Source organism: Gordionus sp. m RMFG-2023, chromosome 2, assembly GCF_954871325.1.
Source record: "Gordionus sp. m RMFG-2023 chromosome 2, tfGorSpeb1-WG-v2, whole genome shotgun sequence".
NCBI classification, from domain to species: domain Eukaryota; kingdom Metazoa; phylum Nematomorpha; class Gordioida; order Chordodea; family Parachordodidae; genus Gordionus; species Gordionus sp. m RMFG-2023.
In genome coordinates this window covers 50,728,172-50,848,896 of record NC_088776.1, presented here as the reverse complement: position 1 = coordinate 50,848,896, position 120,725 = coordinate 50,728,172, and the positions used below count along the sequence as shown (strand labels likewise).

Here is a 120,725-nt window from a genome sequence, read left to right as displayed (position 1 = left end):
ATTTTAGAATGACCCAAAATAAATATAAATTTTTAAATAACACCTCATGAGATAGGAAAATTTCTGATTCATCCATCATCAAATACAGCAGAAAATTCTGATTCCCCAATATAATGGTATAAAATTTTAAGGTATACATAAATTCAAGAATTAAAATGATATTTAAATAAATCTCTTATTCCTCTTGAATTGATACTTGATGCATTTAAAGTTCTACTGATCCCTAAATATTCAGGAATAGGTATAATATTAGGTGTACACTCAGTGAATTCAATGCACATTCTAGTTTTTCTTCTTACTGATATTTTTTATATTACATGTGGAACAATGATATTAATTGGCATAGATTTAAGAGGAGGAATAAAAAGTGTTTGATTTTCTAACTCTAAAATAAAAAATTATTTATTAATATTAAAAATTTACTTTGATATAAACTACTATTTCTGAAAGTGCCACCATCAATCTATATATATAAATTTATAATTGCTATCATCTAAACCAAGCAATTGATTTAAAACATCTATAGTTGTAAAAATGGGATCCAGATTTTGAAGAACTTTTTATTTTTATGTGCTTACCATCCAATTAGCCAAGGCAGTTTAGAAATCCATGTATCAAAATATTCTTGTGCAATCTAAAAATATATTAATATCCAAATTTAATACCTTCTCACAATGTGCCTAGTTGAAACTGGATATCTTTTAAAGTTTTCCATATAGTATCACATACCTCTGAAATGATGGTAGTTATGCATTTGAGTATATTCGCCATATTATAAATCACAGGAATCACTATTGGCTTAAAATTGCTATGATGAATATCATTGGACAAATATTTTTTAAAAGAACACTAATTGACGTTTTTTGAGTATAATAGATATTTGTTATATTGTTATATAGGTGATAACAGTGGTGAAAGATAACGGTGGAGATTTTAATTTATAATAATTTTATTCTAAAACTAAAATGATACTTTTAAATAAATATAAAATAAGGTATATATATATATGTATTATAAAAAAAACAATTTAAACGAAATATATAGTTAAAGGCTATAATAACAATTTAAGTTAAATAAAAATCAATCGATCAACATTCCCCTTCTTCTGAAAAGCCTTCCCATAATCCATCTGAGCTGTCATAGCAAGCTTGTCGTCCAAATGATTTGTCATTTTGATTGTCAAGTTTGCATATGTCGTCTCAATCGTTGGCTTGTTTAAATCGTAAGCTTCATATCTCAGTGGTTATTATTATCAATTTTTTAAAATTGTTATTATCATTATTTGTTATTAAATATATATGAAGATTTTGAATGATTTTATAATGTAGATATTATTGAATAACTTCGTTATAGAATAAGATTCGTCGAGTATACGAAATAGAATTAATTTAACGAATAACGAATATTTGATTAAGAATAATTGAATCAGAAATAAAATAAATAATTGGTCGCGTTTTATTTTTATTTTATATTATATATATTATGCGTTTTCGTTAATAGCGTTTTATGTTTCTCAATTTTGCGGTTTATAAATAGATTTCATAATATATCATTTATTTTTTAATTCCGCGTTTTTTAAAATATATCATTTTATATTTATATTTAATTACACGTTTTTTTTCTTTAAAAAATCAATATTATTTTATGTATTTTTTTTAAAAGATGATATGTACGTCTGTACATCCATCTCTCTCTTCAGAAATTTAAACTTTATGCCCTTATTTTTTAATTTAAAAAGTATTTTGAAATAATAATTATTCATAAGATTGCTTTTAGTAAAAAATAATTTTTTGTGCCTCAAATTTTTAGAAAAAGATCTCTTCATCACATCCTTTAGTATTGTTCTAGGATGAAGATGTTTAGTTTTTATATGACTTCTCTTAATGATACTTTTAATTGTCTTTAAATTTATAAGTCTTAATTTTTTTTTATCGCATTTAGTGTTACTTATAAGCAGTTGCGTAGCTACGGGGGTGGTTTTCGGGTTTGGACCCCTCCCAGAGCAAAAATTTATTTTTAGATTATACGTTCAAAAGACTTAAAATTGGTGACTTTATATCAAATAAATACCAATAATATTTTTATTTTTCTGGTTTTGATATTTGTGGAAGGATTTTATATTACTATTAAAATTATTCTGGATAGTATTATTATAAAGATTGAGAATAATCTACTAAATTATAAAACAAATTATTGATTCATTTAAAAAAATATATTTATTATATATTATCGAAGATATGGTTATGATTTGTAAGATAAACCCGGCCGAAGGCCGGCTAAAAGGGCCGAAGGCCCGTTAAAGGGGCTTCCCAGGCTTTTATATGTATGGATCCCTTCTAAGGAAAATTCCTAGCTACGTCACTGCTAATAAGAGTTTTTTAATTTTATTATTTTCTTTAATCTTTGTTTCATTGTTTTCTTTAATGTTTATTTCCTTATTTTTTATAATCACGAATATTTCAAATTTTATTATATAATTTATTTCTTTCAGTTTATAAAAATCTCTTTCATTTTGAATATTTGGTTCTAATTCAATATTTTTCAATTTTTTGTTACTAAGAGATTTACAATTACAATGATAATTTCTTTTATTATAATGTGCTTTCTTTTTCATATTTATTGTCTAATTTTCTATTTTCATAATAATTTTCATTATTAGATTTATTAAAATTTTTATTACTAACATTTTTCTTATCATGGGATTCACAGTTATGACCTCTAAAGTTATTAGTTTTATAATTCCTGTAGTCTCTACAATTACAATTTTCATAATATCTAAAATTATTATTATTGCAATTTTTATTACAATTAATATCATATCTTTTAACAATGTTTCATCCAAAGTTGTTTTTAAAATGCTCATTAGGTTTATATAATCGTTATATTTTCTTTTGTTATAATTATTATTTCTATTATTATTATAATAACCTATGTCACTAGTATATTTTTTTTAGACTGAATTTTGTGAAATCTATAATGATCAGGGAATTGAATTAAATATGGCCTATCTACGTAATATTTTTTAATTATAGCTAAGAATTTATTTTTAGGTAATTCAGTTAATTCCCACATTTGGTCATAATCCCAGAAATCAAAAATACAAAAAATATCAATGGGTAGGTCATCAAGAAATTTAACTGTTAATTCATTATTAAGTAAATATTTTCTAAGGTTATCTAAGTATTCATATATGTCCATTATAACTGATTTATATTTAATTTATTAAGTTATTTTATACAACTCTCTAATAACCTCTTCTTTTTTTTACTTGAATTTAGAATATTTTGTAAATCGTCATTGGTTTTACTCTATAGAATTCATAACCTATGTCTAACTATCATATTGGTTCTTGTAAGTTCATATACCCAATTTTAATAAATTTCCATTTATAACAACTCCATTATCCATGATAGATTCGTCTAGTTTGATATGAAGTTTAGTAATTCTCCTTCCCAGTTGAATCATCCATTTGATCATCATTTGGTATATTTCAGTGTCATAATTTTGTGTGTGTTTTATCGGCATATGCACAATATATATGAGATTTTTTTATATATCATTGTGAGTTATCATTCCGGGGCCGACCATGTTATATAGGTGATAACAGTGGTGAAAGATAACGGTGGAGATTTTAATTTATAATAATTTTATTCTAAAACTAAAATGATATACTTTTAAATAAATATAAAATAAGATATATATATATATGTATTATAAAAAAACAATTTAAACGAAATATATAGTTAAAGGCTATAATAACAATTTAAGTTAAATAAAAATCAATCGATCAACAAATATTATTAAATCAATTTATTCCTTTCCAGCTATAAGTCAATTCTTTTCATCCATCGAATTTTTAAACATATTTGATCATTGTATATTTTATATGTGATATTTTATAAATAAAATCGTGTATTTCAATGTTCAAATTACTTAAATATTCGTTTTATGGTGTTGGAATTTTTTTTACCCCCCCCCCCCCCCACATCAACCTCCATAAATGGGTAAAGCTTGTATCGGGTCTGTTCTCACATATCTTTTGTCTAAGAGAAAAGCAAAAGCTTGACCATATGTTTCCATTCCCGTATGTAATAATTTTTTATTTAATATTTTCATTAATAAAGATCTATTAGATATATATTTCACATCAGATATTAGCGAAACTATTTGATACGAGATTTAAAGATCTTAAAATTGTTTCAAGAATATTTAAATTGAATTTTACGACATCATTGCAATTTTTAATTATACATTTTAAATTAAAGCATCATAAAAATGCAGAGAATGTGATTCAAGTTCGAGATAATAGGCAGACATCAAATTCGTGTATATAGTTAAAATAGCATACATATTTCCAAGCAACGCCTTTAATAACACTAGATATCTCGATCAATAATGCCACACTCGGAGTGCCCAAATGAATTATAAAAAAGTGTAATACAATGAATTATAAATAGATTTCATTTTATAAAATATGTACCGCCACCCACGCCTCTATCAATTTATTAGGAAACGGCTAATTCGAAACGCCGATAATCGTAGATAAATTTTATTCCTTTTGTATAATTTATCTATAGGAAAAAATGAATATTTATTTATAATAGGAGAGACTGGGGTTTAGTCAAACCGATTTTTACAAAATTGGTTATAGCTCCTGGTTTTTTTTAGATAATATAAAAAATAATATATGATTATATACCTAAAACTATACTCTATAAAGGTGCCTAATAAAAAATCTTAAGAATATAATCTTTTTTTTTAAATTTTAATTTTTGTAAAAGGGAAATTTTTGTTCAACCAAGCCCCAATAACGGGGTGAGGCAAACCACTTCAAGGGGCTTCCTAAACCATTGGTTTTTTAGGCCATAATAAATTGAAATGCATTTTATTTATTAATATTGATACGTATAGAATAATTTTATTGTTTTATTGTTAAAAATATCATAATACTTATAAATTGAAGGTAATTATATATAAAAATTGAAACTTGATTTTGGGTAATTTAATAAACATTTTGGACATAATAGAATAAATTTTAAGGAGAGATTAAGATTTCTTAGCATAAATCCTAAATACCAATTATAAACAGCCATGAATTTGCCTTTTCAAGATTTTGAAATTTTTTTCATTATTAAGTGCCAGTATGTTTGGCAAACCCCGCTAGCTCTAAATTGACAAATCATGATTGAAATAATATATAGATATGATAAATACTCATAAAACTAACCTAAATTATAGTAGAATGTTTAAACTTTGCTATAGAATTTAACTTACATATAAATGATTATATATTTTAAAAAATTAAAATTATGTAAAAATCTTTTGAAAATTTCATCAAAATTATATTTCTTAAATAAAATTTTTAATAATTAATTATTTCAAAAGATTTTTTGTCTATAGATGTTAACTAATAAAAACTATATTAGGATAAAATTTTAACCTTCTGATGTATTTAATTTTAAAATGAGATTAAGTGGTTTGTCAAGTCCCGGGGTTTACCTAACCCCAATCTCTCTTATTTTGTATTTTTTAAGTAAAAAATTACATGTTACTTTTTTGAGTGGCGACTAACGCGTTTTTTTAAACATAACGGATTCTTTTATATTTTATTGTTTATTAAGCTGCTTATTTTTCCAATCCCTATCTTGAGCTTTTCCAAGGTCACTCTTTTACCCTGTTATTTTCTAGGTCAAGGATCATTATATTAATAAACTTCATTAGTGCATTTTGAAATTTTACATCCAATTAATGGGTTCATAGATAATTTTCTACAGGTTTATTGGTCCCCTCATGTTTATTGTAGCTTCCAATTTTGACTTAAAATTTTATCCGATCTCCAAACTGGAAAACCTACTTGACTCAAAATTTTATAAGATCGCCAAACTGGAAAACTGCCTCCTACCTTCGGCGGCATAGGATAGTATTATCAAATAAAAAATATAGTATTTTTTGAATATGCATATTAATGTTTCCTTATCTTTTATGATATCCCCATAAGATTTATGGAAATTATATTCTTTTTTTTATATCTCAGCCATATTCTCTAACCTTTAGTAAACGCTAATATTAGATGTATCTCATAATTATTTGGAATTTTATTTAAGTTCATAAATAGGTCTAAATCCAAATAATTTTCAATTCGCATTTTTGTTTTATATGTTGTCAATAACTTTATATTTGTACCAAATATCGCAAATGGACACATTATTATACTTATTCTATTTGACAGTTTGATATCTTGAAAGATGTATTTATTTAATTCACATGGTATATACATATATCTACAATGTGCAAAAGTAATGTATATTGCAATATATCAAACATTAACACAATATTATAATATAACTAATGTAACAGCTAATCTATTACTTTTCACCTTATAATTAATTACCAAGAAATTTAACAAATAATCTCAAATGGCCTCCCTCCAATCCTGTTCATATATAGTAATTAATATGTATGAATCTCTAATAGTAGTTAACCCGTACTCAACCTGCACTTAATATTCATAAATATTATTTATAGTCATGTTTTCATATTTGTGATTGTGAACAGATTTTATATATTTTTTTTCAAATTCAATTATGAACCCATGATTTGATTTATAAGGGAGACGGAGCCAGTCAAACCGATATTTACAAAATCAGCTATAGCTCCTGTGTTTCTTTATATATTATGAAAATCAATCGGCTATAGCTCCGAATCGATACCTAAAATTATACTCTGTAAAGGTGCCTTATAAAATATTTTAAGAATATATACATATTTTTATAATATTTTTTTATAAAAGTGAAAATTTTGTCCAACAAGTTCCAATAGCGGGGTAAGGCAAATCCCTTCAAGTGACTTCCTAAACCATATCAATTTTTGTAGGCCATAATAAATAGAAATGCAGTTTTATTTTTTAATAATGATACGTATAGAATAATTTTATTATTTTATTTTTCAAAATATCATAATACTTTTAAATTGAAACTAATATATATATATAAATTGAAACTTAATTTTGGTTAATTTAATAAATATTTTGAACATATAAAAATAAAGGTTTAAAGGAGAGATTATGATAGCATAAATCTGGATGCCAATCATACACATGCATGAAATTTTATTTCCAAGATTTTGAAATATTTTTTTCATATTAACTGCTATAATTAACATGTATAACTTGCTTTAAATTGAATCATGATTGAAATAATACTTATAAAACTTTCTCAAATTATAAAAGAGGGTTAGAACTTTGCTATAAAATTTAATTTATAAATAAATGCTTATAAAAATTAAAATTCTGTCATGTAAAAATCTTTAAAATTTTACAGCAAAATTTTATTTCTTAAATAAAATTTTTAATAATTAATTAATTCAAAATGATTCGCTTATTGATACATACTAATAAAAGCTATATTAGGATAAAATTCAAACCTTCTAGTCTATTTAATTTTAAAATGAGAACCCAGTCTCCCCTACTCTTAACATTATGTTCCACGAATAAATTCTAGCGGGGTTCGCTTTTAATTACCAGCTGGTTCGCGTGCGATAACAACTAGTTCTGATTGGTAAGAATCGGTTCCAAACAACGCTGAATAATTAGTCATAAATATAACTCGAATATTCTCACCGATCAAATTGGTGATTAGCTACAGAGGACTTGAAATGAGGGCATTTTTGATTTCTTGTTTAGATCACTTTATTCACTTTTGAGAAAAAAATATCTATAAATCAAACACATTTTATTCAAAAATCGTATTATAAATTAATTATTCATATTAATTTATGCGCTATGGATAAGTAGTATATGGTGAATTCCATGAGAAATCAACCTGAGTTTTTAAACTAATCCGTACTCCCTCAGATCTTTCTAAAATTTTTGCTAGAGTTTGCATATATTAAAGAAAATAAATAAAATTTTAGCTTCCAACTTCAAACAGCCCCTCAGCTACGGGTCTATAAAGGTCAAAATAATAAGACATTTTGGGAAAAATGCTCTCTCTTTAATTTCAAATATCTTTAGATATGAATAAGATAAAAGCATCATTTGAATTTCTTTATATAACTTAATGCTAGGCCTGCCTTTAGAATTATATAATTTTAAATATTGTTAGAAAAATTTGAATGTCAAAAACCGGAAATGATCATAAAATCAAATCGGTATTTTTTTTTCTCAAATATTTTATATATATATAAATCTAAGACCTGCAGTACCCTTTGCATAGCCCGGTCCAGTTTGAAATGTTTTCGGCCTGGCCAGGTTTTATATTTTCAAGTCAGGCCGGGCCTGGCCTGGATTTTTAAAATATATTATATTTATTTTTAATTATTATAAATAATAATAGAAATTTAAAATATTAGGGCCCGGCCCGGGTATTTTTTAAATAAAATCTTTGTCACGGTCCAGCCTGGATATTTTCAAAAAAAAATTTAGGCCTGACCTGGGTATATTTAAAAAAATTAAAATACGGCACGGTCCGTGTACAGGGGCTAAGGGCCGTTATTACAGGTCTCTGATTTAAAGAAACAATAAAATAAGGTTGGGAGGGGGGCTATTGTATGTATTATATTTATTTCGTTCCAAAAATTCGCATAATTTCATAAACATATGTGTTCTAAAGACATAAGAAATCCTTGGATGATTAACCAGAATAAATCATTAAGGATAAAATTTGCATTATCTGACATAAATAATTAAGAAATATGTTTTGAAAATTTTTTTCAGAACATAATTTTAATATGAGCGATGAATGTGAAATCATTAAGCAATTGAAAAATAAAAATCAAACAACACATTTACGAAATGAAAAATTCAGATATGGTCTGTTTTACCAAATTCTTGGACCTTAAAAACGAGAAGAATTTTCTAAGACTGAATCCATGATAAGGATAGCAAAAAAAAATGGCCAAGGAAAAGGATGTTTTATCCAATCCAAATATTATAAAAGTTGTTTCGAGACTATTTTATAGATAATTTGAAAATTTCATAATTCCTATTAAAAGGGTCGTGTGTGCTTGGTAAAAACCGTTTTATATAAATAAAGGTTAAAAGAGAGAACCAATCAAAGAAGATACTTATTTTATGCTATCATAAGGAATTATATTCTAATTTTAAAGAAAGTATATTGATATAAAAGTGAGCTTTAATGCAATTTTTTTTTTTCTAAACTAAAATGATTGGTATTCTTAAAATCAGAATTTAAAAATTTATCAAAAAATTTTTTTTCTTATGGTGTAGTAGTCAATATATGAATAAAATTATAATCTAAGCCATCTAAACTTAAGTTGGAATCAAAGCGAAATGTATTTTTCGTAATAGCATATGGCAAACATTACCTAAGGGTTAGCACAAAGTGTTACCTTCAGGGTCCATATGAGAATCAAATGTTAAGCGCCTTAGATTTATTTAATTTTTATAAAGTAAATATCGCTGGAGTTAATTACGCACATGTAAAGATGATGAATATGAAAAAATATCTTGTTCAAAATGTCAAACCCATTCCCGAAATCAGAATATTCATGCTTTTAAGCAACTTAGGGAAGATTAAATTAAAGTTAAACTATTTTCATATTGTGAAAATTATTGAATTTACAATATATACAAATTTAATTTTGTCTTCAATAAATTAATCAAAAAATTTTTTAAGTTACTTTTATGAGAAGAATTCAATTCATCAAATAACTTAACCAAAGTTCCCCCTTTCCACCCTCTCCCTCTCAATTTTTACTAGATCATTAATAGCTATTCTTTTAAATATTATACATAAAATATTTGATAGATTTTGACTTTTAACAATTACTGATTAATATCAAATATTTATTTAGATTTTTGCAATAAACTGATGATTAAAATGCCATATCTCCTAAACTTAAGCTCGATCTAACTTGAAAATTTGCTTATTTATTTATTTAATAGTCCTATAACTATACATTAAAAAATTTGAGAGGGAAAAAAATGGCTATATTTGTTTTTATGAGTATTTCTGGTTTTTTGTGCGGTTTTCAATTTCCGGGTTTTGCCTTTTAAAATATTTAAAAATAATTAACATTGTAGGTCTACCAATAGGCTATATAAAGAAATTTAAATGACGCTTCTAGCTCGATTGTATCCAGGGATATTTAAAATTAAGAAGAGCATTTTGCCCAATGCCCCATTTTTTCGATATTTAGAGGCCTGTATTTCAGCCGCTGCTTGGAGTTAGAGGCTTAAAATTTTTTTATTCTATGTTATAATATATACAAACTCTTGTAATGATTTTAAAAAAACTGAGGGGGTCGGGTTGAGAATAGTGTTTTTTTGTTGATTACTGAGTTAGGAAAGATATTCTTAACTCTAAGCTCCCTTGAGTAAAATGATCAAATTTCTGTCCTACTTTTTCAAAATCTTTACTAAATTTTTTAAAAATATTTTATAAAATATCATTTCTATTGTATTAATCGTTTATTTTAGCCGAGTGAGCTTTGAAATTGGTATCCAAGCTCAAGCTCTTCCACATACAAATATTAATACATATCCTTCTCATTTCTATAGGAGTTCTAATAATGCATAATATAATCGATATCACTGTTTATTGTGATATACAAACAGTGTTATATTAATAACTTGAGTCGTTCCAGATTCCTAATTTCTATTTATATTTTAATAATTAAATATATATTGGAGCCAATGATCTTTATTTTTTAAAATCATGATGATGTTGGGGTTTTTTAAAAACCGTCAGGGTTGGAAAAATAAAATCAGAAATTGAAAAAAATGAAATATTTATATATTTTCGTCAGGCCTGTAAATGTTTTCTTTACAGATATTTTGATTTGCTATACATTTTATCCATACAAAGAGTTTATCCACTTCTAGCCAATTATATTCATTTTATAAATTAAAATTTTTTTATTTTAAATAATATTAACCAATATTTATATTATGTATATAATAATTATTATAATAATATTACTAACTAATATTTTATACGAGAGATAATCCATTAGTTAAGTTAATCTCTAAAAATTTTGATTTTTTTTTAATAGAGCGAAGGATCATAGTAAAAGTTATCATAACAATTTATCGAAATATTAGATTATAATAAAATTATCCATAATAAATATTTTTTGATATTTATCATATGTCAATTGATTTGAAATAATTTGATACTTTAAAAACCCTCATTTAATTTTATTCGCATCTTCTCTGCATCGCAAAAAAAAAGGAAGAGTTTTAAAACTCGAAGAAATTAAAGGATTAATAAAAAAAACTACAAACATTTTTTCTTGTTATGATTATGAGATTTAATAAAAATTAACAAATATTTTTTAATATTAAAATTGTGATTGACTTCGTAATTTATTATTAGCAATTATTTAAATGAATTGTCAAAATAATATTTATACAGTTAATACCTAATTACTTCTTTCAAATGAGGCTTATTTTTCCTTCTTTCAATTTTTTCGTTATATCTTAAAATGATCTTTTTATTAGGGTAGAAGATGTTGTATAAGTTAATTAGTTCATTTAAAGGAGATGAATGAGGCATAGGGATTATATATAACTTTTTTTTAAAAGTATATATAATGCTGTTCAGTGTTCGCATAGCCTGCTGCGTTCAGCTGCGGAAGCATTAACTTCGTAATTAGGGTAATCAAAATTTTGCAAAGTTTTTCTTAATTGAGATGTTTACATTACTATAGTTTATGTATAAAAATTAAGTAGGTAAACTTGAGATTATTGCAAAAAATAAAATGGAAATAGTTTAATAATTATATAACTCTTTCAAATTACATCGTTTATTTATTTACTTCCGTTATCTTTTGAGATATGATATATAGAATCTGTGGTTAAAGAACCTGGAGAATTATTTAGGCCAATCTAATTATAAACCAAATTTTTAAAATAATATTATTTAGCTTGATTCACAATACAATACTATTCAAAAAGTTTATTTTAGATTTGTTATATTTATATACTTTGAATGTTATATTAATGGGGCCCGTTTAGGAATTTGATAAAATATCATTTTCTTAAAAGCTTTCTACCACAATTTATATCCATTTTTTAAATTAACGTAATATTTTTTTTAAATAATAAGATAAGATATTTTATTTTTACTTGAAAAAAATGTTGTGTTAAATGTTAAAATGGTGCATGCCCATATTTGAAAAGAAAATAAATTAGATGCCTTAAAAAGGGGGATTTTATTGAATTTAACGGAAAATTCTAATATACAAATAAACATAAAAAATGGGAGCTTAAGTCAATTATATTGAATAATAAATATAACAAATGAGGTCTTTCTTAGAATATTATCGAGGAATCGTGTATACCTACTAAATTGCGAAATAACTTATTCTGCCTATGATGTTGATTGATGTATATCACAAATTCTAACGGTTTGAATTATAATCGAATTTAATGAAAAATTTATACATAAATAAAAATAAATATTATCTCCTTCGCTAAATATGTAATGAAGTCTCCTGAATTAATGGCTAGAACGGAAATTCCGGTCCTTGAAAAAGTGTTTATAATATATTTCTAAAGTAAGGGCAGTTAATTCGTAAATTTTTTAAAGTTATTTTTTTTTAATTCTTAAAAAATTATTCAGAACCCGGCCGAACCACGTAGACAAAATAATTTAATGGCCAGGCTAAAAAACTTGTTCAAACTTAGGATTTAAAACTGATATTTGTCAGAAAGCTATATAGGCATTCTTGCATAGACCCTTTAATTTTTCTCCCCATGCTTAGTTTATATGTAATAGGGAAAATATAAAAGTTTATAGAATAGGTCCATTGGCAGTCGTCATTCATTATTATATTTGGTTTTTCTTAAAAGGATCTAGATAGATTCCTTATTGGTCACCCTTCTTTATTTTTTTTTAAAAAACGCATTTCTTTTTTTCTTTTCTTTTCTTTTCTTTTCTTTACTTTTCTTTTCTTTTCTTTTTATTTTATAATTTTAATTTTTTTTTCCATAAAGCTTTTATTTTACATTTAATATTATAAAATAAATATTAAAAATAAATGCATGCCATTTAAAATCTAAAAGGAAAAACATGGAGAAAAATGCTAAAAAGAAACCACAAGGTCAAGCTCAAGTAGATTTTTTAAAAAAAATACGATATACGTTAGAGTCACACACATGTTACCGGTGAAAATGTTATAATTTGTATACACATATGTATAATTTAATAATCTTATTTATGTCCAGTTCACTTCTTATTTTTGATAAAATTTATTCATCATCATCTCATCAACACTTTAAAAACGAATTCAATTCCCCCTTATATACATATCATCACTTATGTGATACTGATGGTGATGGTTTCTTTTTATAATGAATGTATCCCTAAAAAAAAACTCTTTTTCTGTTGTTTTTTTTTTGAAAAAGATTTGAAATTTTAAAAAAGAAAATTAATTAATTATTTTCTGGTAATATCATATATTTTTCCCAATTTATATTTAGTATTTTATTTTTTACCAATTAATTTTAAATCATTTTTTTTAAATATATATATAAATTTTTTGATTAAAAATTAAAAATGAAAGGAATAACTTGAAAGTTTTCAATTATATAATCTATAAAATTTGATGCGATATATTTTTTATTATTATAAAAGGAATCATTTTGATTATTTATAATATAGTAATATTATATTTTGAAATGATCAACATCTTCCGTCTGCCTAAAAAATGAAATAAAAGTTCGAACTTTTTTATGTGACATATTAGATAGAACCTTCTTATAAAAAAAATATACATTTTTTTTACCAATTTTTTTGTGTGTCGAACTATTTGATATAGCGTAGTTTTTAAAAAAAATATATATAATAGGTATAGCTGTTATTATCTCCTTATGAATTTCTCCATAAACACTATTCTTGCTATGGAAGAGGACAATCGCGGAACTGATCCAAGAAGAGAATTTTCTGAATCAAAACTCCGACCACTTAAAATGAATCTAGGAATGAGCGAGGCGGAACAAAATATGACTAATCATTTTTATACAAGTTTATTTATTTTTTAATGCTAAATAATGAAAAGGATGTTATACATTATGTGTTAAGTTATTTCTGAAATGACGATTAATCGGGAATCCTCTAAGAATCTGATTTTACAGGAAATAGATTTTTACATTTCTGATCTGATTTAATTATAATTATTAACACTGTGTGGATAATAATAATATGGATTCTATAAGTATTTAAAACTTTTTTGCTTAGGTATATATATATTAGCGGCAATGAGTTTTTCCCAGAAATGTTTCAACTTTAAATCATTTCCAGAAGCGTGTTTTTATAAATTTAAGTGATTTTACCAGAAATGTATTTCAACAATATCTACTCTATAAATTTCAGACAATTTCGCCATAAAGTTTTGAACTTAAAATTTATATTAGTTTTCCATAGATTCTTATATAAATTATAACGGCAAAATTGCCTACAATTCATAAGATAGGCTAAACTTGCCGTAATATATTTCTAGAAAAATCAGACCTTAAAATTTAAAAAACACCATCAAAACATAATTTAAAGTTGAGGAAAAAAATCCATGTTTAAGACTAAAAATAAAATATTAATCAAAAAATAATTCAAATGCTTTTTTCCAAAATATTGAAACTAGATGATTTTAAACGAAATTCAGCGATTAATCCTTGATTTTAGGTTTGGGTTTATCTCACCAAAAAAAAATGTTAATAATTTATTAATAATTTAATATTATATGTATCATACATAGAACTCTTTAAAATGTGAGAATTCTAGGCTCATGTTAGTTGATACACTGTTTGCTTAAAAATGGAGAATATATTTAAGCCTGTTATAAGTAAATGTTTAAATTCATGCCTGTTTAGTGTGCTTTTGCGATTTGCCTTTTGACTTTTCCCATCCAATCCAATGTATAATATAAATTTTTCTATAATTATTATTAAGAAATACACTTGTTTATAACATTTGTTTCAATTTATTTATTTTTTCTCACTCCATTATATCAAAAGAAAACTTCTCTCCGCTCTGCAAAAATTATGTTATCCAATTTTAGAATGAAAAAAAAACCATTTTTAAAATACTTTTATTACTCATAAATTTAGATTTTATTATAAAGTTTAACTGGTTCGATCAAACTATTTGTCTAGTATAGTTAATTAGCCGATTCGAACCCCCTCCCCTCCTCTATCGCATTTAAAGGATATGATCGTTAAAATTCTATCTAAACTTTGCTCAAATATTGAAATTGATTTATTCGGTTATTATCATTTAAGTCCAATAGGGATGCTTATTTTTATAACTAAATCCTCAAAATAATTCAAATCTTTTGGGGTGACCCTGCTAATTAAAAAAACACTACTACAGTTCTTAAACCCTAACTTAATTTAAGCGTGGATTAGAAAGTTAGAACAAATTTGTTGGATTTTGTTAGGGCTAATGTCAACAATAACCCCACATTGAACAAATAATAATTATAAAAAGTATTTCATTTGTTTATATATAATTATTTCTATTTCGATTATTTAATTTTTTTTAGGTCTAACTTCCTTTATCTCCCCCAATTACATATCTTCCAGGGCATCTTCGCAGTTCATGACTCAGTTTATTTACGAAGCTCTGATGCAGCACCACTTTCCTCATTTGACGACTCCTTTTACTCATACCTTTTCCCAACCTTCCTTATTTTTGGGTTGGAGAAATTATATCGAAAATAGTTTAAGCAAGCCGAGCAACCCGTTTGCCTTTTCATCCTCATCTTTTGAAGAACCTATTAAGAAGGACATGGTATCCCTTTTGAGTGGTAGATGTCCCAACGAGGGTGAAATAAAAAACGAGCGCCACTTGGGTAAAACAAAAGCGTCTATCATAAACGGCGATTTTATGAATAAATTGAGGTTCGGAGAAATGAACGAGGATTACCCGCGAATAATTTTAGGTAAAGAAGAGGGGGAGGACGGAGCCCGGAAGAGAAGGCAAAGGATTTTGTTCAGCCAGAATCAGATCCGGGAATTGGAAAATATATTTAGCGAAAAGAATTACCTCACTTCCTACGAAAGAGACAAATTAGCTAGGCGAGTCAAGCTAACGAATACTCAAGTCAAAATATGGTTTCTTTTTTTAGGATAAATAATTATAATTGGAACCCGCACGGTCTTATTTTTTCAGGCGCGGCTCTGTAATTTTATTTTATTCGAGTCTGATCAAACTCTAAGGCTGATTCCTGACTCCTTATTTTTTAACAGAAATCAGTTTAGTCGTCTATTTAGCCTTCCTCTATAAAGAATATATAAAAAGAAAGGCTATTTAGATTTAGTACGCACTTAAAGCAAAAACAGAATAGGGCGCCCCTAGTTCAAAATCTGAATAGGCTGGTCTAAGCAGAAATAAGTTTCAGAAATAAGACGAACCAGGGTTCGGCCTATATCTTATTTTTTTTTAAAAAAACAATATAGTCAGATTCGAAAGAGAAAAAAAAATTATAAAAATTTTACTTTCTTAAAAAAAGCTCCCTCGAGGCAAATAATAAATTATGGTTGAATGGGTTAGAACAAGCTGTAAGGCTCTAATTAAAATATTATATTTAAATATGGATAAGGTTTCAAAACAGGCGTTATAAGTGCAAAAAATCTTCCAGCATACAAAATCGTAACAAAATGACAGATCCGCAGTCTCCCGACAAAATAGCGGGCTCTAATGATGACCGAAATCAAGCTCAATCCACCCTTTTTTTGTGATTCAGAGAATCACCGAAAATAAAACAAAACCAGAAATATTGATCCCCCTTTTCGGAATCCTAACCTCGAATTCTAGAAATAATAAATAATATTTAGGAAGGACATGACTATTCAAAAGCTGAGAAAGTCAGCATATCAAATAATTAACGAATTTATTTATTATAATAGATGTAAAATACGGTGATATTATCAAGGTTTTCCAAATCAAATGTATACAAACTGTGCAAATTACTATATTAAATAAAAATTATTATTTGATCCCAAATGCATTTTACAAACATATATACATATATAGATATACACAAATGCCTGTCCTCAAATTAGTAATATAGATAATCTGAACATGAGCATTCGCTTTCTAATTTTTAAAAGAGGCTTTGTAACATGAATTATTTAAAAAATTTTTTACTCTAAGAGACATTTCTCGTATCCAGAGGTGAATAAATTTCTCTCTTGTTAAAAATGGAAATGATTTTTATATTATTATTTTTTTTCTTCAAATGTTGGCATTTCTTTTATAATTAACGAATTACAATTATTTAAAATACCCAACCCCTCTTCCCAAAATTATAAATTTTAATTAGTGATGTTAAATAATGGCTCAATTTAAGCCGATTTTTAAAAATGACCAAGACAATTTTGTTTGTAGCCAGAACATTATCTCTGAGCAAAATCTACAGGCTTGAATAATATTTGTCAAGACAAAATATTGAGTTATCCAGTTTTAAAACAACCAGAGCAGTTTAACAACACAAATTTCAAATTTATAATTATCGTAAGAAAAAAAAGAAATTTCATTTTCATATATTTTTTTGGTTAGATTAAATTGATATTTGGGATCAGAATTTGAAAACAAATCTTTAAATATTTTTTTGAAAATATTTGGAATTTTTAGATAAAATTAAAAATCTTTCTTCTTTCAAAAAAAAATCTTTATTTTTCAAACTCGGTTCTTGGATGATTCTGTAAAAAATTTTAGATGCAAAATCACTCCGTTTGAACCAATTTTTAAAAAAATGCTAACTCCATATTTTAGCCAGTAAAATAGTGCTTAAGCCTCGAGATTTTGTTAATAGATTCCAAACCTTTGTGTATCTATGAACAAAATCTTCAGGCTTGCATAATATTTTTTCTGTATAAAATATCTAGTTAGCCCATTTTTGAAAATCGGCTCAAATAGAGCTATTTTGCACCATTACGGCCCAGATTGATATAAGTAGTTTTATTTTCCTTCATTTAATATCTATCATACTAATCTAGAACTGTAAACATTTCCAATAAAAAAACGACGTTGCGTTTATCGTTCATTGACAAAAAATTGAATGCTTTTCATGTTCTAAAATTCATTTGCAGAAAAAATAAATGGGTCAAAATACATAATATTTTACCTAATTATATTCACATTATAATAAAACCATGTTACTTCCTATTTACAGTTAGTGCGAATTCGCGGCGAAGTATACAAATCGCTGAAAATTCGTGCTAACTGGAATGCAGGGTTGGGCAGTTAATTTAATATATTGATTTTGTAAATAGAATATAAATGTGACAAAATATAAAACAAATAATAATGATATTTGATGATTATAATTAGAGACCTGCATACCCAATCCGGGTATACGGGCCGGGCTATGTTTTAATTTTTTTAAATATACCAGGGCTTAGCTAAAAAAGATACACATATTTCGCTATAATGTAGTATATTTTAAAAAAATCCATGCCGGGCCGAAAATATTTTTTTAATAAAATCCGGGCCGGTTCATGCAAATGGTACCTCAGCAGGTCTCTGGTTTATAAGTAAAAATTTTTTCCTATTAATTTTTTAACAAAAATTAGTTTCATAATATGCATCCTATAATCGTTAACGTTTTATACTAAAACTAAATTCGCCACGCTAAAAACGCGTTCCATCAGAGCTGGGAAGGTAGCAAAATTTTTCAACTTCTGGCAGTATTTTAGATATAAAGAGAACGCGTCTAAATCCTGATATACATTATAATTATTATTGGAAATTGGTTCAAATCATTTTCATGTAAATGCTTTATATTCATCTTATATCATATTTTGTAATATATATATGCAAACATCAAATTATCAAGTTTATTGTAAAAAATACATTTTTAGAACTATAATTATTCTAGAAAAGGAGTCAGCATAGGAGTTTGACAAGCAAGTCGATTCAAGAGCTTGGCTCACGAAGGTTTATCTAGTTGTCTCAAATTGGAGTCGATTATTGGAATAGGATTCTGAATCGAGTCGTGGCTAAGTGAGCTTGGTACATTACTAGCAGGAATTAAATTATATTAAAGATTGGCTGTTATTTAATTCTTCGATGTTTTTCAAAAATTACCTGTATTTTAAAAATTAAATCTCCCAGTATAAATAATAACATGACAATATATTAAAAAATTTAAATTTTTTCGTAAATATGTTTCTAAAATTTTTTTTTTTGGTATTTTGATTTATTTATCAGTTAGTGTTGTTAAACAGCTCGATTTGAGCCGATTTTTTAAAGGCTAACTTAATATTTTAGCCAGAAAAATGTTGCATAATCCTCGAGAATTCGTTAATAGATATCCAAACTTTTGTGCCATTTTTGAACAAAATCTTCGGGCGTATGTAATATTATTCTGGATAAAATATTGAGTCACCCATTTTTCAATATCAGCTCTTTAACAACACTACTATCAGCACGGATATTATTTTTTTTCATTATTTCTGACATAAAATAAAAAATGACAAATAAAATCACAGTAAAACAAGCCCCAAAAAGCACGAAAAATATCAATTGTTAGCCAAGAAAGTATATCACTAAATAACAGTTAAACACGCAAAATATTGTAAAATCCTAAATAAACAGGCATAATGAAGGAATAAATAATGAAAATGATGTCAAAATTAAGAAAAATGACATAAACGAAAAATCATAGTGAAGCACACAAAATTACAGATAATAAGCAAGGAAATCACATAACGCATAATAACGAAAAAGGGAGATTTTTCTTTGGTATGTATGATATCAGTTAATTCACAAATATGAAAATAGTCTGTCACATCAGCATTTTACAACTCTTTAATTCTTATGTATAAAATAGTCTAAAATGGATATTTTAAATATATTTTGGTTTAATTTACATAATACATTCGCAGAATGGTAATTTTTATAATGGAAACATATGAGAATAATCATAATTGCAATTTAAAAAAATTCTCCGTCAAAATAATTGCTAATGGATATTTTAAATATATTTTGGTATTATTTTAGTGTCACAAAATAGTGGCAACATAATAATCGTCATATTAAAATTGAAAAGATTATAGCTAATAATTTTTTTATCAGACTCAGTTAAACATTGATTCGAAGAAAGACAAACGCAACTAAAAATAATAAAATATTTGTATCCTTTATTTTTTTAAAAAAAAATAAAATATTTAGTTATAAAGTATTTAGTTATAAATGTAACATCACGTGTTTAGGGAATTCTTAATTATGTAAAAATGGAGAGATGATAGACTTACGGCAAATGGTGTATTAGTAAGAAGTAAAATATATTTTTTTCTTATTTATAAGCATTTTCCGAGTCTATAAAAAGTTATGATAACGATTCGGGGACATTTTTAAAATTTTTCTATTAACAAATTTATAAAAAATTTAAATGATAATTTATGAAACATTTAACTACTTATATAAAAATAATATTTAAGTATATATAGAGTAATATTTAATTATATATAATACAGAAAAAATATTTAAATATATATATAGAATATTATCATCAATATAATATTATTTATTATTGCTTAATATAAATGATCTTCATTAATAACATAAGATAGAAAATCTGGCATCCATTGTTGATTTGTTGGGTGTAATAAATATGTTTTTTGACAATCTGATAATGACAGGCATAAATATTTAATTATTATGACGTGATATAATATTAATTATAACTATTAGAGATCTGGAGCCCTTCTTTAAGGCTGCATCTTACATTTTTTGAAAAATCTGCGATTTTAAAAGATAGTAAACAAATTGATGAAACTTTTAATAAGCTGCGTTAAAATTGAAGAAAATATTATGTTAAACATTAGAAAGAATAAAATTTATTTGCAAAATTAGGAAAAGTTAGCATCATTCCTGAATGGAAAACATAGAAGAACTAAATATCTGTTTACTTTTATGTTTAGTACCTGGTTAGTACTCATTAATTACTTAATAAATTTTGAAACCGCAAAATTTAAATCGAATTATAATCACTATGGAAATTGTGAGGTCAGTCTATAAGCATGAAGTGAGTCTAGTTTTCAGAAACATTAATTCTTAAATATGGCAAGCTAATAATTTACTGCTTATCCTGTTTGGTAAAGGGAAAAAAATTTATTAGAAATAAAAATAATTTTTTAATTGTCTACATGTCTAAACGGATAATATAGAAATTTATCTGGTTTTTAGTTTATATAATTTCTTATTAATTCTTAAATCAATCAATTTCTCCAACTAAAATAAAATCTAAATCCATGATATCACACCTTAGATATAAAGTCAACTAAACTTCTGGAAACATGAAATAACTGTGAAGCTTTAAAAAATAATTCAGGTACTAAAAGCACCTCCTATGAGTCACTATAGTAACTAAATATTTCATATCTTTCTAAACTTTTAGATAACTAGCTGTTAAAATTTTAGCTGCTAAATAGAAAGTAATATATATTAAATTTCATTATTAAAAAACTTGCATTTTTTGACTAATTAAATATTTTTGAATTTAGTTACCGTTTAGAAGGTTATTTTTTTTGACGGAGGATAATAATAATCCGACAAACATATGATTGGAAATTATTGATATTTTTTTAGAGCCGTTAATGAGTTCATTTCACACAAGGAAAAGTACTCGCATTAAAAAGCTTATATATGGCACATTGAATCAAACGTTACTAGGTATAAATTATATACCGTTGATAGCAAAATTTATGAAATATTTAAGGAAAACACTTAATTACACGAGCAATTTTAAAAACACGTCCTTTACATAGTAATGTCAAATATCATGCCAATAATAACATATACAAAAGAAAAGATCATGAAATACATGAGGTTGATAAGTAAAATTGTTTTTTTTTGCAAACTAGCATTTTATCTAGGATAATTTAAAAATATATAATTATAATTGAAATATTTATTATCAAATATTACTTATTTTACCAAAGTATTCAACAATTACATTAAAATTTTTAATTTTATCATGATTGTAGATAAATTAGATTAAATAAATGTATCAAAAAATATTTACACAAAAATTGTTATATTAATATAATATATATATTTTAAAATCTACAGGCCTTCCATCTGCACAGTAGTAATAAAAAAACTAGATTAAGTAAAGAAATCTACAATGATATTATAAAGAATAATGAATCTGATTTATCAACTCAATCTTCTGATGAAGGTTAGTCTTACACATTTATTATTTTGTCATATTGATCTATGTTTATAATTAAAGCACTGGATACTTGATCTGGTTCTAATGGCAAATCTCATAAATTGAGATCTGTACAGTCTAATGAAAATAACTGGTTTGTTAACTGTAAACCAGTTCTTATATAATATTTTTATTATGCCTACAATTTAAATAATTAATGAGGTGAATCCATAAATATTAGATAACCTTTCTCAGAATTAATTCAGGATTATTGATAGAAAAATTCACCCACTAGATAAATTGGATTGGCTCTGGATAAAATTATAGGGCAACTAAGGTAGAAAGCTTGAATTATTTCCAGTTTGAGAAAATATCTTGACAAAAAAAAGCAAACTTTGATTCTTTAAAAAACAACACACATACCAGATTATTTTCTGATAAAGATAAGAAAAAATTTTGATGAGGATCTGAATGAAAATTCTTTTGAAAATAATTATTAAGCCTTTTCTAAATAAGGACTATTCTTTAATTTTTAACATTCCCCCAATTTAAATTTTTATTTATTAAATATAATACAATCCCCATCATAATGCAACAGTTGAATATGAGTTTAGCACAGCAAAAGATGTGTTGACCACTCTTGTTTATCTGATCAAAATTTTGAAAATCTATTATTAAAAATAAATAAAAATTATTTTAAAATATCTCATCTTATAATATATTATTTTTGTATAATTATATTTATATTATTTATAGGAAATTTTTGATTTAATATTTAATTTTTCAAGTAACGAGTAACACATTACTTTTTGAATAACCAGTAACATGCATTCCTTTTTTCACAAGGTAATGAGTAACAGTACAGTAACGCCTTCCTTTCTAGTCGAGTATAGAGAATGAATAAGACTCTTTTGCCAGATCAAATAATTCTAGCCTCAGCCATATGCCACCTAAGTTACGAGTGTTAGAAACTAAACTATATCTAGTTATAATTTAGGGTTGTTAATAACCAAGCCATCAGTCTCCGATTAGGCTGCAAAATCAACTACGACATCATATATCCTCTATGACATCCATATCAATAGCTTAGCAAAGCACTCCCTACACAATTCTAACATCCCTTCCACGCTAGAACCCTTGGTTCACAGCCCTTATAATCAAACCAGACTTGATGGGATGACCCTAGTCCCCAGGAACCAAAGTATGCCCCTCGTATTGGATTATACTAGATCGTTTTATTAGATCTTTTTCTTTCAATTCTATCTTGAGAGCAGAAAACATAAAGACCAATAAATTTAGCCACCTTATTAATTTATTGTTTGTTCCAGTAGTTTTAGAAACCTGCGGATGATTTGGACATAAAGCCCTAAAATTATTCAAAATAATTAAGAATTTACTTATTTTTTGATATATATTAATGAAATTACGTGACCGAGTCCAATCACCCGACCCCCAGGTATAGAACCACCAAGTTGGCTTAAGCAAAAAAACATGGCTCCTGCTGGATTCGATTCCAGGTCTATCGGATTCGTTATCAACGTACTCACTGACTAGGCCACCACGAAAATATCAATTTTTTTCATATAATAATAATAAATGCCATGTTTAAATATTTATGAAAATATGGAAATATACACGTGAAAGTAATGTTGACGACATTTTAGCTCATACAATAATGAACCATAGTGATTAAGCCTAGGAAAATAAAAATATGCAGTTTTCCTAAAATAGTTTTAAATCATTTTTTTTGTTTTAAATCTGATTTTTTGGTTTGGGTTTATTAAAAAATAATAACATTTTTTAAAAAAAAAATACCTTATACCATGGATTATTAAAAATATTGTCACCTGACAAAACAATGGTTTTAATTCGATATTCTAGTAGTGTTGTCAAACAGCTATATTTGAGCCTTTTAAAAACGGCTAACTCTTATTTTAGACAGAAAATATTGCCTAGCCTCAAGATTTTGATAATAGATTTTCAAACCTTTGTGGCATTTATGAACAAAATTTTAAGGCTTGCATAATATATTTCTGGATAAAATATTTAGTTTAGCCGTTTTAAAAATCGGTTCAAAACGAGACGTTTAACACCACTATAATATTCGAGTATAGACTAAGAAAAAAAATCAAAATTTGAACCCGACCTACCCTATGAATTACCGGTTTCTAACTCCCGTTATCTTACACCAATTTAGAACAAATTAATAAGGGTTCAAATTTTGAAAAAATGCCTTTTTACATGCTAAACTGCCCCTACGAAACCTCTACAATAATTCCTCTGGTATTGACGGTGAAGCTAACCTGTTATACCCTCTTCCCCCCTTACAATTATATATAGTGTTACACATATACAACTAAGCTATACACGTTTTTTAATATCAAAGTGGAAGACTTATTAGACGCTGACGAAGAGAGGGAAGACGAAGATGAACGGGACGAAACAAAGCAAAGATCTTACTATTTAAGGGAACACAAACCGTTGACCCAAAAGTTCGAAGTGTCGTTTCCAGGTAAATATACCAAAAGAAAACGAACTTAAATTTCTTCCAAAATTATTATACTTTTTTATTATTTTAATTTAATAATTAATTTGTATTTTTTTGGAGGAAAAATGGTTTCCTGACCAGTTAGTGTTGTTAAATAGCCTAATTTTAGTCAACTTAAAAAACAGCTAAGCCAAGTTTTTATCCTAACAAATTCCTCTCGATCTTTAATTTGAGACTCCATGGAGGTTTAATTGAGGTAATTTAACAACGCCCCTTCCGGTCTTTGCCCGATGCAGATTTCAGTATGGTTGTTAGATAACTGACCTCACACAAAACGGGACCTGACCAACGGTTTCCGGTTCGATCTTTGAACCTTCGCTAGACAATTTAAAATTATTTTTGGAAAAATTATTTAAGTAAAATAACATTTACTATTATTATTTAAAAGGTCCCAAACCCCACAGAAATAAATATTACGCCGAATCTAATGCTTACAAATCGAGAGTCAAAAATAGAGCAAATAAATCCTTGGAGGATAAAATGTAAGTGTTTGTATTATATATATATACTATATTTTATTATGATAATTTTTCAAGAAAAAAAAACGAATATAAAATCAATCATCAAATTTGAATTCCTCGGTTGAGGTTTGGAGTGTCCTATCTGACAGTTAATTTATTTTTAGGTAATTAGCAATTAACGGGTAATATAAATGTCGCCTTATTTTTGTCGCTTAATACTCGACGTATTTAAGAACTCTGTGCCTGAATGTTCTCATAAGCGGTCCGAGTCATTAATTTTTTTTATTTTAATGAGTTCCATTATGATTATTATCGAATCGTTTTTTAAAAAAAAAATTTTTAAACTTTAAATCGTTTTTGTTTGTTCTCTTCGGTTAATGCCTTTCTTCTTCCATCAACTAATAAAACATATAATAACTCTAGTATATTTTATAGATTCAATAATAATGTTTTCCCGTTAAAAAGGTACTGATTCCCATGAGGTTTTATATAATTTGTATACATAAACTATTCATTAAAGTCCAGCAAAAGCAAAACTATAATATCTATGCCACCAGGGGATCGTTGGGGTTAATATTTTATGTAAGATTTGGCTGTTACATGGACCTATCATCACAGGTCCATCATTATATATAACGAATGGATAACGTGATCTTACAATGGTAATATTTCATTATTTCCTTCCCGAGAAATTTTTAGGGTGATTTTTTTTGTAAATCCAAATGAGCTAATATATTTAGTTTATTTTTGACTGACCAAATTTCTTTAACATAAATCGTCAAAAAAAGAATGAAAGAAAAATGTTAGAAATACTACTAATTTTTATATGTTAATAACAATTCAGAAAATCGAAACACTTGATCAGAAGGTCGTGCTCTTTGTCTGATTCATCATCCTCAGTTTCTTCCTTGGATTCTATCAACGACAAACGGTTTAGGAGAAAAGAAAGGAACAAAATATTGAAAGCCCGTAGGAGGTTATACACACTATATATTTTTTTAAAAATGTAGTCTAGATTAGGTCTGCAATGGGCTGGTTTTTAGCCCGCCCACCCACGCCCGCTCATACTTCGGGTGGCGTGGTCGGGTTATCTAAAATATTTTCAACATTGCGAGAGTGGCGGACGGGTTAAAAAATTTTAAAATAATGGGCGGGCGTGGACGTGTGAATTCTTAATATTTTTCAGGCGAAATGAGAATAAGAGATTTCAAATTATTAAAAAGAATAGTTTTATTTCGTTTATTTAGAAATACAAAAATAAATAAAGAGCCAAACCGGCCATTAAAATAATTTTTAAACATTAGGCCGGCTGGTTAAAAAAAAATTTATAGATACAATTGCAGACCTCTAGTCTAGATCGATTAAATATCAAATAATACCTTCTAATGAGAAATAAATTATTAGTTAAATAAAGGTTTGAGCTATTTTATAAAAGCCATTTTTTATCCGCATATTTTTACTAGATGTCTACCCCTTAACTTCACTCTAGATGATGTGTCCAAGAATTACGTTATGAAAGACAGGCTCAGAATAGGAAGAAGCATGGCTGACATAGAACCCATGACTATAGATAAGAATGTTTCCTATTTTATTTTATAAAATAATATTTTTCAAACATTTATAAAATTACGTATAAACTAATTTGCATCATTTTATCACGAGTTTTAGGTGAAAGCATTCTTCTAAAACATTTCAAAAATAAAATTTTTAGTAAATGGCGAGAAAACAGATGCCATAAATGTTCAAAATTTTTTTAGTCTACCGTCCTCCTATGTATTCCCAACGTTTTTAAACATCACAATATAATTGTAAAAAACATCCTACCAACTTTAAATTCGAAAGGTATGGTTCGACGATATTGGCGGCCTCAAGCCTCACGTGCAATGCCTCAAGGAAATGGTTCTCTTCCCACTTTTATACCCGTCAGTTCTGCAAGGATTGGATATTACTCCCCCCAGAGGAGTACTCTTTTATGGTCCCCCGGGAACGGGTAAGACTTTGCTGGCGAAAGCGCTTGTCAACGAATGCTCCAACATCAAAGGCACCACTTGTATAAAGAAATGAATTAAATTATACAGATTTATAATCATAATTAAATATAGTTGTTGGTAGGGTTTGGAATGCTCTTCAAAATTAAAAATCCTCAAAAAAAATTGATCAGATTTACCAAAAAAAAATATATTTTTTTATAAGTTTTTTGGGGTAAAAAATTTGTGATTCTTAGAATTTTTTTTAAAAAATATCATCAGTGGGTTGATTCTAAACCCGCATGCCTGATAAACTCGAGCCAGACGCTTATCTACGTAGGGCAGCCCTTCCGTCCGCGAAAAATCTTGCCCCCAAATCTGGCCCCTTAATAAAAAATTTCGGTTCCCCAATTAAAATAAAAGTCAATTAAATCTAAAATACAAAAACAAAATTTTTGGAAAATTTTTAGTTATTAAAATTTTTGGAAAATTTTTAGTTATTAAAATTTTTGGAAAATTTTTAGTTATTAAATTTTATTTAGCCAAATTATTGAAATATGCAAGAAAATACTTAGTTATAAAATATGCATTCACACAACAAACAGTATCCGCCTTTTTTATTCCTCTGTAAAAGTACTAGTGTTGGCGAATTCGTCAGTTCCCGTTACGATTCATCTCAACCACTTCTTTGAACGTGGTAAGTCAATCAATGTTAGCGAGATTTAATTAATTAAACAATTAAGATAAATCATGAATATTGAATATACTTTTTGCTAATCATGCGATGACACCTAAACATTAATTATACCAATACATGTCAACTATTGATATAATTTTTAAAAAAATTGAAAGATGACGAATATTCTTATTTCAAATACCTACTTTTCTAGGGAAGTTTTGATATTAAAAATGGAGAAATACTTCCTACCTATCGCACGATTATACTTAAACTTAATTAAAGATCAATAAATATTATAACAATATATAAAAAATTTAAATAGGACGATTTTTTTTAAAAAATATTAATTTGTGGAGTATATCTCAACCATCCTTAGGCACGGGGAGGTACTCAGGCAGACACTAATATTTATTTACGTAAGTTATTGAATATTTTCATTTTTGACATTCACTTTCAAGAGTCAAAAAAAGATGGAGGAAAGCAAAATTTAGTTTTAATGGCATCTGAAAAAAAATAACCCAAAATTTATCTTTTAGTTTATTTATATTAAAATTTAAAAATCAAAATCTGCTTATTATACTATATTGTAGTATTATTTTGAATATTTATTTTAGCAAAATATTTATGGCCTAACTATTTTATTTATTTCAAAAAAAAATAATTGGCCCTCCCAAATAAACAGTTGCCACACCCCCCTTCCCCTAACTGGAAAATCCTGGCTACGGGCTTTCGAACTTAATCAAACAAACAAAATTATATCTTCCTAAATCTAAAATTAAATAGAGGGTTTAATATTATAGGTATAAAATTGTATTTTAGGTATTAAATTAGCTTAATATTCCTTCGGAATTTTAAAAACAATATTTTGTTACATTTTCATTCGGATCTTTATATTTTTATTAAATTTGTCTTAAGATATTTAATGATTTGATGCCAATTTTTTCTCACATTTATAATAGTTGATCCTTTAATTATATCACCATAAAATAAATGATCATTATTTAGAATAGGATTTTATAAAATATCAAATTTAATATAAATAGATTATTTTATTTTATTTTTTAATTCTAGAAATATTTATTAAATTCCTAAACGCGTTCCGCTTTTTAAATCTAAACCTGAACCAGGTAAAGATATAAATAAAGGTTTCAAATGATCTGCATCGGCCATACTACTTCAAATCTGACCCGACCCGAAATTTTGCCCTATCCCAAACGAATTTTTTTTATTTATCCTTAAAAGCCCGACCTGAAATTTAAAAAAAATTATGTCTGTTCGTCCCAGCACGAATTTATTTAAATATAGAAAAAATTAAGAATTTTTTTAATTTGTAAAAAAAAATTATTGGAGTTTTATTTCTTGTAAGAATTTTAAAATATATAAATTTCTTCCTCAAAATTGAGTGATGTCATATTTAAAAATTTAGGCCCGACCCGGCCCCAACCCCAAATTATTTTTAAAAAATAGACCCGGCCCTTCACATTTCTAGTTTTAACTCCCTCTCATTTAAATACAATCCACTTTTCCCATTTTAATTTACCTTAATTAGGATTTTTTGCGGCTATAAAAAATATGTATATCAACTTTTATTTTTATAACTTTGAAAAATTATATAACTATCCATAATATAAACCGATCTAGATAATAGTCATGGCTCTAACTCGAAAAACGACGCCAAGATTTCATTTTTCATGCGGAAAGGTTCTGACTGCTTGAGCAAATGGGTAGGGGAAAGCGAGAGACAGCTGAGATTGCTTTTCGACCAGGTTCAAATAATCCATTTTTTTTAACAAAAAATATTTATATTCATTTTTTCTCCCTTCAGGCTTACAAAATGAGGCCCTCTATAATATTTTTCGATGAGATAGACGGTCTAGCTCCTGTCAGATCTAGCAGGCAGGAACAAATTCACAATTCCATAGTTTCTACTTTCTTAGCTTTGCTGGATGGGTTGGATTCGAGGAGCAGCATAGTAGTCATAGGTTTTAAATAACACAATAGTCCTTATAATATCTTCGTAACATTTTTTTTAAAATCTATTTATAAACACTACATTATATAGGCGCGACGAATAGGCTGGACGCCATAGATCCCGCGTTTAGACGGCCGGGGCGTTTCGATAGGGAATTCCTCTTTCCCATGCCTAACCGAAAGGTTACAGCATTTTTTGTGAAATGTTCTGTATTTAAATATGCATTATTATTTTTTATATATTTATTCATTATTATTTTAGAAAAACGCGAAGGGGGGAGAGGTGGGATTTCAAGTTCATCAATAAGTTTTAACAACTACTTTTCTTCTTAAAATAACAAATGAATTAAAGGTTAGAGAAAAGATTTTCAGGATTCACACTCAAAAATGGCAACCTCCCCTGGAAGAAAATCTATTCAAAGAATTGGCTTTACAAACAACAGGTTTATACACACTTTTAAAATGTCCATTTTATTTTCAAGCTTATAAAATTAAAACGTAATGTGGCTCTTTATTGAATTAAATGACAAGGGCCTTATTTACAAAAAAAATTATACAGGTTTCACTGGGGCCGACATTAAAGGACTATGCACTGAGGCCTCTTTGATCGCTCTCAGACATAAGTACCCGCATATCTACACGTCTAATCAAAGGTTGGATATCGACGTTCAGGCGATCAAGGTTTTTTAAAATCAAAATCATAGGCCATTTCCAGACAGTACGTTTTTTCAAAGCTGTTTTTGGGTACTGTTACAGCAAGCAATTTTTTATTTCTATAAAAAATGTTAACCTCTCGAATTAATTTTTTTTATATAAATAATATTTCTTTTAAAAAAACAATCTAAATCCCCATTTTTTTAATCGTAAATAGACAACAAACTTATTTGATTTTAATTACGATTAAATGGCGTTTTGAAATGTGGGTTAGGATTGTTTTTTAAAAAAAATAATATATTATAAAATTAATTCTAGAATTTAACATTTTTTTGAAAATAAAAAAAAAATTGCTGGTAACATTACCCAAAAGCCGCTTTGAAAAAATGTTCTGTTTATAAATGGCTATATACGAAATCAAAATATTTTTTTTAATACGATTTTAAGAAGTGAATTTAAACATAGAATTTATGTTTGTTAGTTATATTAGTTTAATATAAATTAAGCAAGAATAGATCTAAGACGCATAAAATACTCGGTTGTATATTTTTTTTACCAATATATACTCAAAAATATTTCGTAAGCCACTCTGAGAACTCTTCTTATTAAAATTATAAACCCTATATTATTTGGTTTAAGGTCAAAAAGGCGCACTTCGCAAAAGCCTTTAAGGTACTTATCCCATCAACGCTGAGGCATAATAAATTGTGGACAAGGGATATTCCTCATTCCTTAAAACCGCTTTTAAATAAGCAGCTGACGGAATTACGAGCCAAGATCACGCAAATTTTTCCTCCTACTCGTAAAATTTTTGGAAAAAGTTTAGCTCAATATTTTTTGTCATTATTTTAAGATAAACATATGATTCATTTAAATGAAAATTTAAAAATAAAAATATATTTAAGAAAAGAGGATTGCGTTTTAATTAAATATCAGTCTGACATATCGCTAGCACTTGTAATTTAGGATTTTCAGCGTTGCTAATCACCCATTGTCCTAAATATACAGTGAAAGGGGGGATATTTTTTACCAGATGTTAAAACAAAATAAAATGATATTATTGTATTTTTATTTTAATCATACTTAAACATTAATCAATGTTAAAAAAATATTAAACAACTTTTTTAAATGTCACACTTAAAAAAATTTTTATAAAAAAATATAAAAAGTTTTGTCATCACATATCTTCTTTTACTTAGTTAACGATATTTTATGTAGAATAATTTTAAAAATAATGATAAAATATTCATCTTAGTTATTAGATCTTAGTCAAAATCTTTTATTTCTGAAAATAGTTTTTTTTTCTCCCACTCTATTTTATCATGTTTGAGATATAAATTTAATTCAATATTTTATTCAATTCATATATTACATATAAACAATATATAATAAGGAATATATTCGTAATTACACTAATATTAATATTGATTATATAAAATATTTAAATGGTAGTTCATAATCATCCCAAATTTCTTGCTAAGTAGTACCTATTTAATTAAAATATTAAAAGTTAATGTAATTTATTATATAATTAGATTACTTTAGTCAATTGGTAGTCTACGATAGCCCAGCTCCAAATAGTAATTTGTCTTTCAATGTTTGATATGTCCTTTATTTTTCTCACTCTTTGTTTAAGAGTGAATTTTTTTAAGGGATCACCAATAATTTCTAATCCCGTTTTATTTTATGAATCGAGATCTTCGATATATTAACAAATCTCACAATCTTCATCTGTTCCTCCTCTGGCATAGGTAAAATTTTTATTACCATGTCAATCTTTTCTTTGTTCCAACAATGGTATGTTCTTTTCGGATTAGGAATAATTGAGGAGAGGATGATTTGTATTTTCATTAATGGTAGCTAAAGAATTATTATTTGTGGAAATGTTAGAATATGATTGATTGATAATTTTCCATCTAATTCTCATCTGAGATGGGCAAAGAATAATTTACAGAAGTAATTGGGAATAAAGGAGAATTATTAATAAGTGAAAGATATTAAACATCGAAAAAGTAATTAATTAAATTAAATATGAAAATATTGAAAAAATATTGTAAATACGCTTTTTATGTAAAATTATTTTTTTTTAAATTGTACAAACTTCAAGTGCGGCATTTTTTAAAAAAGTTGTTTAATATTTTTTTAACATAAATTAATGTTTAAGTATGATTAAAATAAAAATATAATATTATCATTTTATTTTGTTTTAACATCTGGTAAAAAATATCCCCCCTTTCACTGTAACCAATCTTTCTATTATAAATTTTTTAACCCTTTTTCTATATTTCAAAAAATGTTTTTTTTAAAATAAATCATTCAAAAACGATAATAGAATAGCGACAAGTTATAGTTGGGTAATTTACTATATTTTTAGGCTTTTAACCAAATTTTTAGCTTGCTAAAAAAATCCCGAAAACTATTACTTTTAGCATCTGAGTTTTTCTTAAAAATATAGCAGCTCACATTTAAAAGAAAGAAATATAAATTAAATCGCCTTAATGCAAACGATTTTATCGTGCAAAGCGCCTATAGATTGAGCCAAATTGGCCGACACAACTGTAGCGGCTTAGGGTTTTGAAATTTTATAACAAAAACCTATCTTTTTATTTGTCATACACAGAAAAAATATACAATTTTTTTAAATTCTTCTAAAACCATTTAAAGCTTGCACAAGTGAAGGGGAGGAAAGTCATGATAGCGATTCAGATGACGCGATGTCCCGGTCTAGTTCCGTGGCCTCAGAACTTATGAGTTGTTTAGGCAATTTCAAGGACCACGAATCAAAGTCTATGAGGTCATCTTATAAAAAAATGAATTGATTTTTTTTGAGATATAGTTGCTATATCGATACTCCAGGAATGTAAAATTATTTGCCTGGGTGAATGAATAAATCTTGAAGCTATAATTTACGTTATCATTTTACAATAAAATCAGTTTATAAACCTGTACCATGACAAATCCAGTAACCCCAACCGAAATTACAAATGATTTACACGTGTATATTGTTCAAAATCGTAGTTGAGTCATTTTAAAGCGTTTATTTAGGGCTTAAAAAATTGTTCGTTGCTTATAACAGAGTTTTGAAAACCGTGGAAACAATGTCAAACCTAAGAATCGGAACCAGAAATCTCTTTAAAATGTCGGAACCGGAAGCAAACCCCCTTTAATTAATGCGCAGAAACCGAAATTGGAACCTTCTTTTTTTTTAAACAGAGTTTTGGTAACTATAGATTTATAAATGGTGAGCTGTTATGAGGATTTATTTATATTTTTTTAAATAATGGGTTCTTTTTCCGGTTCAACGCGGTTTCCAGGTTTTGTAGTTTTAATTCTAAATTATGAAAATCAATATGGCAAAAGACTGAATTAAATAAACTACTTAATATGAATCGCTCAACATGTCGGACAATTATAAATTAGTTACACTTTTGTTTGACCCGCGTCCGGGACTAGCCAAAGTGGATTCCAATTGAAAATTTTGAGCAAGGTATTTTAGTAGTTCTGGTTTTATAGTTCTCCAACTTCCTTTTTTTTATTCAAAGTTCTAAAACCCTAAAATAAGTGTAGAGGACTGGCGTGGGCCTGTACCTGGCCTGTGCAAATATTTTTGGAAAAGCCCATATATTGGCTTGCCCTCGTTTTAAAATAATTTTATACGAGTTATCCAGCCCGACAAATAATCATTTTTAGAAAAATTTTGAACTTCAGTCCCAGCTTTTAAAAAATATTTTTCACAAGATGTCAGGCCGATGTTCCAACCTATTTTCTGGATATATAATATGATTTGAAATGATTAAAATAGAATGAACTGTTAACGACCGTCTTTAAAGGAATGCTTGGATAATTATTTCAAATAAGATAGTGTATGAAACCATAACCCACATGCGCAAACTATTCAAAACGTGAGGAGAAATTTAATATAAATCTCTTCGATATTCAAGCGAATGAGAAGATCAATTCGATTTAAATTAAATCAAATATATATTTTTTGTATTATATTTAGAAACCCTTTTAAATCTCACACATTCAGACCACGAATCATATTGACCGGGCCCAATAAAGGTTACTTCAAAATTATTAAATATTTTCATAAATTCAACCCTCGAAAAATAAATGAACATAATATATATATAATATATAAATAAATGTTTACCTTAATTTAAATCAGTTTTTGAAAAAAAATAATCCTATAAATTTTTTGTGCAAAAATCGATTATTTTTTTAAAAGAAGAGAAATTTTTAATCAAGTTTTTAAAAATGACAAAATCTTTTATAAATAAATCTTTTCTAATATTCACGTATAATAAAGGTAGAAAGAAAGAATATAATGAAGTTTTTTTTCAAATTCTTAATTTAAACCAAATTAACACTGAGAGCCTTTCTTTATCTACCTAATCTTCGATTTAATGTAATAAGTGAAAATAATTACTATTAAGATTATCCCCTCGGTTGAACATTTTATATATTTACTAAATTAAATAATAAAGATAACGATGATAGGCATATACAATAATTTACTTATGTAATTAACAAAAAAATTAATAACCGAACAATAAAGGTGCCGGTCAAACCTCTTATTTGGCTCCGGCATTGTTGAATGATATGGATGGCATACCGGTTAACGTTATAGATGTTACTACTTTGTATGGGAGTAGCTTTAAGATGGCTGAAGAAACGTGTAACGAAGTATGTTATATAAAAATGGATGTAATTTTTTGCAAGGGAATAGCAGATGGTTACGAGGGTTATAGAAAAAATAACTTTAAGGTGAGGTAATTTAAAACTTCTCTGGTTTGTTTTAAACTCTGCGAGAAGCTTATCATTGTGACAGTGGCGTTGACAAGCGTAGGGATATGGATGGAGTTTGAAGATTACCTCTCCTTTATTTCATACAAAATAAGATAGGGTAGAATTGTGTATTCTTAATAATTTTATTAAGACAAACTTCTATTTAAAAAGAATACGTGAAAAAAATCGAAATAATGATTATTTCTCAAAAGATGTCTAGCCACATTAAAATTTTTAGTAAAATTTTCACTAAAAGTATTATAAATTATATTTGGAAAACGGGACTCTTCCCAAAGACCCTATAATTCGTATGGGATTCACGTTTGACCTTTTCTAATTGTAAAAGCGCACTTAGTATTACTTTACTAAAACAATCCATCAACCCTAGTCTTTGAGGGTTAAGATAAATAATTTAATATAATCGTTTTCAGTTTCACATTATTTCCAAAAATGCCACGACTATTATGACTATTTTTTTATGCCACTGTTACTAAGTTATTAAATATCAAAGCTATTTTTTAGCGTTTTCGATCACATACGCATTTAAAGTAATCCTCATTGTAATTTACCTCACGTTATGATGAAGCTCTTAATTATTTTTTTTTAAACTATTACGCCCTCTTTTAAATTGTCCTACAATTAATAGACACGAAACAATTAAGAAATAATTTTTAATTCTCCTAATGACCTCTTTCTTTTTTTTAACAAATACAACCCAGATATTTAGGGAGGCCCAACGACTGGCCCCCAGTGTTATTTATCTTCCTCGTATGAATGAGTGGTGGTCCATTCTCTCGGAAACGACCAAAACAGCTTTCACTACCCTCGTGAATGGGCTGCCAACAAACTCTCCCATACTCTTGATGGCTACCAGCGATTTCGAATATGAATCCCTTCCTGAAACGGTTCGAAATTAATAATCTATATTGTATTTTTAAAAAAAACTTCCAACGTTACGTGTGGATATTTATATTTGACGATTTTTTTTAAAAAAAAACAAATTTGCCATGGCTATAAGTTTGAGGACGTAATCTGTTTTGCTTTGAGTTAATAGGTTAGTTAATCTCCTTCATATTATGTTTTGACTTATGGGTACACGCAACCGGTGGTCGGTAAATAGTTCGTACTGAAATTTAATTCTAGGCGAAATATATACGCCTATTTATATGTAACTCTAATAAAAAAAATTGTGAAATTTTGGAATTCTACTTATGAAGAAAAGTTTGGCCAACATCAGACTCTTGCCCCTAATAAAACCTCATCTGGCTTGACCAACATGTGAAATCCCCTAATTTAAACTAAATGTAAATAATTGTTCAGTATGGCTAACTCTGGTTGGACGTAGCACAATTCTTATATTTTTCATTATTTTTTTTATAAATGGGTGTAAATTTTTTTAACGAATAAATTATATTTTTCAGATTTGTATATATACTAAAATATTAACTTGAGTAATTTTCTTCTTTTTTTTACGGGTTTTCAGATCAAAGAATTTTTCGATGACCCTTCGCACGTTTACCACGTCAGCTGTCCCGACAAAGTTGAAAGGAAAGATTTTTTTTCTTGCCTTCTAAAAGAACGATTTTCGGATTTGAAGAGCCAATATCTTAAACGGCGTAAAAAAAATTATTGAATAATTTTATAAAGAATCTTTCTTACATACGGTTTCCTTCAATTAAACTCAAATTTAAAATGCCCATCGCGATTTCTAAGCACCATAATATTTCACCAATGAATATGAGAAGTAAGGCCTGATTTATAGTAAACGCTTATGTTCGAACTTGCGTTATTTACAAAATCAAGCCAATAAATAAGTATAATTTATAAATATTGAGCGTTTTGATGAAAACGCTATGATAAAATCTGAAAAATATATGTTGCAATATATATTACAAAAATTATTAAGGCCGATAGCGTTGAAGGACGCGTCGCTTGAATATAACGCGTTTACTATAAATGAGGCAAAACGCATATTTATAGTGTAAATTTGATTTTCAAACCTTTTAAGTTTTAAATTTTTAATTAATGTCAACTCCCCCATCTACGACATTCCCCGAAATACATAGTCTCTGAAGAAATTCAGGTTGCTAATAAATTGCTGGGGTTCTAGAATAGAACGGTGTTTACTTAATTTATGAGTCATTAGTATTTCTTAACCATTTATCTTAAGGGCATATATACATTTTTATTCCCATATATTTTGGTGTAAGAAATATACGTATCTTTTCTTTGTGTTTCAACTAGTAATGTACCCGTCGCTTGGCGATGTCCCGAACGTCGATCAAAATTGTCACCTCCGTGGGCGAGATTCGGACATAATGACGACAACGAAAAATAGGTTCGAATAATTTTGATTGAAAATCGAATTAAGATTAATTATTCAATTTAATAAAATATGATTATATTTTATTTGAGCATGAACTAATTCTTTTGATCAATTTAGAATGCTGCTTATTTTCAGTTTTTTAATCACAATTATATCCTAAATGAAATTATGTGATAGAAAAACCTCGAGTATGACTGCCAATTCGTTTGGCCCAACTACCGATATCCGAAAATTGACCCCCCGAGAATTGATCGACGTACGTGAGTCGGAAGAAAACACGTTGAGGGAATTAAGGATATTTTTGAGGGACGTTTTGAGCCAGCTGACTAGGGATAGAAAGTTTCAATCCTTTGCTAAGCCCGTCAATCCTAGAGAAGTAAAATCATTTTTATAATTATGACAACAAAAAAAAATTTGAAAAAATACCTTTCTAAATGTTGGATCGAATTTTTTTTTAAATACTAATTTTTATATATTTTTAAATCTTATGCTTTAATTATTTGCCGTGTCCATTTTCCCATTATCTTTCTTCCCTCTTTTCTTTCTAACTACGCAAAACATGTTTTTTTAGAAATCCTATCTTGAAGTACTTTTAGAATGGCTAACTCATGCTCAAACGTTTCTTACTTAATATCAATTATTTTATTCGCAAAAAAGTATTTTTAAAACTTTCTTTTAATCTAATTACCTCTCACATCAGATCATAAATTTCAATTCCCTATGTACCATTATTTTTGTCAGTTTCTGAATAACATTGTCCAAACCACATATATTTCACCTTTCACGTGGCTTTTATAAAAATTATATATGATTGAATTGAAACAGAAGATTTTACTATTTCAGGATGTTATGAGTTTTTTTCTCACTAATACAAATATTCCTTTAAAACTCAAAAGCCAAATATTCAACCAATTAAAAGGTACCCGACTATTATGTCATAGTAAAAAGTCCCATGGATCTTTCTGAAATGAGGCATAAAATCGACTCGGGTTCTTACCCAACTCCCTCCCATTTTCTTTCCGACATAGAACTCGTTTGCCGTAACGCGCTTGAATATAACCCGGATCACACGCCGACCGATAAGCTCATACGTCACAGAGCCTGTTCGCTACTCGATGAAGCCCGCTCCGCAATTTATAAACAGCTAGAACCGGCTTTTGCCCAGTTATGTCAAGACATCGAGCAGAGTCGACGAGAAAGAGGTTTTTTTTTAAAAAATTATTAAACAGGAAAATCCATAAAATAGGAATGAAAGGGGTGAAGATCTGAAGATTTTTTAGAATCGAAGACACTTTTTAAAGGTGATTATTTATACATCCTTAAACGCCCGTCATTAATTTTTCTAAAATTTAAGGAATATCACTTTCTATATAAAGCATGATATGCTCTCTCTCAAACACTTCACGATATATTCGTTTAGATGAATTATAAACTATTGGAACGGTCTTTTTAAAATACTATGCCAAGGCTATTACTCCTCATGCATAGTTTTTGCAATTTCGCAGTGAATTAAAATATTCTCTATTTTTTATTCTCGCCCCTGATTCGCGTTAACCGTGAATAAAAGGTTACCCTGCATTCACATGTAGCACGAATTCGCGGCTAAGTATACAAAATATGGTTGAATTTTTGTGTATAACTATGAATGCAGGGTTATATAGTATATTTTTTTTAAAGCCTGGCATAAGAGTTTAAAAACACATCTTATTGTTATGAGATTTAGTATAAACGTTTTAATTAGAATATATCGATGGAATGGTATTTTAAAAAAATAATAATATTAAATAAACTATTTTGGAAAAGCATTTTTTCTGTAAGGAAACAAAGTAGAATGGCAAGACAATTTTCGATGATTTTTGAATCCTTGAGAATAAATTTAATCGGCATACTTTTTCTTAAAAAAATATGCTTTAACTGATTTGATGAATTAATCTTCTAAAAACATATACAAAATTTATTAACTAACTAAATTAGGTCTTAATTAAAAAAATTTTTTAATGAATAATTTATATCTTACGATTTGAGGCGAAAAGGTAAACTCTCTACCACCATTTTTAACCGTGCCATCTAAAGATATGAAAGACCAAATATTTTCCTCCTATTACGAAAACATTAAATATGACCCCATCTACAGATCTCGCAAATTGAATAAAGTACAATCATTAGTCTAATTTTTTTTTGAAATTTCTCCGCACAATGCAGGCGTGATTTAAAAAATATATATCCCAATCACCCTGGAACTATTTAAAAAATATTAAACGTGTATTTTTCTTTTCTTTAAAAAAAACTACCTTTAGAAAAACAATTATCAGTCGCCCTCTCACGAAAACACAGTCATCAAGGAAACACGATTGAGTTTGAAAAGCAAAAAAAATTGCAATCTTAATATATCTTCTTATTCTCCTCATTTGCGGAATCAAGAACTAGTACCCAAAAGCTTCTCTAATGGTGGATTATTATATACACCTTATTTTATGAATAAAATTTTGAGATATTTTTGGGGGTTTTTTTAATGACTTAAAAAGGATATATAAATATCTCGTAAAAAAAATTGGAATAGTTCTCTATTATTAATAACAGTTAACAGTTGTCATTAGTATATTTTACAGAGCTACTAACCCGTAAATTTTTTTGGCCTGGTTTTTCAGGTTCAAAACTGGATCAAAATCATGAACCTGGTTATCGAACTCACCCGGTTCACATCGTTAGCTTCGGCTTGGAGCCCCTGAAATTTTAAAATGTAAATGATAATGAACACGTATTTTGTCATAAATTAATAGGGAAAGTAATAATCTTACCTTACCAAGTGGAGTATCTTATTTTACAACAAACACTTAAACATTTACACGTTATATTAATGATATATATCATATACTATTTTATACTCCCTCCTCGGAAAACTATTGAAAGGACTGCCAGAAAATGGTAATGACCTTGTAAGGACGCCCCTGTCTAATGATAGGGCTAAAGATTTGACTAAAAATGCTAAGATTTATTTGCGGAAGCAGAAAAAAATTTCCATCTGGTGTAAAAGTAGTAGGAGACGCAGATTTAAATCCAAATATAGGTAATAAACATTTTATAACAAATTAATGTTTTTTTTGTTCAATTTGCAATATTTTTTCTAAAAGCTGCTAAGCTATTTATTAAATTAAAATTGTTATAAACCAATTATGTATAAAAGAATTAGGATTTATTAAAAAATATTAAGTCATAAAAAGAAAAAAAAGAGTATTATAATATATTGTCAATTATGGGTCGTACACAGAATAAATATTCTTGTAATGATAGAGATGAAAATCTATTATTATAAAACGAGATCTGTTTAATTTAATACATTTTAATTTATTTAAAGGAGACCTAACCTTAACGAAGGAACAACAGTTAGTTATCTCCATAACAGTAACACCATGTTAGAACCCATTACTGAACCAATGGAATCGGATATTATAACTTCCACGAGTCTTGATAATTTTAGATCTTCATCCTTAAATGGTATTGTCAAACATTTTTAATTTTTCTTAAAAACAAGTTTTATTTGTTGTTTAAGACTCACCCAACCCGCAACGGTCTCCTGAGGAATCGATTGTTTTAAACGGGCTCGTTTTCTAATTTTTATTTTGTAAGTGGGTCTGTCCAAATCGGCTTTATTTTTAAGGTCGACATTTGTAAAACAAAATTTTTTTGTGAGTTTTGATATGAATATTCTTGTTCAGTTAATTTCCTTTTCCCCACATTTACCCTTGCTTATGATTACCTTAAAAATTTTTTTATATATGTTCGCGGCAATGTGTTTTTTTTTCAACTTTAAATTATTTTTAGCGCCTTTTTTAAAATTTTTTTATTTTACCGGATATGTATTTTAACATATTTCGAACACCTATCTTATATAAAAAAAACTAATATATATTATATTAATTTTTTAAAAGTTCATGGCAGGGTAAGTATTCCAAACATGATGGAATACATTTCTGGTAAAATCAGATTTTTAAATTTTATAAAAAGAGCTCAAAAAATGATTCAAAGTTTAAAAAATAACACAAATCTGTTTTATTTTAAAAAAGCAGCACATTTCTTTTTTTCTGTTAGAACAGGACATAAAACTGCCTTACCCTTCCATTGACAATTTGCGCGAATTCACGGCGAAGAATAGGAAAAATACACCATATTTTCTATACTATCAGACAGAACTTTTTAAAATTCATTTCCAAAGGACAGACTCATTTGTTATTTTTTTTTATTACTGATTATCTGGCGTCTGAGAAAGTTAGGGACCATTTTTTTTTATTCTTTTTCTTACTTTCATATTTTTTATGCAAAAAAGTAATAATTTGACAAATTATCATCCATTGTTTAAGTAAATAAAATTAGGGCTGCTGGAAACAGCCTAAAAAATCGCTTTGAAAAAAAAAAGAAATGTTATAAATGGCCTTAGAAAAATATTATATATTGCATTATTTTTTGTTGTTTATTCTAATTTTAATTAAGCCAAAGCCAGGAGAATGTTTACTCGTTCATTAAAGACAATCAAACGTGAAAATGATGAGGTCAATGCTTTCAAAATTGAGCCTTCAAGTTTATATTCTATTTAATTAAAGCACTTTTTTCGACCCCAATTTATACCGGGATATTAAATACGGGATATGCCCAAATCATTAATTGTTTGTAGAAATCAGGTTTATTTTTAAATTTACCAATTGTTTAAAATTGGAGTATTAGTATGACTTTAAATAATAATGGAATAAACCCATTTATTTTATACCTATATTCTTAAATTTCCCTATTGCTAAGTAAATTTTAAAAACTACAGTTTATTTTTCCTTCTCATTCCTTTCCTTTTGAAATTCTCTAATCAAGGAATTTTTGATCTCTGAAAATTTTTTTGAGAATACTCTTAACAGGATTTTTGATCAGATTTTATCTAATATTTAAAATCATTTTTTTAAATTTTGATCATTATAAAATTTTGAATTTTATGATTGAATTTTATTATTTAATTCCTAAGTTAATTATTAATTTTTGTCAACTCCCCCTACTTCATAATGCTTAATTATAGTTAACTTTCTATTTACATATTTTTAAATTGTCCAGGTAGGAATTTTACGTTTAAAAATCTATTTATTCTTTGATTATTTGAATAGAAATAAGGTTTTTTTTTAATATTAAACAAATATCCGATTTTTGACTTAGAGAATGACCAAAATATAATCTAATAATAAAATCTCGATATTTAATTTTTTAATTCGATAATTTTTGATTTGTTTTAAATAAGTTATTTAAAAAAATATGGCATTTTATATATTAAATAAAAGAGGGATCAAAATAATACAATAAGTTGATATTTCTCCACTATATTGGAGTTAATTAAGAAACTTAATTATATTGCGGTATCTGATACAGTAGTTTTGCGATAGTTAAACTTCGGTCTTTTGGAGGTTTACCATTCCTAGACATTTTCCCCATATTAAAAATTAGAATTTAAATTTTGTCATCGAAAATGATGATTCAAATGAGCATTAAAACGTTATCATTTATATAATTCTAGTTCTTTTTTTTAAATTATAAAGAAATTGATCCCACGCTAACTACCTTAACCCCCAAAGATTTCGAAACAATTGATATTAATGTCGAAAGGGTATAATCAATAAAATTTATGTTCGCAACTCATAATATAATTTATCTAACTCTTAAATAGAATAACGATTCGCCCATCGTATCTCCTTCATCTCCTAGAGGTATTTTTGATCTGAAAAAAATAACTAACGCATTTTTAATTACCGCGTGTTTTAAATTATGTATTTACACTAGGATCATCCCAATTTATCAGGTATAGCAAGAATAAGCCGCCTTCTTTTCCCTTAAACTTCTATCGAATTATCAACCAATCCATACTCAATGAAGTGGACCAAAAGACGTTAGGTGACCTCGAAATTCAATTTTTAGGATTGCTAGATGCTTTGTTGTTCAAAATGGTGGAAATATCGACGGGATTTAATATAGATAAACTGGAAAAAACGATTTGCAAAATAAGCAATATCGCAAAGACATTTATTGATAACTATTTGGATCAGCTTAAAAATACCTCTAATAAATTACACACTGAAGGCACGGAAGATGGAAAAAATGTTAGCTTTGAAAAAAGTGAAAAAGAACTAGATCTTATAGTCATACGAACATGCTTGCTTAAGATGGAGTGCCAATTTTTGAAGGTTTAAATTTTTAATTAATTTTTTTTTACACATAAAAATTCGAATACTTTTTATTACCTAATTATATTTCGTTATAGGAATTGGAACCCGATTTACAATGCTTATTTTCTTAGCCGACATTTAAACAAGGCAATATAGAATAAACAGTATCTTAAAATTTTAAATTAAATGCAACTATTTTATTTTTTTTTTAAAAAATTTATATTTATTTTCATGTTCACACTGCCCTCCCTGAGATCTGCCTTTATTAATTTAACGATATTTATTGTAAGCAAATATATATTTTTATAATTGTATCATTGAATGGTTGATATTTTATTCGTCTTTCCCATTTATGATAACCTAATCAAGAATAAGGATGATTTTATGCGTTCTAAAACCCCTAAATATAAAAGTTTTCAATATAAAGCACTGCTGGAAAGTATTTCGTGCATTACTCGATGGCGTGGCCTTATATAATTGTGTAATATGTATATTTTATAAGCTTTTCGAAATTTGGAATGCTTTTTATTTATTTTTGAATTAAAATTTACCCATGCATTTCTTATATATACAATTTCCCTTGATGGAATTCATGTTTATTTAGTGCATTTTTTTAAAAAAAACCTCATTTATTTTATAAAATTGTAATAGTATTCAAATAACGAAATATTCTTTTTCAAAATTTTAAAAAATAGTATTTTTTATTATAGTATTAACAAAAAATAGTTTTAAGAATTTCGCTATTTTTATTTGAAATTTTTATAAATTAAAAATATTAATATTTTTTTTAAAAAAAAACATTCCTTATGTTATAAATAATTTATCAAAAACTTTGCAATGTTTAGCAATCATTTTTTTCACAAAATATTTTATAATTTAGTGCGTAATTGTTTTATATATATATAAATTGTATTTTTTTTCCCATCGTATTTGTCAACGTGTAATAATAATAAAGTCTAAATAAATCTTCAGCAATACATTTTTACAAAAAATAAATAAAAAATTTTTTTTAAAAAAATTCATAAGCCCATTAGGCATATAAATAACAAACGACTACAAAAGCATTTATGGCGGTAACAAATTTTATAGGAAAATGACGTCGATTTTTTTAAAAGAAAACAATATGAAAAAAAGAAATAGCTACCCAATAATATATTTTTTTTTCTCCCAATTTTAAATAATACGCGAAAATTATTTTGTCCAATTTTCCATCCGCCAAAGATGCTAATTAATTGTTATTAGTAACAACCAAATTTATGTATCGAAATTTCTTCGTCAATCTTTTCCTTTCGGAGGTTTTATATAGAAGGTTAGCACGCTTATGATAGCTAATACGTGAGGCCAGTAATACATGGAGCTGTTATTATCAAAATAAAAAATATATTATTTTTATCTGAAATTGCGTAAATATGATGAGTAAATTAGGGTTATAAATCGTAAAACTTTTAAAAAAAATTTGATTTATTTAATTTTATCTAAAAAAGGTTTTCAATTTTAAAATAGAATCTTTCTTTGAGGTCACCTGTAATAAGTGTTATATTTTTACCAATAACTTTGACAAAATTAAGAGCTTCCTTTCCAAACGTGCTCGTGACCATTGGTATAAAGACTGTTCGTTAGGCCAGCATATTTTTTTTAAAGACTTCTGTCTTTTCGATGGCAGAAGATGAGAAGTTCGTATTTGCGGCAAAATCGATGTGGTGTATTCCCTGGTCAGTGGGAAACCGTTCGACCAGGAAATAAGGGATATACCATCCGGGCGTGAGCGTTATCATTTAAAAAACTCATTAAGAGCGAATGGGATTCTAATTATTTTGAGGGTAGCTAGGATAGTGTTAATTAATGAGGTCCGCGAGAGAACTTGCAGTGCACGGGATGGTAGGCATTTGATTCAATGAGATTGGCAACAATCTATGTAAATGGTGGGTACAAGCATTACAGCCAAGGCACTCTTATCTTCTGTCATCGTAAAGGAAATCATTTAAAAAAAAGAATATGCTAGCCTCAGGAATACAGACTTTATACCAATATTCACTAACCTTTTCGAAAATGAGGCGCCTGCAAAAAAAGGAGAGAGATTACAGGCAACCCTAACGAAGGATTCTACTTTCGTGAGCAGATTTCCCTCGAAATTTGTCGATCCAATTCCTTAAGCAATCGGTCCTCTAGAGTGATATAAAATTGTATAAAAAATTTTTTTACTTTCATTATCCACTCTTAATTTTATATCGATGCTCATTCTGATTCTTAAATAAAGTGCATATAAAAAAGTATCCGGTCTTTCTTTGCATTAAAAACCCGTGATCTCTTTCAGAATTAGGACTCGTGGGCTGAACCGGGGCCAAAAAAGCCTTTGTCAAATTTAAAGTTATTATATAAGTTGATACAACTAGAAGTATTGCGAGGTACCGGGGGGCCTAAGACCCCCGCTAATTTTTATTTTTAGCCCCCTTCCAAATTTTGAGGAGGAGCTGAGTCCCCTCCAAAAAATTTAAATCTTTTTTCAAATGTGTTAAATTTGAATCCATATTCTCTTTATCAATGTTATAAAATTTAAAATTAGATAGTTAAAAATCTTTTTAAAAATTTTATTTTCATTATTTTTACTTCTGCTTTATTTAAAGTAAAGAATGAGGTTAACCACCAACAAGTAGTGGAAATAATAGCTCCATTTTTAACCCGTTTTGAGCCAATTCTAAAAAGGCTAAACCGAATTTTTAAACGAAAAACTATAATCTAGTTTAAAGGATAGCTCAATCTAGAAAAATATATTCTCGCATCTAAGCTTAGCGAATTTTTTCGATGTTAGGATTTCACAGATTTAATAAACAGTGTAGGCAAAAAATAATGCAATTTTAACAAAATCTTTTAAATTTTTAAATAGAAATTTCAAATAAGTGAGTTGTTAGGATATAAATCTATTTAATTTTTTTTTATTGATTGACTGATATTTTTTAAAAATTCATATCAATAGGAACATGTTGACAAAAATTTAAATTAAATGAATAGAATGGGCTTCAAATAATAAATCAATAAAGATATTTCTAATGAAAATTTTTTAAAAATATCCTTAACTGTGTAGATATATCAAAAAACTTTCATCTTATGGATTTTGATCGTCGATTTTAGATTAAATAACTAATATTTATATATATATTAATTGACCTTCGATAGGAATGGATTCCAGATCCATCTATCCAAATAATATAGAAATGAAATCCTTTTTTTTAAAGAAATAGAGCCCAAAGAAAACGAAGAAATGAAAGATTTATGGAAAATATTTTTTGTTCATATTTACACATATTTAAATTTGTTTAGATATCGGTGATAATAAATATGTTTTATTTTTAAAACTACGAATATGATATAAAACGAGTGTATAATCCTAATTCATAGTTTGAATGAGCATTCACATTTAGCATGAATTCGTGTCGAAGTTTACAAAATATACTGTATTTTTGTATATTTTTATATACTTCGCCACTAATAGGCGCTCTAACTAGGTATGCGGGATAATTGTAGTAAGAGAAGTGAATTGTGAACATATAGAAGGATAACAACATATTTATGTCGAAAATAAATTAACTGTAAAAATTATATTATCATAATGACTATATTTTATATTAAAAACGTGTTAATATTAATTAGACAGAAAGAGGATATTATGTCTCTAAAAAAATAATACTGTGAAAAAAAAAATGTTATTTACCTGTATACAATAAGGCTCGGGCCATGTTTGAGAAGAACAAAGGGTATACTGAGATAAGCTATGGCGATTCGTGTCAAGAAAAATGTAAGGACATCGTAAAACCATTTAATATATTTGTTGCTTACGAAATATTTGCGATATTTACGTCGATTCTATATATAAACATATATATTAAAAAATTTTAAACAATAGCTTCCAATAAAGAAAATTAAGTATGTGAATATCGAACTTAATCATGTCCCTATATGAAATTCGCTCATAATGATAATGGAGCTACATTTAAACGATTCATAAAATTCGGTGATTTTAAAATTATGTTAACTATTCTATTCTATATCTCTTCATTCCCATCAAAATCATCAAAAAAAAAATTACACAAAAAATACCATCTTTGCGGCTTCGGTGAAAATCGCCCCAGATACAAAAGTAATGTAATAACCGGGCCAGAACCCGTGCCACATGGCCGAAACTAGGTAAACACAAAGTGTTCTCTGATATGAAACTCTTTCGTAAACTAAATGTCTCAGCCAAGCCATCGTCGATAAATTCCAGTTATTGAGGGCCGAATGGAGAGAAATGGAGGTTTCAAATCCAATTATATCTATGTTTGATATCAGATCCCAGCGCGGTGTGCCCCGGATTCCAATAGCTTTTTTTTAAAAAAATGAGTAGATAAGGTTGAAGTTTAGTGAGTAGGATCATTAAAAAAATTGCATAGAAGCTTAGACTAAGCCAAAACATAATATGCAGCGGTGAGCTGCCAAAATTTTGATAACCCGTTATGATTTTTAGGATAGCATGATAACCCACATGGAGGGGAGCTTTCTGGTCAGGCGGATTGTCATAAAATTAAAATTTCGAATGAAAAGTTATTTCTATCATTGTTTTATTCAGTAACGTGAAACCCAGATCCAATTCTCCATTAATGGAGATTCCCAATAGCTAGACATATTCAGTGTGGAGGGGGAAGGGAAATACATTCAAAATAAACATAATATAATACGATAGTTTTAAAATAAATTAATTAAACGTGTGGGTAACTTTTTTTTTCATATGCTATAACATTAAATTTTTTTTATTAATATATAGAACGAGGCTTCATAAGAAGCTGTTCATAATTCTTTTAGGCAATAATAAGATACTTTTACTCATATATAATATTTTCAAGATCTTTGGCATATTTTTTTCGGCTACAATTGCTAATAGTCCCTTGGATGTTTTCATTTCGTGTTTAGGGGGCCCAAAAATTTCTTTGCTCCTCGTAGCTGTAGATTGATAAAAATGTTAACTGTGCCTAATATCACTTGTTCTACCAATTTATTTTGCTGTAGTAAAGATTAAAAAGTTACTTTTCGGGTCTAAAAGGTAAGACTCGTATTGTTTTCATTTTTAACTAAATTTGACTTCCATAGAAGTAGATTGACCAAAATGTTGGCTATGTCCCATATGACTTAAGCTACTGCTCGGGACCAAAAAGGCAAGACTCGTATTGTTATCTTAACTAAATTTGGGTTCCAAAATTATTCTTTAAATTTTCCAGAACCCTGATATAGTTTCATTAATTTATAAGCGTTTATCGGTCATTAACGATAATTCCCAATATTATTGTTATCTTAACTAAATTTGACGCCTGTTTTTTTCATAGGTTCTAAAATTATACTTTAAATTTTCTAAAACCCTGATATAGTTTCAGTAATTTATAAGCGTGTATCTGTCATTAACGATAATTCCTAATAATAAGCGATCGTTATTAAACTTCTATAGCGATTCTTAAATGATTTTATTGTTCCTGGAAAATTAATTGTACAAAACACAGAATAATCTTTCCAAAATGCTTTATTTGTCGTTAAGTATTGTCTTTCATAAATAAATAATTATATATACACTTGTGAATATAGGATCATTTATAGGAGGAGACGGGGTTATATTGTCCATAAAAAATTTAAGTGCTATAAAAAAATAAATAAAGCAAATTTCCCAAAATTTTTAAGCGTAGTCTTATTCTTTATAAATATATCTGTATACGGTAGAAATTAATATATAGAAAAAAAATCATTTTTATTAATATAAAATTTAAAAAAATGAAAATGAAAATTTAAGATTTATGAAAAACATCCAGGGCACCTATTATTTTTCACGTAGCGTGTCAGCTTCTTTATTTTTAGATTTTTTATATATAAAAATGTTATTTCTAACTAAATAAATGAGAGAGAATAAATTTTTAAATTCTTAAAACAATCATAATTTACAAAAAATAAGTCAATCATCTTCATATTATCATTCGTAGCCCTAGACAAACTAGTGGCTACTAATATTCTTCTAAATTGAGCTGAATTCAGAACAATCCTTGCTTAAAGTGGCTAATCTGATACTTACCCCGCCAAAACCTGTCCCAGGTCTTCACAATTAATTAAAATTTAAATTGAAGATATTAAATTGCTAGAAATATCAAATTATTTATATATGATGAAATTGAGTTTATTTTATCATTTAGAATTGATAAATAAATTATATGGTTACTTTTGACGTGTTAAAATTTAAATTTGCATTTAAAATTTCTCAAGAGCAATTCTGTGCGAAACATTTTTAGACCTATTTAAGCACCTTATTAAAATACATACTTTGATTAAAAATTTCAAATTCTCAAAGTTTATAAGTTTTTAAATTATTTGAGAAGAAATTATTTGCCCCGAGATAACACTATCCCCGGTTTCCCCTTTATATATATATATATATATTTATATTTATAAAACTTAATGTGCAAACTAGTTCACTTCTATTAACAACCATGGTATTATAACAACCAATTAGGGCGATCTGACAATAGCACGGGCTAATAATATCTCATTAGATTATTCTATAATATTCCCCAAAAGCTCTTTCTTTAAAAAAGAGAAGGATTATTAAATGTGGAAAAATATAAAAAATAACTTTTTAAAAAATACATGTGCCAAAAATGGACAAAATTCGAACATTAAAATCAGAGTTTGAAACCTGGACGTTTAAAATTTTGCGCGATTCATTTTAGAGGTTTAATTTTTTTGATCACTATAACAATTTGGAATCGGAACCAAAGCACCTCTAGTTTGGGTCGATTTGGTGAGATTAAGATTTAAGCCAAAGTAACATTATGTATTCGGGGAGATTTTTCTCATAGATGGCAGAATGGTTTGTTGGGTTTACATAATATTATTTTGTCTAAAACCTTAATCGGGCGATTTTTAAAAACCTAAATCGGGCCATTTAACAACACAACCTGGAAGACTACATGGAAGAGTCCCAAATTTAGGATTCAGAACTTGGCAGTTCCAAATTTATGATCAGTAATCTACCAGTTAAAATTTTAGAAAACGAAATCATTTTTTAAAAATAATAAATTTAAAATTTTACGTTTAAAATATCACGATGAAAACTTAAACTAAGTATATAAAATTATTTTAGGGTAGATCCAAATCTATTCTATTTTTTATTTATTTAAACTTTTAAGGAAATTGTATGGATAAGCTGCGTCTATATATGTTATCACTTTTAAAAAGGTTTTTTTTAAATTAAAAATCCTACATTTACATTTAGCACGAATTCACGGCAAAGTATATAAAATATGCGCGAATTCGCGGGGTGGTATATTGTATACCTAGCAAATCCACACAAACTGTGAATGCAGGATAAAACAGCTTTGGAGATTAAGGTTTATGTTACTTGATGAGGTAGGGACATTATCTGGATCCTTATTCTTTCCTCTGACATTGGTAGTGATCGCCTCGTCGTTGGTATTTGATTCTGACGATTCAACGAACCCGTTGAAACCCAAGCCAGATACATTGCTAACTAGATCAGCTGTAATTAATTTATATATAGAGAGAGTTGATGAAAATAATCTATTTTTTGAACAAGAAAATTGGATACAGGATACGACATTTTAAAAAAAACATATGTTAAATTTGTTAAAAAAAAATAAGCTATGAAAGTAATGGCGAGATTCTAAAATTTGAGCTTAATAAATAAAAAAATCTCATATCATTATCGTTAAAAAGTCAATTAATTAACATCACGTTTTATCTACATTTTCTTAATATTTAATTTTTACTATCCTTTATTATTTTATTTTTTTTTAAAAAAAAAACAAGGTCAATTGACTATATACATTTAAATTTAAGGGAAGACTGGCAATATAGCGTAAGAAATTTATCTTAAGCTTTTTAATGTTACACGCCATACGAACTTTTATTAAAGTCGATAACAATGGCGTCGATAGGGGGAAAAGGGAAAATCCCAGAGCGCTAAAATAATATTCTTTAAGACAAAAAAAACTTTTTACATATGCGTAAGCAAAATATAAAAAACGGAGAGCAAAATATTTGATCTTTTTTTTAAAAAAAAAAAATTTAAGAATATGTATAACCGCAAGTCCATGCAAAATAGTATTTGATCCTTTGCATAGCGTTCGATATCCATAAGTAAACGGTTCGGTCGAACAAAGAATAATTGTGGATGAAACTGTAATCTCGGATTTTATGTCAGGAAAAATAAAATATTTATAAAAATATATAACAATACATAATTTTTGGCGAATGTAAATGTCCTGAACGAAAAGGCACTGAATAAAAATACCCAAGAACAAAAAAACGTTGGGCAAAAATACCTTAATTTTTGAAAATTTTTAAATGCTATAAAAATATAGATAATTTAAAAAAATTATCTCTTTCATTTAAATTTTCTTCAAAAATTGGGGGATTTTATCCGGTGTCTTTCAGTCCATGGGCATTTTAATCCGGAGTACTTTTGTTCAGGTCTTTTTGTCCAGGACATTTATGTCAATTATTCATTTTTGGCATATATTCAAGAATTATATTTTGGACATGTTTTTATTTATATATTAAAAAAAACAATGCTTATTTCTTCTTTTTCGATAAAAGTTTGTGAATCGAATTTATTGATATTTTAGAATTAGCCTAATATAACAATACATAATTTTTGGCATATATTTTTGAAATATCAATGATCGATGATTTTATGTATTAAAAATGTTTACTAATTAAAATTTAAAAAATGATCAGAAGAATAATTAATATTGTTGAAAGTTATAAACAAATGTTATTTAATTTTTATTCAGGATTTGAAATTGCTCTTCAAAATAAAAAAAAAAATCTTCAAGGATTTTTAAATCTCAGAAGATATTTTTACGCTGTGGCCTAAATATCAAAAATTAAATTCAGAAACTTTCGTAATTTTAACGAAAAAAAAGAGCTATAATTGTAGAAAATTTAATAGGTTTCAAAATTTTAACATAAGATTTGATTAAAATTTAAAAACTTCCGATAGTTTTTTATTTTACCTTAGAATTCCACATTTTTTTTGCAAAAAATCTTTCATAATAAAATCGCAATATTTTTTTGATCTAAAAAAAAATATTCAATTTTATGATCATAGCTCAAAATTTTGAGCAAATTATTTAAAAATCAAAGGAATATAAATTTAGCCGCCAAATATCATGTTATAAAATAAGCCATTTTCTTTTTTCTTTAATCAAAATATAAATTTATCAATTTTGCAAAAATATTATTGTCTTATTAAAATTTTTAAAAAAAATCAAAAACAACATCCTTATTTGCTACAATTAGAGGTGTTACCGATATAAATTATTATAGGCCAATCTGATATATTTGGCGATATATTATATCGATATCTGCCAATCCAGTTTTAGATACTAACATTTTAAAGAAAATGTCTATTGGGAAAAGAATAGAAAATAGAAATTATTTATTCCTAATTAAAAAAATGATTACTAAATTTTTTGTAAGTAGATAGTTATTAAGTCTGTATTAGCTTATAACAAATTTTTCAGTTGATACCCACTTGCCTTTTTTTTCTAAAATTTAATATTATTATTGTATCCTGTCCTTTTGATATATCAAACTGGCCAATTTAGAAATGTTTAGCCAATAAAAAAATATTCTAAAAATAAAAATAGAAATAATCAAGCATTTTTTTTTAAAAAAAATGTCCACTATAGCTATATATAAGATTGTGTGACTCACTATGGTTCAATTCTATGGGAAACAGTGGTCTGACTATAACTAAGGTATAAGCCAATGCCAATGCAGTCATAAATTTCGTGAGGCATGGTTTCTTATAAATAAATATATTCATTATTTTAGATTTTAACCAATTTAAGAAGAAATTTTTGTTCAATGCTAAAATCAGAACTAGTTATGTTGTTATTAGTAATATTTAGTTAATTTTATAATCATATTTTAAAAATATTTTAGGATATCTCTAAATCAAATAACCTTAAATGGGCAAGGAATGTGTTTTAGATTTAAAATTTTTGAAATTTACATTATTATTGATTAATTTTAAAGTAAAATGAATGAATATTATTAGAGGAAGAAAGTTGTTTATAAACTAACTAAAGCTGAGATTTGGTATATAGATTCAATAGTGTAGTTGTTATTGCATTTTGATATATTTGCATTATCACTATGTGCATAACGATTTTTAGTACATTTGTCATCCAACTATTAATAAAAATATTTTAATTTTTTTTATAATATATAATCTTAACTTGGTCATTATTATCATTGTTTTGATCACTCTTTAAAGAACCATTTTGAGATTTTCTAATGAGCTCTGATGTGGTTGAAGTAACTTCATCTGCTTTATTAGTAAGTAGAAATTTTATAAAAATATTCAGAAATGTACTATTAAATTATAACATTTATTAAATCTTAATAACATTCAAACTTTTTTATTAATCAAATTAAATTGTCTATAAACTTTTAATATGTTTGGTAAAATTTTTCCCATTTATAAACTCTATGTAGTCATTATAAAAACATAATGGTCCAGTTAGAAGTGTTTGAAAGTGAAAGCAGTAACTTAAATATTCAAGAATATTTGGTATTCGACTAAAAATTTATAAAAATGATAAATTTAAGCTAAATTTATAACTTTATTGCTCGTTTTTTAATTAGTGGTGTTTGCTGATATTTTAGTTTGCATGTTCCATCATGTAAACTAAATGCTAAATTTGTTAATTTTTGTGTCATAACCATTAGTGGACTAAATTTAAGTTTTATATAATATATATAGCATTTATATGTATAACCCAGTAATATCTAAAGTATATGTATGATATTTTTCTGTCATCCTTGAAAAATGTATAAATGACAAATAAATGAAGACAAAAATAGATAGAAATCTAATATATATAAAATAATATTAAATTAATAATGTTAATTTCTTACATATGGAAACGTTCTACCTTTGGGGATAGATAAATAAAAATATATGAGATTGAACATAGTATAACAACATGGAGGCAATCACTATAGATTTTTTTTATTAAAATATGATAATATAATCCTACTTCCCAAAACAGTAGTATAAAAATACAAATCCGATTATGAGACAATAAGCCATCCGAACATTATATGATGTTTTTAAAGGATTTAGTTTCTTACGTAATATATAAGCAAGAATTAATCCCAATAATTGAGTGACAACAAAATTTAGCTAATAGTACATTAACAAAAATATATTCTTTTTTAATTACTTGATCTATAGGTAAATTAACTATATCTGATAATGGCTCTAGATATTTAAAGCCTCTATAATTGGGAACTGAGAGTTCGCTCATAATACTAATATTTGCATATATATATATAAGATGATAATCTGATGATCTTAAATTTAAAAAACAGAGAGAGATCAAAATGTTGACCGAACATTGAAAGCGTTAAGGTTTATAAATGCCTTTTAAATTTTATTTATTTGGGAATATAATATATTTCATTTCATACCTTAGAATAGTGTTGTTAAGCGGCTCGATATGTGCTGATTTTTAAAAACGGCTAGCTGAAGAATATTGCCTATACCTTGAGATTTCGCTAATAGATGTCAAAACCTTTGTGCCATATATAAGCAAATATTCAGGCTTGTTTAATATTTTTCTGAATAGCATATTGAGTTAGCCGTTTTTCGTCTCAAATCGAGACATTTAATAACACTACTTTTGAGGGATATATTTTTGTTAGCATTTTCGTTAATGATATAATGAGTAATTTTTATATAAAAACTATGTATAATGCTGCATCTGGGTAAAATAGAAATGCAATATATCTGCTATTTTTAAATAATTTTATATCATACTTGAGTAGTCAAAATAATAAGGTAAAATTTAAAATTCCACATGTATTTTATGAAGTTTTATTTGCCAAGCCGATCACTTAATATATTTCACAAATAATCTTTACAAAAAAAATTGGTTTAACTGTCACTACCCACCAATCCGATATAAACTAGAATTACTGTTATAGTTGACCTTTGTTTATAAAATTGGCTTTGACTTGACTACTAGCTTCTTATAGCCTCATTCTAAAATAAATCCTCTAGAAAGTAAGGCAAACACACATGTTTTCAGAATATGCCCATTTTGACTGATATTAACTTAACGCTACCAGAAAATTTAACTATACCAAAGTTAGCTTCATCAAAAAAATTGAATATAAGTTGGTGCAACAACAATACCTTAGGAAAAATACAACAAATTAAATATCTCAATGCAGAATCAGATTTAACTGACGTTAATATAGATTATGCTAAAATATTATCAGATAATAGTAGCAAAACAGTCTATGAATTCCGTTTAGGATTTTGTACATCAAAGTTTGACTATGAGCCTGGTGATACAATTGGTATTATCTGTCAAAATATTAGTTCAGAAGTATATGAAATTCTTGAAAGAATTGGATGTAGTGATTATAAAAATGATTTTATAAGTGTTTCATATCTCAAACCAATCATGAATTTGCATGGTAATTCTCCTTATCAATATCAATTGATTGATCTTTTGACAAATATATATGACATTAGGGCTATTCCTAAAAAAGTAATATTAATTTACTTTTATAGTAAAATTAAATAAAGTCATTCTTGTGTACTTTAGCACAAGTGACAAAAGATTCAAAGGAAAAATTAAGATTGTTGCAATTATGTAGTAAGGAAGGTGCTAAGGATTATGAAGTCACAATTAGAAACACAAATATTTCACTTCTGCATATATTAAGAGCATTTCCAACTTGTAAACCCACATTAGAAAACTTATTAGGTAATATAATATAAAGATAATTATATGATAATTTTATTAGAAAATTTACCTCCTTTACAACCAAGAGCATATTCAATATCAAAGTTTATTTTAAACTAACAAAATTATTTTTTTTTATATATTTTTCAAATTATTACCATTTTTTATTTTTAAATATTAATATAAGCTCACCATATGAAATTCATAATAAAATAACATTTGTTTTTACGTTGATACAAATTCCATCTGATGAATATTTTCCTCAAAAACGATTTGGTTTGTGCACTGGTTATCTGGCAAACTTAGCAAAAGATTTAAATAAACAAAGTCATAAATTAACAGTAAAAAAGTATTTATCAGCCCTTTTATTTCTTCTTATTAAATAGAAAGATTAGATTATCTAATTTCTATGCTATTATAATAAAAATAAAATACAAAAAGCCACATACTAACTATCAAAAAAAACAATAACTGACAGATTTTCAAAAGATCTAATCCTTCTTTCAAGTTACCCTCATTTCAATCACTTTTGACTTCAAGCCCTGAACACAAAACTTTGCTCATTTACCTTGCTCCTGGTGTTGGGATTGCCCCTTTCTTAGCTTTTTTCCAGCATTTAACATTGCCCAAATCTCCTTACTCAAAAACAACATTCAGAGATAAAGTTGACTGCTGGCTATATCACGGTTGTCGCAATTACAACCAAGATTTTATATATCGGTTTCTATTTAAATATATTCTTAATTTATTATAAAAGTAATATGTAGTTGGTCATTTTAAACAGGTTCTGGAAAGATTATATTTATCTAATAAGAGCACTGTTTCAAAATATTATCATGCAATGAGTTTCCACTAGGGCTGTGCCGATTCACAAAATTTTTACTAATCCGATATATATATTTACCATCTATCTTTGTATCAATGTCATAAATATATCAATATTTTCTACCTTAAAAAAAACTACTAACTTTCACTAATGATTAAGTGTTTTTTTTACAAGTTAATATTCTCATTTAAAATATTTTCAATGTTTAAGGGTGTTAAACAATTCCATTTAGTCGATTTTTTAAAAAAGGCAAATAAAAATTTTAACCAAAATATTGCCTATGCTTCGAAATTTCGCCAATAGAAGTCCTAACCTTTATCTATAGGAAAAATCAATAAGCATGGGTAATTTATTCTTGGATAATATTTTAAGTTAATCGTTTTTAAAATTAACTAAATCGAGCCTTTTTACCCATACTAACTGAATGTGACTCGTTAGATGTTTTAATATCCTTTCTTTTTTCAGATAATATAACAAAAAATAATTATATTTTAGTTCCATTCATTAACTTATTATGAAATTATTTATAAAATAAAAAAAAAACTATATGACTAAAGATCGGCCCTATCCGATATTTTTTGAAAAGGCGAAATATTGGGATCCGATATTAAATATCGGCACAGCCCTAGTTTCCAAAATATAAAAAAAACAATTTGACGTTATACTGTTTGCTGTTGCTTATTTTCTTAATCTTGCATCTAGTGGTGTATACATGGGGGTCTGAGGTCGAAGCTCCTCCCCCATGGGGAAATAAATTTGTCACAAATTGTAATAAAATATTTTAAAACGAGATGCTTCCCAGAGAGGTTATACTTTATGGGATCGATGTTTTCCTATTTTCAATTGTAAAAATGCACTTGGTATTACATTACTTAACAATGGCTCAACTTTTTCGCTTGAGGCAAAGAATCGATCGTTTTAAATATCACCATAACCCATCCATCTTATTTAAATTTTTCAAAGATACCTAGTTATTTGACTACTTTCTTTAAGCTACCACTATCAAAGCTGCAACCAGCGATAGTATTATTAAATGGCTTGATTTTATTTTTTAAAACGGCTAAATCAAGATTATAGCCAAAATATATTTACCTTCAAAATTTCGCCAATAGATGTCTAGACCTTTCTGTCATCTATAGAAAAAATGGGTATACTTTTGGCTCAAATATCGAGTTAGCCTTTTTTTAAAAATTGGTTTAAATCGAGCCATTTAACAACACTACCCAGAAACATCAATTCTAATTATTTGAATTTATGAAAAAAGTTGATCTCTATAAAATGATGTTAGTAATTTTTTTATAGATATTTTGTTTAGTTAATTATTATTATTATAGCTTTTGTGCTTCTAGATTCTTCGTTCTATCTTAAATCTTGGTATAAATTTGAGTAAAATTTTGCAGATATACATATTGACCTATGCTTTAAATATTTGTTTTCACAAGTTAGGCAAACTTCATGATAATTAGGACTCTCTCTTAATATGTCAGATTCATATCAAATTTTTTAAAATATAACTCAAATATAATAAGATTTACACTATTTACTTCTATTCTATCTAATAAATCGGAAAGAACAAATAATATATATCAGAGACCTGCAGAGGTAACATTTGCACGGCACGGCCCGGCTTGGATTTTTATTTTATAAAATTTTCCCCGGCCCATATACTTTGGCCGGGCTTTTCGGGTCTTTCATAGAAGCATAAGATTCCAAAATATTTTGAATAAGGGAAAAGGAAAGCTTAATATATTTTTGAATCACAATTTAAAATCCGATATTTAAGACGTAGCCTGAGGCATGCTGTTTGTTTATTTCACTTATAACTGGTTTTTATATATTGCCTGAAAAAACAGATAATGAATTAGTAAATATTACATTACATATGGTTTCAGCCAAATATTTCAATGTTTGTTCTCGCATGATGCCAATCTTGGCAATTTCTACTTATTTTTGCCAGTTATGCGTTTTTCTTTTAACAAACGAATTGAAGTAAAATAATAATTATTGCTTATAACTTCTCGAAGTTTGGTTGATTTCATGCTTATAACCTGATATAGATTTTATTTGGCTTATAAAACGGTTATTTTTTTTTATCGGTGTTGATTGAAGAATTAATGATTTTACTAATCAGGTACTAAATATTAGCACAAGCTAGATATTTAGTTCTTCTATCTATATTTTCCATTCTATCATGGTGCCAATTAGAGATCTGCAAAATTAAGCTCTGCCCGTGCCCGGCCTGTACCCTGTCCGAATGGGCTTCGAGCCGGGCTCGGGCCTAATTCTATTTAAAATAATCAGGTTCGGGCTGGGCCTAATATTTTAAAAAAAATTCGGGCCAGGTCGGGTCGGACCTTGGAAATTATTTTAAATATATATCTAAATTTATCAATTTTATATTGTATTTTTTATGTAAAATAAAAATATTTGGTTTTATTTATTGAAACGAAACGACATATAACATATGTCTTTTATTTTGAGTAATTATAAAGATTAATTACTATATTTAAATAAATTGGGCCGGGCCGGGTCTATAAATTTTTTTTAAAAAAATGTCGGATTCGGGCTGGGCCGGCAAAACTTTTTAAAAAATTTCGAGTTCAGACCGGGCTGGCAAAATTTTTTTAGAAAAAATTTCGGGCCGGTCAGGGCTTAAAAAATTAGGCCCGATGCAGATCACTAGTGCTAATAACCAAACGGATTAAAATAATTAATACGAAACATTGATAAAATTTTCAGAATAAATTCTTTCAGTCGCTTTTTAATCGTAAGGATAGCCAAAATTTTGTTACTAATAATTTTTTTTCTTTATATTGGTTAAAGTACTCATTGGGATTAAATATTGAAAAAGAATTTGAAATCAGTGCTTACAATGTGTTAGCCAACTTTGACAGCAATGATATTAAGAAGATAATACCTATTTTACTACATAAAATATTAATAACCATGGAAAAATCAATAATATCTAATCATAATTTTTCACATGAAGGGATATTTCATAACACCTTAGATAAATCCTGGCTACGCCACTGCTTATGCAACCATAACATTAATGTAATTTATTCCATAATTTAAAAATTATATTTAAAAACATGTGTAATTTTTTAATGGAAAAAAAAAATATGGCAAATTTTTTTCTTAATTTTGTAAAATTTTCATAACTTTAAATGGTAATATTCCTTCAAGTTTTTAAATTTAGAAACAAGTTTTGGACACTAAACCAGCTTGCTAAACATGGGAAACCTTGCTTGTAAGTTTTAACATATTCTGATGGGTAATTGGAAGAAAAAAACAAGTTTGGTAATCTAAAATATAAAATACAAACCCAGACCAATAAAAAATAATAAAATACAAACCTAGGTCGATCATATTAAATATTTACCTCGTCAGATCTCTCTTCCAATATATAATGAATGTAGTATATTATTAAAACCCATTTTTGTTGAATATTTAAATCATGGTCATATTATTAGATTAAAATTGTTTGAATTGTATAAGGAAGGCAATCAATAATAAATATAGTATTAAAAAACAAGGATTTTTAAAATATTTCAGTGAGATTGCTATGTTTACATAAAAAAAGTCTCATAACAAATTGATATAAGTAGGTGATTATTACTTTAGGGCGGCTAAGGGCTAAAATGAGCGACCTTCAATAACCTCTAATTTACCTTAGCCTTGAATAAAATCATAAAATAACAAACTAGATTTGTCATTTTTAAAATAGGATTCGTAAATTAACATCTTAAAATATGAAATGGGTTATTAATTATTATATGGAAATATAAATAATCACATGCAATTAATGTAGGAATTAGGTAATAACCTTAATTAGATTTATATAATATTTTTACTTAATACAATTCACTTTCAATACATAAAAAAAAAAAATTTTGCTGCTCGTAGCCACTGCAACGCCCACTCCCCCATTCTTGTTGATTTCTTAATATTATATCCTGATTTCCAGCTTTATTTTTTCAATACCCGAAACCCCGTAATTGAACATCCTATGCATAGTATAGACTTTGGCCATTTTGTTGCCTATTATAATGTTAGCACTAAAAGGAAACTTGAATCTCAATCAATAAAAAAATAGCAAGAATTAATGACTTTATATAATTGTGATTTACTAATATTATATATTTTTTTACTATTATTATAACCAGTGGGAGGGGGGGGGGGTCCGAAGCAGCTGCTTCAGTAAATTTGAGTGAGGGGGGAGGGATTTTTTTAAAATTTTCTTTATTATTTAATTCTTTTACTGTTTTGTTACATCCATCATGATCAAGTGATTTCTGGTTTATAAATGTAATAATAAGACCCCCCCCCCTCAACTTAATATTTAATTTAATATATATTGACGGAAACTTTAGGTTGTTATCTGAGATTTCTTGTCACAAATTTTTTTCCAATTTAAAAATATTAACCAAAGAAAATACAAATACCTAATTAAAAATTGCAAATCGCATAATATAAGAGATGATTAGAAATTAGATTACTTATAGTATTAAAATGAATAAAGTTTTTTGCTTAACAGGTCTCTTATTTGGAGGTCTACACACAAATTCAAAATGGACATGTGAAGGTCTAGATAAATGGCAGAATATTAATCGTGATATTATTCTGCATGAATCTTCGCAGGCACATATGATGGCCGATTATGGAAGGCTTTCTCACAACAAAAATTCGATATTAAAATTTATAACACACCAGAAATAATGTGTAGATAATAACCGTTCTATCATAAGAATTATAATAAGATGTTTAGATTATTTAATATCTCATAAACAAGCCTTCTGGGGGAACAGGCAACAAGAAAGCTAGATGATGGTCCTTATTAAGCTTATTGCAGATTCTGAACCTGTACTAAAAATGTATATACAACAAAATGAAAAGAGAAAAAGGGATTAAAAACGAAATTATATTCAAATATATTATCATAAAATAACATAAATATTCTCATTGAAATCATGAAAAATATGGTTATAAAAAAATTCAAAATGAGATTATATTTAACAGGTGTTTTTCAGTCATAGTTGATGGCACATATGATGTTTCGAAATCAGAAGCAATAGCTTTGATAGTAAATTATGTTGAAAATAGTGAGACGCCGAAGCCTGTTGAAAGACTGATTGACATATATTGTACTGGAAATACCACAGGTCTCGATATTAAGCATAATATAATATTCAAACTTGGCTCGATGAATTTACCCCTTGAATTTCTAGTTGGGCAAAGTTATGATGGCGCCTCAAACATGAGTGGAAGAATCAATGGTGTGCAGGCCTTGATTAGAGCAGAGGCGCCAAAGGCAGCTTTTATTTGGTGTTATTGTCATCAATTAAATTTAATCATTGTTCAATTATGCCAATCAATTAAAGAACTTCGAAATGTTCTATCAATACTAGATGAGATTTATATCTATTTTAATGGTGTAAAAAGATATGAGGTACTCAAAAAATGTCAGTGTAATGATCTAACGATTTCTACGCATCAAGAATACCACTTGGTAATAGTATCTTATTTATTTAGATTTAAAATGTTTTGTTTATTTAGAAGCTGGCTATCGTCATATAAAGCTATAGTAAAATTTTTTCTACTTTATGATTGAGGGCAGCTTTAACAAATTTAAAGGATTCTGAAGATCCTGCCACTTCCACTATCAGTAGCCCCTACATTTTTTGAGCGAATGAAACAGAATACCCCCATGAAAAGTATCCCCCTACCCTTCGAAAAAATGATAATTATGACACCCATAAATTTCAAAAATAATTTTTATTGCATCAATTTTTAATATATAATATAAATAAAATGCAAAAAATATAACTTTATAAATATTATTTTTAAATTAATAATTTAGATAAATTAGGGGAAGAGAAAGCGAAAGAATTTATAATTTCATCAATATTTAATTGTTTAAATAAAAAAATTTCCATTGATAATATGGTTAAATTATTGAGAAAAGAATCTTTCATGGTACTGCGCAGTCTTGTTTTAATTAATTTAATTTTACTCATAACTCTTTCGGCAGTACATGAGGTTGTGGGAATGGTTAATAAATATTTATATAAAATTCATAAATTAGGGAAAGCAGAAAAATTTAAAAGTAAACGATAAGGTAAAATAAATGAATAGTTTTTCCAATCTGAATAGTAAGTCCCTGAATTATCATCATCGTCAGAAAAAGCTAAATAATGTATTGATAAAAATGTTTTAATTAAATAAATTTACAATTCTCAGAATCTAACAAATCTTTAGATTCTTGAACCTCTAGGTCATGAGTAATAATTACATTCCCCATTTTGGCCATCTTATAAATATTTCTAAACTTCAACATTTCTTCGAAAATTTGACTTAAATTTAAATTGTAAAATTCACAGATATCCTCGATATCTTCTTTAATAATTGATTTTTCTGACATTCCCTTTGGCGTAAAAAATGATGTTTGATGTAAAAATTTCATGGAATCATCATTAAATCTTTCGTTAAACTACATAATAATTAAATCGAGTGCAGCATAAAACACACCTATTTTAAAGCTAAAAAAAATTTCTATATATAATGATGAAAGTATATATACCTCTCCTTTTTGGATTGTAATGTTTGAAGTCTAGAACTTTCAAAATCAAAATGTAGATTTCTCTCCTTCATAAAATCTTGCGCCTTTGAAAAAACATCCAAAAATTCAATGTTATTATCTATTAGATTAAAAAATAATTAAGACAGTAATTTATATTATACTTCTCAAATTAATCAAGCAATCTTTTGTCAATTGAATTTGATTTATTGCATACCCTATATCCTTCGAAATGGTTTGCAATTTTGTACAAGCCAAACTTGTTATCAACAATATTTTATCCAAAACACAAAGTGATAAGATTCAAATTTTTCTATTCTAAAGACTATAGCACTAGCCATAGTGGAAGTGGCAGGATCTTCAGAATCCTTTAAATTTGTTAAAGCTGCCCTCAAGGCATTATAAAGTTGAAAAAAATTTACAATAGATTTATATGACGATAGCCAGCTTCTAAATAAAAAAACATTTAAAATTTAAATAAATAAGGAACTATTACCGAGTGGTATTCTTGACGCGTAGAAATCGTTGCGATTTTTTCAGATCATTACACTGAAATTTTTTGAGTACCTCATATCTTTTTACACCATTAAAATAGACATAAATCTCATCTAGTATTCCTAGAACATTTCGAAGTTTTTTAATTGATTGGCATAATTGAACAACGATTAAATTTAATCGATGACAATAACACCAAATAAAAGCTGCCTTTGGTGCCTCTGCTCTAATCAAGGCTTGCATACCATTGATTCTTCCACTCATGTTTGAGGCGCCATCATAACTTTGCCCAACTAGATATTCATGGGGTAAATTCATCGAGCCAAGTTTGGATATTATATTATGCTTTATATCGAGACCTGTGGTATTTCCCGTACAATATATGTCAATCAGTCTTTCAACAGGCTTCAGCGTCTCACTATTTTCAACATATCTTACTATCAAAGCTATTGCTTCTGATTTCGAAACATCGTATGTGCCATCAACTATAATTGAAAAGCACCTGTTAAATGTAATCTCATTTTGAATTTTTTTTATAACCATATTTTTCATGGTTTCAATGAGAATGTTTATGTTATTATATGATAATAGGTTTGAATATAATTTAATTTTTAATCCCTTATTTTTTGTATCCTTTTTTCTTTCTTCATTTTGCTGTATATACATTTTATGTATAGGTTCAGAATCTGCAATAAGCTTAATAAGGGCCATCATATTGCCTTCTTGTTGCCTGTTCCCCCAGAAGGCTTGGTTACTAGATATTAAATAATCTAAACATCTTATTATAATTCTTATAATAGAACGGTTATTATCTACACATTCTTTCTGAGGTGTTATAAATTTTAATATCGAATTTTTATTATGAGAAAGCCTTCCATAATCGGCCATCATATGTGCCTGTGAAGATTCATGCAGAATAATATCACGATTAATATTTTGCCATTTATCTAGACCTTCACATGTCCATTTTGAATTTGCTTGTGGACCACCAAATAAGAGACATGTTAAGCAAAAAAACTTTATACATTTTAATACTATAAGTAATCCAATTTCTAGGAATTTTGCTATTGTCAATATTGGTTAATATTTTTAGGCATATTTTAAAATTGGAAAAATAATTTATGACAAGAAATTTCGGATAACAAATTTACTAAACATCAACCAAAATTTCCGTCAATATATTAAATTAAATATTAAATGGGGGGGGGGGTCTTATTGTTACATTTATAAACCAGAAATTACATGATCATGATGGATGTAAAAAAAAAAGTATCCCACTCAAATTTACTGAAGCAGTTGCTTCAGAACCCCTTCCCCCCCCCTCTGTTGTAGGGGCCCCTGTCCACTATGGCTAGTGCTATAGTCTTTAGAATAGAAAAATTTGATTTTATCTCATCACTTTGTGTTTTGGATAAAATATTGTTGATAACAAGTTTGGCTTGTACAAAATTGCAAACCATTTTGAAGGATATAGGGTTTGCAATAAATCAAATTCAATTGGCAAAAGATTGCTTGATTAATTTGAGAAGTATAATATAAATTATTGTCTTAATTATTCTTAATCTAATAACACTGAATTTTTGGATGTTTTTTCAAAGGCACAAGATTTTATGAAGGAGAAAAATCTACCTTTTGATTTTGAAAATTCTAGACTTCAAAGATAACAATCCAAAAAGGAGAGGTATATATACTTTCTTCATTAAATGTAGAAATTTTTTAGCTTTAAAATAGGTGTGTTTTATGCTGCACTCGATTTAATTATTATGCAGTTTAACGAAAGATTTAATGATGATTCAACGAAATTTTTACATCAAACATCATTTTTAACGCCAAAGGAAATGGCAGAAAAATCAATTTTTAAAAAGATATCGAGGATATCTGTGAATTTTACAATTTAAATTCAAGTCAAATTTTCGAAGAAATGTTGAAGTTTAGAAATATTTATAAGATGGCTAAAATGGGGAATGTAATTATTACTCTTTTCAAGGGGGTACTTTTCAGAGGGGTATTCTGCTTCATTCGCTCAGAAAGTTTAGAGGCCACTTATAACATACTTTGATATAAATTGTCGATATAGAAATTACAATAGTTTAATCATCTTGTAATTAATATAATATAATTGATTTTTTATATTTATGATATAGCTATTACATATTGTAATATTATATACATATTTAATATAATTAATATAGTATAATTTATATTATATATTTATAATATTATTTACATATTTTATATATCTATTATATTATTTGTATATTTTAATAAATCTGACTTTTTGGCAAAAAAATTATCTAGCATGGGATTAAAGCTTATAAAAAGGTATGTTGAATTGATACATTAATGGGTTTTTTTTTTAAATCAAGAATTTTAATAAAATAATTTTGAAAATATGAATATAAATAACATATATGTTTTGTATATCAAGCTCCGTAATCGAAAAGTATACGACTGGCGATAACCCCCTTTTAAGTCGAGTTTACATGTCCTTTTCAAGACCACAATTAATCGAGTTCTCACGTGAAAGTAAATAAATTGAATTATCTATTTGATTTATGAATTTCACAAAAAAAATTAAAATATTAAGAACGAGACAGTCTTAGCGATGTGTAATTTACGGCATCCTTTTGGAATAAATAAATTCATAGATATAACAATTTATCCCTTCCCGATTTAAAATCGTGGGTTCTTCATTATATCATTTCAACATCTTTGACCTAAAATCTTCAAACTGGTTTATTTCTCCTTCGTCCCCATAATCTCCCCCACTGCACATCTATTCTCATTCTGCTCAACAACCTTTCTCGATCTAACCTACATTTTTGACATTTTCAGCCATAACTGCACATTCTGCACGCTTTTCAATACCGATTTTACGTTCAGCTATTGTCCAGTCTAAGACCTTCATAAATCATATTTTCTTAACGGGGGTTTTTTTTAAATTTCTCACCTTGTCGCAGGGCTGCATTCGTATCATCATATATTTTAATAATGTCTTTTTGATCAAATTTCTGACATTTACCTCTATACTCCTCAACATTTGATACATTTCACTTATTTAATTGGTTATGAAGTACGAGTATTTGAATATATTATAATTTCAACTTGTGACATATAAATTGGCAGGTATGTTTATTAGAAAGAATTTTAAAGAAGAAAAAAATGAAGGAGATATTTTAAAAAATATACAAATTTTATATTTATTTTTGTTTTATGTCAGCGAGCTCGGAATCAACGACTACCAATCATGTTCAAGGCGATATATCAGAAATACTTAAAAATATAGCACTCTATTCTAACAATTTTGGTGAGTATATCCATCCATATTTTTTATTAAATCGAACTACAACTACGTTAATTCCATTATTAATCTATTTTTTATGTTTAGACATAGACAATGCTCCCAAATATATTCAAGATAACCTAATCGCTTCCGCGAATGATTTGGTGCCCAGAATTTTAAACAAAACCGCCATAATCTATTTGAGCGGCGATGCCAAGGGATTTAGCCCTAGTATCAGGAAATGTTTCTCTCGAATGCTTAAAGATTATCCAGACCTCGGTAATTTATTGATTAATCACACATATCGTGGCCTGAGAATTAGACTATTTATTTCTTAAAAATGACTTTTTTAAATAAATCAATTTTTTATAATAATACTATTATTCTATATACACAAAAAAAAATTAGAAATATATAAAATAAGTTAAATTATGATCAATATAATGTTAAATATTCTATTAAAAACAATAGACTTAATTTTTAAAATTGATATCCTGTAAAATTACAAAAAGTAACGATATAATAGTCTAAATCTCATTTTTTTAGTGGATTTGCAACCACATTTTTTTTAAAAAAAAAACTAAGGCACCAGTAATTTAAAACTCTGCAAATTTAAGGGTTCCAAGATTTAAAACATTAAAAATAAGCTAGTTAATTTTTATAAATTTATCTTGGAATAACCTGTATTTCATGTAAAAAAAAAGAAACATATTATATGTGACATTTTTGCACTTTCGGCAATCTATTTTACCTTTAAAGTTTTTATTTAATAGATATTATATTATAATTCTGCCATATTTTTTATTTCCATAATTCGACACAATTTAACAAACGAGATAATAAGGAAATATACATTTTTGTACTATCATGTTTATAAATTGAAATTTTTTATTAAAATGAAGAATTCCCATGTTTTTTAATTTTTTGATTGTGTTTTAATATATCTTTTTATAAACGATTATTATAAACGTCTATACAAAATAATCGTTCACTGGAAGCTGATTTAACTGGAACCTACAAAGTTTTTCTTACTAACTTTATTAAGATATTTTTGAAAAATTCTAATGGTTTATTCAAGAAAAATAAATATTAGGGTTGGAGACTCCTAGGGTAGGCCTCCGTTAGAAAATGCTATTATTTAGTTTTCAAATACTTTTCCTAAAATAATTAAATTTAAAAGTAATATTCTAGTTATTAAATTAAAAGATTTTCTTCCTAAAAAACAATATGAAAAATTAAATTTTCAGTGTTAATCGTAATATTTCTATTCACGCACGATGATTTTTTTAGAAAGGTCCATTACGCCCAAACGCGATTCAAAATTCATGCACCCATTATAATTAAAAAAGGAAATGTTTTAAATGATCATGTTGAAACCAGAGGTGAGGACATGAAGTGCGTGATGGCTACAAATTTCGGGAGAGATAACGGGACGTCGAAATTTGATGACGAACACACTATTCAAAAAAGATGAATTGAAAAGCTAGTGATATATTAATCGCTGAAAAGATTGGTCACAAAAAACCGGTATATCGACAAAGATTAGCAAAATGTTATGAAATATTTAAAAAAAATAATGCCGGTATAATATTTTAATAGATAGAGTTGGGCCTAAAAATGTCTGACAAAATTGTGTGAATAGTTTACTTAAATTGCGATATACGTGACGAATGGTTTTTTAGCGATAGGATATGGTTACCAATTTTGTTTTGGATCAAACTCAGTTTATTTTTAATATAACTTTCCGTGTCTCACGCAGCGCGTGAGGCTTTCAATTTTTTTAAACGCCTTACTTATTTTATTAAAATAATAATGTCTGCATTTTTTTAAATGTAAACTTATTTTCGGTGGGGGGGGGGGGGGTTCCTTGTCTTGACATGAATTCCCCCCCCCCATCAAATTGGGTTCGAAATTCTAACTTGTCACGCATCATTTATGTTAGTGATAATGCACGCCTCGGATTTTTTTTCAACCTAAGCTTATCGTCATTTTTAAAGTAAGTCTGAAAAAAAAATGAATCGATACATATTTTAGACGTGTTGGGCATGTTTTTTCATCTATCCATCTCCTAAAACCCCATTGGGGGAAGTAGCTTTCATCAAAGATGATTAAATTAAATGTAGCTAGAAGACAACATATATATATTTGACAATTAAATCTGTTTTTATCACATACATTATAATTTCCATTTTCACCAAAAATAAATAAAATTTTCTTTTTATTTTATTATAAATATCCTAAAAGTTTAAAAATTTATTTATTGTACTTTTGTACTTTAAAGAAAAATTTAGCTACAAAAGATTTAAAATTTGTTTTCTCTTAAATATATTTATTTTATGTTACCATCTCAAATTTCCGGAAAAGAAAAGAGAATTCCTTCTTTTTTAACTTTCTTTCTTTCCTTGGTGAGTTTTAAACTTTAACCTTTCAGTGAGCGTTTTAGATTATTACTAAGAATTCTAATAAGTAGTCCGCGGACCTGCTCGTGTTAATTTAATAGATTTTTTTTCGGATCCTATATACTCCATTTTTAAAAAAATATATTTACATGGAAACTAGCTCTTAAATAAGAAAATTAGAATAATATTTTCCCTTCAAATTAAGAAAGAAAGAGAGAAAGCTTTACATGGAACATTGCAAAAATTTGTTAAACTTTATCAGTTTATGGTTCTTTGGTAAGGAGATTTTAAGTAAAAATTTTCTAAAAAGTGATACTTTGTTTATCAAACCCCCACACGTTTGCTGCTATCAAGTATATTTTAATCGAATATTTTCATTTTTTATTTTACTATATTTCATGCTATTTTTTATGATGCATTTGCATGGTATATAATATTATTTCTAAACTTTTAAAAAAAATTATTTTATTTTTCCCATTTTTCAAAATTTTTAATCAATTCATCGTTTATTTTCAGATTGGACACCGTTGGAATGCGATAAATATGTCAAGATGATGCAAGAAGAGAAAAGATTTTTGGAGGATACCTGGCTTTAGATCTGCTCTTCGAATAATTCAAAGGATGAGATTTACTATAAATGCGAACTAATTTAATTTTTTGTAATTATCAACACAATTGTTAAAAACAGTTCGATTTAAAGATGACGATTGTAACAATTTCTTCATTCAAATTTTTTTTATACATAATAAAATGTATTAAATTAATAAGGTTTTGGGCCATCTAAACATTTTACTACCAAGACAATGTTTAAATAAAATATAAGAAAATTTATGTATTCTGTTGAATGCCTTGTTATGTTATGAAGTAATTTATTTTGCTTGGCATGATACCGAAATAATAACTCGATAATTAATTTTTATGAATAGATAATATGGGAAAATTTTTTGTTTGAAAAAAAAACACAACATTTTTAATATTATCATTATTTTATGGGAAAGAAATTATCACTGTAAATTATCAAGTTAAAGGGTAAATTTTGTTTTTCTTTTATCTTAAGTCTATAACCTCTAAAAACAAATCGATTTATTTGAATATTTGCAAATATTTTCGCACGAATTAGTTGATATTAATTCTTTTTTTTAAAAAAAATATATAATTCGTATTTCTTGGTATAGTGTTGTTAAACGGCTCATTTTGAGCAAATTTTATAAAACGGCTAACTCAATATTTTAGCCAGAAAAATATTATCTGAATCTCGAGATTTCGATAATATATGTCTTGTTCCTTCTGTGAGCAAAATCTTCAGGCTTGCGTAATATTTTTCTGGATAAAATATTGAGTTAGCCGTTTTTAAAAATCGGCTCAAAACGCGCCGTTTAACAACACTACTTGGTAAGATAATTGTAATATATAGAAGAGATCTGCAAAAGTAGGCCCTAATTATTTTTATATAAATTCAGGCCGGGCCGGCATAAATTTTTTTAAAAAGGGTCGGACTTGAAAAATTAGGACCGATGCAGATCAGAAATATATGGCTCTTCTAAAGTTACAAATAACCAGAAAAATAAAATTTAAATATTTTTTCCCCCATTTAAAAATAATTTTGAAATAAGTGCCCATGATATGAAATATAGGATGACCGAAGGTATATTAGATATATAGGTTAGTATTTCACCTCGTTTAGCTACGATTAGTATATATTTAAGAAATAATGTCTTTTCCACAAAAATATCACTATTTATAAATTTCAAAAAAAAATACATTTCACGAACTAAAACTTGCAGAAGACAAATTTTGTCGACTTATCCAAATCTATTAGGAGAAAAACATTTTCCAGACCCAATCCGAACATAAAATAAATCTCATATTCCCAAACTCGACTCTTACATCAAAATATAAAAATAATATCAATTTTTTATTCATTTAAGTATTTTATGTATATAAGAAATATACTAAAAATGAAACAAAATTATAAAAATTAATACAATCAAAATCAAACATGATTTATTTTATATTACTAATTAACAAGATTGCAACAAAAATATTCATAAATCCAACCCAACTTATGCCAGAAAAATAATCTATTCATTATTAGCCCAAATACAGTCCAGCTAAATCAATGTAGATTAAATTAAGATGATCTTTATATTCAGTTTCAGATACCGGCGAAACTAATTACGTCTTGTAAATAAAAATGTTTGGAGCCAAATTTATTTTATCATAAAAGACGCCGCTATTTGATTTGTCGTTTTTATATATAGGGGATAAATTTACGTGGCAGCCATCGAAATATCACCCTATTGACAAATTATTATTTTTTTGTAATTATGTATGTTACCTGCAAGGCAATGAACGTAAATATGTATTTATGTGTAATATCTTATTGTTTTAAATTTATAAATCAGATTTTTTTTTTCTGAATTTAAAAAAACTTAATAAATGATGTAAAAATTGGAAAATAGTAATATAATTTGTTAAGCTAGTTTTTAAATATGATTTTGCCTAAAAGGATGTGATTTGTTATTGTGCTTCAATTTTACAAAACTAAATAACTGAGTTTGATATCCGTTTATACCAAATCGATTCGATCATAATCGCGACTTACTTTTAATTTACTTGCCGGTCAGCAACATAATACACAATTTTACATGATTTCATTTTAAACACATTAATGAAACATTTAAAGTTGTTTTATGCCATAACGAAGTGGCTTACTATTTTGGCTATAATTTGATTTGATCTGAGTTTAAATTAGAGATTAAAGTTGGACCTAAAATAAAGCACATCAGATAATTGATTTTGATCTTTTCTATAATATTTTTTTTAATCTTATTTTAATTAATGTATTAAATGAAAAATTAAATTAGGAATGATAAGAATCTCTCTTTAAAATATATAAGCCTTACAAATTATTATTTCGCAATTATGGATAACAGGTGTGTTTGATATAAATTAATAGATTTATTGATTAAGTTTTTATTTTTTTTTACATAAAAATATGAGTGAATATTTGTTGCATTCATTAAAAAATATATATAAATCAAAGTTAAATATTTGTTTTAGTAAATTATACATGAATTGTATTGTATACACAACAAAAGTTAAATTGAATACAATATAATATAACGTTTCTTTTTTTACTTATGTCAAATGCTAAATATAAAAAGTTTTATTTGCAAGAAGTTGACCAAATATTATTACTTTACAATTATTTATTTTCGTGTCCTCAATTACTTCAGGACTTGTTATAACACATCTTTATTCTATATAATTTACTTCGTAAATTAGATTTTTTTAAATAATAAATTAAACCCTTTACTTTTATTAACTGTGAGGTGGCACCCCGAAATCATAATCTTTCATTCTTTCTAGGCCTACAAAAAATGGAAGAATGTTTTAAAAAAAATCATTTTATTATTTAAATAATATAGCCAAATTATTAGAAAAGTTTAAATATGGGAGTTGTTATGCTACCTTATAATTACCAAGAATTATTTTTATGATGACACTTTTTCAAGATGAACTGAATCAGGGTTTTACCGATACATTGTCATTTTATCATATCCTTAAATTTTAATGATTCCTTTTTGTTTTTAATAATAGAAAAATTAAAATCTTAGAAACAACTCCACTATAAATGAATATTTTATTGAAAAATTTAGTACAAATCGAAACATTTTATGATCTCATTAAAATATAAGGAAATTAAAGTAACTCTCCTCTTATTATTTACTTACCTACTTCATAATACTTACAATCCTCTCTAAAAGTTCGATGAGATTATTTTTATTTTATGTACTTACGCACTCGCTTGTTACCTGCAATTATAATATGGCGATAAAAATTATTTTCTTATGAAGAATAAATACCTTTTTTTATATTTGTTGTAATTCAAGTTTTAACACGTTATATTTATAATCAAATTTTCAATCTCATCGATAATTATATTTTTTTAAAGAATTCAAGATGGCATTTTTAAACAATTTAAAGTTTATCCAATAAATATTTATCCTTTTATATTAAAAAACAAGAAAGAAGATCCATTTTAAAAAAATACATTTTTTTAAAAAAAATATATTAAGTGAGCTTCAAGACTAATATTCATATATTTTACATTTCCATAATTTTAATTTTAAGTATAACTTCAGGTAATAAATATAATTTAAAAAATGTACACCTTAATCTTCCAATTGATGGTATTATACAAAAGTAAACTACAAAACTCATAGTATGAAAAAAATAAAATATTTATATATTTTATTGTCATTTTCATTTATTAATATTTTATGGTTATTAATTATAATAAATAAAATATTTTATCAAAAGAAATTAGTGAAAATTTATATATTTTTTTTAAGGTGCGTAATTGTTATAAAAACGGTTATATTTTAGAAGTAAGTTTTTTTATAATGAAAATTTACTTTTATAATAGAAAAAAAAAATGGGGGAAAGTAATTATGGAACACTGGGAAAATAAAAACTTTTGTTCACACGTTTTTAATATAAAAAAAATAAATATTTTTGTTGAAATTTTAAATAAAATAATTCGTGAAGTGGTTATTTATAAAAAATATAATACCTTTTACTATATCATATAATTATTTATGTATTATAAAAAAAAAAATAATATTTATATAATAATTTTTAAAAGTTGTAACTTGTTTTAAAAATAAACTAAATATTTTCAGCATTCCGAAATTTAAAAAATTCTTTTTCAAAGTCAATAATATAATTTCCAATTTTTTAAATAAGTTAAAGCTACTTTATTTTTTTTAAAATGAGAAATATCATAGTGTATACGCTAAGCAAATTAAATATATTCAATCGCTACGCCTACCAAAAATGGATACATTTCTCTAACATTTTACTATTGATTGCGGTCTCGATTTTCTATCTTTTCGCTTCGCATATAGCCAAGGACCCCAGTTTTATATTGCTTCCTTTCTCGTGGAAGGAAGACCCATCCTTGATTTATGGGTGCATAGTTTTGATCATACAAGCTGGGCCTATCCAAATGTTGGGATTGGTTTCAGTGTTTTTAGCACCGACTTCATCCTCTTTATTAGAAAACTCATCAGAGAATAGCATCGCTAGAAGAAGATCTTTCAATGGAAATGGATCGATGACTTCTAATGACTCGAATAAGTCACTTAAGCAAAGGCAAAAGTCTATAGTCAGGTGTCTTAAACTGTACTGCATATTGCTGGGAATACTTTTGATAAGCGATATTGTGATCGGATTGGTGTGGGTTTTCAGATTTCACTGTCTCTTTAGGTATCAATCACTGACCTCATCAAAAGTTAATATTCATTATTCAAATATCAAGGCAGATCCTCATAATATATCAGACCAAAAATGGAATATATTATCGTCCGTAACATATTTTTACTTCACTACTACCGCTTCATATATATTCATTCCTTGGATCCAAGCAATAAAACACAATTTCGAAAACAGATATGGGTTAGATCCGACATATACAAAATCCTGGAATTCTCTACAAATGCAAAACGAATGTTGTGGCTTTTATAGACCCCTAGACTTTGTAAATACATATTGGTTCAGAGATTCTTTTAGAGGTAAAAGTTTGTCTAATATAGAAAGACTTAAAAATAACAACGGCTACGATCTTCAAAATAAAACTAACAGCAGACACCACAATCATATGTTATATGGAAATTTAGTACCCTTCAGTTGTTGCAAGACCCCGATAATGTCAAATAGTGGAATTGCGACCAAAAATTTTGATTCTACATCGATTAAAAGAAGCTTTTACGGTATATGCAATCCTTATGATTACGAAGACTCTTCAATAAATAAAAAGGGTTGCGGCCATGATCTTAGACAATGGATGTCTTCTTCGGCCGATAATTTGTTCATTATAGGCTATTGTTTTCTGTCGCTAATGAAAGCCATATTTTTAGCCATCTTGTGGAAAGAAATCGATTGGTTCAAGTCGGGTTACAAATCTCGCTTTTGTTATAACGATGACGAAGATGATGACATTACGCCTCCGTTGATCGAAACTGATCCTGCGAACGAACATCAACACACACTAAGCGATAAAAATAATTTGTGTGGTTCTTCTGCTCAGTCGTATTCTTCAAATATCTTGAGTTGGATATTTAAAAATCCCTTGATCAAACTATGTTTACCCATAGGGTGTAATCGCTTGTTTACTAAGAAAGACGAACAAGGAAAGGGTAAACCTTATATGGAATATACCAAACGAGATAGGTATACCTCGGCCACCAATAACAGAACTAACGAATGTGAAACTGTTTTCATCTGCGAGAAGCAAGGAACGGTTCCTGGGCAGGTTTGCTATGCAGAAACTAGGCAACAACCTCATATTATCAGAAAATCTAAAAACTTCTCAAATGCCAGTGCCGTTAATCAATCAAAAGCAATCCCTGATAATAATAGCTCATACCTGATACCTGATAATCGAGAACATACCTACAAAAGCATCAAATTTCAAAACTCTTTTAATAATCCCCACAATCCTTATCAGATACCTAAATACGGACCATCTAATCATTTATTGCCTATGACAAATCAGCGTTTAAAAGTCAATCAAACTACTAAAACAATCCACCAAAAAGTAAAAAATGGTAACGGATATAAATTGTATAATTATAAATGTGACAATATCGAAAATGAGTATCTAGAAGGAGAATGTGTAGATAAGAGTAACAGTCCTAGGCGAGAGGCAGAAGGATGCCTGGATACCGCAATCTATAATTCTAACACTCATTTGGACAAGACACATTTATCAAATTGCGGTGATAACAAACATGACACGTACTCTACAAAGGCAAAAATTCCAGATCGATTAAATACAACTTTACCTGTATGTCCCCCTGGATATTCTATGATTGAAAGCGATTATGGCTCTCACCACTACGTTCCTATTCCACTACCTTCCCAATATTTACAACCCTCATCTCATTATATGATGTATCCGCCAATGTTTATTCCACCATCAAACCCTCATATGATTTTAAATTCTACCCTTCCAACTGGGTTCCCATATTATAACCCTTATCATACACCATATATGTATATCAACCAACATAATATACCAAATGATAACTCATAGAAATATATTTATAGGCTATGAATTTGCCATGTTTAAAATTTTAATATATTACTATTATACTATAAAATAATAAATTATTAGAATCCTTAAAAAAAAATTTTTTGTTATATAAGAACGTGATTTTGTTAAATTAAGGTTAATGCCATATTGTATGTTTTAAGAAAAGGGGAAGTTAAATTTTTTCTATGATTAATACTAAAAGTTTTTTTAAAAAATATGCAATGTTTTATGACACTAATCAGGTTTTATATAATTATCAAGAATTAATTATAACTTTTTCTGTATATATAAAAAAAAATAAGCTATCAGGATAAGATAACCCTTAGAAATTATCTTTTATTATAAATAAAATTAAAAAATTTTTTTATCTAAAACTTAAAATTTGTATTCATTTTGTTCCTCTTTATTGGTTCTTATTATAGGATTTAATTTATTAAAAAATTATATATTTTATACTTTTTTATATAAATGATATTCGGGGAGGGTGACAAATACTCGGGGAAAGTTGAGCTTAAACATAGGGTTATATAAAATTTGTGATAAAAGATGAACAAGCTTGCGGAATAAAAGAGTTCGAATATAAAAATTTAAAGGGGTAGACAATGTCACTTAGGATTTATTTAGGAGTAGTCTCCTAACTATAATAGAGATTTTGGTATGCGATGATTAAAGCTAGTATACGCAATTATTTATTATCTTATCTTAATCCCAATGATTAAAAACATATATCGCAAAATTCCAAATCCTTATATGACCCCTCCTATAAATTAAATACATTTGTCAAACTAGTGATTATGACAGATTAAGCTAAGTAGCAAATCTAAAAATAACGTAGAAAAGAAATTCAAGCCTCAATTTGGCCCTAAAGTTATATAAAAATTATATTTTGAGGATTATTTGAGAGCATTCCTGATTAAGATTTTAATTTATTTAGAACATTGAAAAAAATTTGAAAAAAAATTACATTATTTTTTTTCAATTTGTTGGGATATGTTGCTTTATAGGTCTCATTTTCCTGTCATCCCTTAGCAAATTATCCAGGTTTGCTAAATTTATACTTGTTCTTTAGGTTATTATTCTTACTAAAACAGCAATCGATTGAAAATCTTAACATGAAAATTGTATATAAAATATTAAAGAAAATGATATTTGAATCAAAACAAGACTGTCATGAGCGAAATATTAGTTAATGAATGACAATGAATTTAAAAAATATTATAAAATTAATATTATAGATTCATTTTATTATTATATATAAAATAAAGTTAATGTCTTAAAAAACATTAATTTATATTTGACCATATTATTGGTCAAATACACAACCCTGGCTTCATGTATAAATTGATAACTCTCACTATTATAACCCTAGCCTAGCTTCTCAAAATGCCCCTACCCCCTCCCTTCCATTTATAAACGCTGTATATAAATTTTAGAAAAAATTATAAAATATCTTAAATAAAAAAAAGTACATATTTAAAATAAAATAATATCCTTTGATAAATTATTTTAGATAGTGTATTTCATACTTATTAAATTATTATAATAGATGCAAAAAGTAAAAATCATTAAATATTATATACACATCTAATATACATAATCTTCATAAATAAATGAACGTTTTGGTATCATCTTAACGCATTAAAATTTGACTATATAATGTAATGTTTTGCCATCTACCAGTATCGAACACGGAACATCCATTTCAAAAGCATATGTTTAAGGTTTAAGCTACTATGCGGATTGTGATTAGACATAAAAAATTTATATACTATTTTACTTTTCTAGGAATTTTTTTTAATTATATAATAATATTACACAAAAAACTCTCATATAACAGGATTACATTTTTTTATTGTGCACATAAATACAATTTGTGAGAAAATATAAAACCCTTCAAGCTAGCAGAATTAATTTATTAAGGCCTTAAACAAATATAAATGTTGAAAATATTTTTAATTGGGCACTAAGACAAATTAGAAATTATGTAATCTAGATTACAAATATGATCCAATTACAAGTATAGTAAAAGATAATAAATATATACTTCACCAACATATATATAAATAATAGAACATCTCAAAATAACCTTAGATCAAAATAAAATTAGGTTTCTTAAAGTTGATTTCTGGCATCCATAATATAAAGGACTAAATTTTGACCTATTGTCAAATAAAAGATAAATGTGATTCCCCGTCGATTTAAATCTTTTAGAATTTATTTATTTTATGTTCAATATTTGAAATATCTCTAATTATTTTTAAATCAAGTGTTTTATATTTTATGTTTTAAATTATATATTTAAAAAGTTTAAAATATTGGGCCGATTCGATATATTGGATGAGAATTAATTTATTATGTAACATTTAAAATTATATACTTTTTTGATATAATACAATTGTATTTTATTTAATATATATATATAAAATGCTGTTATAATAAAAGTTTTATAGCACTGAGCCTATATTCTATGAGTAGATAACATAAATACTAATTTTAATATAAAACAATATTCGTATATTGATCATTATAATATCCTATAATGCAAATCATGCTATATGGTATAAAAATTAATTGATTATGCAATCTATGAACTATATTTATTTAGTGTAAATAAAGATGTTTTAATAATATAAAATTTGAGCATATATTTTGTGAGTGGATGATATAAATTCTAATTTTAATAAAAAATATGTATATTGAACATTAATATCCTATAATGCAAATCATATATATATAAATTAAAATAACGCTGAATAATTTTAAATGGGAGATATATTATATGAAATGTTAATAAAATTAACAATCCAACCATTTTGTTGAAATGTATAATGAAAAATTATTGGTATAAAAATGAGATTAAGAAAAATAAAAAATGCTATAAGTATTTAACATTATAATTCATAATATATAAAACTATACATAAGTACTAATAGCATCATCCGGGTAGGGTTTAACATATTGCCATATTTTTCAAGCAAAGTACATTTTTTGTGATGTACTAGCCTGAATGGTGATAGCAGCATTAAGTTTCTCTAAATTAAGAGTTGGGGTGGAATCACTAGCATGAGTGGAAGATGAGGCGGTGTCACTAAATATGTTTATAAATAAATATATTATTTACTAGAATTGTAAAAAAATGAAATTTCGTCTTTTTAAAAAATTTATTTTTAAAGTTTTTTTTAAATTATCGAAAATCCGTCAAGATACTATTAGTTTTAATCTTTTTGTTATTTTTTATATTTACCTCATGATCATATCTCCAATATGGTGTCTAGCACGGAAAGCCACGTGATGTGCGTAGTAAGCAGGAGCTGGTATGCTAACAGCTCGGTTGCAGCGCACATATGTATGGCATAATGCATAAGTCAGACTTTGGAAATCATCTGCATTAAAATTATTGTCATCCCATAAGACGTGATAATGAGTTGGGCGAGATGTGCCCTGTATCCCAGCATGGCTACATAAAAAGAAATCGTTTTCTCGTGGATGCACTATCCCTTTATCTACTATTGTTCCTGGTGGTATGTTTCCACTTTTACCGCACTTAAAATATGTTTATAATAATATTGATTAATATTTTTTAAAAATTCTAGATGAACCCATGAAATGAAACAAATGTAATTAATAATACCTCTTATCCTGCTAAAGTAAACTTTTATATCACATAAAACAACTTATTTAATAAAAGATAAAATTATCGAATCCCATATAAACAATTAAAGTTATGGCGTGAAAAAAAGGGCCAAAGTGATTATCGATTTAAAAAGATTTAATGGAATAAATACTCAATAGTGATTGTTGCAGCCACAAGAGGAACCCTTACCCTTTTATGCAATGTATTTCAAACTAAAACCTGATAAATTCTCATAATTGATCTATGCAGTATTTCAACTGCTCAGAAAACAACTAAGCGGCCACTTATAAAATCACTCTTAAAACAAAGTAGAAATATCCTAGATATCTTTTATTACTCACTGAAACACCGAAAATGAATGTGGATAATATACACAAATAATTCACGATAGAAAAAGTGAATGGCAAAATGTGTCAAAGGCTAATAAGATCTATGTCAGCTGTAACATCCATGCTGATTTATTTAAAAAAATATAAATTATGCCAATATAATATTTGTCAATATTGTGTTTAATAAATGTAATATCATAAAATTCTATATCGTATTTATATTTTTTCGCCCAATGTATAAATTATCTTATTTTTATACCATTCATGGTCAAAGTTGTAGATATTCAATGATAGATGCCTTTTTTAAAGCGGATTTTTTAAGATCGGAAATGTCTGACAATTAACGGTCTAATATTGATTGGCTTATAAAACAATCAAATAGTTATAAAGTGGTAAGAGCTCAAAATAGCGAAGATGAAGAGATCACTTTTCTCGGATACCAATTCAATTACGCATGCTAAATGATGGAACTAGCAAGGCCAATGTTATAAATAAATCTGGACAAAGTATATATCTAAGCTGCTTAAACTCACGGAGGAATACATTAAACAAATATATTATAAACATAGGTAATTAAAAACCTCATCTCTTTGATTAGCACAAAATAATCTGGTATGATGCCTTTTTTGTACAACCGCAAAAGTTATCAGGGGTTGATAATCTTTTTCCAACATCGAGCAAGCTTTTTGAATTGCACATACTTCGAACTGCAAAACCTTAAAAAGTAGCAAAAATTAAAAATTAGTCATGTGAATAATTTGTTAATATTCAACATGATAAAAATTGTAAAAACAATGGCGAATTTATTTAAAAATCAAAAATAATATATAAAAAATCAATGTAAACCTGGAGAAATTGGCCTTCACTCACACCATCACGGTAAAAAATTATTTTTCTAGGTTTGGCCCCAGTACTTTTGTAAAAACGCTTTAGTAAAATGGTGATCATCTCGCTTAAATTCTCTATAATTTCGACCCTATGACCTTGGGCTTTAACCACTGCAGTATATTTGTGAGGGTAAGAATCCATGCTTGCCACAACCTTAAAGTTTTTTAATTTAAAATGCCTTTTGAGAAACTATTTTTTATAAAATGCAATTGAATAAATAGAATTATTTTATTAAAAAGGGGTTTAATGAGTAAAGTATCTAGCCCAAAACCTGTGTTTAAGGTATATATAAAATAGAAAATGTAAATTACGGCTGATATGGAGGGCATTTTGTTATCCCCTGGGGTGGGGTGCGTAACATCAGCTCCAAAAACTATAACGGGATCCTTGAAGAGTGTAGTCTTGAAAGGAAACTGAACGGCATCATTGATGCCATCGCTTTTGGCGTTGAGCTTGAGGCAGAGGTTGACGTACAGGCTTTGCTTTGGTCTAAAAATGTTCTTGCCCTGTATACATTGTGTAACAACTCCAAAAACAACGTCTCCTAATCGTTTGATTTCACCTATAAATAAAATAATGTCGCAGTAATAGAAAATGAATATATTTATCGATACACAAATCGGGATAATTTATAAATATATCTTTCTCAGTATCAAAACATTTCTGGTGATTTTAATAATTGATTTGTTCTTCAATATCTAAAAATTTGTCCTTGACAAAGCTCATTAAAGAGTCTCTTTTGTTAATAAATTGGTTGAGTTCCTCAAGTGAAAAAGTAAAAAATAATTAAAAAACTTGAGGCAAATAAAAATTATCATATATGCCAAGAGCAAATAGTTTAATTTAGAGCATTAGATTTTCAATGGCATATATTTAAGACATTGACCAACATATAACTTATGACAATTCAAATTTCAATTTTACGCTTAAGTCTTTAAATCAAAGCATATAATCATAATTTATATAAATGTAAACCATAAACTAACCATAAAGTGTACTCCTGCCAGGCAAAATAACCACGATGAGATCCAATTGTGTATTGTTAGTCTGACTTTGCCTGATAATGTGATTGAATACATTTTCAGCTTCGCTTATTTCCCTAGAGTAAATAACATAAATTAAATATTTTTTGTGAAACATAGAGAAAACTCAAATCCATTTATTCACTTATTTATTCAAAAAGAATGATAAGAGAATTTTAACTATCTAATATAGCTGAAGAGTTAACAAATTAAAAAGAAATTTACTTTATTTAAATTAATGCTTAATTTTATTTGTCCTGGGAAAAAATTATTTTGAGCCCAAAGTTAAAACAAAAAAAGTTTGTTGAATATTTGGTAAAAGCATTCATTAAAAGGAAAAAGAGATACCTAACATAGGTGTTGAAGACTGGGGCAGGATTGAACTTCATGCCCATCTCTGTAGCTATTTTAGATAGCTCGGAAAAGAAAGTTTTTAGCATAGGAGGTGCGCACCTATTCTGATTTTCAAAGCACATCAATGCCCAATTAGATATAGTGGATCCTTTGATAAATTTCTCACCATTTCGCATGTCCCATACTCCCTTTTGTGGATTTATACTGGCCATACTAGTCTATCATTTATTAAAAAAATATTAAATAAAAAGTCAATTTGATTTAAATCGGGAATTAAGTCAAAGTATTTTTAAAAAAATTGAAATAATATTTTTTGATTTTGATTTTTTTCTACCATAATAGTTTTCATCTTTATTTTAATGTATTATATGGTCTAGTGCAGATTTAAAATTCTTTTGAATCGACCCAAATTTTAATTTTCGGCCCAGCATGTGTTTTATATTTTCAAGCCCCACCCAGTCGAGATTATTTTTAAAAAAATATATTTTTTATAAACAATAAGGGCGATTTTAAATATTAAACCATGTCTGTTGTTATTTAAAAATAAATATTTAAACATGGCCTGGGTATTTAAAAAAATCATATACCAGGACAGTGCCAGGACTGCAAAGAATAAATAAAATGTTCTGAAATACGCAATTAATGAGATTTCGAAATTTTTAACAATTGCGAACCCAGGTTTCAGAAATCTTTCTAGTTACAAAAAATGTTTTTAATCTTAAAAAGTAGAAAAATGACGTTTTTTTTTATAAATTATGTTATTTTTTAATGCTGTTCAAATTTTTTATAATTTAAAAAAATATAAATAAAAATATAGAAAATTTTAAATATTTTTTTAAAAATTCTTGAACTCTGAACTCTACATTTAAAAAAATTCGTGTTTCATGGTACTGGTTCAATAAAATATCAGAGTTCTGGTTCATGATATAGATTAAATACCCTGACTTTTAATCATTTACTTAGGGGATCTTTAAATTTGATTAGAAAGATATTTCCTATATATTATAACCAGAGGCTAGTGTTCAGCCTGTGAAAATTTTCTACTAAATTTTTGGCCCAGCTCTTAAAATATATTTCATGCATGTATATTGCCTATATATTTTTTACAAAGGAAAACAAGCATAAGTTTGCTTAATTATCTGAATTAACATTTTTAAAAATTCCCAGCCCAATAATTTTTTTCGGCTTATAGGCCACGCTGTGCCAAATATCAATACCCATATGATATGCAGGCAATTGCTTTGAATAAGTTGTTAAAATCCACGATTTATAAAAACGACTAACTATATTTTAGCTAGAAAAATATTGCCTAAGATTCGTAATTTAGTTAATAAATGTCCAAAACTTTTCATCTCTGAGCAAAATCGAAAGGGTTGAGTAATACTTTTTTGGATAAAATAGTGTATTAGATGTTTTAAAAATCAGAATATTGTCTTCTAATTTTATCAATTTTTATATAAATTATAGAATATGAAAAATTTCATAAACAATCCAGAATATATTTCTTCGTATCACTGTAAATGATCTAAAGTTGAAATATTGCTAATCCATATAAGTTTCACATCCTAATAATTTAATATTATTTGATTTTAAAACTTTATTAATATTTGAACTGGAACTAATCAAAACAAATGAAGCCATACTAGTTGAGTCGTCAATTAAAACTATCATCTTTAATACGCCTAGTCAAAAATCCTTCACAATAAAAAATGAAACATTGCACATGTAACTTAGTTAAAAAGTGGCCGACATCCCAATTCTAACAAACATATCAAACGTTAAATATGCCTTCTAACTGTCCGTTTAATTTAAATTGCTAAAATACTCACGTTTCTTCCGACATAGGATATAGTAGGGGGGTCTATAACCCTACCATCCACGTCCATCAACTTGTCGTCAACAGTAATCCCGAAAGCTTTCATGATTGGGTCTGAATTGAAGTTGGCCTCCTTAATCTGAAAACAACAATAAGTTTAAAAATTTCAGTCAATATAATAATATATATCGAACAAATGTATCCATTACAATATCTTATCATTAAAATACAATTATTAAATTAAAATTAATTTCGAATCTTTAAATAAGCTGCATCAAAAAAGTTAGAATGAGAGCATTCATAATTAATCTTATAATGGTGATAATTAATTGTTACCAGGCCCAATATCTTCTTCTGTCTTTCTGGTGCTGGGATGGCTGTGTACTATAATATTTAAAGAAATCATATATTAATGTAATGTATTTATATTTTTAACCCATTTTCTGCTATAACAAACGCAAAAAAATGAGAGCAGTTTGGGGGGTTCTCCCTTAAACTCCCGATATTTCTAATTTTTATTGCAATTCACATAAATTTTTGCATACAAAGAATTAGAGTAAAGAATGTCGCACAATGCAGCAAGGCACATATGATATAAAATTTAAGATTTATAAAAATATTTCATAAAAGATATTTGATCAGAACTTGAAATACCTTGATCATATTAGCGACCATATTATCACTGAGCTTATTGTTCTTCTTCTGCCCATCTTTCAAAGTGCAAACCTAAATGAAACATTAATAAATAGTACAACAATTACCATAAATTACAGAAAAAATAGTTATATGTAAAAGGCAATTTTAATTTTAAAAAATCTAGTCTATCTTGGTTTAATTACAATAAATTTATTAAAATAAATTTTATGGTTCTTTTAAATTTAGAAAAGATGAGCGAGAAATCCTAAATGAGTAACACGGCTCTTATTTATTTTCAAAAAAATATTATATAACCTAGGTTTTCACTAGCAATTAAAAATACGCATATGTGTATTTTATTATCAGCAGTGTTCTAACAAATATTCGTGAATTTTATGCATTTAACACTGTTTTGCAAAAAACGCGTATTGGCGCATTTTTTAATTGCCAGCAAAGACGTAGGTATTGTTGTAATAACCTCCATTGGCAAATATATCTGCTTCTGTAAGCTCCCAACTCTCAGACAAGGTAGATTCGGATACCTTAAATAATTCAAATAAATTATAGGTGATAAATAAATGCCTTGATAATTATTATCATTATTGGATCAGTTCAATCACCCATTCATAAAATATTAGGTGGTAGAGAATGTATAAAAAATGACGATTTTTACATATTGTCAGGAGCAGAAAAATAGGAAAAAATTGAACACGGAAAAACTCATATATTTTATTCAAAATAAAATATAGTAACCAAAAAACCCATATATAAAAATCTTTATAAGACAACCATTCAAATAAAAGTCGTAAGAAATAAACTTCAATTGTTGGTGGTAGTGATTGGAAAAGTAGTCAGCAACTGTTACGTTTTCCTTGTTTCCATCTCTTTCCATGCTAAAGCTGTATAAGCACGTTAAAAAATTATAAACTAAGTATTCAAAAAAGTTTAAAGTATATGCAAAATTCTCTATTATTTGTTAAATATGAAAATTTAAAAATAAAATAAACGAATTCTCACCTGAGTTGAGTAGCGGGAACCTTTGTTAGCTCCCTAATAACATAGGTCCTCTTGACGCTTCCTTGATGGTTCACTCTTACTTTCAAATCTAAAAATAAAATATAAGTTAGAGAAGGGGGCGGTATTGAAATCATTATATTTACATTAAATGGCTTTTAAATTTTTTAAAATATTGGTTACGGGGAACGAAATGCTGGTCTATAGTTATTAGATTGGTGTTAATCAGGAATAAATAGCGGTAGAGGATTTATTCTTTTATTATTGCTAAGGGCTAGGTAAAAAGTAGTAGACTTAAAATATTTACATTACAATAACAAATATATGGTACCAATAAATCGCAAAAGCCAGGCTATGAATATCCTTATTATATTTTCAACCTAAATGACACCTTGACACGAAAAGACATGTTATTGACGTTTTGGACAATTTCATGACGTTAAATTAATACGAAAGGTGCACTACCACCAGATTTTGCAATACATAAAAAAGAAAGTAACTCGTTTATCTTTTCCTTATTATCCAACATTATACTTGATTATCTGATCACATATTAATTTCAGGTATCAAATTGTCTCCTATAAAGTATGCCATACTTTTCGAACCTAGATGTTTAAAGTTCTGTCGTGAATAGCTAAATATGGAACTCCAGTCCACTTTAAATATTGTGAAACAGAATTATTGCATAAAAGATGTGGTACATATAATATTTTTACGAGAAAAGGATGTTTATTCAGAAGCAAATATCCAATACTCAAGGATAAAAAAGATATTCTAAGAGTTAGAACAAGACTATTACAAGTTGTTTCAAATAAATTTGAATAAAAATTTTTTTTCAAACAAAAAATTTTGGGGTCTCCAATGACCGATATTTTAAATAAGAAATTCTGCTGCCACAATTTCATTATCAGCGCACCTTTCTAAGCAACGTTTGATTTTTAAATTCAAAACAATAAACATTATTTATTCTAATAGCAATATTTTAATTCGAGTGGGCATAGAGCTTTAGGTAATATAAAAAATATCAAATTATATGAGGAGGGGGGAAGGGGGGGGGGGGGGGTAACAATAAATATCTAAAAAAATTATTATATTTTACCACTGACCTTCTGGCCATAAAAGGGAGTATGCAATATTTATTTATTTTTAGGAACTTAATGCACTCAGTGTTTCTTATCAGGAAATTTTTTTCATATTCGTTTGTTGCAAATATAAAATAAGGAAACATAAAAGAGCATTTGATTAGAATTCTAAAACCTTAGGACTAATAATGCCCCAAATAGTATATTCGCCTTGAATGTTTCACCATATATAAAATGTTAAGGGATGATTTACTTTTAAGCTCCTTCTGGAGCTGAACTCTCTGATAATTCGAGAGGTTTACCATTGGTTGTCTACTCCTAAAGAATTCGTTTATAAATGTTATCATTGAAATTGGTTGGTAGAAAGCTGTTGCAGCAACTATAATTAAACATATTTTAAAATAATTAATCCAAATTGAAAAAGGAATTGGCAAAAATGTGTAAAAATTGTCTACTCACGATCTACGTTAAGAGTCATTTTCCATTGGGTTGGTCTGACGCTTTGAAATCTACCCATCCAGAGTTCGCATCCTTCACCTAAATCCTTCATGGCATCGGGGGGAGAATATAAGGATCTTCCCACAGGAATTTGCCTTTAAAGAAATGAAAAATAGTGTAAAATAAATGTGAATTTTATTACACTATTATTTAGTCTATATTTACAGTAATAATGTTGGTAAATATAAATCTCCATAGTATATAGTTAGACTGTGTTGAGTTTGGGTAATTTGGCATGTTACAATATTTAAAAAAATTGGATCAAAATGTACTTAATGGCATAAGTGGAAAACGACTCGACCCGCTTAGTAAATAAAAATTAATAACTATTAGTTGTAGTTAGGGGTGTATCGATACAACTTTTTGGAGGCCTATTCACTCCATTATTAAATTGATATTGACTGATTACTAATCCATTATGATTAATCTGATTTTGTGTGTTATGCCTAATAATACCATAACATAAGTCATATTAAAAAAACTATTATCATATTTAATTAAATTAATGGTTATATTCAAATTAAAAGTATGTCAACACTGATAGATAATTTATTTATATAATAAAATCGTTGTAATCTTTTTCGTTCCAAAAGTTATTGTAGTGTAGAAATTAGAATCCCATATAATCAATATAAATTGTTGGAATTATTTTAAAAAATTATTTTAATATTAGTTGGACCATTCCATGCCAAATTGATCAAAAAACATGATTTTTGGTATGGATGAATATTTATATATAAATAGGTTCTTAGAAGATATCTTAAAGATATCCAAGGTCAAAGGATAAAAAAATTTCTTTTTTGGTAAGTGTTTTTAATCATTAAATTATGGATTGATTAAAAATTTAGCAATTATATATAATAAATCTAGTATCAAAATAAAGAAAATAAAAAATAATTTCTAGACCTTTTATTCACTGAATAAAGTTAAAAATCCTAATGACGAAAATTGGGTCAAACCGATATTTATAAAACTTTAGAAACATCACTATTACCATTCTATTTGAGTGTAAAAAAATGTAAGTGGTGTCTATATATACCTTCATGGCAAAATCGATAAAAACAAGTAAAAATGAAAAAAATATTTTTAAACTTTATTGGCATTGTGTATTGATTAGTCTAATATTTTTAATAATATAACTCAGTGGCATAGCAACGTGGTGATTTTGAAGTTTGGACCCTTACCAGAGCTTAAATATGTAGATTATATGTTCAAAATTATGCTTATATTCGAATAATACCCATATAAAATAATAAATGCATAGTTAAAATTATTAGTTGCTAACTATTTGGTATTAATTTTCTAAACTTTATTTCTTATTTCAATCGTTTGAATGAATTATATTATTTTTTATACTATAAATCTCAGTAGATATCTATAAGGAAAATCTAAATATTGTTGGAATAATGAATGACGCCAAAAGGCTTCTTTTAATTCGATACCAATGATAACTTTTCGGCCTGACCGTTTTATTTTGATAAAATATTGCATACTGAGAAGGACATCAGCTTCCTAGTAATAATAGTTCTTGTGATATCAATGGTCAAAAGTGCCAAAAATGACTCTTACGAAAAATAAGATATCGAGAAAAGTTAAAAAAATAATGATGCCAAAAATAAAAATTATATGTCATTTTGTAACTCTATCAAAGGCCTTATATAATATATAAATTTTTATAAAATCTTGAAATTTTTAAAGTTGTTTGAAACGGAAAGTTCACCCTCCGAATTTCAACCTATATGGGACAGCCATGGGTTTATTAGTTTTTGCGATTTAAAAAAAAGAAATAAAATTTTAGAAATAGATATGCATTTTTGTTAAATTATTTTTTAAACTTTCATTTTTAAATAACAATAAGATTTTCCAGCATTAATATCATGAAATGAAATTATTTAGGTGCGATTATAATAAAAAAAAATTTTAAAAAATTTAAATTTTTTTATTAATTTTGCAAATAAAAAATTAAAATTCATGAAAAATATTATTTATTTTCAGCTTTTCATCAGATTAAGTTCTTGCTTTGATAATTTCGTTTTGCAATAATAATAAGTGCCCTGTCATCTTTGATGGGCTTCACTGTTAAATTATTATTTTCCATATGAACGTCCCTGGTATTGAGATCAATTTACTAAATTAACCTTATCTCTTCTGCACATACTCTAGTGTGGCATAAGAAAAAATTATATAATTTATAGGCTCCTTAGCTGATTTGTGAAATTGTAGGTTTATTATTAAATCTAAAGGTCTTCTTAGTTCTGAATTATTAATTATTTCTGAAATAGCTTCTGATATATATATTCGCTTTTTTTAAATAGAAGATATTGCAATATAATTTAAATATAATTGTGTCTATTATATGGATGCTGTAATGATATTATTTATTTCACGCTGTCAAAATTTATTCTTACCATTTTTGTTTTCCACTAACTAATACATGTCATAACTTCTGGCATTATTTTATAATTAAAGTGCTTAAAATCTTTAAAAGGATTTCAAGACTAGTATCTTAAAGGAGGAAACTTACAAGTATTATATCAAACAATATAAATGTATAGCCCAATTTTAATTTTTAAAATAAAATATCAAAATAATAGTTTTTAAGCTAGATGAATTTATGTGAAAGTTTATTTTTGGGTCCAAATATGGTATGTTTCAATTGGCCATAAATATTATTCAAGATTTATATTATAAATAAAAAATACATAAATCTAAAAATACTCAAATGAATATTTTTGAATATTTATATTAAATTTAATACTGCATTGCATGATAAACAATTATTTCTTCCTGAACAGTATATAAATGTTATTATTGAGATGCAATAATTTCTATTTATGGAAATAGATACAAAAAAAATAGTGCGCTATTTTTTGAAAATGCTAGCGATAACGATAGCACGCTATTTTTTGTAACACCTTTTAAAAGTCGCTATTTGAGCATTTACATTTAATATAAATAATTTTGTGAAAAAAAATATTTAATATCGAAATATTTGAAAAATTTAATTCATTGCAGGCAGGTGCATGAAAACTGACTTTTATCTTACAATTAATTATTAATTATATTGAAATCGTAAATATAATCATTTACTATAAAACTAGGGATGATGAGAAATATTTTTTTATCAGATTTAAAATATAGGAGTTATTCGCCAATATTATTAAATTTCTCAATATGGCGTCTTAATTTTTAAAAAACTTGTTTGAAATTACATAATATATTTTTACATAATATATAAATTGATTAATGTTATATAAATAAGTGATTTATTAATAAAAAATTTTAAACGTTTAGATTCAACTGATCATTAAAATAAGATTTATGTTATGGTATAGTTAAATTATAGATGCTATACTGTTACACTATTAAAGGGCACATGAGATAAGTTGTATGTAGTTATTCAAAATTGCTGCATTTGAACCGATTTTTAAGAACGGCTAACTCAATATTTATTGAAATTTCGCTAATAGATGTCAAAATCTTTGTGCCATATATGAGCACTTGCGTAATATTTTTCGGGATAAAATAATGAGTTAGTCGTTTTGCAACACCAGATGTATGCTGAAAATAAAAAAGATTGGTATTTTTATAGAATATAAAATCAGATATTACATCGTATCAGTTATCGGTTGATATCAATTTAATATCGTATCGACCTCCAAAAAGTGGTATCGGTACACCCCTAATAAAAATAATTAAATTTTACAAGTTATCTTGTATTAATAATAAGTAAGCATAGCGTCATCTATTATAAATTGCAACAACTAATAAACCCATGGCTGTCACAAGTTTAAATTTTTTGCAATAGATGTAAGTGAATAATAAAATAATAAAGTCAAAGAAATTCAGAAAGGGAAGCACTTGAAGCTTTCAGGTTAAAAATTTTTATGTAAATAAAAACCGCAACAATATTATTTTATAAAAATCCTTGATTTCATACCCAAAAATTGATCATATTTATTTGTTATGGCATATATTTCAATATTTTTTTAAAGATGGAATATACAATTGCACGTTTCATATCAAAAATCTTTTTGAAAGCTTAAGTGAAAAATATATTTAAAAATAGCTTTAAAGTAGGTTAGATGTGTATTTTTCACAAAAAAAGTTATTTAAAAAGTGTGCCATATTTTGGCCTAATGAAGGAGTTAACATTCAATAATAGGCCTTTAATAGTTTCATTATTTTAACTTATCTCAATTTTAAAACAACGTTTCGAAAAAGGGTCATTTTGGCACTTTTGACCATTGATATATCAGGAACTATTAGTACTAGGAAGAGCTTTCTAATGATGTTCTTTCAGTATGCAAAATTTTATCAAAATTAAAAAGGTCGGGCCAAGTTAGAAATTTGGTATAGAATTATCTAAAAACTATAGGTAACTTTGGCCCATGGGTTAGCTCATAAATATATATAGATATATCAATTACATTCCAAACGAAGTCATAAAAGAAATGGATAAAAAGCCACTTATGATTAAATAAAATATATTTATTAACATAAAATGGGAATAATTGAATTTAAAAATAATCTTTATCAATATCAAACAATATTTATAACTAGTGGATAACTCGTCAAGTATGACGGGAATAAAAAAAACTTGAACTATTATAAGAAATTTCAAACAATATTTATAATAGTTTTATTATCAATATATATATGTTAATTTTCATAATTAGTAAACATATTTGTTTTTTGATATATATTATAAAACATTTGTAATCTTATCTCATATTTATTGTAACAAAATAATATATCCTTAATTGAAATTTTATTAGAGTTTTTTGCTTAAAAATAAAGATTTGATTTAACTTTGAAAGATCTTGTATGCATGAACATTACAAGATATTCACTTATAAATAACTTATTATAAAAAATATTTATAATTTGTTTTATCAAACTCTAATTTATATGATGTGTAATACTAATAATTAATGTAATATATCAATTATAATCATGGCAATAATTTAAATAAATATCTTTTATATTAATAAATTAAACTTTAAATTATAAATAAAAATCATTTATTAAGAAAAATTTAGGGAAAGTAACTAATAATTTAATAAAATTTATTAAGTGTCAAATTTGATGTTATTTTAATTAGAATTAATTTGATATTCGTTCCATTGGGGGATCTGGTGTGGATAACCTATAGAAAATTTCTAGCTATGCCACTAAATTTATTAAAAAGAATTTGACCCAATATCCCAATTTTTTCTTAATATTTTAATTCAATAACTCAGTACATATAGTGAGATATTGGCATTCAACCGAACGACATTTTTCAGCCATTGTGACTGAAAAAATTTACTAATATATAATACTCAAAATTCCCATGAAAAAATTTACTAATATATAATACTCAAAATTCCCAATGATTTCATCATTCATGTTAATTCTTTTTATCTAATTATCTTATATAATTAGAGATGTACCGATATTTTATATCGGATCGGGCCGATATTTCACCAATTTTAAAATTGTTTATTGGCCAATATTATAAAATTATTTTAAAAAATCATATATTTTTAAAAATAAGATAGTAATCCATTTTTATGTATTTTTTTATAATAATAATTAATGAATATACATTCTGCCATACTGTTATTTTTTGTGCATTCTGTTTATAAAAGTGTGCAATAAATAATCTCTTCAAAATCTGTTTTTAGTGAAGGTGGTATACAGTTACCATCACCGCAGACTGACCTCTGATAAATTGGAAATTTTGGTATTTATTTTTTTATCAATATCATAATTAGATAGAATGATAAAATACGTTGCTAACCATATTGATGAGCTTCTTGAAGGAATATTCAATAAAAAAAGGCTGTAAAAAATTCCTCAGACATAAAAAGAAAAGTTACTTATATTTTAATGACAAATAACACATTTACATTTAAAAATAACATAAAAAATCTAACCCCAGGTTTTCTTAAAAATGATAAAAAAATAATATAAATTATTTGAAAAGGTCTGAAAAAGAGCCTAATCATCGAAATACACCTGGGGCAATCATTATTCAACAGGCTTACTGCATTAAGGATAATATTCTTAGAAAAACAAGTTTTTTTCTAGATGAATCTACATGTTGTACCTGTTGATGCCTGGAAGGTAAAAACATCAGCCCCAATTAAAAAATTAGATGGCCTGTATCCTATTGAATTATCGATACCCTAATAAGGGTTGCTCTTCATCATTATTTTAGGCAATGAATATTAATCCCAGTAATGTAATTATTATCATGGATAATGCCCCGATTCACAAGAATATCTTATTGATGGATACAAATATAGAATAGAATATCAACCACCATACTCAGCACAATTCTATTCTATTGAAAATTTCTTTACGGTCATCAAAATTATATATGAATTGATTCCAAAAACGAAAGCTCAAATAAATAATGTAAGTTTAATTAGATCAATATATAATATATATATATATATCGTATTTTTTAGAAATGGATTATCAAGGACAACTAATCAATTAAAAGTAACATAAATATATACTTATAAAATTTTTATCTTTTCTCTATATATAAAAAAAATAGATAAATTTTGGAAGACAAAAGCCTAAATAATCTAGTTTCTTACAAAATAAATTTGCAATTATTATTCCTCTAAACATTATATCTATATTATTTAGTTGTACTTATAGATTACATATTGTATATAGAAAATTAAAAATACTCAAGAATTTGAAAAGGAAAATATGAAATAGTGTTGTTATATTTTAATAAAATAATATTAAATTGGGATTCATAAATTTAAAATATACTAATTATTTGTGACTTATAAAAAAGATTTATAAGCAGCAATAGCTAAATTTATAAAAAATTAATTGTTTAATATGAGGGACTAATATTTTTTAATACTTCTATAATCTTTAATATACCACTAAATAATCTTTATTTATATTATTCTGGTAAAAAAATTTATACAACTCTGTAATTGCGTAATTTTTAATCAATCATCATGATCAGGGTTGGCAAGTCAGTCATCAGTCAAATGACCAGTCAAATTTGGCAATTAATATTTTTGGTGTATAAATATATTGATTTAATAAATTTATTAAAGCATGTTTATCATTAGGTTACAATTTAATAATAAGTAAATTATAAGATTTTCATATTATAATTTCATTTTATAAGATAAAAATTAAAGAATTTTTCTCATTAATTTCTATATAAGTAATTATAAATATTTTGCTAAAGCATTAAGAAAATTACTAATTGCCAATTTATATTACATTATCTACAATTACCCAAACAAGATAGACACCATCAATAAGATATAAGGAGCTAATACAAATATGCAAGAAAGCTCTGAAGTCTGTTGAAAATTTATCCAAAATAAATCACCATTAATATATTAAATGAAGAAATATTTTGGACAAAAAATTTATCTTTAACTATTGGTTAACATTTAGATATCTTAGTGTTGTCAGTGGAAAGATATATATTACTTTGGCTCAAGTAAAAAATGAGATGCATAAATTGGAAAAACACATTATTAATCATGCCATGATTTTAAAATTTTTCCACATGAAGAATAATAAAGAAACACACTGCTGATTATTCATGGATCCCCAATAAGGACAAATAAATTTTTTGTTTAATATTTTTTTTTAAATTAATGTAAATTTTTTAATATATTATATTTTGGTTATATTTCAGGTTTAAAATTTTAAACCTGTTATATATCCATGGTCTTGGTATTTTTTTTAAACTAATACCTAAAAGCTCTTTCAACTGGTTGCCTCCACGTGGCTAAGAGCGGAAACATAAAAATATGAAAATTAACCATAATATTATAACTATAAAATATATTAAATATAAGATCAAAAGCAATAGCGGGACAAATCATTAATATAGTATAAATAATGTAATATTGTTTAGCTAATATTAGAGAAAGTTTGTACAGTTAGAACAATGCATCCAATTATTTTTTTGTAATAACAATATAAATAGTTATTTTTAAGTTTAAATATTACCAATTATTAAAGTCCTATAATTTGAAATTTTTGACTATAATTATTGAAGGTAAAAAGGCATATAAAAATAAATATATTATAATTATTATATAAACTATAAATAGATATCGAAGATGAAAACAACATCATATTATAGTTTGGTCAATGATTGAAATTGGAAAACTAAATCGTGATACGTCGGAAACAACATTCTATAAAGACTACCGTGATTGAAACACCCACATTATTTTACAACAAACGAATATTTACATTTTTTTACCTATTACGATTGTATATAATAATATATAATATAAATGGTATTTTATTAAAAAATATGTTTTAGTAATCTTATTATATTTAATAAATGGTATATTTCTTGAAATAATAAATTGTATATTTCTTGAAATAATAAATGATATATTTATCTGATTAATAAAATTATTTGTTTTATAAATTTGGTGAATATAGTAGGAGAGACTGCGGTTAGTCTAACCTATTTTTAAAAAAATTGGCTATAGTTTCTGGTTTTTTTTACATACTATAAAAAATAAAATATGATTAGATACCGAAAACAATACTTTATAAAGGGGCCTTATAAAAAAATTTAAGAATATATTTATTTTTTTAAATTTTATTTTTTGTAAAAGTCAAAATTATGTCTAACATAACAATCCCCAATAGCGAAGTGAGGCAAACCACTTCAAGGGGCTTCCTAAACCATTGGTTTTTTAAGGCCATAATAAATTGAAATGTATTTTTATTTATTAATAATGATACAAATAGAATAATTTTGTTGTATTGTAGTATATATCATATACTTATAAATTGAGGCTAATTATATATAAAAATTGAAACTTAATTTTGGTTAATTTAATAAACATTTTGGACATAAAAAATAAAGATCTTAAGGAGAGATTATGATAGCATAAATCCTAAATACCAATTATAAAAAAGACATGAATTGCCTTTACAAGATTTCGAAATTTTTTTCATTATTAACTGCTTTTATTGACTTGTATGGTTTAGCAAGCACTGCTAGCTCTAAATTGACAAATTATGATTGAAATAATATCTAGATATAATAAATACACAATAAACTTTTCCAAATTATAGAAGAGTGTTTAAAATTGGCTATAAAATTTAATTTACATATAAATGATTATATATTATAATAAAAATTAAAATTCTATCATGTAATAATCTTTTGAAAACTTCATCAAAATTTTATTTCTTAAATAAAATTTTTAATAATTTAATATTTCAAAAGATTTTTATAAAAACTATATTAAGATAAAATATTAACCTTCTGGTATATTTAATTTTGAAATCTCCCATATACAAAACATATAAAATGATAAATTTTTAAATAAATTTTGACTATTAATGTAAGATTAGAAAGTTATTTTAAAAAACTTATTACTAACATAAATGAAAAATAAATTATAATTAATATTTTTAATTTATCAATGTTAAATGTATATTAATCTTTTGACGGAATCTGATTTTGAACACTCAACTTTGTTGATTTTTTAGCTTTTTAACACATTGATTTAATATGATATATATCTATCTATATATATATATAATAAAAGTAATCAAGAAATGAACGTTTTCGTATCTTGGTAATGTTAATTTTTTTTCTATCAACTTACCTATCTTCTTAACGTTAATTTCACTTTCCTATCTCCTATTGTTAAAATTTTTTTTTCTATCAACTTTCCTATCATCTTAATGTTAAATAAATCGAGAGCTATTATTATCTCGCTAATGTTAAAAAAAAATTTTTTTAATTTTTTATGGCAACACTGGATTCGAACTCGCAACCTATCGTTCGGAAGGCAAACGTTCTAACCATTGAGCCCCCCCTTCAATGTTATATATATATTTATATATAAATATTAAAAAAAAATTTTTTATAAAATTAATTTAATTTAATCAGAATGACGGGGTTGATGGGTAATTACTAATTAGTTAGGTGTATACGATACTAAATATGCTTTATTAATATATTTCATAAAAATATTAATATTTAGGAGAAAAAGAGGTAAAAATGTTGCAATGTAAGGGTATTAGAAATATCATAATTTACATTTGTGATAGAAATCAACTTGGGTAAAATTTAAAATAGATATCCTTGAAAATTTTTTATGGGCTAGACATTGGCTTTTTTAAATATTTTATTTGAATTCTCAAATACCAAAATTATCATGATCTTTGGTAGGGCTGGGGAAATTTTTTTCAAAATTATTTATATTAATACCATTTTCTGAATCTCCTTGAAAAGCTTAACATGAATCTGCTTTTATTTTAAAAAAAACTGTATTTTGACCGGGGACGCGTAGTGTTTTCAAAAAAAATGTTTTTTAAGTTATAAAATATTTTTAAATCAATATTTACATATTCTGAATACTTTTAATGAGCTTAATATGAATCTGTTTTTATTTTTTTTAAAAAACTGTATTTTGACCGGGGACGCGTAGTTTAGTCAAAAAATGAAGAAAAAAAGTTATTTTTCAAAAGCCCACTAAGTTATAAAATATTTTTAAATACAATATTTACATATTCTGAATACTTTTAATGAGCCTAATATGAATCTGCTTTTATTTTTTAAAAAAACTGTATTTTGACCGGGGACACGTAGTTTAGCCAAAATAAATTTTTTTTCGAAAAATAATTTTTTTTTAAATTTTTTTTATTAATACCATTTTCTGAATCTACTTGAAAAGCTAAACATGAATCTGCTTTTTTTTTAAAAAAAAACGGTTTTTTGACCGGGGACGCGTAGTGTTTTTGAAAAAAAAAGTATTTTTTGAAAAAATCACTAAGTTATAAAATACTTTAATATATAATATTTACATATTCTGTATTCTTTTAATGAGCTAAATATGAATCTGTTTTGATTTTTTTAAAAAAACTGTATTTTGACCGGGGACGCGTAGTTTAGCCAAAAAAAAATTTTTTTTGAAAAAATTTTTTTTTTAATTTTTTTATATTAATACTATTTTCTGAATCTCCTTGAAAAGCTAAACATGAATCTGCTTTTATTTTTTAAAAAAAACTGTTTTTTGACCGGGGATGCGGGGTATGACTAAATACTGAATTGCTAAAATGAATTGCTAAAAAGCAATTAATCATAATCAATCAAAATTTTATTATGTATATTTTATTTAATGAAAATTTTTAAAACTTTTTTTAAAATATACTTAAATTATTTTTTTATTAAATGAAGGATACAGATTAAATATCATATAATATATAATTTTATTTTGAGTTAATATTATTATAAAAGAAATATTTTCATAGCTTATTAAAACATAAATAAATTTTTTTTAAAATTAACAAATATATATCCGTAAGAGGGCGTTATATGCGTAAATATGTAAGTATCATTTTAGGAAACCGGAATGATGATTGGATAGCGCTTTTTTTATATTTGGGTATATATACATATGATAAACCTAAAAATTAAAAAAAAAATTTAGGTTTCTTTGATGTTTAATTTATGAGTAGGTTTAGAATAGTAAAATAATGGAAATTTTCTAAGGTAAATATTGCTGGCGTTATTTATCAAAATCTCTTAATTTTTGTTTTATATGTGTATATTTACGTGCTAAGCATTATCCTAAAAAATTTTTTGAAAATATTATGATTTGACCGAATGCCGAGCTTAAAACCGACCACTTACTAAATATTCGATTGACCAAATTTACTAGTAATACAATTTGAAAAATGTTGATTTTCGTTTTATATATCTATAAATACGTATAAAACATAATCCCAAAAAATATTTTTAAAATATCGCTATTTGGCGGATAACCGACTCGTAACCGACCCAATGACTAAATACTGAATTGCTGGCGTTTTAAATCAAAGTGTATATTTACGTGCTAAGCATTATCCTAAAAAAATTTTTGAAAATATTATGATTTGACCGAATGCCGAGCTTAAAACCGACCACTTACTAAATATTCGATTGACCAAATTTACTAGTAATACAATTTGAAAAATGTTGATTTTCGTTTTATATATCTATAAATACGTATAAAACATAATCCCAAAAAATATTTTTAAAATATCGCTATTTGGCGGATAACCGACTCGTAACCGACCCAATGACTAAATACTGAATTGCTGGCGTTTTAAATCAAAATATCTTAATTTTTGTTTTATATGTGTATATTTACGTGCTAAGCATTATCCTAAAAAATTTTTTGAAAATAATTTGATTTGACCGATTGCCGAGCTCAAAACCGACCACTTACTAAATATTCGATTGACCAAATTTACTAGTAATATAATTTGAAAAATGTTGATTTTCGTATTTATATATCTATAAATACGTATAATACATAATCCAAAAAAGTATTTTTAAAATATCTCTATTTGGCGGATAACCGACTCGGTTAGTCCACCAAATAGAGATATCTTAAAATACTTTTGAATTATGTCTTGTGCGTATTTATAGATACATAAATATCTTAATTCATTGTTTTATATGTGTATATTTACGTAGCTAAGCATTATCCTAAATCAAATCTTTTGAAAATAATTTGATTTGAGCTCGCAATTGGTCAGAGCAAATTATTTTCAAAAATTTTTTTAGGATAATGCTTAGCACGTAAATATACACATATAAAACAAAAATTAAGATATTTTGATTTAAAACGCCAGCAATTCAGTATTTAGTCATTGGGTTGGTTACGAGTCGGTTATCCGCCAAATAGCGATATTTTAAAAATATTTTTTGGGATTATGTTTTATACGTATTTATAGATATATAAAACGAAAATCAACATTTTTCAAATTGTATTACTAGTAAATTTGGTCAATCGAATATTTAGTAAGTGGTCGGTTTTAAGCTCGGCATTCGGTCAAATCATAATATTTTCAAAAAAATTTTTAGGATAATGCTTAGCACGTAAATATACACATATAAAACAAAAATTAAGATATTTTGATTTAAAACGCCAGCAATTCAGTATTTAGTCATTGGGTCGGCTACGAGTCGGTTATCCACCAAATAGCGATATTTTAAAAATATTTTTTGGGATTATGTTTTATACGTATTTATAGATATATAAAACGAAAATCAACATTTTTTAAATTGTATTACTAGTAAATTTGGTCAATCGAATATTTAGTAAGTGGTCGGTTTTAAGCTCCGCATTCGGTCAAATCATAATATTTTCAAAAAATTTTTTAGGATAATGCTTAGCACGTAAATATACAAATATAAAACAAAAATTAAGAGATTTTGATAAATAACGCCAGCAATATTTATCTTAGAAAATTTCCATTATTTTACTATTCTAAACCTACTCATTAATTAAACATCAAAGAAACCTAAAAAATTTTTTTAATTTTTAGGTTTTTCATATGTATATATACCCAAATATAAAAAAAGCGCTATCCAATCATCATTCCGGTTTCCTAAAATGATACTTACATATTTACGCATATAACGCCCTCTTACGGATATATATTTTTTAATTTTTAAAAAAATTTATGTTTTAATAAGCTATGAAAATATTTCTTTTATAATAATATTAACTCAAAATAAAATTTTATTAATCTGTATCCTTCATTTAATAAAAAAATAATTTAAGTATATTTTAAAAAAAGTTTTAAAAATTTTCATTAAATAAAATATACATAATAAAATTTTGATTGATTATGATTAATTGCTTTTTAGCAATTCATTTTAGCAATTCAGTATTTAGTCATACCAGGGGATGCGTAGTGTTTTTGAAAAAAAAAGTGTTTTTTCAAAAAATCACTAAGTTATTAAATACTTTAATATATAATATTTACATATTCTGTATTCTTTTAATGATCTAAATATGAATATGTTTTGATTTTTTAAAAAAACTGTATTTTGACCGGGGACACGTAGTTTAGCCAAAAAAAAAATTTTTTTTAATTTTTTTTATTAATACCATTTTCTGAATTTCCTTGAAAAGCTAAACATGAATCTGCTTTTATTTTTAAAAAAAAACGGTTTTTTGACCGGGGACGCGTAGTGTTTTTGAAAAAAAAGTGTTTTTTAAAAAAATCAATAAGTTATAAAATAGTTTAAAATATAATATTTACATATTCTGTATTCTTTTAATGAGCTAAATATGAATCTGTTTTGATTTTTTTAAAAAAACTGTATTTTGACCAGGGACGCGTAGTTTAGCCAAAAAATTTTTTTTTAAATTTTTTTTATTAATACCATTTTCTGAATCTCTTTGAAAAGCTAAACATGAATCTGCTTTTATTTTTAAAAAAAACGGTTTTTTGACCGGGGACGCGTAGTGTTTTTGAAAAAAAAAGTGTTTTTTGAAAAAATCACTAAGTTATAAAATACTTTAAAATATAATATTTACATATTCTGTATTCTTTTAATGAGTTAAATATGAATCTGTTTTGATTTTTTAAAAAAAACTGTATTTTGACCGGGGACGCGTAGTTTATTTTTTAAAAAAATAAATTTTTATAAATTTTATTTTGTTACCGTATTTTTTTTAAATTAAAAAAAAACATTTTCTAACTCATATTATAAAGCTTAATAAGATTTCCTATTAATAATAATAAAAAGTCGTTTTGACCGGGGACGCGTAGTTTTCGGGGACGCGTATTTTAGTCATTCCCCATTTAATCATTCGTGAATTGATTTTTAAAAATGGAAAATATTGATATTTTAATGGCATGGCAACTAAAAATCAATTAGCAAAATCTCGAGGCTTATGTAATATTTTAGTCAAAATCTTTATTTAGCACTTTATAACAACACTATATTCAACATTGCAATTAACCCTTTTGTGCCCAGAATTACTTGTACTTTGATATAATAAAATAATAATTTTGACAGGTTAATGATAAAATACGAAATAATAAATATTGTTTTATAAATTAATATCTCTTTTCTTTGACAAATGATATCGCTGGGGGCGAAAGGGTTAAATGAAATTTTTAACTTTTGGAGAATAAAAAAATACAAATCATTTGTGGAAGTTGATTTTTTAAAATAGAAAATATTGATATTTTTATGGCATGGTAACTAAAAATCAATTAGCAAAATTACGAGGCTTAGGTAATATTATGACCAAAATCTTTATTTAGCTATTTTAACAACCCTATATTCAACATTGCAAATTAAATGAAATTTTTAACTTTTGGAGAATAAAAAAATACCAATCATTTGAGTTAATTTTTTAAAATAGAAAATATTGATATCTTTATGACATGGTAACTAAAAATCAATATAATCAGATTGGTGAAAAATTTTGGGATAAAATAGAACTAGCAGTCTACCAATATAACATACATAAATGATTTTTAAAAATTAGTATAAATCAAATATTTTCAAAGGTATGGCCATTAAAAATCTGACATTTAAAATATATAAATATGGGAGGGCCTAGCAAATCTTTGGCTTCTGTACAATTTTAATTGCCCAGTTTTTATTAAATCTAGAATTAATATTTAATCAAATTTTAGATATATATATCACTGACATACATGATTGATTTAGAAAAGAGTTGTTGCAGAAATAAATAGTCATAGAGGAAGATATAAAATTTGAAGAAAAAAATTAAAAGGCCTAGGGAGACCTTTTAAAAATTTATATGGGCCAGCTGGGAAGCTTTAGCAAAAATTATTAGCAAGCCAGGATTAGTCCTCTAATATGATTATATTGAAAATATATTTTATGTATTAAAAAAATTATTTTTATATCAAAAACAAATCTGGGACAAAAAAATTGACTGAAATGGTATCCTATACAATATTTAAGACATGTCCCATTGTTTTAGGTGAACCATCCTAAAAATAAAAATGCAACTTGATAGTGATAAACTTTAATAAAAACATTAATGGTAATTTTTGAGTAAAATTTAAATATACCTTAAATTAGCAATATGTTTCATAGCAACGTCAATTGCTTGAACAGGATCCTGGGGCATATCAGTCATCTTGCCCTCCCAGAACTCTTTTAATTGATATAAATTCACTTCTGTTGCATATTTAATTTTAATTTTGTATTCAAATTTTCGGTCTTCTAACATAAATTCACTCTTTAATGTCCACTTAAAAATTATAAATTATTATATGAATTAATATTTAAAATGTTTTAATAAAAATTATCATTAACATAATATCATATTTTTTTAAACTTCATCATTATCAGATAATGGCATTTTCTTTATAGTGTAAAAATTTTTATTTCCATCAAAAGCAGCAACATTATCTTTGAAAAATTGTTCTCTATTTTCCTTAACAACATGCTCAAAGATCAGCCTATTATTTTGTTTATATTGAAATGAAAATTCATTTCGTTTTATTTTTATTACCTGTTTATACTTTTTGGAATTTTATTTGGAGTTATATCAATATCATAATGATAAAGATTTTCCAAACTAATATTCAATTTGACATGATTAGCTTTTAATTTGATTTGTCGCCCATTACTTCCATAGGCAATTCTTTTGGGTGGCCGTAGGCCTGTATTCGCCTATATATTTTTTTAAAAATAATACACAAGTAAAAAAAACTTTATATTTCTGCATTGCTGGTATAGGTACAATATGTTTATCATCACCATTTCCTTTTGCTGATTTAGAATTATTCTTTCCATTCCCATTCTCACTACCACCGTTTTTATAAGGTAGTATATTTTCCATTGTTCCCTTTTATAATATAGCCAAATTAAGAATGATTTGTTTTAAAAATGACTATATAAGTAAATTATAAAAATTAAGGAAATGAAAATTAATATACTTTGTGAGTTACAGCTGCTTGTAAAATAAATTTTTTTCAAAATGGAGTATAAATATTCAGCCAATCGATTCAAATTTTTTCCAAATTATATTCATTTAAATTAACATATTTTTTGGTTTTTATTTTATATTTCTTATAGCAAGATTCTTAATATTGAAAAATATTTTTAGAAAGTAAAATTCTAGAATTATAAAGTTTATCTTTAGAAAGCAATTTTTAACAATCTACTGGTACAAATACTACTATTTTCTATCTAAAATAACTAACTTCTATAATATTGTAAAAAAAAATATTTTGATATTTTCAATTGATATAATGTTTAGATATCATTGTTTAAGGCGTTATTTTATTGTATTTTGTTTAATTTTGACTTATTGATTTTTGTGATTTTCAATATGTATTTTAATGTTATCACTGTTTAAGGCATTATTTTTTTATTGTATTTTTTTCAATTGTGACTTGATAATTGGGCATTATATATATATATATTCATTTAGAAAAGAAAATTAAATTCTTTTATCTATATAAATGATATTTTTACATAGAAAAAGATATTATCGATTTTCTTGAATAAAATTTAAAATACTATTATCGTTTCACTAATCGTTCTCATATTATTATTGACCCCCCCCCTATTTGCAACACTAACCTATTGGGCGACTCATTTAAATTTTGGTAAAACAGGCAGTCAATGTAATTAAGACTCATTTAGAATTCAAGCATCGAATTTTTTGGTGATATTTGACGTCAAGGTATGGAAAAGGTATGAAAATCTTTTTTTTGTCATATCTCTTATTCTATTAGTACATCTTCTTATACGTGGTAAATATTATCAGTTATTTTTCTATTACTTTTAAAATATTTGGACTAATTTTATTATTTCTTTTATTTTACATTATACTAACTTAATATTTACCTTGCGGACTGATTTTATTCACTTTATATAATAATAATTTAAATTCTTAATACCTTAATCGTTTAAATGATTGTTATTTTATATTAACCGATTAAGTAAATTGTTAAATTGAATTTTGTAATATATATATGTATTTAATTTATTTGATCTAGATATATTTCTTCTCTAAAAATTAACACTGGTACTAAATTGCACATTCTTATCATAATTATTTCGGTTTTTAATTTAGTGGCTGACAGGGTTGGGCAGTATCGCGGTTATTTGTATCTTTTTTAAAATTTTGGAAAGTATCTTGTATAACCAAGTTTGTATTCAAAAAAATACATTAATTTTAAAAAAAATTTATATTGGTTAATTTAAATAGTATTAAAATTTAAAATGATATTGTTTTAAGATTTAAATGAAAAATTTAATCAAAATATAGATATTTTAAGATAATTTGCTAACAATTAGAACTACCATATTTGAATCGTTTTATATCTGTCTATTTTAAAATTATGGAAGAAGAAAATAGAATAATATGTTTATCTTCGTCTTCAGATGATTCTTCAACCGAAAATTATAACAATAAATTTAAACTAAGTGTACTTAATGGCAAATTTTTTGAAGTACTTCAAGATGATCATATTAAAGAAATTCATCGTGACATTGGTATTGACGAAAAAGTTATAGCAACTGTTACAGATAACGGCTCTAACTTTAAGAAAGCTTTCAAGGAGTTTGGATATTCTATGAAAACTGTAGAGAATGACTTTGACATCAATGATGATGAATGTATAGAATTCGAAATCATTGAAAGTATTATTTAATACTTCTTTAAAATTTATTATGATATTATAAATTTAGTAAAAATTTTTATTCAAATAAAATTATTTATTTGTTTATGTTTATTTATGGGTCTAAAGAAGCCTCAATAACATTGCCTCAACACATTCGTTGTTTGTGCCATACGATAAGTCTAATTGCCACAACAGATGTCGAGAGAGATATTAAGAATTCTCCTAACATTTCTAAAATTAATCATCATGCAATAGCTAAATGTACTAAGCTATGAAATGCAAATTATAGGCCTAAAACTGCAGAACTTATCAAAGCAGTTTTAGGAAAACAATTAGTTACACCTTGTTGTACTAGATGGAATAGTATGTATGATAGTCTTCATAGTTTATTAAAATTTAAAGGCGAACTTCCTAAATTATGTCAAAAATTAGAATTTCCTAAATTAAGAGATATTGAAATTCAATATTTAGAAGAATATTTCAATTGAATGGCCTGATTGGCTATAGCGATTGACAAAATACAGAGTGAAATCAACTGCTATAATGGAGAATCAGCATTTTGAATGTCGTTAAAAAAAATTACAAATTTAATTAAAACCATTCTACAATTCATAGAAAATTATTTAAATAAAAGATTTAAAAATATATATGATTTTGATAACAATTTTAAAAGTGCATTTTTGGCAACTATTTCTCATCCCTATTTTAAAAATCGTTGGATTGATGGTGAAAAATAAAAAAAATACCTTCAGGATTTGTTATTACATGAAGTTTTAATTGTTTTTAAAAATAATATTGAAATTAATACTTCAACACTTCAATTGATGAAGATGATGATTACTTTTGCCTTAAAAGTACCACATCCAATTCTAATAATTCAATAAATGATATTGAAATAAAGGTCCTAAATTATATGAAAGATGACAGGCGGAGTATAAATATGTTAAATAGTTATAAATATATAAAAGATATTTATTAAATTTAACACAATATTACCCTCCTCAGCCCCCGTTGAAAGATTATTTAGCTTTACTAATATTGTTAATAGACCAAATCGTCAAAGATTGAACGATACATCATTTGAAAAATTAATGATATTAAAAAATAATGCTGATTTATGATGCTGATTTATTATTATTTAATAATTATATCATTATTAAATGGAATATCGAATTATCTTTTATAATAAATTTGTTATTTTCTACAATTTAATTTAAATATTTTTTTATAAATTTATATTATAGATAAGAAAATAAAGCTTTATACATTTTGATTTTGACTATTTAAAGTTTTTAAAAAAAGTATCTTGTATCTTAGATACTTTTTAAAAAAAAATATACAAGTATCTTAGATACTTTTTAAAAAAAAATATACAAGTATCTTGTATCTTATATCTTATTGAAATTTTTCTAAAGTATCTGTATCTTGTATCTTAAATACAAAATTTTACAAAGTATCTGTATCTGTATCCGAATACAATTTTCTGAAAATTTGCCCAACCCTGGTGGCTGATAATCTCCTAAATTAAATTATGGCATTGGTTAAATTATTAAGTGATCGTTTTTATTTGTAATATTATATGATCAAATATATAATTTTTTTCCAGGAAACGAACTTAAATTTTAATTAGCTATCACCCCCCCCCCCATTCCTTATAATTAAAATTTTATTTAATAAGAAACAGATTTTTCTCTATCTTCTAATTTCCAAGCGGCTTTACTATTTGCGCAAACAGGTAACAGCAGTCTTCCCAAAACTTCGGTTATATCCCCAAATATCTAATCCCATTTAGATTGAAATGCACTAAGCAGAACGGAACTGCTGTTTTATACGGGTGATTATATTTTGCCATACGTCCAGAGTTTAGATAAGTGAATGGAGGGGTGGGAGGGGGGGGAGTAGATGCAGTTTGCGTCTATTTATTTAAGGGGATTGGCATTTAGGGGATAAACTAGGACGATAGGTTAGAGGTAGGATAAATCTATTGTTGGGTTGTCCAGGGGCGGACTGGCGACGCTACGGCCTCGTGGGCATTTTTTTATAGCGGCCTCATTTTTATGGGGGCTTCGCCCCCATATTCCTAATTTTGTTTTGCTCGGCCTTCGGCCGGGTTCCCTTAAATGGCTTCTGAATTATATGATTTTTATAACTTCTTATTTTTGAAAATAGGTACAAACGATGTACATTTTAAAAAAAAGAATAATGACATACTCATATATACTTTATTTCATAAAATTGCACATCTAAAATCATATTTATTGCACAAATTAAATCATACATCACATGTTAATTATAAAATAATACATAATACTCAATATATAAAATCAATTAATTTCACATAAAAAATTATTGCAATTATACAATATTGCACAGAAAATAAAATTGCTACGCCGATCATATTGTAAATAGATATAAATAAGATTTAAATAAAAGAATTAATATAAAAGTTAATAAATCTCTCATTAACTTTGAACCTTTGCACAAATAAACAAGAATATCTTTTAGTTCAATCTGCGCTAAAAGTTCCCGTTCAACTGACATCATTAAAAATGCTTCTAATTTTTCTTGTCCTATATTTGGTCTCAGCCTATTTTTTATAATTTTTAATTTATTAAATGTTCTCTCACAATTGACTTGCGTAAATGATAAAGTTAAAATGTATTCATATGCTAAAAATAAATTAGTGTAAGCACTTGTATGCATATTGTATCTTTTAATAATTTCGTACACACATAATAAACACTTGTTACATCTATTATCACATTTTGAGTTATTATCATTTTGTAATATTCCATCTTCTTCATATGAATCCTCACTTGTACATACGATATCATTGTCCGTTTCATTTAATTCTTCCACTAAATCTTTGAATACACTGGCAAATGAACACAATTCGTTACGTAATTTAACACTCGATATATTTGCCATGTGCCAGTTTTTCTAAGGCCTTTTCAGAAATATCTTTACTATTTATACCCTCAAAATGCATTGGATGCAAAATATTGCACATTCAAAATAAGCTCTTTATTCGCAGAAAACCGTTCCGACAAGCTGTTTATAATTTGATCAATTATAGGACGAAATACTTCGACCCTATGAAGGTCAATCGATTCTTGAGGACGTTCATCTTGGCCTTCGTCACTATTTATTCTCTTCACTCATCCTATTCGATTTTTTGGCAGAGCAGTTTGTACCCAGATACTCTCTGGGAGCTTTTATTATGAAAGTGTTCCATTTAAAATAGAAGCCATTTTTTTTGTTTTATTTTCAATTGAAGTAATAGTTATAGATGGCACAGAAGACTTGGCATCTTCTATCATTTTCCACGCTGATAAAATATCTAAATTCTTAGTTTGAAGATATAATGACAATGGCCTCATTATTTCAAAAATTTCTAAATATATTATAGAAGTACTTAGAGTCTTAAATTTACATAAATTATCAATCAAAGACTGTGCTTCTGGTGAGGGTTTTGCCTCAAATGATTTATTATCAATTATAAATTGTAAGGCACTTATCGTTATTGGAAGTAGGCTCTCTTTGCCATATATCCATCTAAGGGATTTTTCATGTGGCCACCACCTTGTCTCTCCTATTTTTTGCAGTCTTCTCAACTTATTTTGGCCAGATGAGTTATTCTGTTTCACCCAAGCATCCATCCTTTTATATGATTCACCAAAGAAAGTTGCTAGTCTGTTCAACAATCCAAATAAATTTTTGCCTTCAACATTATGGTATGAATCACATATACATAGATTTAATATGTGACTATAACACCAAATATACAAACTACTTGGAGCCTCTTGTCTAATAAGAGCTAGCAACCCAACTAATTCACCCCACATATTTGCCGCACCATCAAATAATTCTCCAATTATATTTCTCATTTGAATTCCATGTTTTAAAAAGCATTCACTCAAGATATCAAAAAATCCTTTTCCAGAAGAGTTTGTAACTTTTGTAAGTGCAAAAAGCCTTTCTGTTATTTTGCCATTATATATGTATCGTAGGCAAATAGTTGCTTGATCATAAACACTAATGTCTTGAGTACTATCCATTTGCAAACTAAAACGTTTGTTACCAATCTCCTTTTTTATTAAATTCCTGATCTGATCAAGAAGAACATCTATAACTTTGTTAACAGTTGTTTTCGACAACAAGGTTATGAGAGAACCTCTTCCCTTTGATTTTGATTTTTCAGAGAGTTTAAGCTTTTCTTTTCTACGTTTGCTCTTTAAAATAGCCTTCTCTAAATGATCTCTTAATATTTGATCATTTTTTGATATAATACGAATCATTTCCAGGAAATTCCCATGATTCAAATTTTCATTTACAAAGTGGCTAAGTGTTTCAGTAACATTTGATCCTCTATAGGGTAAGTTTTGTTTGCCTAAAAACTTTATTATTTCAAATATTTATTTTAATATGTGGACATTGCTATAAATTTGTCGATTTTTTTCATTTAATATTTTAATACTAATTAAATTATCTAATGACTTATTTTTTGATGATCTGAGGTAGGCCTTGACAGCACTAATATGTACTTTTGTTTCATGTATTTTAATTACTGAATGCATATGACGAAAATTTGTTGAGCCTGTTGTAAAAGTGTTTTCACTTAATGCAAATGCCAGGCAGATTGAGCAGTACACAGCTTTGGCTTTATTGCACATTAGTTCTATTGTAATCCATTTTCTAGGTATTTTTTCATTCATTACCATTCGATAATATAATTTTTCATATTTACTATTTATTGGTTGTATAGGATGTTGCATTAAGAATGCAAGTTTTTGTGGTATAGTAGCTGTTAATTGCAGCTTAAAATTTTCATGTTTATGCATATCCAATTCTGATAATTCACTTTGTGAAATATCTAAAGGCAGTATTGATGTAGTTGCTTCTGACAAGTGTGAGGATAATAAAAGAATTGCTGTAATTGTAGATAATGTATTTTCAGGGTGTGTGAATGATTTATCTGCTGTAATGGTTGGTAATATAGTTATAGGTGGGTGTGGCAATGATTGAATTGATGCAATAATAAAAGAAGATGTTGCAGATAATGTAGTTGTTTCTGGTAGATGTGAATGGGAGGTAGTTGCTGATATTCCTATAGATTTTTTAATATCAAGTACTAGTATTATAAATACTTGGTACTGATTTATCAAAGAAAGATAATTTAAGTTGTTTTGGATCAGCATGCTTTGAGACAAGCAACATCTTTTTCTCTTAATTTTTCAGCTCCACCCTTAAATTTCCTTTTGGCATTTCTATGCATGATAATATAAAAAATTTATTATTATTAATTTATAACTTAAGGCTAAAAAAAATATTACAAGATGTGAACTGGAAATTCAAATAATTTTATAAAAATCTGATGAACCAACCAGTAATAATAAAAAAACATTAATTACTATCTATGGGTTATGAAATATAAATAAGTTGTTTACTTTTGACTTTTTACATACATTTCAAAAAATAGCTATATAAATATTAAATTAGATTTGTTTGCAAATGATTAGTAAATTGTTGCGATCCAAATATTAGGTGAGATTTTAACAATCTGTGTTCGTTGAGTTAAGCTTAGTTAGTAATAATATAATAAAATAACAATAAATTAATATTAAAAGAAACTCTAGAAAATCAAATTGATCAAAAATTTATTTATTAAAATTATTATTATACCTGGGTTTTATTTGATTTCTTTTCTTGAATTAAGAACAATACAATAACAAAAGTTTGCTATATTATTTCTACAATAAATTAATGTATAAAAATATAATATAATAAATTAATTAAAACTTAATTTACCCTCTACTCGTAGTCAAGCTCAAAAGGAAGCGATTCACTTCATTCGAAAAAAACAAGGAAAAGCACGTGATAATGATGTATAGCGTCAAGCGACGTTATTAATATTTTATGCATTCAAATATAGTAAATTACATGATAATTCTCAAGGAATGCGGTATTAAAAATAAATAAATGATAAGAGAAAATATTATGGACATAATAATATTATTTTTTTTCTAATCGGCCTCTTTTTTTATATTTTCCTCCGATCGGCCTCAAAATCGACATTTTCTCGCGGCCTCGTGGGCAAAATGCCCACCGGGTCTTATGACCAGTCCGCCCCTGGGGTTGTCTATTAAGTATGTGTATGAAATAAAGGAAAATATATTTGTAAAAATTTATTTAATACTTTTATTATATATAGATATATTATAATTCAATGATAAAGGTAAACAACAACCAAATCTTATTATATACAATCATAATCATTTTAAAAAAATATTTCTGGATAAATGTAATTTAAAATGATTAGAAATTCTATCAGCAAACTCATATTCACACTAAACAATATACTGCATTTGTAATTAAAAGGTTTTTAATGTACATGTTCTCAAAAATAATTCTTTTACATTCACATTTTTTGATAGTGGGTAGTAGAGTATTATTTTTTTTAAAATATATCAATTAAGTATCATTATAATTGAAAATGTGTGTTTAATAATGTTGGTGGCATAGGCGTAGCCGGGGGGGGGGGCAAAAAGAACCCCCCTTTCAGAAATTTCTCATTTTTGTGAATATCATTTTAAGCTGATAAAAAATATCCCCCTTAGTCCTCTCTCACTCCCTGACCCCCCCACCCCCTAAATGTATGCATATATCTTAAACAATAATTTGAAAGAAAGAATGTAAAAGTTGATATTTTTTTAAACTAAAACTATTCATCATAATTTATACATTTTTGGAAAAAAGCAATTATATATAAAAAAAGTGTACCAAAAATGTTTTCTAAGAAATGGAATATAAGCCAAGATAAGTCTTAAAACAAAAGTGAAATGTATTATAATTATTAATAATAGATCCATAAAATTACTAAATAATATAATACTAGTAGAAAGCCCGTCAAAAATGACGGGGAATGAGATTTTTAATCATTTTTTTTACGATAGATGTCATGCCAGGTTCAAGTTCACAATATTAGGAAGCATCCAAGATCTTATAATTTTATAAAAGTTTATCAAGCCCAGCTCAACGCTTGATAATTTGTAAAAGATATACCCAAGTCAGGTGCAAGCTAATATTAATTTTGAGGTTCCAAGCGCAGTCCTACCAATTAAAATTTTGAAAATTTATTCTCGCCTCGGAAATAGTTAAATTTTTAATATCATCACATGAACGCTAATATGGAAAAAAAACATATTCCGTATTAAGGGAAACTGGGAAGGTCTGGGTAACCACTTATTAGAGAATCATGACAAATAAAATTAAAATAACCGACTCATACTTTTTTGTAATATGATCAATTAAAATTATATCTAAAAAATATATTGTTTATTATATAGGGTTATTGTTGTTTTTCAGATAAATTTAATGTATGTCTTGCATTTCTGAAATTATTTGTCAAAGAATTTGATAAGGGATATATATTTTTTTATGTTAAGTAAAAAAAAAGAAAATGCTGTCTATTTAAATTACAAAAATGCCATTAAACACTAATGAAACTTATATGCAAATTATTTATATATTTTTTAAGATATTTTTTTATTGACATATAAATTTAAGATAATTTTTTTAAAAAATAATGAGGATTATTTATTATGTATTTGATAAAATTAAGAGCAAATCCTTGTTGATATTTTAATTTTTGATGGAAAAGGCGACAAAATAAATCTGGGCGGTCGCCTGGAGAGGAAATAATTAATGTTTATATCATTTAGGGTTGTAGATGAAAGTGATGACGGATTAACAAAGCAGTGTAGAAAACACATTACGTCCTGATAAAGATGATATGCCTATGTCTTGGGATACTGGTAAAAGAAGAACGCAAAAAGATATTTCTGTCAATGTCAGCATTGGTATCCTCCTCTAAAATAGAATCATGAACGACAATGTTAACTCAACCATAAAACGGTCGTAAGTATTTTTATAAAGGTCACGACAGAACTACTGCATATATTTCCATTAATAAAGTTGATGAAATTGGCCGTACTGTACATTAAAGTTTGAACACGCAAAACGATATTTCTGTCAATGTCAGCATTGGTATTCCCTTCTAAAATAGAATCATGAACGACAATGTTAACTCAACCATAAAACGGTCGTAAGTATTGTTTTAAAGGCCACGACAGAACTACTGCATATTTTTCCATTAATAAAGTTATGAAATTGGCCGTACTGTACATTCAAGTTTGAACATTCCTCTATTCATGAAAGTTTTTCAGAGAATCGGATAAAGTAATATTTATATTAACTCCTAGTGAAGTGAATGATATTACAGAATTAAATATTTTTATTTGTTAAAAAATAGGCGGAAGCATAGGGATTGTGGTAGTGGTGATAGTATAATTTGGAGAACTGGGTGAAAATAAAATAAACATAGATATAAAACATAAGATAAAAAAAACAAAATAAACCTCCAGATGAGTTCATTTCAAGCGTAGTTCTTTATTATTTTGTCTATCAGTAACTCTAGAACGGTTAAGGCGTTTGTTTAATAGTCATTATTTTCTTTGCTTATCTTTAATAATAGATTCATCATGTTTTGTAGCAATGTGAGGGATTAGGGTTAGCCTAGACTAAAGAAATCAGGCAAAAATATGTTAAAATTAAACAAACATTAAAATAATGTAAAACCGGTAGATGGGTCAATATTAGATGCATATTTCTAGTAGTTGGAGGGCTTTCATCAAAAAAAATTTTTGGGGGACTTATCAAGCCTATTATAATATTCTAAAAGTTAAAAAATAACATGATGAATGTAATGTTATTAAGATTAAGGTTAATTAATTGTAAGGTAATTAAAAAATAAGGTTAAAAAAGGGGGGGGGGAAGAAGGTATAAATTATTATATTATAAAAATAATAAAAATTAAGTTAAAATAATTGATAAGGTTTTGAGAAATAGTGGTTAATAGATAATAGAGATAGAAAGAAAAGAATGAGATAAAATTTAGTGATAAATAAATTCATTAAAGGAGGGGAAAAAAATAAAGAAGGAGTTATTTATAAGAATTGGAGATTATAAATAGGTTAGGATAAGAATATTTAAATATTTGAATATATTTGGTTATCTTCTTAATTATTGGTTATGAAAGAAAAATATGAGTATAAAAAATTGTAATGTAAGTACTGACAAAAATTTTGAGTATGTTCAAAATAAATATACAAGTTGAGTATCTTGTAGAGATTTCATTGATGTGTTATTGATAATCTAAAAAATAAAGAAGGGATTAAATGAAATAAAAAGTTTCATTCATATTTAAAAAGTTGAGGGAAAATTGTTTTTATCAATTCAAAAACGATTTTTCAAATCTCTCAATCCATGCTAGGTATGTGTACACGTACACCATCAATTCTCGAAATTCCATTCATCTGTTTGTATAAAATAAATAAATAAAATCAACAAATAAAAAAAATAAAAATAAATACGTACCGATGACATGACATCACGATGACGTAGTGAGGACATCGGAAAATTATAATATATATCAAATATAATTTTTTATAAAGTGAGTAATTTTAAAATATAATTATAAAACTATTGATAAAATTAAATCATAAATTAAATAAAAAAATTAGAGCGCAATACAACAGTGGAATATTATATTCAGAGATTTATAGTATATCTAATTTTATCAATTATCATATGACAATCAAATAATTTATACCAATATAGCAAATTATATATTACAGAAAACTATATAATATTGATAAGGACATCAGGAAATATCTTTTAAAGACATTATGGGATGAATAATATGAAGATTAATTTTTAATATCCTATTTTTTTAAATAAATAGATGGCGTTAAATAATTGAATGCAATTGTTGCTATATTTATTATCAAAAGCATTGATTAGTAAAATTTGTTGAAATATTAACTGTTATAATGTTTAACTGTCAAATATGTCTGTAAAAGTGGAATTTTACCTAATATTTTATAACCAATTCTATATAATAGAAGAATATCAACTATATGTCTACTTACTTTTTATAAGTTAATTTCTTATACTTGTTTGGAATAAATTATTACGCTTTTATATTAAATTGGCGTTTTTTAAAAATTATTGTATTGGTATATATTTTTTTTTTTGTAAATGTATTATATGTATTTTTATCACGCGCAACCGATTTGTTAACCTTAGCGTATTGATTTGTTTTTTGGATTATGAGACTCATCATGATTCATGACGAGTCAGTTTTTAAATATATATTATGGAATAGAAATTTTTTAAAATTAATGACATTTTTTTTGTACTTGTTTAAAAGAAAATAAAATTTTGTAAAACTAATTAATATTTTTTTTTCGTGTATTCTTGTTTGAAAAATTAAAATAAATTAGTTAATAAAGTTAAATTATTCAGGACGGTCATTCCAAAGGGCAAATTCGTTAGGAAGGTCATTTAAAAGGGCACAACGTAAACATTGGTGCCGTGAGTATGTTTGTATGTATGTTGCCAGGTTAAAATTTTTAAATTGCGGGAGAAATTTGGTATTATGCGGGAGAAATATGAAAATTGCGGTAGAAATATAATAATTGCTAAAAAAAATTTTTTATTAAAAATATATTAATTTATAAAAAAAACCAAAGATTTTTTTTAAATATAAAAGAATGAAGAAAATGATTTTAATTTTATAATTAAAAATATATTTTAGAATGTCCCGCAAAACAACCGCAATTGGAAATCTACCGTGTGTGTGTATAACATTATAGGGATAGTCGCTTAATTATCACGTATCACGTTTAAATACATAATAAATAAGGTACTCCAAAAATAAGAAATAATACAGATGCAACTACATTTGCGGCAATTGTAATCACTTATCTTGTAGTACAACATTCACAGAGATTATCATCACAATGTTGGTAGAGTCTTTTCCCCATAATATTTAACAACTCTAATATAAATGAAAACTATACTTGTAGAACAGAAATGAGCAATACTATCATCAATGTTTTAGGACCTAAATCCAGGAGGTCAATTCTTGACGATTTGAAAGATGGACATACATATGCAATTCTAACAGATGCATTTAATAAGAGAAATATTGATCTTCCGCTATTTCAACAAAATAAAGGTCGTTTCAATAAAACTATTAAATTTTTTCCCCTCAAATAATGAAAAATCCAAAGACATAGCCAACCATATAATGGTAAATATAGCAGATTCGAGATTATCAATAAATTTAATGTCAGCTTTCTGATCTGATAATGCATCAGTGAATTTGGTAAAAACAGAGTGAGTCAGCACATGTTGGTTGCGTTATCGGCGGCGGGTATTTTTTAGGGGGGTAGGCAAAGGTTTTTGAAGGGGGTTTGCATCCAATTAAAATCCTGTCATGTAGACGTTATATGCAGTATATGGCATATACAGCCAATTGGTATTAATTCATTATTGTGCTGCCTTAATTCGGTAACTTTGGTTTTTGCCAAAATTTATAGAGGCATTATCAGCGCAGAAGCTGACATGCAAATCATTGATACCCTGAATTAGCTATATTCACCATTATGTGGCTAGCAACATCGTTGTATTTTTTACTATCCAAAGAAATTTTTTTAACAGTTTTATTGAAATATTCTTTATTCTTGTTGAAATGGCAAAGGATCGAGGGAAATGTTTTAATATTTCCCTTATTAGATGCATCTGTTAGAATTGCATATGAATGCCCATCTTTCAAATCGTCTAGAATTGACCTCTAGGATTCGGATACTAAGACACTTGTGACAACCTAGATCATTTTTGTTCTACCACAAGTAAGGTTTGCACCTATATTGGAGTCGTTAAATATCATGAGAAAAAGATTCGACCCACATTGTGATGATATAGCTCTGTGAATGTTAAATTACATGATATATGTATACAATTTCTGCAAATGTAGTTGCATCTGTATTATTTATTATTCATGAGAATATTTTTGTATTGCAATCGATGTTGATATACTTCCCTGTACTGACTTATATGAACGAAATGATGTTGAATTATTATTGGATAAAAATAAAACAGGATAGAAAGAAATTTACAAATTAGACATGTTTTTCGTATAAATATATAAAATTTATTTAAAAAATATAAAAATAATCAATTAATGTCTCTCAAAATTATTATTTATATATTAAAAACGTTAAAATACTATAAAAAAAAAGATGCGGAAAAAATTAAAAAATTGCGGTAGATTTTTGCGGGAGATTTCCAATTGCGGTAGTATTGCGGGGAAGAGGTATGCGTGTAAACTAAAAAATTGCGGGAGTCTCCCGCTGATGGGGGTAGATATGGCAACCCTGTATATGAATGAAAATTTACCACATTTAAGTTAAATAATTTTTTAAATAAATATAAATAAAATAAAATTTTAAATACTTTCTTAATTTTGTTTTTATCCCTGCCAACCTTAACATGGTGGCAGCGGCTATTTTTGTAAATTTATTTGTAAATTAAAATTTTATTAAAATATAAAAATGAATTTCATATTAATTATTTCACATTTCTAAAAATAAAATAAATAAATAATATAAAATAAAATAAGAAGAATTTTTTTTTACAATTAATTAAATATGGTGGACGGTAAAAAAACCCACTGTTTCTAATGATACTACTGTATTATATAAATGCGAATTTCCTAAATATATAGGAAACATTGATGCATATTTAACTAAAATTGAACTTATTTTAAAAAATAATAACAGCACAGATGACGATAATGCCACGACATTACTACATAATTTACCAGATGACATATTTACTAAACTACAATAGATATGCACTGAGTCCGATCTCAAGAAATCATCGACACTAATCAACAAACTTTATTATTGCCTGCCAAGATTCGAAACAAAAAATTAGCGAATTCAATACAGCGGTTCAAAAAGAGAGAGAAAGTTTTTTTTGATTGGGACATTGGGTTACCCGTATTTGTCAGCTCAATATGGACTGTAACCTTATCGGCTACGACAGGATTTTAGAAAAAATAAAGGATCAGGCTCATCTAAGGAAATTAAATACAGAATTAAAGATTTACTCATTTTAGATGACATTATAAAGATATGCAAAGAGTTAGACAAAACTGACAAACATCTATATATAAGATTGTTATCAAAACTCTGATCTAAAACATTTGGAGGGAGTAAGACAAGATAAGAAAGTTTACGAACAAAAACCAACTAATACTAGATGTGACAATACCCAGATGATGCCATATACTGAGAGCAATAGACATTATGATAATAATTACAAACATCAGTTTAGACAATCATGGCATCATATTATGGCAACCAAAGATTTATAACTATCATTTTCTAAGACGAAACTATGACAGATTTCATTATCAAAATAGATGGAAAACTCCTTATATTCCTTTCAATAATCACGGCACAAGAGATAACAATAATAATAGATTTAATAATAAAAATTATGGATATAATAAGAATTACAAGCCTTTTAATGATTTCAAATACCACAACAGACTTGACAACAACAGACAACCGTTTCAAAAATTTAGAGGTTATAATAGATCCAACATGCATCAACAATTTTACGATCGTGACATAAAAATTACATGACTCATAATCCTAGACATCAAGTGCCTTATTTGAGTAAAATCAATACAGTTAATATAGAAGAGATCTAAGACAACAAAATCATATCAAACGATAAGAAAGATTATAATTTATTAAATATTGATATAAATAACGTAGAAAACGAAGTTCAAAATATTAAAGATGTTGCATATATGGTAAACATCAAAATTAATAACGTCTTAACTTCACTACAAATAGATACTGGCACGAGATTTACAATTCTACCAAAGTATATGGTTGAGAAAACAGGCATAAAAAACATGAAG

General features: G+C 26.6%; 5 protein-coding genes across 7 annotated transcripts; 3 read left to right on the top strand and 2 right to left on the bottom strand.

Annotated features, from left to right (window-relative positions):
- The first annotated feature begins 13,834 nt into the window (after positions 1 to 13,834).
- Positions 13,835 to 16,699, top strand: LOC135924426 (homeobox protein mls-2-like). Its single transcript, XM_065459483.1, has 3 exons — positions 13,835 to 13,988; positions 15,502 to 16,072; positions 16,561 to 16,699. The coding sequence occupies exons 1-3, from the start codon at positions 13,835 to 13,837 to the stop codon at positions 16,697 to 16,699; spliced, it is 864 nt and encodes a 287-aa protein (XP_065315555.1).
- Positions 16,700 to 21,562: 4,863 nt separating this feature from the next.
- LOC135924425 (ATPase family AAA domain-containing protein 2-like) lies at positions 21,563 to 44,502 on the top strand. The gene is made up of 31 exons (XM_065459482.1): positions 21,563 to 21,638; positions 21,685 to 21,794; positions 22,038 to 22,146; positions 24,506 to 24,631; positions 25,056 to 25,149; positions 25,973 to 26,104; positions 26,592 to 26,706; positions 26,971 to 27,178; positions 29,416 to 29,540; positions 29,600 to 29,756; positions 29,837 to 29,928; positions 30,098 to 30,188; positions 30,305 to 30,426; positions 31,039 to 31,219; positions 33,064 to 33,193; positions 34,403 to 34,461; positions 34,958 to 35,085; positions 35,907 to 36,092; positions 36,671 to 36,803; positions 37,432 to 37,525; positions 37,691 to 37,889; positions 38,433 to 38,715; positions 39,539 to 39,666; positions 39,811 to 39,961; positions 40,424 to 40,580; positions 40,869 to 41,008; positions 42,002 to 42,088; positions 43,081 to 43,148; positions 43,209 to 43,248; positions 43,322 to 43,722; positions 43,800 to 44,502. The coding sequence occupies exons 1-31, from the start codon at positions 21,563 to 21,565 to the stop codon at positions 43,833 to 43,835; spliced, it is 4,158 nt and encodes a 1,385-aa protein (XP_065315554.1). The 3' UTR covers positions 43,836 to 44,502.
- LOC135925048 (lysophospholipid acyltransferase 2-like) lies at positions 44,216 to 55,115 on the bottom strand. 3 transcript variants are annotated; one of them, XM_065460198.1, is made up of 14 exons: positions 54,969 to 55,115; positions 54,783 to 54,928; positions 54,661 to 54,741; positions 54,522 to 54,614; positions 54,365 to 54,475; positions 54,191 to 54,321; positions 53,979 to 54,070; positions 53,824 to 53,931; positions 53,452 to 53,542; positions 51,816 to 51,917; positions 51,113 to 51,250; positions 47,800 to 48,062; positions 47,414 to 47,565; positions 44,216 to 45,061 (listed from the first exon to the last, which is right to left on the bottom strand). In XM_065460198.1, exons 1-14 carry the CDS (start codon positions 55,050 to 55,052, stop codon positions 44,980 to 44,982), a joined length of 1,674 nt encoding a protein of 557 aa, XP_065316270.1. In that variant the 5' UTR covers positions 55,053 to 55,115; the 3' UTR covers positions 44,216 to 44,979. The 3 variants fall into 3 exon arrangements, with proteins under 3 accessions (XP_065316270.1, XP_065316271.1, XP_065316272.1); XM_065460199.1 differs by having other exon boundaries at positions 53,979 to 54,067; XM_065460200.1 differs by having other exon boundaries at positions 54,522 to 54,563; positions 54,969 to 55,114.
- Positions 55,116 to 55,838: 723 nt separating this feature from the next.
- LOC135924424 (methionine synthase reductase-like) lies at positions 55,839 to 70,818 on the top strand. The gene is made up of 9 exons (XM_065459481.1): positions 55,839 to 56,303; positions 56,342 to 56,522; positions 56,563 to 56,605; positions 56,689 to 56,842; positions 56,980 to 57,221; positions 66,828 to 66,925; positions 67,620 to 67,706; positions 67,788 to 67,961; positions 70,598 to 70,818. The coding sequence occupies exons 1-9, from the start codon at positions 55,839 to 55,841 to the stop codon at positions 70,675 to 70,677; spliced, it is 1,524 nt and encodes a 507-aa protein (XP_065315553.1). The 3' UTR covers positions 70,678 to 70,818.
- Positions 70,819 to 79,807: 8,989 nt separating this feature from the next.
- On the bottom strand, positions 79,808 to 105,261 carry LOC135925257 (protein argonaute-2-like). The gene is made up of 20 exons (XM_065460488.1): positions 105,188 to 105,261; positions 104,962 to 105,096; positions 104,761 to 104,921; positions 104,584 to 104,707; positions 104,315 to 104,496; positions 88,418 to 88,551; positions 88,212 to 88,337; positions 86,880 to 86,967; positions 86,681 to 86,761; positions 86,341 to 86,404; positions 85,881 to 85,952; positions 85,563 to 85,610; positions 85,240 to 85,365; positions 83,405 to 83,628; positions 83,021 to 83,133; positions 82,346 to 82,596; positions 81,993 to 82,187; positions 81,728 to 81,862; positions 80,428 to 80,726; positions 79,808 to 80,271 (listed from the first exon to the last, which is right to left on the bottom strand). Exons 2-20 carry the CDS (start codon positions 105,088 to 105,090, stop codon positions 80,154 to 80,156), a joined length of 2,670 nt encoding a protein of 889 aa, XP_065316560.1. The 5' UTR covers positions 105,091 to 105,096; positions 105,188 to 105,261; the 3' UTR covers positions 79,808 to 80,153.
- Between the last annotated feature and the right edge of the window lie 15,464 nt (positions 105,262 to 120,725).

Excerpts from the sequence above, each read along its gene's own strand:
- LOC135924424 (XM_065459481.1), top strand. The coding sequence starts at position 55,839 with ATGCCCATTTTGACTGATATTAACTTAACGCTACCAGAAAATTTAACT. Across the intron at positions 56,606-56,688 it reads AGAGCATATTCAATATCAAA|CTCACCATATGAAATTCATA; the intron begins GTTTATTTTAAA and ends TATTAATATAAG. Across the intron at positions 57,222-66,827 it reads AACCAAGATTTTATATATCG|CTCCGTAATCGAAAAGTATA; the intron begins GTTTCTATTTAA and ends TTGTATATCAAG.
- LOC135925048 (XM_065460198.1), bottom strand. The coding sequence starts at position 55,052 with ATGAGCGAACTCTCAGTTCCCAATTATAGAGGCTTTAAATATCTAGAG. Across the intron at positions 54,071-54,190 it reads TTTTACCAAACATATTAAAA|CAGATGAAGTTACTTCAACC; the intron begins GTTTATAGACAA and ends TTACTAATAAAG. Across the intron at positions 48,063-51,112 it reads TAATGTCCCTACCTCATCAA|CTATTGGAATCCGGGGCACA; the intron begins GTAACATAAACC and ends TTTAAAAAAAAG.
- LOC135925257 (XM_065460488.1), bottom strand. The coding sequence starts at position 105,090 with ATGGAAAATATACTACCTTATAAAAACGGTGGTAGTGAGAATGGGAAT. Across the intron at positions 104,708-104,760 it reads ATTCCAAAAAGTATAAACAG|GCTGATCTTTGAGCATGTTG; the intron begins GTAATAAAAATA and ends ACAAAATAATAG. Across the intron at positions 86,762-86,879 it reads GTTCCCGCTACTCAACTCAG|CTTTAGCATGGAAAGAGATG; the intron begins GTGAGAATTCGT and ends GTGCTTATACAG.
- LOC135924425 (XM_065459482.1), top strand. The coding sequence starts at position 21,563 with ATGAGTTCATTTCACACAAGGAAAAGTACTCGCATTAAAAAGCTTATA. Across the intron at positions 33,194-34,402 it reads CACGAATCAAAGTCTATGAG|AAACCCTTTTAAATCTCACA; the intron begins GTCATCTTATAA and ends TATTATATTTAG. Across the intron at positions 43,249-43,321 it reads ATCTCCTTCATCTCCTAGAG|GATCATCCCAATTTATCAGG; the intron begins GTATTTTTGATC and ends TATTTACACTAG.
- LOC135924426 (XM_065459483.1), top strand. The coding sequence starts at position 13,835 with ATGAATTTCTCCATAAACACTATTCTTGCTATGGAAGAGGACAATCGC. Across the intron at positions 13,989-15,501 it reads GACTAATCATTTTTATACAA|GTCTAACTTCCTTTATCTCC; the intron begins GTTTATTTATTT and ends AATTTTTTTTAG. Across the intron at positions 16,073-16,560 it reads AATACTCAAGTCAAAATATG|GTTTCAAAACAGGCGTTATA; the intron begins GTTTCTTTTTTT and ends AATATGGATAAG.